This window comes from Malania oleifera, chromosome 2 (genome assembly GCF_029873635.1).
Source record: "Malania oleifera isolate guangnan ecotype guangnan chromosome 2, ASM2987363v1, whole genome shotgun sequence".
NCBI lineage: Eukaryota > Viridiplantae > Streptophyta > Magnoliopsida > Santalales > Ximeniaceae > Malania > Malania oleifera.
Window position 1 is genome coordinate 151,038,707 of NC_080418.1, and position 106,157 is coordinate 151,144,863.

Genomic DNA, 106,157 nt, shown 5'->3' on the forward strand with positions numbered 1-106,157 from the left:
ATGTCATTTATCCATTCGGGAGTGAGTTCTCTTATATTCATATTTGTAGATTTAACCAAACTATAACATAATAAAGTATATGAAAACAAAGCATATTTAACAGAGTATAACAAAGTAGAGTATTCCAGAAATTACAATTCACAGAGTATAGTTGTAAAGTATTTACTGTATACAACTTATAGTTGCAAAAATATTAACAGCTTATAGTTTATAGTATTTATATAGGTGTGAGTTATAGTTTGCACGTGAAAGTTATTTTTAGTAAAGTATTATACGTATTTTATACTATGGCATTACGTGTGATTGGGGTAAAGTAAACTCTCCACCCAAGGGCTTGCTGAGTAAGACGAGTGTCCTTATAGGTATCAGTTGTAGCCACGGCAAAGCTAAATTGGCAAGGTTACATAAGGTATCAGAGTAAAGGGGCGTTACATGTTATGAGCTTGTAATCTCCCAAATTCTCAGGAACTCTCGCTTATAAATAATAATGTATGTGTGAGTATAGTCTATAAATGTATTAACAGTTGTTGTTGTTGATTAACAAATGGTTATATTTAGTATACACTAAACTTATTGGCCACACACTGATGATAATTTATTACATCCTTACTGAGAAGTGTCTCACCCCATCATACAACTTATTTTTCAGAACCGTCTCGTGATTGAGCCTAGAGAGCTCCAGATGGGGTGAGAGTATAGCTTAGAGTGAGTGGTTGTAGAATTCAAATGTATTTTGTTTATTTTATTTCCTAATTTTGTAATATGGATGGAAGGATACATCTTTTTGGGTTGTATAAATAAGTACTTTGGTATTTTATTTGAGGATGTTTAATTATATTCCGCTACTTGGATGATATTTATGGTATCAGAGATCTGTGAAAGGAATACATGACACCTCGGGCCCCACTTGGCAGGTTCGGGGTATTACAGGACTAGTTAGATTTTGGTCCAAACCTGACCATGAACAACTTTAAGGTAGTGTTTGAAAGTATGAATTTTGGACTTTAAATTTGAATTTGAATAGATTTTGATAAATTTCAATACAACTATATGTTACATCTTATGCAAATCCAATATAGCTCCAAATTTAAGATTTGGAGTCTCCAAACATAGAGTAAGCGACATTTACTTCCTTTGACCTTTTTAAAAAGGTATAAAATTTTTATTCTTTTCTAAATTTAATTTAATATTTTAAAACAATTACAATTGTAGTGTTTGTGTGTATATATGATGTATTGAGCGAGTTGCTGGTCACCCAATTGTGTTAAGTTGGGATTGTTTAAACATCCTATTAGCTATAATAGCAATGCTTATAAACAACTGGGAAAGACTATTTTTCATATATTAATGAGTATTATTTAAATACGCTTGTCAAGTATTAGAATTTTTGTAACACCCTGACTCACCACGTGGGGCTCAGGATGCTACTTTAGTGATGTCTGTGTTCCTAATACCATATTTATTATATAAATGCAGCAGAAATAAATGATACATTCTCCAAAATATATTACCAAAGTTCTAAACTAACTTTATACACAAAGATTTCCAAATATCCATATTATAGACCATAATACAATACAAAAAAAAAAAACAACTTAGTCCATACAACCATAATACACATTTGGGGACATCAGAAATAACTTAAATACATTATTGTTCTTACAAACACTCACAAACAGAAACTAGCAATCACCCAGCGTCGGAGCTTGCTAAGCTCCATCTCGAGATGGTCTTGAAAAATGATTTGTATATTGGGGTGAGACATTTCTCAATAAGGCATATTAAGTTAATATCAGTGTGTGGCTAGTATGAGTTTAGTGTATATAGAAAACAACCCATTCTCCATTTAACCGAAAATAGCATTTTTACATTATACTCACCCTACATCATTGAAACTACCTTTTTCATTTTCACAGTATAAACCAGTTCAATAAACAAATAACACCATTTACATAAATCAACATATATCCATAAAAGATACTCATTGGGACTAAATGACATGCTTAACTCCCATGACAGGTTGTGCGGCCCGAAGGCTGGACTTTGCCCTCTGGGATTAACCCAGACAAAGTCAAAGTAATCATCTACAAATGCGTCTGCGGGCATCCACAACCCTATTGCAGGTCCGATTGCCTTACCACTTCCTGGTCTGGACCCCAGGGAAGGTACTTCACCCTTACACAGGCCAATCAGTTGAAACCACCCTACACTTCCACTACGGTGTGGGCACACATGGTCAAATAGTAATTCCCTAGCAATAGTACCGTGTTCACAATACAACTGGTATGCAGGGTTTTTAAATTATATCATACAATTTAAGTAATAACTCTAGTATAAACTCATTTCATATAAAACCCGTCATTTAATAAAACTTGGCCCCCGGTCATCAAATAAAACCTAGCCCCCGGTCGTCAAATAAAACCTGGCCCCCGGATGTCAAATACAACTTGACCCCCAGCCGTCAAATAAAAGCATGTATTTTACATCAACAATTCCAATATGTTTCACAAATAGTTCTAGTAATTTAACAAACGGCCATCAAATACAACCTGCCACCCCGACCGTCAAATAAAACCAAGTATTTTACATCAACAGTTCCAGTATGTTTCACAAACAATTCCAATAGTTTCACAAACATTTCAGTATTTTCACATCTAGTATAAATCACCATTCTACAAGATATTTTAACAACCATACCCAAATTCGGTTACACAATAATTATACCGATTATTCACCTACCACACGATTTCAGTATTTAAACATAATCCATAAATAACAAAAAAGCAACTTATAATATATTTAGTTTATAAGCAAACTTTTCACCATTCATTTTATTCAAAATACCGTATCATATATCCTATATTTGTAAAATCCATTTTAAACGGTCAGTTTTTGAAATAACTTTGAAACTATAGGTATCAATACATATAACACCTTTTAATCGGTTCAAATTTGATAAAAACTTGACTTAACTTAATCCCTTTACCTATTCTTGAAAAATAGACCGCTAACGTTCCGAAAATCCAAAACTCTAGCTTTTTGATCCGTCGTCGAAAACAAATCGGCAAGCCGAGAAAGGAGAGGAAAGTGATCGGAGAGTGATCACAAGATTCAGGTGAGCCTATGGGAGAAAGAGAGAGCCAGGAGAGAGTGAGAGTAGAGAGAGAGAGAGAGAGAGTCCAAAAACCCTAAAAGAGAGAGAGAGTGAAAATATTTGAGTTAATGAAAAATATGCCTTGCCTTTAAGTAAGTAGGCTCGCAGGAAAACCATCGACGGTTTGCTAGTTGACTGAAACCATCGACGATTTTTTCCCAGCTCAGTGAAACCGTCGATGGTTTGGGCCGGCCAAACCAATTTCTTTTTTTTTTCCTTTTTTTTCCTTTATTTCTTTCTTCCTTATTTATTTTCTTTTATTTTCCATGCTCGGGTTCCTACAATCTCCCCCCTTATAAAAATTTCGTCTTCGAAATTTGCTAACTATTATCGATTACATCCTTAACTCACAATCCATCTCTACAGAAGAGTTAGTAGCCACCCATATAGCGGCCCTATCCCCAGTTTATTAAATACCCTCACTTATGGCGAAGGAATACCATAGTTACACACAATGTCTTGGGAGATTACAATATCCATACAAAACTCTCCAAAGACCATACATGTACTAAAACCTTAAACAACTGATAAACTAAACAAACCTACCTTACTCACTCTACACACAAAACCAACACTTACCTGTGCCGCCGTACTAATTTGCCTAGCGCTAAGTATCTCTAAAAAGATGTGGATATTTTTGACGTATTTTCATCTCTAACTCCCAAGAAGCCTCCTCTAATGCGTGATTTAACCACAGTACCTTCAATAACGGTATGTCCTTAGTACGCAGTTCCTGTATTTTCCAATCCAGAATCTAAACTGGTACCTCCTCGTATGCCAAAGCATCCCCGATCTCCCAAGACTTATAACTTATCATGTGCGAAGGATCTGACACATACTTCCTCAGCACTGATACGTGGAAAACATCATGAACTCTAAACAACGATAGGGGTAACGCCACTCGATAGGCAACTGGACCAATCCTTTCCAAGATCTCAAATGGCTTAATGTACTTAGGACTCAAATTGTCTTTCTTTCCAAATCTCATCACCCCTTTCATCAAAGCAATCCTAAAAAAATATCATATCACCAATCTCAAACTCTAACTCCCATCGGCGAGTATCCGTATAGCTCTTCTGCCGATTCTGTGCTGTTTTAATCTTCTCCCTAATAAGCTTAACCTTTGCAGAGGTCTGCTGAATTAGTTTTGATCCCAAAATTTGTTGCTTGTCTACCTCATCCCAGTACAACAGAGATCAAGACCGACGACCATATAAAGCCTCATATAGTGTCATCTCCATATTGGCCTGATAACTGTTATTATACGCAAACTCAACGAGCAGTAGATAGCGAATCCAACTATCCCCAAAATCCAGCACATACGCTCGCTGCATATCCTCTAGAATATGAATGGTCTTCTCAGACTGCCCATCCATCTGCGGGTGAAACGCAGTTTTGAAAATGAGTTGAGATCCCAAGGTGTCCTACAAACTCTTTTAGAACTAAGAGGTGAACCGTGGATCTCGATATGAAACAATGGAAACTGGGACGCCATGAAGACATACAATCTCCTGCACATAAAGCTCTGCCAGCCTATTCATAGAATAACTGACTCTGATTGGAACGAAGTGTGCATTTTTCGTCAGTCGATCCACTATTACTCAAATGACATTCTGTTCATGCATCGCTAAAGACAATCCCGATACGAAGTCCATCGAGATATGCTCCCACTTCCACCTAGGGATATCAAGTGGTTGAAGTGGTCCCGCTGACCTCTGGTGCTTTGCTTTTACCTGCTAACATGTTAGGTACTGTTATACAAATCTGACAATCTCTCTCTTCATGTTACTCCACCAGAATGATTCTCACAGATCTCTATACATCTTCGTACTTCCCGGATGAACAATATAGAGAGAGCGATGAGCCTCCTTCAGAATCGTATTTTTAATCTTCGCATCGTTAGGTACACACAATCTGACGTGAAATCTGAGAACTCTATCCTCAGAAACATTGAAGTCCGGTTGCTGCTCACTCCGTACTTTCTCCACAATTTTCATCAACTCCGCATCTTTCATCTGAACGACTTTAATTTTCTCATGCAAGGTTGGCCGGATTATCAAACTGGAAATGAACGCTTGGGAATTCCCTTCTACTAACTCTACACCCAACCTCTTTAGGCCCATCTTAATCTTATGTTGTACAACAACTGCTGAAACTGACACACCCACCGACTTCTGACTTAAAGCATCAGCTACCACATTAGCCTTTCCTGGGTTGTAACTAATGATACAGTTATAGTCTTTAATTAACTCAAGTCATCTCCGCTGCGTCATGTTCAACTCTTTCTAGATGAAAAAGTATTTAATGCTCTTATGATCAGTAAATATCTTGGACTTTTTACCGTATAGGTAGTGCTGTAGAGACTCGAAGAATTATAGTAACTAAATAATAAAGAAAGGAAAGAAAAGGAAAATTCCAAGGGGGACTTAGCAGGGTCTTGTCGACGAGGGCAGAGTGTTCTTCGACGAGTAGCCTACTTGGGCTCGTTGACGTGGACACGTGTCTCGTCGATGAGAACTTATTGAGAGAGCTGATTTCAGAACTTGAAATTCATCGATGAAGGGTAAGTGTTCGTCAACAAACTCCCTTCTTGGACTCGTTGATGAGGTCACACTTTATAAATATCCCAAATTCGGGTTTTCAGCGAGAACATGCATGCAAAAATCCTCTTTCTCTCTATCTAGAATTCGTCTCTCCCACCTTCTCTCTAGGTTTCTAGCTTCGTTCTTCACCGGTTCGATGATCAGAAGCCACCACGCTACTCTTGGGAAGATTCTTTACAAGTCTGCTGAAGTAGATTGTTGGTTCGGTCAACTTGGGCACCATCCCAAAATTTGGGTAAGTTGGTTATTTTAAATTTTATAAGGTATTTGGTATTTCTAGACTGAGGAAAATGTATTAGGTGAGATAATACTGGAGTTTTGTGGGGGAAAATGTGAATTACAGGGTGTTGAACTAGGAAAACCACCGGAGCAAGTTTGGTTGATTTTGTGGGCTTCTCAATAAGTCAAGTAAGTGAATAAATTAAGTCAGTATTTTCATGAAATTATTTATTATTATACAACATTTATTTTCAAAAATTACGTATGATATAATACAGTGTTTGGGATACTGCTGTTGAATAGGGAAAATGATCTTATACATTTTAGCAGAAAACATGGTTTCAGTTCAGATTTTATATTTAGAATAATATTCACATTTGTGTGGCATAAGTATGATTTTCCATGAAAATTATGTTATATCGAAATATTATAATTTCCTAGAATAAACATGTTATAATAGTTTTCAGAAAAACCATAAAAACAGTATAGGAACTATGATTTTTAAATAATACGTTAACAGTATAGAAATATCAAGATTCAGTATGTTATGTTATATGTCGGCGCAGATGCCGTGATTTATATGATATGATGTGCCGGAGCAGATGCCGTGATTTATACGATATGATATGTTGGCACAAATACCATGATTTATACGTTATGATATGCCGGCATAGATGTCATGATTTATGTTGGTATAAATGTCATAATCATGTATGTTATGTCAAAATTCATAAAAATATGATCACGTCAGATATTTCTATGAAATATAAAACAATTATGTATTAGTATCATAAAATGTATTATATGTTATCAAAACCCGGATGACTTAGTTTAGTTTCACGAAGCACGGTACCATAGCTATATGTTCAAGATTATATTTATGTTAGTACTACCACACATCTCAAATAGAGTGTGGGAGATGATAGTCAATGTGGCTTCATGGTAGTGTAGGTGTCCCACTGGTAGTTTGGACCACGTGGGGCAAACTCATCGTACTTATAGACTTATGTTGACTTAGCGTGGTCGGCCAGCCATTGCTAGGTCCCGCCATCGGGCCGCACAACCCTCTCATGTTGGGGGGGGGGGTAAGACATGACATTAGCTAGCTATCCATCCATAATATTATTTCAGTATTGTACAGTTATATAAGATGATTTACACGTATATAAATTTAGTATGTTATATTATGTTATGTCAAATCATGTTTTATTCAAAAACTATATAGGTAATTTTACATGTTATACAACTAAGTACAATTCATGTTTAGGTCACATTAATACTCATGTTGCTACACATTGATGTTAGTTTATCTCCCTTACTGAGAGGTGTTTCACCCCAGCATTACAAATATTTCAGGAAATCCATGTAGAAAACCGGATAAAGCTCCACAGCAGTAGAGGTTGACTGAACTACCTTGTTAGAAGGGTAAGTAGTTGAGTTAGGCTCAGATTGGTTTTTGGGTTATGACCCTAGGTTGATTTTTGGTCTTTTTGAGGATGTATGTATATATATGATAGATTCAATAGAACTCTGGTATTGTGTTTGGTGTTGGATGACATGTATGTAATTTATGATTTCCGTTGCTTAGGTATCAGAGATGTATGACAGGTATATCCTCGGTACCCACGAGTCTGGGTTGATTATGATTAGTTTAGTTTTAGCAGGTTATCAGGGTTATTATAAATGTTGTTATGTGGGAAAAAATATCTAGCAAAAATAGGCAGGTCGTTACAAGTGCCTCCAGATCCTTAACGCAAAAACTACTACTGCCAGTTTCAAGTCGTGCGTAGGATAATTCTTCTTGTACTCCTTGAGTTAGCGAGAAGTGTATGCAATGACTTTTCCCTATTGCATCAAGACGCACCCGAGTCCCTTCTGAGATGCATCACTATAGAGCACGAACCCACCATCTCTCAATGGAATGGTCAACATTGGGGCAGTGACTAGTCGCTGCTTTAATTCCTGAAAGCTCTATTCGCACTTACCAGCCCACTCAAACTTCCTGTTCTTTCTCGTAAACTATGTCAAAGGACCTGATAGTCTAGAAAATATCTCGACGAACCGGCGATAGTAACCTGCCAGACCTAGGAAACTTCTAACCTCATACACATTCTTCGGTCACGCCTAATCAACTACCGCCTCTACTTTTCCTGGGTCCACTGAAATTCCATCCTTGGACACTACATGTCCCAAAAATGCAACTTGTTCCAGCCAGAACTCGCATTTCTTAAATTTAGAAAATAACCTCTTTTCTCTAAGTACCTGAAGTACTAGTCGCAAATGAGCTTCATGCTCTGCAGGGCTCCTTGAATAAACTAGGATGATGTCGATGAACACAACCACGAACTGATCTAAGTACTCGTAGAACACACTGTTCATCAGGTTCATAAATGTCATCGGAGCATTGGTCAAACCGAAAGGCATAACCAGAAATTCATAATGGTCATGCCTAGTAAGGAAAGCTGTCTTTGGTACATCCTATGATTTAACCTTCATTTGATGATACCCGGATCACAGATCGATTTTGGAGAAAACCTGTGTGCCCTGTAGCTAGTCAAATAGATCGTTAATATAGGGTAATGGGTATCTTTACTATCATTTTATTAATTTCCCTATAATCGATGCACATCATCATCGACCCATTATTCTTCTTTACAAACAACACCGATGCTCCCCAGGGTGATACGCTTGTTCTGATGAACCCCTTGTCAAGCAATTCCTGTAACTGCTCCTTTAATTCAGTCGGAGCCATTCTATATGGGACCTTAGAAATGGGTGCTGTCCCTTGATTTAATTTAATGACAAACTCCACCTTGCGATCAATAGGCAATCCCAGTAAGTTCTCTGGAAAAATATTCGAGAATTCCCTTATCACTGAGATATCCTCTAGCTTAAGTCACTCCTTCAGTGCTTCTTTTACATATGCAATGTAGAGACTCGAGGAATTATATTAATTAAATAATAGGAGGAGCAAAGAAAATGAAATTGTAAATTTGGAATTCAACAGGGTCTCGTCGACGAACACGTTTGATGGTATCGTTGACGTGGACACGCGTCTCGTCGACAAGAAGTTACCAAGGGACTATTTTCAGTTCTGAATTTCGTCGACAAGGAATAAGCGTTGGTCGAGGAACTCCCTTCGTGGGCTTGTCGACGAGGTGACGTGTCTCTTCGACGAGTGCAGGTGTATAAATAGCCTGAACTAGGTTTTCACCGCAGAATTCACACGTTCTCTCTCTCTCTCTCTCTCTCTCTCTCTCTCTCTCTCATCTTTGGTTCTCCTTCATTCTCTCTAAATTTTGGGTTCGTTCTTTGTCGGATCGACAATTTAAGCCACCACGCTACTCTTGGAGAATTTCTCTTCAAGCCTGCTGGAGTAGATCATTGGTGGGGCTAACTTGGACTCCATCCCAGGTTCAGGGTAAAACTTTTTATTTAGAATTTGACATTCTTACAATTGTAGAAAAGGTAGCAATTGAAGAAATACTGAAGTTTTGTTTGGGGTAATGTTGGGTGCATGACTAGTCATTTTAGGGGTTTTCAGTAGTCAGGTAAGGGAGTAAACTAAAACAGTAATTTTTCATGGAGATTATTATTAATTAATAGCAAATTAATTTTCTAGAAAGCATGTATTATGTATGAGTATATTTGAAAAAATATATATTTGGGAAAATATTGCTGTTACACAGGAATATATTTTTAATGTAAAATGTCAGAAAATGTAATTCTAGAACAGATTTCATGTTTTTATTCAGTTTGTGTGGCATGAATATTATTTCACGTATGTTGTATTATGTTAAGTCAGATTTACAGAAAAGGCATGTTTACAGTTATTTTCAAGAATAACATGGATAATACAGGAAATTATGGTTTAAGAATATATGATAAACAGTACATATGCTCAGTTAAGTATCTATGATATGTTCGACGCAAGGCCGTGATTGATAGCCGGCGCAAGGCAGTAGTTATGTATGTTATCCAGCGCAAGGCCGTGATTATTTGTGTTATGACAGAATTCAGAAAATGCTATCAATCTATTTATGTTAAAGTAGTATATGATCATGTACTATATGTTATTAGAACCTAAATGATAGTTCAAATCACGCATAGCTAAACAAAATTTAGCGTTCATATTAATATAAACATATACCTGAGCCTTTAGTGTTTCCCTCCTTAAGTGTACCCAACATGTAGACACGCGCCCAGGCACTGCCGTCGTGAGGCACCAATTGTTTCTCTAGTTCTAATTCAGAGCTGGTGCATTATTCGGCGATTCTCGACATTCTCGAGCTATGTGACCCTGTTTTCCGCATCTATAGCATACAACACTTCTACTCCAATATTCTCCCCAATGCCGCTGATTACACCTAGGGCAGTGGGGGTGTGACGAATCACCTTGTCGTTCCCGATCACTTCTTTTTGACCCCTGGTCCACTGCATCTCTGTCTCCCCTTCACGACCCTTGTCTGACATTCGTTTGGGAACGTGGAGACGCAGGCCTTTTCCTTCGTTCTGATGCCTCTGGTACCACAGTTGCTTTCTCCACCAATTCCGTGAAATCCTGAATCTGCAGACACGCCATATGCTCGTGAATCCTCTAATTTAGGCCCCTTTCAAACTACCTTGCCTTCTTATATTCATCTGGAACCACAGAAGGTGCAAAACGAGATAGCTCCAGAAATTTAGCAGCGTATTGCTAAACAGTGAGGCGTCCCTGAGTTAAGCTGAGAAATTCCTTCGCCTTCGCATTTCTGGTGGTGGCGAGAAAATATCTGTCCTAGAAGACTTGCTTGAGGCAACCCCATGTCATCGCTATAGGTACCGCTCGCTGTTCCTCCAACAACTTCATTGCATGCCACCACCGTTCAACTTCTCCGGCCAGTTTGAAGGTGGCGAAGAGAATTTTCTGCTCCTTGGTACAATTCAACACAGCTAGTATTTTCTCCATTTCTTGCATCCACATCTTAGCCTTAATCGGATCGGTGCCACCCTCAAAAGATGAAGGTTTCAAACAAGTAAATTGATCAATGGTGCAACCCTGGTGCACTAGTGGATAGTTTGTTCCCCCAAAATCCCGTCTCATTTCTTCCCTAACCTGACGAGCCATTCCTCGTAACAGTCGAGAGGTGTCAATCTCGTCCCCTCTTGAAGCTCCCATTTCGCTTCTTCCTCCTTCATCCATGCCTTTGCCTCAAGGATCCATCCCTGAATATAAATATACAATAAAGGCAATTTAGAATTTCCATATCTTAATATATCTCTAACATAATTACAAAACATGAACCCAATTTAATATCCAAATCTTCAATTAAACATCCGATGTCCAATTATCCGCAATCATTTTAACCTTCATATTCAAATTCCAAATTTCAATTCCTCTGCTCGAAAACATCACCGTCGATGGATTTACCGTGGTTTTCTGAAATAGTTGACTGATTTAGAAAATCACAGAAATCTGTCAAGGGATTTCTGCCTCTAGGCTAAGAAACAAACTCAAACTTCTATCAACACCCTAATCTACCCATTCCTACCCTTATTCAACTTAACCTATACTCTGGTATTAATCCTCCTAAAGTCTGCAAAACTGTTATGCTTTAATACCAACTGTAACGCCCGGGACCCGCCACGTGGGCCCCGGAGTGTTATGAGACCAACACGCATCTCTAATACCATTCACGCAGTGGAAAAAAATAAAACAACCTCGAACATAATACCAGACTTCTATATTTGTACATCAACAAACTCATATCATACAACCACGTTCTCCATGTTAAAAAACTTGGATGATATATAATAAAACATAAAAACTAAAACATAACTATAGAGGTAATTTAGAATTTCCACATCTTAATATATCTATGACATAATTACAAAACATGAACCCAATTTAATATCCAAATCTTCAATTAAACATCCGATGTCCAATTATCAGCAATCATTTTAACCTTCAAATTCAAATTCCAAATTTCAATTCCTCCGCTCGGAAACATCACCGTCGATGGATTTATCGTGGTTTTCTAAAACCGTTGACTGATTCAGAAAATCACAAAAATCCGTCAAGGGATTTCTGCCTCCAAGCTAAGAAACAAACTCAAACTTCTATCAACACCCTAATCTACCCATTCCTACCCTCATTCAACTCAACCTATACTCTAGTATTAATCATCCTAAAGTCTGCAAGACCGTTATGCTCTGATACTAACTGTAATGCCTCGGACCCACCACGTGGGGCCTGGAGTGTTATTAGACCAACACACATCTCTAATACCATTCACACAGCGGAAAATAATAAAACAACCTCGAACATAATATACTAGACTTCTATATTTGTACATCAACAAACTCATATCATACAACCACGTTCTCCATATTGAAAAACCTGGATGAAATATAATAAAACATAAAAGCTAAAACATAACCGTTCAAGTACCACTCACAAAACTACCCCGCCTAGGAGCTATCTAAGCTCGATCACCTAGATAACCTGAAAAGTTGAGAACATCGATGGGGTGAGACACCTCTCAGTAAGGAAGAAATAATTTATAATAGTGTGTGACTGAAGTGTTTAATATATATATATATATATATATATATATATATATATATAAAATATCCATCCATATGCATTCACGATCCACAAGTAACCCAAAATATCATGCTCATAGTCACAACATGGTCAACGTCTTTGTCATCCAATCACATGTCCACAATCATGAATATTTTACTGATAATTCCTGAAAATAGGAAAGTCTACCCGCCCATACAAGTAGATTCCCTCTACTTTAGTTCTAAGACCAGGGCACTCACTTTTCTCAGTAAGCCCTCAGGTTATGTATCCAGGTAAAGTTATTGAGAATAGAGAAGGTCACCCGCCCATACAAGTGACTTTCCTCTACTCTGGTATCCACAAATAATTACCAGAGTACTCGTCTTTCTCAGCAAGCCCTCGGGTGGAGTAATTTATTTTACCATAAATACTTAATTAATTAAAGTCACACGCAGCCAACCATATACTTTTCATAGAACTCCACACATATACACATATCACAATCAATCCACACAGGATATTCATATAGTCTTCAATCATACCCACACAGGGTCTACAACCACATATCATGTAATCGTCCACACAGGACTCTAACACACACATCATACATGTTCACATAGGACTGGTTCACACATAACTAACCAATCACACAGATTACATGGTCCACAAAGGACAAATCAATCACACAGCATATATGTCTACACAGGACTAGTCCACACAAGACTAATCAAACCACACAGGTTACTCAGCAAATACTCCGTTCATGGTAAATAGGTAAACAACCTCCTCATACCATTGCCAATGTTTACCTCCCAATATAAACGTCCATATAATGACCTCCTCATACCACTGCCAACGTTATATGATGGTTATACCAGGTACAATATAACGACCTCCTCATACCACTGCCAACGCTATATCGTAATTTGCATAAATCACAACACAAATCATTAACCAACCCGACCAATCAATCACATCCACACAATTACCATAGTATATTCAACCAGGCAAGAATTACAGCCAAACATGATTCGCAGTCTCAATGATTCACCATTACACAAAACTCACATGACCAAATAGTAATTCCCTAGCAACGGTACCGTGCTCACAATACAACTGGTTCGCAGGGTTCTTAAACCATATCACGCAATTTCAGTAATAAAAACTGTAGTATAAATTCATTTCGTATAAAATCTGTCATTTAATAAAATCTGGCCCTCGGCCGTCAAATAAAACTAAGCATTTTACATCAACAATTCCAGTATGTTTCACAAATAGTTCCAGTAATTTCACAAATATTTCAGTATTTTCATATCTAGTATAAATCACCATTCTACAAGATATTTTCACAACCATACCCAAATTCGGTTACACAATAACCATACCGATTATTCACCTGCCACATGATTTCGGTATTTAAACATAATCCATAAATAACCAACAAACACCTCATAATATATTTAGTTTATAAGCAAGCTTTTCACTGTTCATTTTATTCAAAATACCGTATCATATATCTTATATTTGTAAAGTCTATTTTGAACAGTCGGTTTTCGAAATAACTTTGAAACTATAGGTATACATACATATAACACCTTTTAATTGGTTCAAATTCGATAAAAAACTGACTTAACTTAATCCCCTTATCTGTTCCTAAAAAATAGACTGCTAATGTTTCGAAAATCCAAAAACCAAGCTTTTCGATTCGCTGCCGAAAACAAATCAGAAAGCCGAGAAAGGAGAGGAAAGTGATCGGAGAGTGATCACGAGATTCGGGTGAGCCTACAGGAGAGAGAGAGCCGCGAGAGAGTGAGAGTAGAAAGAGAGAGAGAGAGAGAGAGAGAGAGAGAGAGAGAGAGAGAGAGAGAGAGAGAGAGAGAAAGAGAGTCCAAAAACCCTAAGAGAGAGAGAGAGAGAGAGAAAAAATATTCGAGTAAATGAAAAATATGCATTGCTTAGCCGTTAAGTAAGCACGCTTGCAGGAAAACTGTCGACGGTTTTCCCTGCCTTAGCAAAATCGTCGATGGTTTGATAGTTGACCTCCTCAGTAGACTGAAACCGTCAACGGTTTTTTCCCAGCTCAGTGAAACCATCGACGGTTTGGACACTACCAAACCAATTTCCTTCTTTTTCCTATCTTTTCCTTTATTTATCTTTCCCTTATTTATTTTCTTTTATTTTTCGGGTTCGGGTTCCTACAATTTTAGTACAAATATAGCAACAAACTTAAACACATTAGATACAAACATGATTCAGAATGAGGTTGAGATACAAATATTTCACTATCTTTAAAAATGAAAAGTAAGGTGTAGTTCCAAGTGGGGGGTGAATTGGGTTTTAAAAATTTCTTTAAACTCTTTTTAAAAATTCTTTTCCCAGCTTATTGTGTATTTAGCAATCACACAAGGATGGTTTGAATTTCAATTAAAATATTAGTTGAGTATCAAATTTAATTTTAAATCTTTATGAAAGAGTATATCAATTTGATCTTACAACAATTTAAATTAACACCCAATCAATGAATCCAATCAATCAATAAGCCAACAAAATCCACAAGTTAATCAATTAAACAATGTATGAATTGCAGCAGTGCTTCCAAGATTCAACTTTTGAATATGTCAACCCACTTTGAATGTTAATGAGCTTTGGTATCAATCAATCAACGAATTAATGAGTCTTGTGTGTTAATCAATCAACATACTCCCTTACGGTTTCCGCAATATGTATTAATCAACAAACGTACTCCCTTTCGATTTCCGCAATTCCTAAAAGTAAATTAATTTTCAGCAATTTTATACACAATCACGCAGTTTATAGATTTGTAGAAAATTAAATTCACAACCGCGCAGTTTATATATGTGTAAAAAATAAAAGAGTAGGGAAAGAGAGTGAGACCAAATTTTTACGAGATTCGGCTATACCCTCCTACATCCTTGCCTTAGGCAACACACTTAAGGGTTCCACTATACCACTCCTTTACGAGTGGAGCAAACCTTTACACACTTCTTCAAGTAGGATGGAGCCCTCCTCTCCAAGCGATACCCCACGCTCGGTAAACCAACAATTCAACAACCCTGAATCGTCAAGAAAACAAGAAAACAAAAAAGCTTCTTGCGTACGAGAATCACTCTAAAAAAAGAGTAGATTAGTATAAGTTATAGCACAGCTAATAATACTTCAATTTAGATATCAATGAAGAATAGACTTGAAGCTCAGAGAATATATCACTGGGATCTTTCTTTGATTGATCAAACTCAGAATTTATGCTCAAAGATCGGTGAAAAATAACTCAACAAATCTCAGAAAAAGTTCAGCAAGTATGTGAGCAAGAAGACTTTTTGAAGAGTATGAGAATTATAAGCTTGATTGCAAATTTGAATTCTTGGTATATGATTTGATTTGTGAAATCATGCATTTATAGAGTTAAAAAGTCATATTTTCGTGTTGCCCAAGTTACTTGGAGTGTTTCTCAAGTTTTGACAAAGTTTGGGGCAGAAGCAACATAATTTGGAAACTTTTAAACGTTTTTTTAAAATAGCCGTCACGAAGTTCAATCGACTGAACTCATCGGGCTCAGTCACCTGGACTTTGAAATTCAGTACAATATCAAAGTTAGAATGGGGTCAGTCGCTTGGACTCACAGGGGTCAGTCCACTAGGCTTATCCTGTTTCCAAATTTTTAATTCAGCATGAATGTCAATCGCTTGACCAGACAAGGGTCAGTCGCCTGACCAGACAAGGGTCAGTCGCCTGGGCAGTAAGAACAATGCTTTTTTTAAACTTGTTACCAAAAACTTTTGCCAATTTGTTTTGATACTTTTTAAAAGTTCTTTCTGTTGTTTTCAAAATATGGTCTCTAAGTCAATAATTAACCCTAATGAGCTTCAAAGTATTCGTATTTACATTTAATTGAAGTACTTACACAAGACTTCCTTAAGATTTTACAACTTTCTAAGCACTTGAATCTTTATACTTGTCTTTCTTTGAGTCCATCTTGTCTTCAAGTTTCAATATACTTTAAGCTGCATAAGATCTTTCTATCTTTGAATCCAAGTTTTTCTTTCTTCAATTTTATTTTGTTTCATCATGGGCCAAGAATAATCTTCATGTGAGTTTCTTTACAAACACTTAAGTTTTATCCTTTAGAGACTTGATCTGTTATAAAAGCTTTTGAGTTTGATCTCTTTTTATGAAAGCTTTTGAGCTCTGAAACGTATCTTAGCAAAACATGTTAAGATCATTTGCTTTGTTATCATCAAAACAAGATTCATAAGCCTTGTTAGGCCAACAATCTCCCCTTTTTGATGATGACAAATAAGGAGCAAAAAATTGAGTAAGCCTTAATAAGGCTTCCCTTTACAATAAGCATCTTAACAATATTAGTAACATCAAGACCAATCTCATATTAATTTCAATATCATGCTCATATATCAAGATCAATTATCATGCTCATATATATATCATCATATATCACCATTTGCAATATCACGATCAATTTCAATATCATGCTCAAATTTTCAATTTATAGTGAGCCAATATACATGCTTAGGTATGCAATCGCATGCTAGCCAATATACATGCTTAGCTATGCAACCTTATGTTAGCCAATATACATGCTTAGGTATGCAATCTCATACTCAATTTTTTCCCAAAACTTCTCCCCCTTTTGACATCAATCAAAAAGAGTAAGATATCAAGAAAAATATATCTAGTGAAGATACAAAACAGAAACTTTGCATTCATCATGCGTAAAAAGATAGACAATAAGTCCCAAAATAGTATGAAAAAATACAAACGATTATATATCAGAATTTTCAATAATATCCATAAATCATGATTTCATAGCTTAACAAATCTAACTCCCTTTAAATAAAATGTATTTTATGTTCAATAAATTCATAATTTCATTCTTGAAGGACGAACTATGTATCCATGTATTGTAAGAGTGTAAATATCATGTGAAGCTATTATCTTTCTCAATCATGCTTTTAAATTCATCATGTCATGCTCATGCTCAGTTTGCTAAATTTTCTGCTTTTTATATCAACAAAAAAAAAATCGAAAGAAATATTATGCAAAGGTAATAAGGACCAAAAAATTCGCATTTAAATTACAATAAAAAAGTCCATAATCCAACATATATTTCATTTATAACATGATCATCCATCACTAAGATGGTCAAGAGAAAAACAAATAAAAGAACTAAGCACAACAAAATAAAATTTCAACCTAGTTTAGTGTTTGGTTTCACAAAATATATATGCATCTTGCATTTCCATTAGATTTGTATACTCATGCTCGTGCTCTCTTCAAAGACTTATCCTTATTTCTTATTTGAAATTCTTATGCAATAAGCTCATTTTGCTTCAGATTTTCTTTATTTTGATTTCAGATAATTCTTTTGCATTTGAATACCAAAATTCATATGGCTTTTCAAATCTCAATACTTTCTAAGTTAAGCCTTGTACAATCCAAACTTTCTTGATTTGTGACTAACAATGTCATTCTTGTATCTATTTGTTTCAATATAACAGTCGTTAATAAGCTCATAAACTCTTCTTAAGTTTATCCATTTCAACTCGTTCAATATCCTTGTATTAAAGTTGACTTTTCAATAATTTGAACAAGGATAAAATTTCTTTTCAAAATCTTTGGATTTCTTAGATTTTCTCAGTTTCTCAGGTTCTCTATTATAGTAGATATTTCTATTAGTAACTTACATCCAAAGCATTTATCTACTATCAGAGCACATTTATAGTTATTTGCTAAATCTCTTAAGATTGGCTACTTTAAACCCTATAGGCTATGAAGGCATTACCAAATTTAAGTATAAATTTATCTTTCTCAATCCCTAATAAGAATGACTATTCCTAAGATCTATGGAGTCTTCGGTTTGTGAACTAGGCTTTTTATCTAGGTACCCATACTTTCTTCAGACTTAACAGTTTAATATGAGATGTTTTCTTTACTCTCCAAACCTGCTTAGTTTTCACACCCTTTCTCCTTAATGAACATTCAAACTTTATGTGTCCTTTCTTCTTACATAGGAAGCATGTGGTGTGAGTGTAAGCATTTGAAGAGGTGTTAGCATAGTATTTGGAGGCTTTTACAAAGTACCCTATGTAGAGGTTCTTTTTCCTTGTGTTCTCTACTCCATTGAATCTTATACCTTCTTTATCCAAAGACATTCTTTGTGATCCAATCATTTTATCAAAATTATCCTTTCCTTTAGTGAAGTTGTAAATTATTTTATTTTGATCCTCAATTTTACTTTCAAGGCAAAGTATTTATGAATCTTTTATTCCTTTGCAGTTTGCTTGCATCCTAGCTAACTCTTTAGTCATCTGATTTATTTTGCTTTCAAGTTCACCAATGACTAGGTCCTTTTCTTTTTCAATAGAAGTTTGAGATCTTAAATCTTCTAGTTCTTTCATTACTTTTTCATTCTTACTTTCCAATATCTTGATTTTTAAATCCATTTCTCTTTCAATAAGATTTTTTTATTCTAATTCTTTCATTACAGCTTCATTCTTATTTTTTACTGAAGCATATCGTTTAGTTACTTTAACCATAATCTTATGAACTTTGAATAATTTTGTTTGTAATTCTTCATAAGATGGTCTACTCTCATCAGTGGATTCATCAGATGAACTAGATTCATTGTATGAATTATCACAAGATTTGGATGAAGAGTTTTGTTCCTCATGACCGTCCCATGCCATAAGACAACCATTTACAATCTCTTGGTCACTTGATTTACATTCTGATTCACTTGAGTTTGTGTCATCCCATGTGATGGCTTTCATTGCTTTCTTCTTCTTCTTTTTGTCTTTCTTCAGCTGTGGATAATCAGACTTAATTTGTCCAACCTTTTTTACAATTGTAACAAGTAGGGGGTTCATTCTTATTTTCCTTTCTGCTTGTTTCTTCTTTTTCAGATTTTAACCTCTAAAATTTCTAGCAAATTTATTATTTCTTTTAAAGAATTTTCCAAGTCTCCTAGTGAGTAGCACTATCTCATCATCATCTAATTCGTTTTCATCTTCCTCTTCTTTACTAGAGTTTTCTTTTGCAACCTTAAGGGCTATAGATTTCTTGTTTTTTATTTTTAGCATTCCTTTCATTCATTATCATCTCAAAGGTGAGAAGTGATCCAATTAATTCATCTAGGGAGGTATTTTGAGATTTCTTCCTTCCATAATTGCTATGACTTAGGCTCTCAAATTGGTGGAAGTCCTCTAAGGATTTTTCGGATCATCTCATATGTAGAGTAGTTTTTCCCTAAGACATTAAGAGAGTTTATTATATAAGTGAACCTAGTGTACATACTAGTGATAGTTTCATTCGGGTTCATCCTAAAGGTTTCATATTCAATAGTGAGCATGTCAATTCTATTGTCTCTCATGTAAACCATTCCTTCATAGGTCACTTCTATTTTATCTCATATTTCTTTGGTTGTTTTGCATGCCATGACCCTATTGAATTCATTTATATCAAGAGCACAATATAATGCATTTATAGCACTTGAGTTTACTCGCAACATCTTATGATCATTGTCGGTCATCTCCTTTTCTTCTTTAGGTATTTCTTTACCATCCACAATTTTAGTTGGGATAAGGTCACCATATGTGACAACCCTCCATTCTTTCCAATTCATAGTTTGTAGGTAGATTATCATTTTTGTTTCCAAAAAGTATAGTTAATAACACAAAAGATAGGAGGCTTAGTTGAGGAATGACCCTCAGCAAAGGGAGTTATACCTAGGTGTGTCATAAAGATCTTTGTGTAGCTTCTAGGTTAAGATTTGCTACAACCTGTCTCTGATACCAATTGAAAAGTAAGGTGTAGTCCCAAGAGGAGGGGTGAATTGGGTTTTAAAAATTTATTTAAACTCTTTTTAAAAATTCTTTCCCCGACTTATTGTATATTTAGCAATCACACAAGGATGGTTTGAATTTCAATTACAATATCAGCTGAGTATCAAATTTAATTTTAAATCTTTATGAAAGAGTATATCAATTTGAACTTACAACAATTTAAATTAACTCCCAATCAATGAATCCAATCAATAAATAAGCCAACACAGTTCACAAGTTAATCAATTAAACAATGTATGAATTGTAGCAGTGCTTCCAAGATTCAGCTTTTGAATATGTCAACCCACTTTGAATGTTAATGAGCTTTAGTATCAATCAATCAACGAATTAATGAGTCTTATGTGTTAATCAATCAACGTACTCCGTTAGGGTTTCCGTAATATGTATTGATCAACCAACGTACTTCTTTTTAGTTTCCCCAATTCCCAAAAGCAAATGAATTTTTAGCAATTTAATACACAACCACGCAGTTTATAGATTTGTAGAAGATTAAATTCACAACCACGCAGTTTATAAATGTGCAAAAAATTAAAGAGAGTAGGGAAGAGAGTGAGACCAGATTTTTACAAGATTCGACTATACCCGCCTATGTCCTTGCCTTAGGCAATACACCTAAGGATTTCACTATACCACTCTTTTATAGGCAAAGCAAACCTTTACACACTCCTTCAAGTAGGATGGAGCTATCCTCTCCAAGTGATGTCCCACGCTCGGTAAACCAACGATTCAACAACCCTAAATCGTCAAGAAAACAAAAAAATTTCTTGCGTACAAGAATCACTCTAAAAAAAAAAAAACAGATTAGTACAAGTTATAGCACAGCTAATAATACTTCAATGTAAATATCAATGAAGAATAGAATTGAAGCTCAGAGAATATATCATTAGGATCTTTCTTTTGATTGATCAAACTCAAAATTTATGCTCAAAGATCGGTGAAAAATAACTCAACAAATCTCAGAAAAACTTCAGCAAGTATGTGAGCAAGAAAACTTTTTGAAGAGTATAAGAATTATAAGCTTGATTGCAGATTTCAATTCTTGGTATATGATTTGATTTGTGAAATTATGTATTTATAGAGTTAAAAAGTCATATTTTCGTGTTACCGAAGTTACTTGGAGTGTTTCCCAAGTTTTGACAAAGTTTGGGGTATAAGCAACATAATTTGGAAACTTTTAAACGCTATTTTAAAATAATCGTTACGAAGTTCTGTAATAACCTGAATCTAGAAAATAAAATAAAAATAAATAAAATAAAAATAGAAAATAAATAAAGAGAAGGAAGAAAAATTTAAAGGGCCAGCATAGTTGGGCCTCGTCGATGAGTGCCATGTGCTCATCGACGAGGAGATACCAAGAACAAGAAAAATTTCAGATTTAATAGACTTGTCGACGAACCTAATGTTCTCGTAAACGAGTGTCCTTCTGTCACTTGTCGACGAACCTTTTATTCTCATCAATGAGTACACATGGCACTGCAGCTTATAAATATGCTATAAGTTATTTCTCTGTGAAAAACACTCTCCTTTCTCACTCTCTCTCTAAGGCTTCGGCCCTCCCACCTTCTCTCTTCGATTTCTCCCCAGTTTCAGCCTGATTTGACGATTGGAAACCACCACGAGGTTCCTTAGGTGATTCTCTCCAGGATAACCGGAGCGGATTAGTGATTTGGGGTTATTGGGCACAATCCCAAAACTAGGGTAAAGGAGTTATTTTTAAGAACTATTAGCTATTTAATTTATTTGGACTTGGAAATGTTAGAATTAGGCATTCTGGGGTTGAATTAATTAAGTTAGAATTTTTGGAATATAGGGTTCCGTTTTTCGTTAGTTTTAGGCCAAATTTTGAAGATCGGGTAAGAGGAATAAATTATACCAGTTTGTTATAAAATTTAAACCGATCAATTTCAAGCATATGATCCGTATATTTATGGTATGATTTTCTGAACGGTTTAGGCATTTGAAAAATGTTGATTTTGAATATAGTTTATAATTGGGAAAAATCGTGTGGCATGAGAATAACCCTTCATAATTAGCCGGTTGTGAATATTACTTGGTAGTGAATACTACTCGGTTGTGAATATTGTCTGCTTGAGAATACTGCCTATTGTGAGTATTGTTTGATTGTGAACATAAATGTGTATGTGAGGTTTGTTTGTGAAAGCTTACTAAGTTGTACGCAGTAGCTCTATGTGGGCAACGTATTGAGAGGTGTGCAGTAGCTTTGAGTGGGCCACGTACTGGTTAGTACGCAGTAGCCCTATGTGGGCCACGTACTGAGTTGTACGCAATAACTCTACGTGGGCCACGTACTGAGAATGATGGTGGTTGGGGAATGAAGCAAGTAGAATTTTGTGTGGATGTGAATTGAATGGAATGTACTATATCCTGTGTGGATGTGATTGAAGCGTATTGTAATCCTGTGTGGATGTGGGGTGATGTATGTGAATACGTGGATTTCTGAAATATGATTGATATTGAAATGTGTGTGAATATTAGTATGTGAATTTTATTGCATGAATATTTTTGGCAAAATAAATCTCTCCGTCTGAGGGCTTATTGAGTAAGATGAGTGCCCTGATAAGTATCAAGTGTAACCGCACCCAAATTAAATCGGGCTAGGTTACAAACGAAATCAGAACAAAGGAGCGTTACATGTATGGGCATGTAATCTCCCCAATCCTCACGAACTTTTGCTATAAATATTATATATGTATGTGTGAGTTCAGTTTGTATGTGGCTTGTCAGTTGTTCTTGATTAACAAACAGCTATATTTTGTATTTACTAAAACTCATCTGCCACACACTGTTATAATTTATTCTTCCTTTACTGAGAAGTGTCTCACCCCGGCGATTTATTATTGATTTTCAGGTCCTTCGAGTGATCGAGCTTAGAAAGCTCCGAAGACAGGGTTTAGAATTTTGGTAACTAGTGAGTGGTTGCAAGAACTGATGTATGTATAGTTTATGTTTTTAAATGTCGGTTATGTAATATGAAGTGTATAAAAAGATGGATACACTCGTTGGGGATGTATAGATATTACTCTAGTACTTTTTTTGAGGTTGTTTATTATTTTTTGCTACGTTATTGATATTATGGTATCAGAGACGGATGAATAATCTCATCACACCTCGAGCCCCACCTGACAAGTTCGGGGCGTGACAAGTTCAGTCGATTGAACTCATCGGGGTCAGTCGCTTGGACTTTGAAATTCAGCGTAATATCAAAGTCAGAATAGGGTCAGTCGCCTGGACTCACAGGGGCCAGTCCATTGGGCCTATTCTGTTTCCCAATTTTTAATTCAGCATAAATGTCAGTTGCCTAACTAGACAAGGGTTAGTCGCCTAGGCAGTAAGAACAATGCTTTTTAAAACTTGTTTCCAAAAACTCTTGCCAATTTGTTTTGAAACTTTTTAAAAGTACTTTCCGAGGTTTTCAAAATATGGTTTTTAAGTCAATAATTAACCCTAATGAGCTTCAAAGCATTCACATTTACATTTAATTGAAATACTTACACAAGACTTCCTTAAGACTTTAAAACTTTCTAAGCACTTAAGTCTTCATGCTTGTCTTTCTTCGAGTCCATCTTGTCTTCAAGTTTCAATATACTTTAAGTTTCATTAGATCTTTCTATCTTTGAATCCAAATATCAATTGGTTCATCCAAAATGATTAGATTGATCAATTTGAGAATCAATTATGTTTTTTATTCATTTAGTTAGTTTTCAAGACATTATACTAACTAATTTTCTTAATTTAATTTATTAAATTAATGCCATTTAAAATTTTTTTTTTATTATAAATTTGAGTGATTCATTTTTCTTCATGTATACTTAATGATTGATCAGTGGGGTTAGTTAATAAAAAGATTCATTTTATCAATAAAATTAAACCTTAGGAGGTTTTTTTTATAATTTTTAAAAATTTAGGGGATGTAGTGTCATATTTGGAGAATTAAGGGGTGTTGTTGAAGCTTATCCTTTAAGGCAACTAATTTCGGTGATGAAAGCATCATAATTTCTAAATAAAAAGGGAAAGTAAATGGGCATGATCCAGTATATGCTTATCTCCTACAAATTAAAGGTTCCTAACATTGAAAGCCAAGGAGAGTGTGTCAGTTAAGAAAGGAATTGTTAGGAAATGTAAGAGAATAGATGTTAAGATTGTTGTCATATTTCATCTTTACTTATTTTGTCCTTAACATTGAAAGCCAAGGAGAGTGTGTCAGTTATGAAATGAATTCTTAGGAAATGTAAGAGAATGGATGTTAAGATTGTTGTCATATTTCATCTTTCGAAGTGTACTCTTAGTCACCTAGAGGTTAGTGTTCAATTTTTGGTGTCAATATATTAACAAGTCATATAGGAAAAGTTTGTTTCCCTTGTGACAATCCCTTGTAATTAAAAAAAATAAAAAAGGAAGTTAGGGCATCTAGATTGACTCCTAGATTGAGGAACATCTTGACTCCAAAACTCGAGGAAGCTTAAAAAAAAAAATAGAAGCTAAGACCATTCACAACCATGATCATTAAGATACCAAACCCTTATAAGTGATAAATTATTGAACAATTGATTACGATCACAACACGATCAAGAAGAGGAGGGTCCATTACCTTGCTAGGATCGGGTGTGTCAATATCTCGCTTTCTCCAGGTTTCCAAACATCAAGAAAAAATACATCTTTATTCATTTAAACTTAGTTATCACACCCATAAATAATAAACACATACCCCAATTGTATCGATGAAATTCCAAAAAAAAAAACAAACCATGAGATTGATGATCAAAGTTTTTACTATCGCAATTTAAAATGGTGAATTCATTTCAAAAGTTAATTTCAATTATAAAATCAAAATATTATTTATTACACATTTTTTCCATTTCAATCGGAATTAATTTGTTGAAAAAAATTAATTACAATGACTAAGGACAATTTTAATAGATAAATTACATTTGATAATTTATTTATTCATTCACATGTTTGAATTATTTAAGTATCAATAAAAATTTACAAAGTTATTGAATTGAAATGTGCAAGACAGAGGATGGAATGTCAAAATTTTTCAATAGAAAGAGTTTGTTGGGATTTGGTGAAGGTAGGCATATTGCTTGACAATGTAAAATTGTTTTGTTCTTTTTCTCTTTATTTTTGTATTTCAATGTAATATAATTGACTTGACAAATGACTTCTATCCATAAAATGATAAGTGGGTCATGCTAGAAAAGAAGGGAATTCCCAGGTTTTGATGTAATAGTGTTCATTTTGTCGATGGAAGTTTTGCTTCCTTCCTCTTGGGTATGCCAGAGTTTCTGTACATATCCATTTGATCAATATAATTTATCATTTACTGATCAAAAAAAAAAAAAAAAAAGGCAGATGAGTCATGCTCATAACTTACATATGAGAAGGACAAATGAGTTACCTTGCTCATAAATGACAAATGAGTCCTACTCATAACCGACAAATGAGCTTTCCTTATATAGGTATCAAAGCTTTCCTTATATAAGTGTGAGATAAATCCTGCTTATAATTAAACGAAGACTATTCATAATCAAAAACCAATCAATCAATATATATATATATAATAAATATTTTCAAACTTGAAAGTGCCTTCCGAGATTTCGTAGTAGGGGACAATTGATGAAGGATAAAATAATACCTATAACTCAAAACGTAAGAGGTAACTTAGCATAAAGAGATGAAAACATTGCAAGTCCAAAGTGAGGGAGTGAAAGTGGAGGGGCATAGCTATTTAAGATTTATTATTCATTTTTTTTTATTACATAGGAACTCCAGCCACCAATGAACTCTTCGGACCCCCTGATGCGGCACCAAACTTACAGATCAGCATCCTTCGCCCCCAAATCTTACTGATCAGGATAAAGTCCAAATGTGGACACGACTTTTGTACATCAATTTGCCGTTCGGCCAACCCAACTCTCGGAACACATCTCTATTATCATTCACAGTTTCCGCTAACTCACAGAGAACTCTCAGTATTCACAATCCCCATTGGCTCACAAAGAGTATGTCTTCACATATAAAAAAAGTTTTTTAGAAAGAGTAAGAGGAGAATGGATCTCGACCTTGTTGCCATATTTCATCTTTAACGTTAGAAAAATTCTCCTAAATATACCATGAATCCTCCAAACTCTTTTTTTATTTTTATTTTTTTAGGAAATCGAGATTACCGATATTAACGAATAAAAATCGCAGTTTACAACTCACCTCTCTCTCTCTCACTCTCACTCTTTTAATTACTTATTTATTTATATTCCAATTTAAAAAAAAAAAAAATAGAGCATTTGAATCTCCATGATTGCAGCTAATGATTGATGTAGTAGATGAACAGCCACAATTACAGCTATCAATTTTGAATCTTCATAAAAGTCTGGTGGCGATTATTATATTGTTATTTTCTCATTTCTCCTTTGAACAAACACGTTTTTCTTAAGTTTTTATATAAAATTTCATAAAATAAAAAGTAAATTTATATTTTTACAATTATCTAAAATTATAAAATACAATACAAATAAAAATGATTTTTTCACCATTAACAAACAATTGGACTTTTTTTCTCCTTTGCAGTGATAATAAATAAGGTGTGGCATTGGCTGGTTGTTGGATATTTATGTTTTTATAAAAGAAATTAGTGTTCGATGCTTTGTGCGCATAACAAAAAAATTCCATATCCTTGCGTTTCAAAGTGGTGATTTTAGGTTCTAAATTTGTATTTGTGTGGGTTTTGAGTTTTATCCAAATTCAAGGTCCAAATAATGCTTCCAAATACTACCAATGTGTCTTTAATTAATAATTGTCCAGGTAAGAAAAATAGAATTGAACTTTTTGCTTTGAAAAAAAAAAAAAAGAGAAAAAAAAGTAAATTTATCAACTGAATAACCTTCAAAAAGAAATTTGTTAATAGAATTTTTACCCAATATAATTCATTAATTAAAAGACTAGAAGGAATAGGTGTGTGTGTGTATACATTTATAGACTATGCGTGTTTAGCAAGAGCCCAAATGAGCTCAATGACCAATAAGAAACATTTCGAGTCTTTTTTTTTTTTAATGCAAGTGACTGATGTTGCTTCGCAGTAGATAATATGTACAGTGAAAATAGTCTAAGAGTATAAATCTTCACCAAAGAATGAAAGACAAAACATAGACTACCTAAGTCTAGCATAAAAAAGTATTCAAGCAGGTGGAGAAGTGAGTAAATCAAGTTAAAAGATTATTGCATTTTAATGAGGGTGATTTGGTACTTGTTAAGCTCCATCCAAAATACATGATAGGAGGCTACTTTCTATATATAAAGGACCACTTCCATCTTAGAAAAGTCGAGAAGACCTCTTACAAGATTGATCTTTTGTCTTTGATGAAGTTGCATCCTATGGTTCACATTATCTACCTCAAGTCATTCATCGCTGACATTGAAGAGCATCTAGAAGCCGATCAACTAGAGTACCAATGAAGACCTTGCAACTCGACAAACGAGATGTTGAAGAGGTTCTTGCAGACAAAGAGTTCAAGGAAGAAGCAATATGATTGAGTTCTTAGTAAAGTGGATGGCCAAGGGACAGTAAATAGTGATAGTTGGTAGTAGAGTTTGATTAATTATAATATGATCTTATTGCCTTTAATTGTGGGATTGTGTGAAGCATCGATGGGAAAATGTACACATTAATACTGATTCTGTTGTACAAATTAATGCGCAGTGAAAAACTGAATCACCCAATGAAGCAACCAACAATGAAATATACAGAATATACAATCACACAGATTATATGAAAGTAATAAAATAATGACACAAAAAATTACGTGATTCGACAATGCCTACATCCACGAGAGCAAAAGGTTGTGAATTTTTCACTATCTTGTGTCAAACAAAACATTGAGTTACAACATACAACATTGTATATATAACTCTCCTAGAGGTTTTCTTCCCAAAACCCAACCTATGCTTCCCAATTCAATATTCAAAAAATAGCACTGAGTAATCGAGCCAAACCGTTGAGAGTTTCAGGCAAATCATAGCTGATTTCTTCTTGCAAGTCAGTTTCTCTGTTTTTCCACTATGTTTTCTTTGTACATGCATTCCACTTAACATACGAGCCACATATTACAACAATCTCCATATTGGCAAATATGCACCACTTAGGAGAAAAAAAAATCGAAAACATAACCTGCAACTTCACTTGGGACAATAGGTTGGGACCACCTCCCGTCTAGCAATTAGAGACATTAAGCAAGTCCAAGCAATATTTGAACTTATCCGTGGTAACATGCTTTATCAATATATCTATTGCATTCTCAGAAGTGTGAACTTTCTCAAGCAATAGTTCACTAGAAGAGACCAACGCCTAGATCTTGTGAAACCTCACATTTATATGTTTGGTTCTCGCATGATACATTTGATTCTTCGCCAAATAAATTACACTCTGACTATCATAATGCAGTTGAACTCCACCTTACTAAATACCCAGCTCCTTGACAAAACTTGTAAGCCACAATGCTTCTTTGACAGTTTTGGCGACTATCATATACTCCGACTCAGTTGTTGATAATGGAATTAGAGACTGTATCATGGACCTCCAACAAATAGGCCCTTCCACAAGAGTAAACACATACCCTGTTGTGACCTCCTATCATCTAAGTCCCGTGCATAATCTGCATCTACATATCCCACAACTAACGGATCACTCTGTTGCCTACCGAACATAATGTCATAGTGTGAAGTACCTCGCAAGTATTTGAAAATCGACTTGACTGCATCCCAATGTTGTTTATCCGAATTTGAAAAAAAAAAAAAAAAAAAACTTACTCACTACACTGACAGCTTGTAGCATATCCGGTCTTGTACATATCATAGCATACATTAAACACCTCACTGCACTACCATAGGGGACTTTTGACATATCACGAATATCATCATCCGTCTTTGGTTACTAGGTGGTAGACAATTTAAAATGATTCGTCAACGGCGTACTTACCAATTTTGCATTAACTATGCTAAACATCTCCAACACCTTCTCCACATAGCTATTCTGAGATAACCACAATCTCCCTGCAGCTCTGTCCCTACGAATCTCCATCCCAAGAATCTTTTTAACTACACCCAAATCTTTCATGTCAAACTCTTTACTCAATAGAGTTTTCAACTAATTTACCCGAGTCATATTCCTCACAGCAATCAACATGTCATCAACATAAAACAATAGAAAAATGAGTGAACTGTTCTCAAGACTCTTCACATAAACGCAACAATCATACTCACACCTCTTATAGCCAATCTGAATCATTTAGGAGTCAAAACGTTTGTACCACTGCCTCAGAGGCTACTTCAACCTGTAAAGTGATTTCTTCAGTTACATACCAATTACTCCTATCCAGGTTGACTAAACCCATTTTGATTGCACCATGTAAATCAACTCCTCCAAATCACCATGGAGAAACAGTCTTTACGTCTATTTGCTCCAAATGCATATCGAAATGTGCCACCAATCCCAACACTACCCTTATGAAAGCGTGTCTAACCATGAGGGAGAAGATCTCATTATAATCAACTTTTTTCCTCTGTGAGTAACCTTATGCTACTAACTGAGTCTTGAACTTCTCTCCTTCTTTTTCCGATACCGCTTCTTTCTTCCTATACACCCACTTGCATCCTATCATCCTCTTCCCTTCCGAAAGCTCCACCAACTCTCACATCTGGTTCTTATGCAATAACTCCATCTCCTCTACCATAACACCTATCCATCTACTTTTTAAGAGGCAGTTTTTTCTCTTGACTGTACATCACCTCTTGAAAAGTAGTAGGATCCTTGCAACTAATAATCAGTGCATAAGACACCAGATCATTAAATTCATACCTGAGCGGTGGCCTGATAGTGCATCTGGGACTATGTATAGCTAAACCGTGATCCTGCTGGTCTCCCGAGCTAGAACTCCCTACACTCTGAACACTGTCATCTCTACCCTGAGTCTCTAACTCCACCTGTACCACATACTCATTACTGCTGCAGTTTTCTAGCAATTGTTTCTCTTCTTTTTCCTTCTAAGTACGTTGTAACACGACTTTCTAATCAAAAATCACGTCTCTACCAATCACTACCTTGTTTACCTTTGGATCCTATAGCTTGAACTCTTTCACACCTTTCTGATACCCTAGAAAAATGCACCATCTAGACTATACATCGAGCTTTGATCTCTCCTTTCTAGAAATGTGCACATAGGTTGGACATCCAAATACTCTCAAACTAGAGTAGTCTACCACATTACCTGTCCACACCTTCTCTACAACTTTCACATCTAGCGACGCCCTTGGTGATCAATTAACCAAGAAACACGTCATACTCACTGCCCCAGTCCAAAAGTTCTTAGCAAGCCCTACATTCAACCTGAGACACCGAACTCTTTCAGCTAGAGTTCGGTTCATCCTTTCTGCCACACCATTCTATTGTGGTGTCTTGGGTACTGTTTGTTGACTTTTTGAGACCGATCCCTATCTTTATACTGACAAAGCACATGATTCTTATGTGTGTATTTAATACGTGAACAAGTCCATTAATTTAACACACACATAAGGAAATGGCGATGGAAGCTTGCAGGACTTAAAGCCTATACGATCAGACGCATTCCAAGAAATCAGAAGAGCAAGAAAAGAAGAGAACATTTATTATTTTATCTTGTAATGCACTTAAGTTTTATTTTTAGAATTTGGTCTGTAATAATGCATACATCTTACATAATATGATTTGAAACTCAGACAGAACCATAAACATACCTTGGTCAACCGAATCTATATGAATGGTCAACCAACCTTTGCCTTGGTCGACCGAACCCACGAAGGGTTCAGAAATACCCTGATATGGTCAACCAAACCTATAGTTCAAATTTGCCTCGATCGACTGAACTTATAAAAATGATCGACCAAACCTCTCGGATTGGCCTAATTTTTAACTGCTAATCGTCATTAATTTTTCACTTAAACATTTTCACAAGTGTGTCCCTCAACAATCAAATTTCCTGAAAATCTATAAATACCCCCTTCATAACTCATATTAGCAATTTTGATTAACTAATTTTTCTCTCAAATTATTTTCTTAATCACAATTCCCCCACTTAAATTTTTATTACAAAATCATTGTTGGGGTAAAATTTTATACTCTCCAAACTCTATTTATTATTCCTTAAAAAATCTTTTGAAAGAGAGCATATAGTTTCGTTTGGGCATTTCTTTTTAAAGCACTCACTGTCACACATACTTTATTTTCTTAAAATCATTTTTGAGAGTTGCCTTAAGATTTCTCCCGATTATCTTCATATTCTTGGGAGAAATTATTCAGTGCACAAATATTTTTGAGCTTAAGTCCTAGCTTCTCCAAATATTTATTAGTGCAAAAATTTTATTGGAGAATATATTTATCACGTATATATATATATATATATATATATATATATATATATATATCTATATTTTATTTGTGCAAAATGCAAAATTTATTTTAACACAAAACCCTAGGTTCTCTTATTATTCCTAGAAAACTATTTTTGGAAGAAATTTTATTAGGGTCATATCTTTAAGTATTTTATCATACACATCATTTCTCAAAGATTGAAGATATTGTTTTGAGAAAACACTCTTTCTCTACTGAGCATAACTCATATCATATTAGAGTGCATGTATTTGAGTTTTTAATGTGTACATTTCTACTTATACTTAGAAGCATTGTATTATGTACAAAAATGATTTTAATAGATTGGTTGGGTTCATCTCGTAAATTGAACTTGGAAGTCTCAGTTTCGTAAGTGAGATCAGTTCGGTTCATCTCGGAAATTGCACAGGAGTGTCTCCGCCCCGTAAGAGAGACCAGTTGGGCTCAGTCTAATAATTGAGTTAGGGTTTACCTCACCCCATGAGGAGAGATTGTAACGGCTTCTACTCCACCCGTTTAAGTGAGCAGAGATAGTGGAATCCTTGGAGAGTATGCCCAAGGCAAGGACATAGGCTGGTTTGGTCAAACCTCGATAACAAATATTGTATGTTTCTCTCTCTCTATCTCGTTTAAATTCGCGCACTTTAATTTCCGCACATGTATGCTTGTTCATTTATTGCTGTCATTACTTTTGCCTGCATGCCCTTTATTTAAATGAGATATGCGTCTTACGTGTATGTTTACTTTCATGGCTTAATCATTTTTCACATACACGCTTTGAAGATTAAATGGGATATGATGTGGTGATTGTATGCAAGTATTTAATTTATTGAGAATATATTATTTGGCTTAAATATTTGCATACTTGATTAATTGGGAATGCTTAGACAGACTTGGGTTGTGAAATACTGGCCGCAAATTGAGTTCAACCTAGAAGAAATTTTTAATACCCAATTCACCCCCCCCCCCTCTTGAGAATACACTAATTCTAACACTATTAAATGTCTCCTTATGTCATGCTGCTCGCACAACTCCATGGACCTTGAATTAGTGTACTCAGTTCCATTGTCTGACCAGAGATATTTAATCTTTCTCCCGATTTGGTTTTCCACCTCAGCTTTTCACCATTTAAACCTAGCAAACATCTCTAACTTGTATAGCATAAAGTACACCCAGACCTTTCGTGAGTAATCATCTACAAAAACTCACAAAGTAAATATGTCCACCTCGTGATGCTACCCTCACCAGTCCCCAAACATTCGAACGAATGTAGTCAAGAATACCCTCCGTCTTGTGTGTGCTTGTCTTGAACTGCACCCTGTTTTGTTTCCTAAGAACACAATACCTGCATAAATTCAGTATGCATGTTTTGACACCCTTCAAAAGTTTTCTCTCATGAAGTTTTATCATTCCACGCTCACCCATATGCCCTGACCGCATATGTCACAAAACAGTATTATCAAACTTGAAATCTGCAATTGCAGCTTCACCTACAATTGTGGTATCCATCAGTGCATAGATATTTCTCGCTAATTTTTATCACTTCATCACCATTAAGACACATTTACACCTTCATTACCCCACTTTCAGACTTGTAACTAAACCCGTTATAATTTAAAGAGCCCAATGAAATTAAATTCTTCTCTAGATCTGGTATGTGCCTAACATCACATAATGTTTTCACAACACCATCAAACATTTTAATTATGATATTTCTTATTCCAACAATTTTGCATGAAGCATCATTTCCCATCAAAACAAAACCAGATTTGAATGACTTGTAGGTGCTGAACCAATCCTTATTTGATATCATGTGATAAGAGCACGCCGAATTTAGGATCCAAGAATCTGTAAAGCGATCTGAACTCGATGAAACAGAAAGCATATCACTATCACCACTCTTTGAGTATTCTTCTTCCACTACATTCGCCGATTTTGAAAAACCCTCTTGATTTCTGCATTCCCCTTATTCTTTTTCGGACACTACAATTTTATGTGCCCCTTTTTCCTGCAATTAAAACATCGTATGTCCTTCTTCTTGGATTGGGACCAAGATTTATAATTACTCAATTCGCTCCGTAACTTGCTTCTCCCATGTTCCTAGTTATCCTTCACCACAAGCCCTTCACCATGTGAAATCTCATCTCTAGCTTACTTCCTTTGATGAAAACCTAGCAGAGTGCTTGTGACCTCCTCTAAATTCAGGGTTTCTTTTCCTCACATCAAAGTTGTAAACAGATTTTCATACGTATGAGACGCAGGTAAGGAATTCAGTAGCATCAACGCCTTGTCTTTCTTTTTGAACTCCACATCAACCCGCATCAAATCACTTACAATATTATTGAATACATTGATGTGTTGGTTCAAATCTGAACACTCTACCATCTTAAGCCAATACAATTTTTGCTTAAGATATAACTTGTTTGTTAAAGACTTAGACATACACCGACTCTTCGAATTCTGTCAAACTGTCACCGAAGATTCCTCATCCATGACGTGATACAACACGTCATCAGCCAGACAGAACCTGATAGTCGCCATAGCCTTCGCTTCCAACTCCTTCCATCCACGCCTTCCGGTTGACTTCCTTATAATGTCTTTACCATACTCTGTTGCACTAACAAGTCCTTAACTCTCCTCTACCATAATCCAAAATTTCCCAATCCGTTGAACTTAACAACATCAAACTTCGCAAAAGAAATCCCAGAAGTCATTGTAACCAATTGCTCTGATAGCAATTTTGTTGTACAAATTAATGCGCAGCGAAAAACCGAATCACACAATGTAGCAACCAACAATGAAATATACATAAAACACAATCATGCAGATTATATGAAAGTAATAAAACAATGACACGAAGAATTAGTGGTACGGAAATGCCTACATCCATGGGATCAACCGACTGTGAATTTTTCACTGTCTTGTATCAAAAGAAACATTGAATTACAACATACAACATTGTATATATGTATATAACCTTTCCAGAGGGTCCCCCCACCCCCCAAGCGGAAACCCAACCTATTAAACTTCCTAATTCAAAATTCAAAATTCAAAAAACAGTGCTGAGTACCTGAGTCAAACCATCGACAGTTTCAAACAAACCGTCGAAGGTTTAATGTCGACACCAAATCGTCGAAATAACTCTACAAAGCCATCAACTGTTTTCTTTTACTCAGGATACCATCGCCGATTTCTTCTTGCAAGTCAGCCTCTCTATTTTTCCATCATGTTATCTTTGTACATGTATTTCACTCAACATATAAGCCACATATTACAACAGAATTGATATGCCAAAGACACAGGTTTAGACAACCAACGATGTGGCCATATATATATATATATATATGACTCTATTTTCGGAACGTGTTGATTTACAGATCCCAAAAACATGAGCAAGATTTCATCGAGAAATTGAAAAGAGATTTTCATACTATGATAGAAGTGCTACAACACTAGATGGGTTATGCACTTATTGTCGATCTCAAAAATTCCAAATCGATTGCGGTAAAATATGGACGCACAAGGGTGCTAGAAACTATAGCATACAATGGTGTCTACTATGGTAAGAAGTGGGAGAACTTATTGACTTGGTGCAATACTTTTAAGTGCTTAGGAACAACTCAAAGAGGTGAAGTATCTATTATGACAATGTACTTAAGTAGAGATGCTAAACTATGGTGGAAGATTTGGAAAGAGAGTTCAAGGTCTCATTCTTTCCTAGACCTACCAAACCTATCCTGCTCATGATGTGATTGCACTTGCACATGTACCGCACCCACGCATGCAGGCTGTGCTTTAGCAAGCAAAGTGCATCATGCGATGTGCTTTGAACTACCCAAACTTATCCTAGTCCTTTTGATGTTTGACTAACTTGCATGGAGTTTTTTCCCGTTTTATAATTAAAAATAAATAAAATATAAAATAATACTCTGAATAGGGAATTTTTTCCCAAAATAATTCTCACGTAATCTCGCAGCATGAAGCTACGAGATTTAAACTGGTGGCCACTCTGCCATCGACGCGTGGCAAAGAAAGAAACAGGACTAACGTGACGTGTGGCGACGGGTGAAGAAATCTCGCAGGTCCAACCTGCGAGATTTGAGAAGCGATCGAACGGAGAGGCGACGCGTGGCTACGAGGTTACGAGCGATCGTGACACGTGGTGAATCTCGCAGGTCCAACCTGCGAGATTTAAGAAGCGATCGAACGGAGAGCGTGCCACACGGTAAATCTCGCAGGTCCAACCTACGAGATTTAAGAAGCGATCGTACGGAGAACCTGTGGGATGAACTTGTCCTCGTTGCATCGTAAATTATAAAAACAGAGGCTCATTTTAAGTCATTTTTCTAGGTTGGCCTTAAAGAAGAACCACAACACGCCAGTCACATTCAACAACTTACCAGCTCTCCAATACTATGAACCCAACCACAAAACGATCTGGTGTTTCAACACCAACAATGCTGAAGCCTAAAGGCTATCAAACATAATTTGCTCAAATAACGCCAATAAAACTTAACTTAAAACTTGCTTTCAAGGATTGGCTGCATCACTCGCAATTTTATATATATATAATTGCGAGTGATGCAGCCAATCCTTGAAAGCAAGTTTTAAGTTAAGTTTTATATATATAATATTTTTATGTAGATATTAGGAAATTTCAATTATCTAAAAAAATACATACTTATTTGGAAAAACAGATACTCCTACTGCTTATATTAATTAAAAACCAAAAGAGAACCTCTTCATCACTCATCAAACATGACCCTTTTGCCTTTCTAAATTCCAAATTTAGAAAAAGGGAAAACAGACGAGTAGAAGCATATTTGGTGAGTTGATATGGAGATGTTGAGCACGTTGATTTGAAAATTTCAACTCAAAATTTGTTGGATCACAAAGCTTCTCCTAAACCCTACTCTATAAATACATAGCTAGCTAGAGTCTATAGGAAGAAGAATTAAAAAATTACAAAGCAATGGCAGCTAAGGGGGAGACTTACAAGAAATGTGAGAAGGAGGATACAAGGGTAAGGCAGTAGTAGATGAAGAAGAAATGAAAGCTTACCAGGACTACTATGGATTTTGCAACCATTGCAACAAAGTCTTCCAAAAAGAGCGAGGTTTCCTCAATCACCAAAAGACCGTCCACAGCAATGAATGGTTCGTGTGCCCAAATTGTGAAGGGCGATTTCACAATAATGAATCAGTATGCTTCCAGACGTCATTGATTGATCTCAATCAATATTCTGGTGTTGTTTGCATAGACTAACTATCTTACATATGTTTAGTTCATGTATTTTTTTTTTAATTGATCCATGCATCTATCTTATGGATGTTAAGTTTATGTGGGATGTTTACAAACAGTCAATCAAGTTTACATATGTTTAGTTTCTCTCTCTCTCTCTCTGCAGTGGAAAAGATCACAGGTTCCCGTACACCGCCACTACCTCGAAATTTGCCGGAGCACCGTCCGAGTCTGCCGACAGCACACTCTCTGTCGCCAACTCCCCAATGAGCTGTGTTGAGAACTCGATGAACAGAGGAGAAAGAAAACTGAAAATCAGAAAAAGGAAATTGGGGGAATTTAAGTGTCTGTGTAATGAACAAGAATCAATTTCTTCAAGTAAAAATAAATAACAGAAAATAACAGGTAAGTCAGCTAAGTCTTCTCTGGCTTCTTCTCTTTCTTTTGCTTTTCTTCTTTAGGTTTCAATTCCATGCTGTAAATTTGAGAAGCCATACTCCCAACAAGCTGAGCTAGCAGGTTCCCCTACACCGCCGCTGCCTCGAAATCCGCCGGAGCACCATGCCTAGACAAAATCAACTTCCCCTCTTGAAAGAGTACAAACTCCTCAGTTTTGCCGATAAGCAATATATTCTGCCAGCGCAGTCAATGGTGCCGCCTTGTTTGGATCAAACCCTGAAAGCTGATCCCTAACTTCCTTCTTCAGCTTCTCTGCAAATGCCCTCGACTTCGAGTTTTTTCCCGTTTTATAATTAGAAATAAATAAAATATAAAATAATACTCTGAACAGGAAACTTTCTTTGAATAAGTATTTACATAAAAGAAATTATTGATTATGAATAAGTATTTTGTAATAAAATTTTGGATAAAATCAAAAAAAATATTTCAAAATATGATTCTAACCCCATAATTTACAAAAAAGACTACAAAATTTCGTATAATTAAATTTTATTGACGAAATGAATATTTTGTTAGTTAAAGTCGGTCTACATGTGGAATAATAAAATTTGTCTTTAATAAAATGATATTTTAAAACTCGTGGATTAGAGACCGAAAAATTTTTTCGAATTGAATGCTTTGATGTTTTGTACCGACTAATTCTTTAAGTATGACAAAAAAAAATTTAGAAGAAATAAATTTTCAATAAGTTATAAAAATGCCTAATAATTATAATGCTGCAAAATGTTTGTTGGATGTAATATTTAAAATTAACAATTAAACATTTTGCAAGACAAAGTTAAATTTATTATTTAAATTTTAATTTTAATTTGTAAAAAGGGAATTAACAATTAAAAAAGGGAATTAACAATTTAAATTTTTAAATTTATTATTTAAATTTAAACTTTGCAAGACAAAGTTAAACATTTTGAAAGATAATAGCAGCATCAATACCTCTTCGTACGTCTTAATTTTTTTGTTTTTACTCTTTTTTATTATAGTTTGACTATCCGCATGCTAAACCAAATATTTTGACCCATCCTTTTGGTGTTTGAAAGTAGGATTTAGGTCAAATTGGATTATTATTAGAATACTTTTTTGTCTTAGTCACCCATTCATATTTAATTAGAGAATGTAGAGAAAACCATACTAAAGTTTTTGTAATTATACAAATTTAAATTGAAATGCAAAATTAACGATTCTTACATGTTGTAACTACATGATGTTTGAACTTTAAATTTGAATACTTAATTAAAGTATAAGTTTAGAGAAATCATGAAATAAACTTTAATTAACGATATACATACTCTAAAAATTAATATATCACTTAATCAATTATATTTTTTTATTAAAATTAATATACGTAATTAATTAATATACTTTAAGAAAAATTGACTAGGAGTTTAATGGAGAGAACATATATTAAGTGCTCCCTAAGATTTTTGGTGCATGTAGTATATGGCGATGAGGGGAAATTAACGTGTAAATGTTTAGAGTGCTGAAACACGTTTGCATCTGACTACGCACGTAAATGCATGCAGACATACAAATTTTAGCAATACGAATTTTGTAGTAAAAGACAATTGAATTTAAGGATTTAACTTAACTAGACATGCAAATTTAGACGATACGAATTATGTGTCATTTTTTAGATTTGGCAGTATTGAATTCTTTAGAGATACGAATTATTAAATGATATATACAAAAGAAAGAAAAAAATAATCAATTATATACAAATGAAATCAAAACAATCAATGATATACATACAAATAAAATGCAATTAAAGTAATGCTAAACTACTCCGTGCCGCAGCGAGGTCGTCTCCGGGGTCGTGGTGGCTGCCGTCTGCATCTACCCTCTCCCTGCTCGTCAACATCATCAGGTGTCCTGGCCCGTCGTGCTGGATGTGAATCCTCTCCCCCAAAAGGTGCTGCATCATCATCATCAGCCATGTGTAGCGCACGCGGTGAGAAATGATAAGATGTCTCGGGACGAGAACGAGGCGGCCTAGGGGGTGCATCGACCTCGACCCCATCGAAAAGATCGTCCAATAAAAATGACATGGATGGGGTAGCAGCAGAGTCGGATGGGGCATCAGTCGGTCTGCTCGATGGTCCGGCAATATGAGCTGCATTGGAAGGCGCATAAGGCGCTGACGGGCCAAATAAGTACTCGGACATGGGAGTCCCTGGACGACTAGAGGAAGCATGTCGTCCTCCTCGTACTGGAGCTGGTCGACCTCCTCGTGCTGGTACATCAGGTCGACCTCCTCGTTCTGGGATCCGTCGACCATCCTCGTGGACGAGGTCCAGTGCAGCACGCATCAATCGGTGGATCGCAGGATCCGACGAGATCTGCTCTGCCTCAATGACTATGTCAGCCTGCAGGATATGAACATATTTTATTAACGCATTCAAATTGGAATGTATATATAATAAAATGAGTTGTGGCATTAATCTTCTTACGAGGCTCAAATATACAGCTGCGGTCCTGTCGACGAAGCGGAGTGTGATAGACCTATACCAAGTGAAGTATGGGTCATCTGGACGCATCGGACTGTGCTCCGCCACTCCTCGTACGATGTAGTCTCGTCGATGCTCCCACGCAGTGACGAATATCGCGTGCGTACTCGACCAGTCTGTGACCCCTCGACCGCGTCCATCCATGCCGTGGAGATCGTCCCCAACAATATCTACCCCCGAAGTTATAAATGGGGCGGGAATGACCTGTCGAAACCTGAACTGTCGCATGACTCGATCGGGGAGATACCACTCAATAATATGAAAGCATATGAGTGGCACTCAAGCTACCCACAGGTCCCTCCCGTCTGCATAGGCAGGCGGCATGTCGGCTAAAATCTCATCCGTGTAGGGCATTCATATAAACTGCAGTTAGACAAAACAAAAAGTTATGCGGACTATACACAACTGAAAGAAAGAAAGAAATGCTTTCATGTGCTATACTTTAACTGATTTATACCTCATGCTCCCGGTGCATGTCCAATTCAAACCTGTACCAGGGCAATGTGTGAAGCGCAACCATCGATGCCCTCAAGTCGTCCCTCCATGTGTATAAGAGGAAATCTAAGTTCCCAAATGCAAGACTACTACATATTACGAATTAGTATTCGTAATAGTTATTGAGTGAATATATAGGGATAGATAAAATAGGTACTAACCGATATGCGAGCGGGAGAGGATCAACCGGACGACCGTCCTGACCCCTCTCAATCTGCAGGAAACCTCGCCGCGTAGGTGCGAATGAAGGAAATCTCTCCCAAACCCAAACCTGGAGTAAGCGAAGGGGGCCCGCAATCTGTGTCTTCGAGTGGTGCGCGGCGCGACACATCTCCCTGTACAACCACGCCAAAGTGGCGGACCCCCAACTGTACGAGTGACACGCTTCGAAGTCCTCAAGAAGTGGAAAGAACATAAGATGCGCGTAACTGCCGGAAACATCCGAGAAGATCACCCCACAAATCAAACGCAACAAGTGGGCTCGTGCGTGGCATGCTATTGTCTGAACATCTGCATGTGCCGGGAGCTCACGAAACGCATCCCCCTCAAGGAACCGCATACGGATGCGTGCACCAACCAACTCGCTGTCAGGCGGAACAACGCCTAACAAACGCTCGCACATAGTACGCAGGGCGAGTCGACCCTGACGGTCTGTAGGTCCCTCCACTGGTCCGGCAGTGCGACCAATGACAGCTCGCCCATCAATCGGCAACCCGAACAAAACAGCTACGTCCTGTAATGTGACGGTGGCCTCACCATGAGGTAGGTGGAACGTGTGCGTCTCGGGTCTCCATTGCTCCACCAATGATGTGACAAGATGCCAATCAAGCTGGATATGAGCAATCCGATAAATGCCATAAAACCCCGCATCGCGTATCAGCTGGACAATGCGGGGGTCTGCCTCTAACCAACGCTCGGCAAACTGCGTGCCCCCTCAGCAGCACAGGGGCTCCGCATGCCCCTCAGCCCACGCTCGGCTGGCCCTGTGATGATCGCCCATCGTCAAGACGCTCAGATCAGACGGCCCTGGATCAATCCTGGAAATGCATTGTTGCATCAGAATAGATATAAATAAAAAAGAAACGGTGTGAAATAGTATAAAACTGCATACGAAATCAACGCGACGGTCCCGCTGCATCGCCCGAGTGGGTCCTTCTCGGACACCTTGTGCGATTATGCCCTTCTTGATGACATATACTGCACGTGCTCCTTTTCCTACCTTCCCTAGCGTCCATCTCATTGTGTATACGGGAGCTCCTTGGACGACCTTTATGTCGAGCATACGCTGGATTTGCTTGTATAGTCTCAAAATAATGCTCACGTAATTTCGCAGCTTCATGTTGCGAGATTTAAACTTGTGGCTACTCTGCCATCGACGCGTGGCAAAGAAAGAAACAGGGGTAACGTGACGTGTGGCGACGGGTGAAGAAATCTCGTAGGTCCAACCTGCGAGATTTGAGAAGAGATCGAGCGGATAGGCGTCGCGTGGCTGCGATCATTCCGAGGGATCGTGACACGTGGTAAATCCAGCGTACTGGCATACTGGATTATGCACGAGGCGTACTGGCCAGCATCGTCTTTGCCGACTATACAAGCAAATCCAGCGTATGCTCGACATAAAGGTCGTCCAAGGAGCTCCCGTATACACAATGAGATGGACGCTAGGGAAGGTAGGAAAAGGAGCACGTGCAGTATATGTCATCAAGAAGGGCATAATCGCACAAGGTGTCCGAGAAGGACCCACTCGGGCGATGCAGCGGGACCGTCGCGTTGATTTCGTATGCAGTTTTATACTATTTCACACCGTTTCTTTTTTATTTATATCTATTCTGATGCAACGATGCATTTCAAAGATTGATCCAGGGCCGTCCGATCCGAGCGCCTTGACGATGGGCGATCATCACAGGGCCAGCCGAGCGTGGGCTGAGGGGCATGCGGAGCCCTTATGCTGCTGAGGGGGCACGCAGTTTGCCGAGCGTTGGTTAGAGGCAGACCCCCGCATTGTCCAGCTGATACGCGATGCGGGGTTTTATGGCATTTATCGGATTGCTCATATCCAGCTTGATTGGCATCTTGTCACATCATTGGTGGAGCGATGGAGACCCGAGACGCACACGTTCCACCTACCTCATGGTGAGGCCACCGTCACATTACAGGACGTAGCTGTTTTGTTCGGGTTGCCGATTGATGGGCGAGCTGTCATTGGTCGCACTGCCGGACCAGTGGAGGGACCTACAGACCGTCAGGGTCGACTCGCCCTGCGTACTATGTGCGAGCGTTTGTTAGGCGTTGTTCCGCCTGACAGCGAGTTGGTTGGTGCACGCATCCGTATGCGGTTCCTTGAGGGGGATGCGTTTCGTGAGCTCCCGGCACATGCAGATGTTCAGACAATAGCATGCCACGCACGAGCCCACTTGTTGCGTTTGATTTGTGGGGTGATCTTCTCGGATGTTTCCGGCAGTTACGCGCATCTTATGTTCTTTCCACTTCTTGAGGACTTCGAAGCGTGTCACTCGTACAGTTGGGGGTCCGCCACTTTGGCGTGGTTGTACAGGGAGATGTGTCGCGCCGCGCACCACTCGAAGACACAGATTGCGGGCCCCCTTCGCTTACTCCAGGTTTGGGTTTGGGAGAGATTTCCTTCATTCGCGCCTACGCGGCGAGGTTTCCTGCAGATTGAGAGGGGTCAGGACGGTCGTCCGGTTGATCCTCTCCCGCTCGCATATCGGTTAGTACCTATTTTATCTATCCCTATATATTCACTCAATAACTATTACGAATACTAATTCGTAATATGTAGTAGTCTTGCATTTGGGAACTTAGATTTCCTCTTATACACATGGAGGGACGACTTGAGGGCATCGATGGTTGCGCTTCACACATTGCCCTGGTACAGGTTTGAATTGGACATGCACCGGGAGCATGAGGTATAAATCAGTTAAAGTATAGCACATGAAAGCATTTCTTTCTTTCTTTCAGTTGTGTATAGTCCGCATAACTTTTTGTTTTGTCTAACTGCAGTTTATATGAATGCCCTACACGGATGAGATTTTAGCCGACATGCCGCCTGCCTATGCAGACGGGAGGGACCTGTGGGTAGCTTGAGTGCCACTCATATGCTTTCATATTATTGAGTGGTATCTCCCCGATCGAGTCATGCGACAGTTCAGGTTTCGACAGGTCATTCCCGCCCCATTTATAACTTCGGGGGTAGATATTGTTGGGGACGATCTCCACGGCATGGATGGACGCGGTCGAGGGGTCACAGACTGGTCGAGTACGCACGCGATATTCGTCACTGCGTGGGAGCATCGACGAGACTACATCGTACGAGGAGTGGCGGAGCACAGTCCGATGCGTCCAGATGACCCATACTTCACTTGGTATAGGTCTATCACACTCCGCTTCGTCGACAGGACCGCAGCTGTATATTTGAGCCTCGTAAGAAGATTAATGCCACAACTCATTTTATTATATATACATTCCAATTTGAATGCGTTAATAAAATATGTTCATATCCTGCAGGCTGACATAGTCATTGAGGCAGAGCAGATCTCGTCGGATCCTGCGATCCACCGATTGATGCGTGCTGCACTGGACCTCGTCCACGAGGATGGTCGACGGATCCCAGAACGAGGAGGTCGACCTGATGTACCAGCACGAGGAGGTCGACCAGCTCCAGTACGAGGAGGACGACATGCTTCCTCTAGTCGTCCAGGGACTCCCATGTCCGAGTACTTATTTGGCCCGTCAGCGCCTTATGCGCCTTCCAATGCAGCTCATATTGCCGGACCATCGAGCAGACCGACTGATGCCCCATCCGACTCTGCTGCTACCCCATCCATGTCATTTTTATTGGACGATCTTTTCGATGGGGTCGAGGTCGATGCACCCCCTAGGCCGCCTCGTTCTCGTCCCGAGACATCTTATCATTTCTCACCGCGTGCGCTACACATGGCTGATGATGATGATGCAGCACCTTTTGGGGGAGAGGATTCACATCCAGCACGACGGGCCAGGACACCTGATGATGTTGACGAGCAGGGAGAGGGTAGATGCAGACGGCAGCCACCACGACCCCGGAGACGACCTCGCTGCGGCACGGAGTAGTTTAGCATTACTTTAATTGCATTTTATTTGTATGTATATCATTGATTGTTTTGATTTCATTTGTATATAATTGATTATTTTTTTCTTTCTTTTGTATATATCATTTAATAATTCGTATCTCTAAAGAATTCAATACTGCCAAATCTAAAAAATGACACATAATTCGTATCGTCTAAATTTGCATGTCTAGTTAAGTTAAATCCTTAAATTCAATTGTCTTTTACTACAAAATTCGTATTGCTAAAATTTGTATGTCTGCATGCATTTACGTGCGTAGTCAGATGCAAACGTGTTTCAGCACTCTAAACATTTACACGTTAATTTCCCCTCATCGCCATATACTACATGCACCAAAAATCTTAGGGAGCACTTAATATATGTTCTCTCCATTAAACTCCTAGTCAATTTTTCTTAAAGTATATTAATTAATTACGTATATTAATTTTAATAAAAAAATATAATTGATTAAGTGATATATTAATTTTTAGAGTATGTATATCGTTAATTAAAGTTTATTTCATGATTTCTCTAAACTTATACTTTAATTAAGTATTCAAATTTAAAGTTCAAACATCATGTAGTTACAACATGTAAGAATCGTTAATTTTGCATTTCAATTTAAATTTGTATAATTACAAAAACTTTAGTATGGTTTTCTCTACATTCTCTAATTAAATATGAATGGGTGACTAAGACAAAAAAGTATTCTAATAATAATCCAATTTGACCTAAATCCTACTTTCAAACACCAAAAGGATGGGTCAAAATATTTGGTTTAGTATGCGGATAGTCAAACTATAATAAAAAAGAGTAAAAACAAAAAAATTAAGACGTACGAAGAGGTATTGATGCTGCTATTATCTTTCAAAATGTTTAACTTTGTCTTGCAAAGTTTAAATTTAAATAATAAATTTAAAAATTTAAATTGTTAATTCCCTTTTTTAATTGTTAATTCCCTTTTTACAAATTAAAATTAAAATTTAAATAATAAATTTAACTTTGTCTTGCAAAATGTTTAATTGTTAATTTTAAATATTACATCCAACAAACATTTTGCAGCATTATAATTATTAGGCATTTTTATAACTTATTGAAAATTTATTTCTTCTAAATTTTTTTTTGTCATACTTAAAGAATTAGTCGGTACAAAACATCAAAGCATTCAATTCGAAAAAATTTTTCGGTCTCTAATCCACGAGTTTTAAAATATCATTTTATTAAAGACAAATTTTATTATTCCACATGTAGACCGACTTTAACTAACAAAATATTCATTTCGTCAATAAAATTTAATTATACGAAATTTTGTAGTCTTTTTTGTAAATTATGGGGTTAGAATCATATTTTGAAATATTTTTTTTGATTTTATCCAAAATTTTATTACAAAATACTTATTCATAATCAATAATTTCTTTTATGTAAATACTTATTCAAAGAAAGTTTCCTGTTCAGAGTATTATTTTATATTTTATTTATTTCTAATTATAAAACGGGAAAAAACTCGAAGTCGAGGGCATTTGCAGAGAAGCTGAAGAAGGAAGTTAGGGATCAGCTTTTTGGGTTTGATCCAAACAAGGCGGCACCATTGACTGCGCTGGCAGATTATATTGCTTATCGGCAAAACTGAGAAGTTTGTACTCTTTCAAGAGGGGAAGTTGATTTGTCTAGGCATGGTGCTCCGGCGGATTTCGAGGCAGCGGCGGTGTAGGGGAACCTGCTAGCTCAGCTTGTTGGGAGTATGGCTTCTCAAATTTACAGCATGGAATTGAAACCTAAAGAAGAAAAGCAAAAGAAAGAGAAGAAGCGAAGACTTAGCTGACTTACCTGTTATTTTCTGTTATTTATTTTTACTTGAAGAAATTGATTCTTGTTCATTACACAGACACTTAAATTCCCCCAATTTCCTTTTTCTGATTTTCAGTTTTCTTTCTCCTCTGTTCATCGAGTTCTCAACACAGTTCATTGGGGAGTTGGCGACAGAGAGTGTGCTGTCGGCAGACTCGGACGGTGCTCCGGCAAATTTCGAGGCAGTGGCGGTGTACGGGAACCTGTGATCTTTTCCACTGCAAAGAGAGAGAGAGAGAGAGAGAGAGAGAGAGAGAACCTGGTGATTGAGGAAACCTCGCTCTTTTCGGAAGACTTTGTTGCAATGGTTGCAAAATCCATAGTAGTCCTGGTAAGCTTTCATTTCTCCTTCATCTACTACTGCCTTACCCTTGTATCCTCCTTCTCACATTTCTTGTAAGTCTCCCCCTTAGCTGTCATTGCTTTGTAATTTTTTAGTTCTTCTTCCTATAGACTCTAGCTAGCTATGTATTTATAGAGTAGGGTTTAGGAGAAGCTTTGTGATCCAACAAATTTTGAGTTGAAATTTTCAAATCAACGTGCTCAACATCTCCATATCAACTCACCAAATATGCTTCTACTCGTCTGTTTTCCCTTTTTCTAAATTTGGAATTTAGAAAGGCAAAAGGGCCATGTTTGATGAGTGATGAAGAGGTTCTCTTTTGGTTTTTAATTAACATAAGCAGTAGGAGTATCTATTTTTCCAGATAAGCATGTATTTTTTTAGATAATTGAAATTTCCTAATATCTACATAAAAATATTATATATATAAAACTTAACTTAAAACTTGCTTTCAAGGATTGGCTGCATCACTCGCAATTTTATATATATATAATTGCTATAATTGCGAGTGATGCAGCCAATCCTTAAAAGCAAGTTTTAAGTTAAGTTTTATTGGCGTTATTTGAGCAAATTATGTTTGATAGCCTTTAGGCTTCAGCATTGTTGGTGTTGAAACACCAGATCGTTTTGTGGTTGGGTTCATTGTGTTGGAGAGCTGGTAAGTTGTTGAATGTTACTGGCGTGTTATGGTTCTTCTTTAAGGCCAACCCAAAAAAATGACTTAAAATGAGCCTCTGTTTTTATAATTTACGATGCAACGAGGACAAGTTCATCCCACAGGTTCTCCGTACTATCGCTTCTTAAATCTCGCAGGTTGGACCTGCGAGATTCACCACGTGTCACGATTGCTCGTAACCTCGCAGCCACGCGTCGCCTCTCCGTTCGATCGCTTCTCAAATCTCGCAGGTTGGACCTGCGAGATTTCTTCACCCGTCGCCACACGTCACGTTAGCCCTGTTTCTTTCTTTGCCACGCGTCGATGACAGAGTGGCCACCAGTTTAAATCTCACAACTTCATGCTGCGAGATTACGTGAGCATTATTTTGGGAAAAAATTCCCTGTTCAGAATATTATTTTATATTTTATTTATTTTTAATTATAAAACGGGAAAAAACTCTGTGTCTACTACCTTCGCATAGACGTGACCGAGTGGTAGGCACTAGGGCTCGTTTGATGTGTGCCCAACTACTCAAAGACATCCTATTGTTGACATGATTGCAATTAAATGCATCTTGTACCCATGCATGTACATGTGTGGTGAGCGAGGGGCCTCATTCGACGTGCCTTGAACTATTCAACTTAAATCGTTGTTGATGTGAAGTGAGTATACTTACATGCGTCCCAACAAGTATGGAAAGACTCGCAGACAACATGGTGTTTATGTCAATGGAGTCGCATGCTATATATATATATGGGTGTTCAATGTTATCCGCCTATCAAGCAATTTAATTCATTGAAACTTGAAGATTCCATTACCAACTGCTAAATAGTTTAAAATTAAGGTAAGCAGTATAAACTACAATTTATTAAAGTTATTATAATTACAATTTATGTTGAAAATTTAGTTTTTTTCTTCTGAACAACAACATTTAAATGTCCACTAGTGTTGCAAATATATTCAGAACCATGGGTCGCTATTAGGCATTATGAGAAGGCTTTGAATACCAGCTAGACCCAATAGAGTGATTTTCTTATGCATGGATGTCAATAATAAAAGAATAATAGACACAAACTTAATGAGCAGTCAATGCTCAGGGGATGTTTAAAAGCTACCAGCGTGCCAACACCTTGATAAATAATGGTCACCATGCCAAACAAAGATCCTCAATAAATCTGGATGACAGCCAATCATACGAGGGAGGAGAACAACCGTATGCAGATTCGGGTTATCCATTCAAATTAGTTAAGAGTGTCAAGGTGAAGCATAAGCAGCTGGAAATCAATAAGATTCCAATCATGCTCATGATGGCTTCTTAAACGCATGTCCATAGTACCATGTTTGATAAAGACGATCCATAATTTCTATTCTAATAAGAATTGAGTTTGATCTTCCATATTTTAATGTTCAACGTTTATGAATTGGATTCTGTATTTTACATTTGTTCTTCATTAATGCAAGAGGCTTCTTTCTTTTTTTTAGATCATATTGTCACTAGAATTCACATATTTAGACAAGAAATGCAACAATTTTTTCATTCGTTTAATGGAGCAAAACAAAATAGATAAAACAAAACATTGCTTTATTTATGGGGTAAAAACATATGATAGTGCAATAAAATGACATAACCAGTTCATTAACGAAGTCTTAACACTAATCCTCTTAACTGTTTTTATAGGATATTGTCCATTGGCACTAACCCTCACACAATTCTAGCATGCGTGACAACTCAAGCACGGACATTGGTTTGAGGATTCCTACTAACCTCATTATAAATGAAATTAGTTTCCCATTAGGCAAGAAAATCTAGAACAAAATTATACATTTGAGGGATATGGCACAACATTGGGTTCTCAGCAATGATAAGAACTTGGATAAGTATTGTGAGGAGCATGGATACAAACAATTGTGGTTGGTTCTATGAAGGCAATGGGATAATGGAATTGCTTTGCAAGTTTCGCTAGTACAACAATTATGATTGTTGATGACCCTAGTACTTAAATTCCATGCACACTACATACGGCAAGGGGTTTCTTTTTCATGAGCTCAAAAGCGATGTGGTGTTTGCATCGTGAGAATAATAAAATCTTATTGCGCCAAGCATGACACTCTCTCTATCGGTTGGCTACAAGGTACTCACTTAACAACAACTAGGATATAAAGGAGCATCAGCACTCAAGAGGACACTCCTTCATTTGGAATACTATCAAAATTAAACGTGTTTAACAAGTTCAATAATGAGGACAAGGAGGATTGATGTATTAAGCGCTCATTTACTCAAGTACTTGTGTACAATAGTTTTGAATCCGTGTGAACTTTGAGTCATTCTTCGTAATAATTTCTTAAGATACAAGTATCTTTTTGTGGAACCATGCAAAAAAAATTGAATTTCTTAGTTTTTTGTACTAAAAAAATTATAATTATTATTATTATTATTATTATTATTATTATTATTATTTGCTCCTACTGTTCTCTTACTTTTGAATTATTCAAAGTAATAACGTATAATATTTCAAAGTCTTGAGATTCTTAACATGATCAGGCTATTCTCTCTCATTTGTAATACTTACCTTAAACATTAATAAAGGGCTTGGCTCCTTTTTTCAATTACCTCAAATGTAAGTACGTCTCCACCATGAATATGCTTGTTTTCCAAGTCTCAAAATTCTTCATATCCATTCTCTCACCAAGAAAGAGTTTGTTTTTCCAAGTCTCAAAATTCTTACCACGACTCAGACTATGCCCTCATATTTGCATATACTTACTGTGGATATTAATAATGGGTTTGGCTCCATTTTTAGTTACCTTAAATGTCAGTGTGACTCCATCAGGAATGAGGTTTTTTTTTTTTTTTTCTCCAAGTCTCAAGATTGTTCATTTCCATTCTCCCATCAGGAATGTAAGTTTATTTTCCAAGTCTCTACATTCTTACCATGACTTAATCTATTCCCTTGTATTTGTATATACTTACCATGGACATTAACATTGCTCGGTTGCTTTCCGAATAATCTCAAAAGTGACTGTCTCCACTCTTTAGGCCATCTGTAACTCAAAACTCATGTCAGCCATCTCCAAAGTATGGTGCTCTGCTTCAACATTCTTATCATTACGCATACTATTCCCTCATATTGCTATATACTTAACACTGACATTTACAATGGACTTAGCTCCTTTTTTAATGAGCTCAAATGTGACTGTCTCTCCACTCTTCAATCCATTTGTAACTTGGAAGTCGTGCTAATCATTTGCAAAGTATGGTATTCATCTCCAGAGTATAGTGTTCCACTCCATTTTTTGGCTGAGAATAAGCTTGTTTTCGAAGTCTCAAGCTTCCTACCATGACTTATAATTTACTGTGGACATTAATATAAACTCGACTGTCAATATTCCTATATCCTAATTTCACTAGCCATGATCTTCCCTTCTTGTGCAACCACTAGATAAATCCTATTCATTCGAGCTCATTTAAATATTACCAATGCACTAGGGATTGGACAGATTGCAGCGAGTCAATCAAAGACTCTCACAAAACGAAGGGATCGATAAAACAATTTATATTATATCAAGTTTGTTACACTTAACTGATGCTTAATCACAAAGACATGTGATGCACGGGTTGATGAAATAAATATTGGTTTGTTACACAACCAATGGGAGTTTGTCCATATATACACCTTCTATCTTCCACGTGCAACTATCACATGTTAGTTTTGCATGTTAACACTTTGAATCTAAATGTATGCATGGATGTACATGACTATAATGAATTTTCCAAAAGTCAATGCATGCATGCTACATGCAAATCCATGCATGCAGGTAAATTACGCATATAAACCATGCATGCATGCATGCACATAAATGTCATGAATTTGTTACATGTACTCCAATTCATGGATTTGGAAAAATACATACACATGAAAGAAGATCATCCATTGGTTAATAAATAGAGCTTCCAAAGTCGGTGGCCCTTACTATATCAAAATGCACATGTAAATGAAAGCCATGCATGGTGAGGGAAATTAGCCGTCCAAAAGTCAGTAAGCCTTTAATAAATTTACGTATCTTCCTTGCTTAAAAGGTGGAAACTTGTTAATGAACATACTTTCCAAAAGTCGGTAAACCTTACGTGAATTCCACTCATGTAAGCTGAAATTCATTAGTAGAACATACTTGGAAAAAGTTGGTAAGCCTTTAGTAAATTCGATACATACAACGTGAAATTTGTTAGTAAGCATGCTTTTCAAAAGTTGGTTAGTATCATTCTTGCAAGTAGAATAAACCATCTTTTGAAAAGTTGGGGGGTTCTTAATAAATTGATTCATGCAAAGTCAATGAGCACTTAATAAATCGACTTATGAAAAGTCGGTGAGCTCTTAATAAACTGACTTATGAAAAGCCAGTCAGCCTTTAATAAACCAATTTTCATATATCGGTTGTCTTCATCTCACTAAACCAATTTTCAGAAGATATCAATGGCAACCAATGAGAAAGAAGCTGCATAGGCATATGCGAAAGAAGCAGATGCTTAATTTTGACGCCCATCCCCATCAGCACACAACACAGAGCTCATGACGGATGACTCCCATGGATCATCTGCGAGTTTTTTTTTTTTCCATAATGTTCTTCCATATAAGCAACATCCTCATCTTTTTGCTATTAGTACAAATCAAATCTCAGGAGTTTTCATATGTTGCTTATATTCATAATGACATCCAACCAACCCACCACATAGCTAGAACATAAACTAGCCCTGTAATGATGTGCCACAACACAAAAGTCTAAAATCTACGGGCTACGACTACGAACCTATCAGAGGAGACTTATTCTTCATTTTCTCGTCCCATGCATCCACCCGCCCAAAGGAAAAAACTCCTACGTTTACAGTTTACTGTATGTTATAAATTTGAAATGCTACCTTATCAAATAGCAACAATATTGACAGTATATCACACCCCTTGCAGAATGAAGGGATGTTGCATCCGTGTGTTTGCATCTCTCTCCCTCTCTCTCTCTCTCTCTCCCTCTCTCTGACAGCTTTTTTACCCTTGGAAAAAATTGAATTTTAAAAAATCACAAACTGTACAGAGCCCACTCCCATAGATAACCTGGCCGGATTAATTATGGAAATAAACCTCAAAATAATAAGCATGGAGAAATGGACAAAAAGCCAAAAATTAAAAAAGAAAAAGGGCAGATGACATACATCAAAATCAAAAATGCCTCCAAACCCAAAACCAACTCTTCTTTCTTTGCCCATTTCATGAGAATATTCCAATTCATACGTCCTGATGCTTGTTGAATGCGTTCTCATCCTGCAAGACTGAATCCAGTTAGACACAGAAATGCCAACCGTTGTAACTGGACAAAAATATAGCAAAATGTAAAATCAAAACTATACTAACTAGTTTCATATATCTTGTTAAAGTTATTTACACTGTTCAAGGATGCTGCCAGCCACAAAAATGATAGGGAGAAGGAAGAATCCATTATGTTGCACCAGTGGTACTCAAGAGGAGGGTTTACCATTTAAAATGCTCCGGTTTTGATTCACATTTTCATACAAATCAATGTTTCCATTTGATTACAGTTTGAAGGGGTATGGTTCAGTTAACCAAACCATGCCAAGTCAGCCAGCCCAAATGATTAACTACGATATGTGCAGTAATCCTGGAACTATCAATATGAACCAGAGGGCATATTTTTCTCCACTGTTGGGAGGCTAAGAATCTTTGGAGATAATCTTTTTCTTCATTTTTAACAAAGCAATGGCTTTGCCACGAACTGTCAATTTTTTTTTCATGGTAAGGTTTGGGATTTTGGGGGTAAAAAAGGTTCGTGCAAGTGCTACATTTTGCTCTTTTTTGGACTTCGTGGCTCAAAAGGAATACTAGGATCTTCAGTGACAAATCAACCCCTATCCATTTATTATATAGGATAGAGTTTTTTTATTTACTTCCTTTTGGGCTCACTAGTTGGGGATTTTTCAGGGAGTATTGTTTTTTCATGGGTTTTTTTTCTAAAGCCCAGGTACTGGGGTCAACGTGTCCTAAGATGTCTCAGAGTTCAGATTCAACTACTATAAAAGCAACCACGTGGACATTAATTGGTCAAATTTCAATCAACAAAACTAGCTCACATATCAATTTCTTTAAACAACAAATGCTAACTTCTGTTATCACAAAAATAACCCATTATGACGTGATATATCAACTTACTCAAATGACCATACATTCCACAGAAGCTCAATACAATAGTGACCAGGATGAAGCTAGAGTGGGGTAACAAGGACCTCCCCCCACTCCCCCCACCACCCCCCCCCCCCCCCACAGCCCTTCCAAAAATAAAAATAAAAAAGAAAAAGAAAAAAGAGAAGAATATCGATAAGGAGGTAAACAATGAACTTAATATAATAAAATTACACATTGAAATGCCCACATGCATAGATTATCTAAAATTAGCATATATAAATTTTGCCATTATTATTATATTATTAAAAAAAAAAATTGACTTAAAATATAATAATATAACTAATTCCTAACCATATGCTTGCCAGAATTAAATTTTAATTATTAAAATCAAAATAAATTAAATTTATAAAATCATTAATCATCCATACACCCAATTTGTCGTGTGCAGGCAAACTTCCAGTGTAAACAAACAAAAAACAAAAGCACCCTCTAAAACTGCACTTGTATGTAAAGTGTTTGTTAATTTGTAAATAATCCTATGACACGTCCCTCAAAATTTTTTACTGTATAATATACACATTTTTTTACAGGAAAAAGGAGAGAATTTATCAAAGAAGCATGAATGTACAAAGATATGGAATCCTCCTAAGAAGACGAGAAAAAACAAGAAAGTAAATATTGCAACTCGTAAAATCAAAGCCAACCAATCATGCTTGCTGTAAATCCACAAAGCATATCCCCTTCAAACAGCTTGCAGTAACAACCCATAAAGAAGTCATATACTGAATTTTCCATACCAAATGCCATTGGATCTTCTTCCCTTTAAAAATGCAAGCATTCCTTTCCAACTAGTTTCCCACAAAACAGCAAATAATCCACTCCCCACAAGCCTCACCCATCTTTACTCCAACCAAACCCTGTAAAATAGATAGCCAGTAGATCCTCTAAGTCCCAACAAACACAGCTTTCCCCAATACCAAATAACTTGTTCCATATCCTCAATGCAAAGAACAATGCAAGAAAAAATGAGAGGCAGATTCAGGAAGGTCAAATCAAAGAACGAACACAACCAGAGATAAAGCCTTAAAAGGCTTCCTACTCAGCAACCCAAGTCCTTTATTCCAAGAAATTGTTGAAATTCTGCTGAAATTCACTTCCCACCACCCTCTAAATCAAAATGGTAGTTAATTTCTGTTAACAAATTTCCATCAAAAATTCCATGAGTCACCCAAAATTCATCGAATTCTTGAAATTTCATTCCAAACTTTAATTACAACAATAAACAAACAAACAAACAAACCAAGCCTTAGTCCCACTAGGTGGGGTCAGCCACATGAATCCTTTTCCACCAATTTATACAATCTTGGACAATTTTCTCCAACAATTTGAGGGCTAAAACCCTTATTATCTCATTCCAAGCTACTTTAGGTCTACTCCTACCCCTTCCACTAATAACAACTAGCTCACTCCTAATTGATGTGCTATTGGGCCTCCATTGTATGTGGCCAAACCATCTCAACTAACCCTCCCTTATCTTATCTTCTACAGATGCTATGTGTAACTTACCATGAATATGTTCATTTGATAATTTATCTTGTAACGTTATACCAATTATCCACCTTAACATTCTCATTTTGGCAAGGTTGTTAGAATCAGGATCGTACATAGGATTGTTGGGAGGGCCAGCAAGACCGGATCATAGGATCAGATTGTGGATCATAAGATTCTATTACAATGTAAAATAAATTATAACTTTATGTATTTGGCATTTTATGATCTCAATAAAATAAGCTTAAAAACTAGGTAGAGAGTTTAAGAAATGAAAACGAATTTCAACAATGTAATTAGCTTGCTAGCTTGGACTTAGCAGGTTTTCCCTTCTGTTAGAATGCCACTTTACCTAAAAGCTAAAGCTATTAGGTTGTCGACCAACAATATATATCAAGCATTAACACTCCACCGCACGTGCATCCCAACAGCATGTGGAGAGATAAACAAACAATAGACAGCACGCATTATACGGAATACAATATTTTTTACACACCACATAACAAACACAGGCAACAAGACTAAAACCCAGGACCTCCTAGAAACCAACTCTGATACCATGTTAGATTACCACTTACCTAAAAGCTCAAGTTATTAGGTTGTGGGCCGACAATGTATATCAAGCATTAACACCTTCAACAATCTTGGCCCAAAAAAAAATCTGAATATTCTGAATTGCAATGTGCTCTGCAAAGGACAGACTGCTGCTGCCATGTTTATCCAATAATTGAAATTAAAAAGAAATGCAAAAAGAATGAAGAGAAAAGGAACAAGAAATTGCTAATCTTAATTCAATGAACTGATGTAAATTTTTCGGCTTCTATGGTTTTGCCATTAGACCATAAGAGGAAGAAGGAAGAAGCGAAGGAAAGAGAAGAGGGAGATTGAGGGTAAAAAAAAAAAGGGAAAAAATTTGTTAAGGAAGAACTTTTTCGTCAGTCAAAAAGAAAAAAAGAACAAAAAAATAAAATAAAAGCTATATGCTCCTTGCTTTGGGGAAAAAAAAGGTAGGTCATTGGCTTGTCGGTAATAAGAGAAAAGAAGATGGAATTAAAAAACTACAAAGATAATGCATAACTAGTAGTACAAGCCTACAACTTTTAGCTCTTAGCCTTATCGTACAACTATCTCAAAGCTCTCAGCTAGCCTCTACTGTTGCTGAAAGAAGGAACAGTCACAGCTAGCTGATGGACAACTTCGGATCTGCCTAGAAGAACTCTAGGGTCTTGGAGAGCTTTCACTTTCTAAGGAAGAGAGTTTTCAAGAGATGTTGAGCTGCTCTCTTAACTTGGAATGAACAAATCCCACAGACATGAACATTATTTTACTCTAATTTTGATGTGTTTGGGACAACTGGACCAAATTTTGTGTCTATTGCAGAAGTAAAGTATGTGGGCCAATAAAAAAATATAGATCGGGCCCCTTTTTTTTTAAATCTTAATAGGAAAAATCCATATTCCATTGCATAAGTAGGATCAGTAGGATCCCATGTAGGATTGGGATGCTAAGACCCTAATGATCCAGATGGATCCAATTGGGATCCTACTTGATTAAGATTCTTGCTAAGATCCGGATCAATTAGGTAAGTCTGGATCGTAGGATCATAGGATATCAAGATCCAAATTGGGATTTTGATAACCATGCATTTTGGCCACTTTCACTTTTTAGATGTGTTGTTTATTAGTTGCCCAACATTCTAACCTACATAACATAGTTGGTGTCATAGTCATCCTACATAACTTTCCTTTGAAGGTAACTTTACACTCACACAACACACTTGAAATTTTAATTATAAAATGAAATTCCCTTGAAATTCAAATTTGAGTGAAACCCAAATTGAAATTTTCTTTTAATTTATCTTCTTGGTTTATTGAAACTAAAGATTATTATAAGAATGATATAAATAACTTCTATACTTTTGAATAGTTGTACATAAAATACTAGCTATATTTGTATTATTTATGAATTTCATTTATATTAATTGAATATGTTTAATATGCTTATTATATTGCAGTTATTGCACCTTACACACCACATACATGTCCTCAATGTATCTTATTTGTAATTTTTTAGTTCCAAATCTTACATTATTCTTTCTGTTTGTAGTTCTACAGCTCCTTTAAAGAATTCCGCGCTTTACTGCATATTTCCATAGTTTTTTGAAAAAAAAATTTGATAGAAAAAGAAATTTATAAGATAGAAAAAGGATGTCCAATCAGGAGAAGAGACACCTGCTTAATAATGTCTAGGAAACCCCAGGGAAAACAAAAAAATAAAATCAAAAGATATAAAAAACAGCGCAAAAAAATCAGCACATCCTAAGTCAACAAAGCAAGTCACTCTCGCTTAATATCTGAGAAACATATTCCCTTGAAATAACCATTACCCATGCACCACAGAGAAACCAGACAATGAAATTTCTCCCACACCAATAAAAATGCAAATTTCTTCCCTCAAAATATATGCGAGTTACGTTCCTTCCATAAACCCAAAAATACTGCAAATGAAGCACTAATCCATGGCGCTTTTCCTTCCTTTAAATCAAAATCAAAATTGACATTGACATCAAAATTTCCATCGAACTTTCCGAAGTTTAGAAGCCTTAAAATTTTAGTCGAAATCAAAATGTAAGACCCTGTCTATAATAGATTGTTGTTGTTAACTTTATTGAGAACAAGCAATCAAATAAAAGCCAAATTTCAGAGGGAACTTTGGCCTTCCAAGTGCTATGATGAAGCCAAAGAGTCATATACTAACAGATAAAAAACTCAAAAGAAATATTTACAAGAGCGCCCCCCTCCCCCCCCCCCCCCAACCTATTCCCCTAAGAATCTCGCACTCGCTTCTGCACAACCTCCCAAGTGGAAGGACAATAGCCCTCCAACAAACACAACAAAGATGAGAGTTCCTCCACGTCCCTATCATTAAGAGACATGAAAATGGAATCACAAGAGAAATTATCCCCATTAAATATCAAGAAAGAAGAAATAACCTCATTGTGCAGCACCAGAGACAATAAAAGCAAGGGAAAGAGATGAGAAAACCTGAGTCATTCCTCCCATGACTTTTCTAGGAAATGAATGTGGACCCATTACCCACAACAAACATTGTACAAGGGATAAAAAGGGAGTACAGCTGAGATATATTCCTCCAAGGACTCGAAAGAACATCTTATTCCCACATTAGCATCCCACCCATTTACCTTATACCAAATTCACTTTTAATAACTTTATGTCGAAGGGAATCCTCAATAATATTTAACCTATTAAAGCAATGTTTTTAGACACTGACATACCAAGACCCAAAACTCCCTTTTTTTTCACCTATACACCACCTTCCAACTAACCAAATGATCTCCCCAATTTCAAACAAAAGAAAGTTTCTCATGGCTCTCTTAATATTCCTAACCCTGCAAAAACTTCGAAGATGGACAAAAAGATAGAGGGATACTAGAAAGACAAGCCTGGATGAGTGTATATGTATAACCACCTAAAGAAAGATGAGCATCCTTCCATCCATCTAAACGCTTAGCCACCTTCTACACTGCACAAGGCCAAAAACTAGCTGACCTAAGATTACCACCCAAAGGAACTATTAAAGCATGAAATACATTGTTGGCTGACAACCTAACAGCTTAAGCTTTTAGGCAAAGTGGTAATCTAATATGGTACCAAAGCTGGTTACCAAGAGGGCCTAGGTTGTAGTCTTCTTGCCTCTATTTATTGTGTGGTGTTTTAAAAAATTATTATATTTCTTATAATGGGTGTTTTTATCGTTTGTTTATCTCTCCTCGTGCTATCAGGCTGCACGTGCCAGGGAGAGTTAAGATTTTAGGTAAAACAGTTATCTAACAAGAAAAATAAACAAATAAGCCAATCTAGGGTACAAGTACTACACTCAACTAAAGAAGATGTTAGAGGTTATTTATGTCTTTTAGTATTATTATTATTAAGTTTGTTGGTATGTTAATTAGTGAGAGTTAGTAAGAGTATTATTGTCATTAGAATGTATTTGATTTGTATTATAAGTAAAGGAAGACATCTATCTTCAAGTTATGTCATTCATTTAATCAAAATCTCAACATGGTATCAGGGCACAATCCAACCTAAACCCTATCATAGTCATCTATAGTCAGAAAACACCTTCTCATCACTATCCTTCTCAGTACACCTCCACCCTTCATTATTTCACAAAACCAACCATAAAACCAAAAATAGAACACTCTGAAGTCTGCCCCCACAAAACCGCATCGCCAAAAAGTACCCCATGGAACACCATGCATCAGCCAACTTCCGACAGTTCCAACCCAACGCGCCGGCGCATGAGAGAGTTTTCGGCCACTTTTTCTGATTTTTTCCTTTGCCATGTTCTAATTCCTTCTATAGACCATATTATCAAGTTGTTGGGCATGTTTTTTTCCAAAGATCCAACCTTTTTTATCATGCACTCGTGGTAATCCGTTAGTTGTTGCTCAATGTTCATAAAGGCTTCTTTGTGAATGCCTTAGAGCAGTGGCAGGGTTCGTAAGTTGAGTTGTTAGGCTGTGGCAGTGCTATATTAGTAGGTAAGTCGTTCACCATGTCCATGGTTGTGTTGGTGCTTCACATCATTCGCGATTTTCCCAATTAGTTTTGATCGTTCTTCATGTTTGACATTGGTGTGGCTACTAGTTTGTGAGTGTTGGGATGGAGTCTATGAATCCCAAAAACATGTTTCCTTCGTCGCTACCACAAATAACAACTCAAAAGTTGGATGGAAAGAATTATGTTCAATGATCTAAGGTTATTCAAGTTTATTTAGCAAGATTAGGAAAATCTGACCACTTACTCCAATATGATTCTTTTGATGAGAAGAGAAAAGAAGTGTGTATTCAAGAAGATGCCTTGATTGTTTCCCTCTTGTGAAATTCGATGGAGCCATAGATTGCACGGATGTTCATGCATCTAGATATGTGCAAGGAGATTTGGGATTATGTCAAGCTTCTATACTCTAGTAACATTACACATATATATGATTTATCCCAAAAGTACTTTAGTTACAACAAGGAGAAAAGAGCATTGCAGATTATTTTGGAGAGATGAAACGCATTCATGAGGGGCTCAATTTCGTGCAACCTAAAATCGCCAACGTTTCTTGAGATGCAGAAGCAAAGGGAGCAGGGCATGAGACAAGTTTGAGGCAGTCCAGTCCCAAATACTTTCATTTGCCAATGTTTATTCTTGTGTCCTTCGTGCTTCCTTTAGCACACATTCTCCTGTTCTTGCATCCAACTTTGAGAGGGTAGTTTTTTCCACAAGGTGATTCTAGTTCTCTACCAAACAACCGCAGAAGTTATCGAGGTGATTAGCAGCCGTGGTGGTAGAGATGGACGAGGCATAGGCACTCCTTGCAAGTGCACTCATAGTGGATGAGGCAATCATACTATTGAACAGTGTTGGTACCTACACAATAGACCTTCATGTGTTGCCAATGCAGCCACCACCGAATTCACACCTTTGGGGGCAGCCAATGCAAGTATGCAACCACCACCAATTTCACACCTATGGGGCCGAGCCGCGAGCGGGGGCCAACCTACTGTATCCACGTCAAAGGAAGATTATTCCATGTTCCAGTAATATCAAGCGTCACAACAAGCTTCTCTTCCCATTTCATCTCATGCCCAAATAGGTAATCAATCTCACAATATTTCTGTCATCCAGTACTTCTACCTTGTGTTACTCTTGCTGATGGATCCACCACTGCTATCAAGGGAATTCGACTGTAAATCCCACTTCTTCTATTTCTCTTCCTTCAATTTTGTATATTCCCAAGTTTCCTTTCAATCTTATATCCATTAGCAAGATTACTAAATCCATGTATTGTTCAGTAACAATCTTCCCTGATTCTGTGGTTATTCAAGAGTTGAAAATGAGGAAAACGATGGCGGAGGCGTGAAGCTAGTGGACTTTATCACTTTGAGCCGCCCTCTCCTTCTACTGCCTGCACTACTGCTGCCACACCTCTCCAAATTCATTGTCATCTTAGTCATCCTTCACTGGAAAAGTCAAAACGTCTTGTTCCTAATTTGAGTTTGTGCTTATTCTTGATTGTGGGTCTCATCAATTGAGAAAGCAGCATCTGTCCTTTTTGCTTCCTAGACAATAAACAGGCTGTAAGCCCTTTCATGTTAGTCCATTCTAATGTTTGGGGTCCTAGTAGAGCAGTGTACAAGTTAGGTTACTTTGTAACCTTTGTGGATGATTACTCAAAAAAGACTTGGCTATATATTTAATAAAAATCATCCTGAGTTATTTCATATATTTTGTGCCTTTTGTTATGAAATAAAGACTCCATTTGGTTTGCCAGTTCGAATACTTCAAAGTGATAATGCTAGAGTATTTCAATTCACAATTCACTGCTAATATGACTCAATTTGGTATTGTTCATCAATCACCCTATGCCCACATTCCTTAACAAAATGGGGTTGCAGAGAGGGAAAATAGGCATATCCTTGAAATCACTCACACCATACTTTATCAAATGCATGTACCTAAAGTGTTTTGGAGCGATGTTGTACTTACTGCTTGCTATCTAATCAACAAGTTGCATAGTATTAAATAACAGCTGTTACGTAATTTAATAGTTGTTACGTAACAAAAAATGAGGGCTCCAATACCGTAACAAACTGCTAATGCGGTAAGAAAAATTTCTTGGCCATTAACTAACCATAACAGCACGTAATGGGCATTACACTTGCGTTACAGTCCATAATGTTCATTACACACCATTACAGCTGTTGTTGCCTTATCTCCTCGAGTTTGCTTCATTTTTTGTGGTTCTCTTCACATGTTGCTTCTTCCCCTCTCAGTCTCCTTCGTCCAACTTAGATCTCCTGATCTGAAGCTTTGAAACCCCAAAAATCAGCTTCAATTTGTTGTTTGAAGCTATGCTCCACATGTCAGCTAAGTTGGCTCTTTGATCTGTGGAGATTTTCACAATTTCTCGGTCAAATTGCTGTTGTTTGGGAACGTTTAGGTTGATTCTGCAAGGAAATCGAGAAATCAAGAAGAAATTAGAGGATTTGGAGGCTTGCAGCTGAAATTCATTGCATTAGGTAGGTTCGGCCACTGTCGAAACTTGGGTATGTGTTTTTTCCAAACTCCAGTCTTCCTTCCTTTTTTTTTTTAATTATTTCTTTTAATTTGAAGCGGCAAAGGCTACTCCATCACTACCACAGGGCTACACTGATAGTAGCCTAATAAATTACTAATTTAGTTTCTTTTATACTTTTAAGTTTATACTTATTACTTAATTACTTTTATTTTATTTTATGCATGTAAAATTGTAAATAATAAATTATATAAGTAAAATTTATTAATTAGCATAAAAAATTACTATAAAGTATAGAATCTATAGATCTACATATTTATTATTTAATATTAGATTTAGATTGTAAGGCTGCACTTAGTTTGTAATCACTAAATTACTAATTACATCTTCTAATTTTCATATTTTATTTTATTTGTCACAACTAACAATGTAGGTAATTAATGATATAAGTTAAAAATTATTAATTAATATGAAAATTTCTTCAAATTATAATATCTACATATTTATTTTTTAAAATATCTTGACAATTAATGATTTAATATTAAATCTACAATTTATAATATATTCTAATTTTTAAACAATTAGTCAAGTGACTCAAGAACACTACCTTTTAAATAATTAAATTGTAAGATCTACAATTCTATATTTATTTTGTTAAATTGTGAATTACTAAATTGTATTATATATGGATAAATCAACTAAAATTTATATACTTTGAGAAAATATCAAAATAGAATCAATAGATATAATTTATTAGCATTAAGTAATAACCTTATCAATTCCTATTTCCTATTTTGGTAGTTATTAAGTTATTAGTTAATAACTTAATACTTAATAGTTAGCAATTTAAATTCTTAAATTTAATCCATATTTTATGTTATATTATTATGTTATAGCTAATTATGTACCATTTTATTCTTAATTTTTTGTATAAGGATTAAGGACCATAACTTCTTATTTTTACTTATGTGAAGAAATCATCTAATCAAGCATCAAGATGCGGCGTGACAAAAAAGTAATAAAGAGCTACCTAGTGAAGATATTAGTTGGCATTTTGCTACTCCAATGGAAAGTAGTAGACATGTTGTGTCATGTAAATTATGTGGAAAGATAATTAAAAAACGAATTACATGATAAAAACAACACTTGGCACATAAAAAAGGTTAGGTGCCTTCATGTCCAAATGTAACCATCCAGGTTAGAGAGAAATGATGAAACATCTAAAACAATATGTGGAGAAGAAGAAAGATAAACAAAAAAGGCAAGAGGAACTGCAAGGTCAAAATAGAGGAGATCTTGAAAATTTGAGCGATGAAAAATATTCAGACGAGGAAAGAATGAGATTGGCTCAACAAGAAAGCATACAAGCACACCAAGAATGGGAAGAGAGGCAAAGATTTAGGGCCAGACCTGGTGGAAGTGGTATTATCATGAACAGGGTGGTGGCTTTGGTAGTGGCAGTGCTGGTGGTTTTGGTAGAACTCAGTCACAAAGTGTTCAAGAAGCTGCAGGTAGTGGGTGGCAATGGATTAACCTTGATACCCTTGAAGATAGATTAAGGGCGATGGATTCTACTCTAGAAAGAAGTAAGAGTGTCAAGCAACAAAAAATAAATACCAAAATTCTGAAAAATTTGAGTAAATTAGGAAAATCTGCGGGAAAATTCCTAATTTATAATCGAGTTCCAACGAATGTAGCTGATTCTTCATTTATACAGCCGACACTTGAAGTTACTGCAGAGGTTGGACATGGGGTGAAGGGCCCATCACCCCATGAAGTCTCTGAAATATATTTGGGGCAAGAGTATCAGGAAACAAAAAATTATATATCTTCTTTTACTAACATTTAGAATGAAAGAGATGTAACCATTATGTATGATGGTTGGTCAAAGCCCACAAGAAAACACATAATAAACTTTTTTAGTTGACTACAATAGAGGCATCGTCTTCCACAAGTCAGTTGACGTCGCTAATGTCCCAAACCGAATAGCTGAAATATTATTTCAGGTAATTTTCTAATTTTGATTGTCTATGTAAATAGCTTTATAAATTTATAGACATGAATCACTTGATGACTTGTATATTTTTAGTTTAGTAATTAATAAATCTATAATTTCATTTTAGATTAATGGATGAAGTGATTGAAGAAATTGGAGAGAAAAATGTTGTCCAAGTAGTGACTAATAATGAAGCTGCAAAGCCTGCAATAAAGACATAAGGGAAATTATTATTGCAAAAGAGACCCAATTTCAACTAGAGAACATGTGTAGTTCATTGCATAGGCCTTATTCTTAAAGACATTGGCAACAAAAGTAATGTCAAGAAGGTCTTAGAAAATGCAAAAAAAAGTAACCTCTTTTATTTACAACCACACATGGACAGTGAATTTCATACAAATAATAAAGAATTGTTTTGTCCTATCATCACTCGATTTGCCAACTTTATTGCCTTGGAGACCATTGTTAGGCGTAAACAAACATTGGGGGAAATGTTCACATCTGATGCTTGAAAAAACTCAAGGTTTGGGATGGCAAAATCAGACCCAACATATGATGCGAAGAAGATTATCTTAGGAAAAGAGTTTTGGCAAAAGGTCTCTGATATAATTTAAGTACAGGAACCCTTAGTGAAAGTTCTTAAATAGGTTGATGGTGATGAAAAACCAACCATGGGTTTCATATACAAGGCAATTGATAGGACAAAGTTGGCCACTTAGAAATATTGCCGGTTCTACAAAGAGTATTGGAAAATTATTGATAACCGGTGGAGTTTTCAATTGCACCAAGACTAGCACGCAGTTGGTAAGTGTAAATAAAATACAATTTGTTATTAATGCAACTTTTAAATTACGCATGGTTGCACTAACACTATCATTAATTAATATGTCTATAAATTTAATTTTAGGATTTTTTTGAACCCCTAATTTCTTTGTGGTATCCCACCCCGTCCTGAAGTTGCTAGAGAAATCATGGATGGGATTAAAAAAGTGATAATCAAGTCGTACCCGATATAGATACTCAAATTCGAGCTATTAATCAAATAAGTATTGGTTCTATTGAATAATGAATTATTTTAGTATTCTATAATACTTTCTACAATATATATCTAATTAATTAATTATACTTCACAATCATCATTTTTTAGTTGTTGCAATATCGGGATAGGCAAAAGACATTTGAAACATCGTTGGCTCAAAGAGCAGTGAAACAAAAAAATTCTCTTAAATAATAGATGAATGGATCTATTTTGTCATTTTTATCTTCAAATTTGACTTTTCAAAAATACACTATATTGACATATGTTTTTCTTCGATTATTCATACAGTTGAATGATGGATTCATTATGGCAAGTGTGCTCCTGAGCTCCAAAGAATTGCAATCAGAGTTCTTAGCCAAACCACATCAGCTTCGAATTGTAAGCGTAATTGGAGCATCTTTAGCCTTATCCATATGAAAAAAAGAAATAGACTAAAGTATACGAGACTACAAAAACTTGTTTTTGTACCTTACAACATGAGGTTAAAGTTAAGACATACAATGAGAAGAAGCCAACAAAAAATCAAAGATAATTTCAACCCTATCAATTTGGACTATATTTTCGAAGGTAATCCTTTTGAGTCCATGGTTAGAGGAGAGAGAGAGACACCATTACTTAACGGTCAAGACAACTCAAACTGGTTAGATGAAGAGGTTGGTGGTACTGTAAAAGAAGGTGATCTGCCACCAATAAACATGCATGATTCAAGTTCAAGTCCTAAACGTTCACAAAGTGATGATAATCTTAATTTGAACCCACCAAGTAATGAATGATGATGATGGTAGTCGTGGTCCTGAGGCTAGGGCTGGGGGTGATGGTGGTGGAGGTGGTAGTGGTGCAAAATATGATTATGGGTATGACACAGGGACATCATTTGTAGGTGACACATATTCTCCTAGTCATTATGGACTACATGATATACCCAAAAATTATGACTTTGGTTATTCCTCTAGAGTATCAATCTTCACAACTTGGGAGGAGGAGTGCTACTAGTGGTAGCCCTAGTGGGAGTCATGGTGCACAAACTAGAAGAAGTCACCAACACCGAGATCATGATTTTGCTGAAGATTCATATGATGTGGTTCGTAGTTATCAGCTAGCATATCCACCACCTCAACACTGATCCACAACATGCGAATCAACCTTATCCTAGCAGGTCAGGGTCTAGTGAATCTTCTTCTACACACTACTTAGAGCTAGCCCCAACCCCAACTTATTGATATTATTCAAGATATGATCAAGGAGGAGATTATGCACCTTCTATATCAATTGGATTTTCACCACCGGTAGATTTTCGAAAGCAACAATGAAATAACGTGAACGTGGGAATATTCAGCTATGTATTTCCACAAGGGTGGAGAGATAATTCTCAATCCCAATCTCAAAACAGAGATGCAGATTATTAAGACCCTCCATGTCATTTTTTTTTTGGTGGTGACATGTGCCATATTATAAATTTGTAATATTATATTCATGTATTTAACTATTGATACCAATCAATTTTCAAATTCATGTATACGTATGACTCATTTTTAGTGATTTTATGTCTCCAATAAATTGATTCTTTATTTTAATTACATTTCTACACTTTTTGCCCATTAAAGTAGTACAAACAATAAAAAAAAAAAAAAAATGACATTTTTTTTTTTTTGTAAACAACGCACTAAAATTAATATAAAAATCATAACGCCTATTGTTGACTTGTTGAGTCCAATCCCTGTTTTGATCATGACAAACCACAGTATCTCATATGTGTGCTTTAAGTATTTGAACAGGTGTATGTTTCAGTAAGCACGGATGATGATGCAATTTGGAAACCGTAAGAGCGCCAAAACAAACATACCCCGGCGTATTCCATGGAATTACAAAGGAACAGAAGACTAAAGATTTTATATGTTTTTCAGTTGTAACAATTATTTAGGTTTAATTGTGCACGCATTCCTCATTATTTAATTTGAAACTCAATTAATGACCTTAGATTGACCTTAGGGGCTTGAACTTTTCACGAAAACATTTTTCCAAAACAAATCTTTTCGAAAAACCCCTCCACGTTTCTTCCGTCTCTTTGATAAGCACTTTTCTCGATCAATCACTCCTTATCATCAAAAGTGTCCAACATGAAAGTTGTGGGATTTTCTCTTAGCTTTCTATTGAAACCAAGAACGTTCAATTTGGAGTCGTATCGAAAAATTAATGTCTAAAAAATTGAAGGGTGTCCGCGTAAAAACAGGGAAATGGTCGATCAGTGTAGGGAATGGTCGACCAGGGAAACCAGTAGCTAAATTTTTTTTCAGCCCAGGTGAATGGTCGACCATTAGGGTCACTGGTCGACCATTGCAAGCCTATGGTCAACCATACAGGGCAATGGTCGACCAGTCATGTCACAGATCTGACAAAATAGCACCCAACGGTCATAATTTTTTGAAATAAATCATTTATTACTCCTCCAACAGTTAGAAAACGACTATATGCCTAAAATGCCTATATATACCACCCCTAAAACTTATTTTACACCTTTTGCCAACATTCATTCACTCTCAAACATTTTTGGGCTATCTTTTCTCTCATTTTCAACATTCAAGAGCATTCACTCACATTTCTTGCAAAGCTTTGTTGGACTTGAGGTTTGGTAAAGAAATTTATTTTTGAGCATTCAATCTTCATCTTCAAAGTATTTCTTCTCTCCTACTCTTTTATTTAAAATTTCATTGAGAGCAAGAACCCTAGTTTTCCATATATCCATTGGTTGAAAAATCTTTTGGGAAAAGTTTATACTAGGGCTTGAATCTTTGAAGCATTCACTTTCACATTTTTTATTCAAAGATTTCATATTATCTTTTTTTTTTTTGCAAAAGCTATTTGAGAGCAAACCCTAGATTCTCCAACTCACATTATTTGAAAAATCATTTATTGGAGAAATATTGCTTTGAGTTAAGATCATTGTAGCATTCCATGATACATATTTTTTTTTATATACAAAGAGCATATACTTTTTATTATAAATATTTTATTGGGTAAAACACATACTCTCTCTTGAGCTTCAAGTTATATCTTGTAAGAGTGTTTAGGATTTCATTGTACACATAAGCTTGTTGAGAAGCATCTAAGTGTATTCAAGATTCTATTCATCTATTGTATTTACAGTTCAGATTGTAAACCGGGAAAGAGGTAGCTACGCCTCATATAAGCAGCAGATTAGGAGGAAGCTACGCCACTTGTAAGCAGCGGATTAAGATGCCATCCTCTGTTCTTAGTGGTAAAATTCCCTACTCAATTCTCCTTCATATTCACCTTTATTCTCTCTCCCTCCTTGTATATTTGGGTGTGTCCTTCGTTCATCAACTAACTCCTGGGGTGGATAAGTTGAATCCTCATGTTATAAAATGTATCTTTTTGGGCTACTCATATATTCAAAATGGATATCGTTGTTATAATCCTATGCTGCATGAATTCTTTGTTTCTACAAATGTTACCTTTTTTGAGTCCACGCCCTACTACCACTAGTCCCTCAGTGCTTCTGAGCTCAATGAGCCTTTTCCTCTACCTAATCTTCCAAACTCTAGTTTGTTGTCCTTGCCCAATCAACCATTTGAGTCTCCATGTTGTTCGAGTCCTCCTCATCGTCTCGATCATCTTAATTTGCAGGTGTATTTAGGACGGCGTCTCCAAGGACAAGAGTTCCTTCTAACTTCTACTACCACGTGTTTGGTTTCCTCGTCTAATGATCATATTTCCTTGTTGTTCGGAAAAGTAAACGCATATGTACCTAACATCCCATTTCAAACTATCTTTGCCATGACTTCTTATCAGTTATCACCCTCCTATTATTGTTTTTTTATTGTTCTATCATCTACTGTCCTTCCCAAATCTGCTTCGGAAGCTTTAGCCCACTCTAGGTGGAACGCTATGGTTGAAAAGATGAATGCTTTAGAGGACAACAGCATTTGGTACTTGGTATCTCTTCCTCTTGACAAGTCTGTGGTCGGTTGTCGTTGGGTATACACTGTGAAAGTGAAACCTAATGGTTCTGTGGCTCATCTGAAGGCATGTCTTGTTACTAAGCGGTATACTCAGGTGTATGGTTTGGATTATTGCAACGTTTTTTCCCCGGTTGCCAAACTTACACTAGTACATGTATTCATCTCCTTGGCTACTACTTGTCACTAGCCTCTTCTTACAAGGAGGAGGTCTATATGCAGCAACCACCTAGGTTTGTTGCTCAGGGGGGGGGTCAGGCTTAGTGTGTCAGCTCAAGAAGGCACTATATGGTTTAAAACAGTCTCCCAAAGCACGATTTGGTCATTTCAGCGTTGTCATACTTGAGTTTGGTCTTTGACTATACATAGTGGATCATTCTTTGTTTTATCATCATACTTCACAAGTAGGATCCTTCTTGTTGTGTATTTGGATAATATTGTTATTACAGGTGATAATTATAAAGGTATTCGGAGTCTCAAACTTTTTCCACAGACTAAGTTTCAAACCAAAGATTTGGGACTGTTAAAATACTTATTGGGTATAGAAGTATCTAAATCTCATATGGGAACTATTTTGTCACTGAGGAAGTATGTTCTTGATCTGTTGGATGAAACTGGATTGTTGAGATCCAAACCGGTTGATACACCTTTGGATCTTAACATCAAGTTAGTGTCAGATATGGATGATTTGTTGCTTAATCCTGGATGATACTGGAGACTTGTTGGAAAGTTGAATTATCTCACAGTTACTCAACTAGACGTATCTTTTGCAACAAGTGTTGTGAGTCAATTTATGAATTCTCCAAGGACAAGTTATTGGAACACAGTAATTCACATCTTGAGATATCTCAAAGGTACACCAAGGAAAGGTCTTTTATATCATGATTAGGGTCACACTTGGATTCATGGATATACAAATGCGGATTGGGCTAGGTTGCATTCCGACCAAAGATTCACAGTCGAGTACTATATCTTGATTGGTGGTAATTTGGTTTCTTGGAAGAATAAGAAACATATTGTGGTGGCCCAGTCGAGTGTTGAATTAGAATATAGAGCTCTGACTCATACTACTTGTGAACTTGTCTGGTTGAAGAACATGTTAGAAGAATTGTGTTCTTCACATTCTCAACTTATGAAGCTAATGTGTGATAATCAAGCTGCTCTTCATATTGCCTCTAACCCAGTCTTTCATGAGTGGATGAAACACATTGAAGTTGATTGTCATTTTGTTCGAGATAAACTTGAACAGAAGCTCATTAATATTGTTTATGTGAAGTTTGATATGCAGCTTGTTGATTTGTTTACCAAAGCTTTGGGGGGTGCTCATGCTAAATTTATTTGTAACAGCTAGGAGCATATGATATTTATGCTCCAGCTTCAGGGGGAGTGTTAGAAGTTATTTATGTTTTTTAGTATTATTTTCAAGTTTGTTAATATGTTTTTTAGTGAGAGTTATTGTCATTAGAATGTATTTTATTTCTATTATAAGTAGAGGGAAAGACCTATCTTCAAGTTAGGTCATTCATTTAATCAAAATCTCAACGGAAGCCAACTCCAAAGATCTGGTATCACTCTTCCCCAAATATAGTTTTGACCTTAGGACGTGCTCAAAAAACTTTAAAATGGGGAGAAATTTTAAAAAGACTCCCTGTCATCCTCTAAGGAGTAAAATAGTGTCATTAGCAAGCAAATTGATAGTGAAACATTATAATCATACTGAAAATTGGAAGGGTAGTTGCAGCTTGGGGAGTTCAACCAATAGTCACAATCACGGGCAGCAATTTTGCTTGGGCAGCCGTGCTGCCATCATTTCTAACAAGCAACCCAACCTGGTTCCCTTCCTCATTATTTTTCCCCAAACAAGATCACCCCTTTCATCACAACCAAAATCAGCAACTCTACATTGCCTTGCAAACACAACCACCATTACTCCCTTCTTCACTCTCATATTCATTAACTTCCAAAAGCCAATTGATTGACCCATGGCCCATCTCAACACCAAGTAATCAAAACCATGGTCTTAAATTTCCACGAATGACTTCCAAAATTAATGGTTAAAAAAAACATAAATAAAAGAAGAAGTCAAGTTCAATGAACAATTTCTATTTAGAATCTCAAATTTTCAACAAATTAGATTACCACGTCAGGTAAAAGCTTAAGTCGACCAAACAATGTACATCAAGCCATAACACAACCTTCTTAATCTTTTGTATTTTCTCTTAATTTTAATGTATTTTTGTTGTTTATTTTGTTACAAAAACCAAATCAACAAAGTCAAGTCAATCTCCTAGCTCAAAAAATCCAACTTTTCTTATGGCACAAGAAATAAGTAGGGGGTTCATTAGAAAGGGTAGGATTCTAGAGGAAATGGCATTAATTCTGACACGCACCCCTCAAAATTTGTGCCCTAGGTTGCTTGTCTTTTCTTCCCCACCTCATCTGATTCAAACTGGGCATGGCAACATGGTTTGATTTTGGGAGGATGCTTGAGTGGGTGAGGATCGTTGGAGTTGATGGTGCATTGCTTGTTTAAAATTTGCACCTATTGGCATTTCTTTTCTTCTTAAGGGAGTTCCCTTTCTTCAGATTTCATTTTTTAAAAAAAATCTCAAAGAAAGAGAGGTCAATGAACTTACTACTTTACTTAGCCCTCTGGGTCATTTTGCTCCATTCAATAGGGAGGATAAGAGGGTTTTGGGAGGGTGATTCTTCAAGCCTCTTTTTCACTAAATCTTTCTTTCTAACCTCCTTCAATCTCCTTACCCCAGTATCTTCCCTTGGAGCTACACTGTTTAGACGACAAAGGTTGCTTTCAAGATTGAGTCTTTCATTGAGATTGTGACTCTATACAGGATTAATATGCACAACTTGTTATAGGTCAGAAGGCTAATCAAGGCCCTCAACCCTGATATGTGCATGATGTCCCATGAGTTCCAAAAAATGAATGCCCACCTCTTCCTTCATTGCAGGGTGGCAACCCATCTCTGCAGTGCCCTCATTTCTAGTTCTGGTGAAGCTTGGGTGCCACCTAAAGCAGCAGGAAATTTTTTTGCTTGCAAGATGCTGAAGCTTCAGCAAGAGTAGGAAGGGAAGAGTTTTATGGTGCGGTGCTGTTTTTGCTATTTTTCGGACCTTACAGATTAAGAGGAATGCAAGAACTTTGAAGAATTGCACAAACTCTCCTAATTTGTGGGACACTGACAGTGTGCTTGGCCTATTTCTGGGCCCATTCTTCGGCTTTTTTTGGGGGGTTTGCACTGCCCGATCTTGTTACAGACTAGAAGGTAACGTTTTTGTAATTTTCTGATGTTTTCTTTGGCTCTTTGGAAAGTATCCCTTTCTCCTCCTACCGTACTTATTTGGTTTGCTACTGATACAATTTTTCTTATCCAAAAATCCAATTTTCCTTCATACCTCTGCCTCATCACTCCCTAGTCCCTCCTCCATCACCATTACCATCCCTACCAAGCTACAGTCACCACCCTCCCTTAAACCCTCCCAGAATAATTGTGTGTGGCAACAGAGAATTGCATTCAAACCCAGAAGCAATCTCCAAAGCCCGATTATTCACGTCATCACCATTTAAATCTTAAACAATACAAAGCTTCCTAGTCCCCAAAACATCACCACAAAGATCACTACCATTGTCCCCCAAAATTCCAAATCCCAAGGAATTCTATTAGGTAGTGTTTGGGAACATGGATTTCGGATCTTGGATTTGGATTTGGATGGATTTGGACAAATTTCAATTCAATTTTATACATCATTTTATCCAAATCCAATACAACTCCAAATCCAAGGAGTCTCCAAACATGGGGTAATTGTCTTGCAACCCTTGATCTCAGAATATTGTTATTGTTGTTGATTATACCGATCCTTAGTTTTGGCAATTGATGATTGCCACTACGTTGAGCACATGGCAATGTTCTAGGTTGAACGCATTTTGATTCTGTGTTCATAGAGAGAGAAGAAAATGAAGGTCATGTGCTTCTAAAAGGGTGCCAAAAGGAACATACATTGATATTTTATCACTTAATCTTTAACATAAGGACAAAAAAAGAAATCTTAAAACTTTACGTTTTAACATTTCACCAAATTTTCCCCTTATTAAACAGTCAGTTAATGGAGGGGTAATGAGTGTCACTAACACTAAAGGGAAGTTTACAGTATTTTTAAAATGTGAATGGAGGTATTTTGTCTTTCTAACAAAACTCAAGGAAGATTAGCATTCACCCTACTTTGTAGCATTATATACAAGTTAAAATATAGCAAAGTCTTCACCAAAACAGAATATAAAGTAACTCATTAGCAGGGGAAAACATTGTTTTAGTCTGTTTTAATATTTTTACATTCTTTAATTATATTTCTTTTTCTATTTTTTTCCCTTTCTTCTCAAATATACTAAACTTGTTTTATTTTATCAGCAGATTAGAAAGAAAAAAATGTGTGTAGGTGTTCAATTTCAGTTTAGTATTTCTTTTACATCTACACAGAGCATGATCAACTTTAGTTTTATGTTCTTATTATATCTTTTGTTACTGGTTACTTTGGTCATTTGCATTATTTTTATGTTATTGCTGTAATAATAAGCGTGAGTTTTAGTGTCACTTAATAAGGGTTTGTGGTCATTTATGTACTTGGGCATATATTATAAATAGTGGGATAGGCCTGTCACTGTGATTATGTCTCCCAATTTACACAATAATCTTGACATGATACCAGAGTACCTAAACCCTAGGTTCCATAGCCACCATCAAACTGAAACTAAAACCCTAAATCCCTCTGCATGTCTACCATCATAGGAGAATTGCTAGCACCATCACAGGCCTGAAAATTATCCAGCAGTTGCCAAAAATTACCTAGACAAGACTGCCAGCTCAAGAACACCAATACCCCTTCAGATATTGAAAAACCAACACCAAAGTGACACAGACACTGATCTGCCAACCCCTAATCCCATCCTGGAGCTGCCGTCACGCGCTGGTCAAAAGCAGGCAATGTCAACCCCACGCGCCGAGTTGCATGAAGCTTCATATGACCATGTTTTTTACCTGAATTGATCCTACATTGTTCAAAGCCCTCTATAAGCTATATTATTGAGTTTTAGGTAATGGATGTTTGTCCTAGGATCCCACCTTTTAGCTGTTCACGTCCATTTATAAATTATAACACAATCCAAAGGATTGATATTACAAGATCATAGAAATATGAAAGAGACAATTGAAAGCTACTTACATCAAAAGCCTGAAAAGATCTTCCTAGGGATAACTTCAATTGACAAGCCTCAACAGCAGATGTGGACCCACCATCCCCAATACCATGATTGTGATCCTAAAAACAAAAAATAAAATAATGGGAACAAATATATGTTGCCATGCTAGAATTGGTACTGTAAATAAATAACAAACAATTATTTAAATTAGAAAATGAATGTAAAGAACAGTTCTGTCTCCCAAGAAATTGAAATCAACATCAATATTTTTCATCAAAGCAGGAGGATAGCTTTGAATACCGATACAACTCATAAAATATGAAACCACACAAACAAAAGACTGAAACTAGCATAATGCGAGGAAAATTTCCATAATGGATTCAAGGATAAGTACGGAACATAACCTCACTGCCAAGTTGGCAGCAATAACTGAGACATTTCACATACTCAAAAGCAGAAAATTAATGAACCACATCTCATTTAATTTTCCTGACAATAGGCCACATAGGCTTTTCTATTTGTTGGGAGAGTGTTAGATTTGTCCTCAATCTTTGGAGGATTTGTTTTTAATCGATCTTGTTGGTTTTGGGAGGCAAAAGAAGGAAAAGAATTTGTGACAGTGTGCAGTCTTTGCATTTAGATGGGTAATCTGGCTGGAGAGGAATGCTTGGATTTTTCATGATCGTGTCTATAGAACTGATTTGGGTAGGCTTGTTTTTTTGGCCTCTAACTTACTCCCAGGTGTTTTGGGGTATGGCCTTCTAATATTCAGTTTAAGTGATTGACCATATAGCTTCATTTTTTTTCTTTTTTGGTTTTTGTAATAGCTAGCTTTTGTTTTCATTTTTTTAGTTTCATGAGGATTTCTCATCCTCTTTGTAATTTGTACTTTCTTATTTCTTAATGAATTTCTTCTTTTTGTACCAATAGGCTACACGGTAGTGAAATGGCCCAAAGAGGCCCAACCAACCTTGAAAGAATTTGGAGTGCTTGGGGTATGTATTGACCTGACATCAGAACATTTGTATATAGAGCAGAAACCAAAGCCCCTTGCATATTAAATGGCCCTGGGTTTTGAAATCAAAACTTTCTTATACAGTGGGTTTATTCAACTATGTATTTCCACAAGGGTGGGGGAATAATTCCCAATCCCAATCTCAAAATAGAGAGATTGAGATTATGAAGAGCCCCCACATCAATCTTGGTGACATGTGGTTTTGTTGTAACATTGTATCATGTATTGACTAGTGAACTATTGATACTAATTATTTTTCAAATTCAAGTATATGTATATTGACTCATTTAGTCGTTTTATGTCTCAAATTAATTGGGCTCTCCATTTCGATTACATTTCTACATTTTTTACCCATTAAAGTAGTGCAAACTATAAATAAAAAAAAATGACTTCTTCTGTAAACAGAAAAACTAAAAAGAATAGAAAATACATATTGCCTATTAAAAAGTATCTGTAGGTTGAATAAAAGCAGTCAAAATTCATTAAAAAAACAAGTATTAAGGATTTCATGCTTATTCTTTAATTTTGGCATGGTTTTGCGTGCATGAAAAAAATTCACGGCCATTACACCCACTTCCCATAACGTAACACCCACATCTCCAGTGTCCCACGACACCCGCAACCGTGAACCATGCTCATAGATCTAGTGAGGGGTCTGCTGATGGCTTTTTATCTGTCGGAGATAGTGTTTTGTTTGGGCAAGAGGATGTGGGGGATGAAGTACCTACAAGTTCCTCTGAGAAAGCACAGGTTGGTGTCCGCCACTTAAAAAAAAAAACCGATCAGAAAATGTAACTGTGAAGAGTTCTCTGGCCTTTAGTTCTCATTTGGAATGTTGTCCAATTGCTGTCTACAGTGTGTCCGATTCTAAAATGAATGTGGGTAAGGCTATGACTGAATCAAACAAGAATTAGAAAGGGTACTTAAATTCTCAAAAAGGTATCTTATCCATTCCTAGCTTGCTTGAAATTAGTGCAAATATTGTGCAAAAGAGGGGAATCTAATAAGGGGAAATCTTAGCCTTTAACTCTAGGGAGTGAGACGGACAACGAGACCCGCAAGAACTCCTTGAAGGGATAGGATTAAAGCTAGTTAGTCCTTTTGAAGAAGGATTTGAAAGCGGTTATCAGTCCTAGGCACTATAAGAGGAAGAAAAAAAAAGGTGCAACAAGAATTGAATAAGTTAGCTAGCTCTATTAAGGAAGTTTTGTGCAGAAATGCTCCTGATATTGTTTTAATTCATGAAACTAAACTTGAGAAGGTGGAATTAGGGGGAGGGGATTAGGGGTATTTGATAAGGGAGATCTAAGGAGTGAAAGTTTCTTCCTACCCAAGGAATGGTGGGGGATTTTAATTATTGAGAAACTCACTCAATCAGTAACATTGATAGTTTTGTGGGTTTTTTTTCTCTATCCGTGTTATAGATATTAAATATAGAGATCAGTGGTGGGTTACATCTATGCATGATCATTCTAGGAAAAAGTTCAGTCATCTTCTTAGGATGAGCTATATATTGTTTTTGGGTTTTGTTTGCCTAGATGATTATAGAAGGGAGATTTTCTCGTGGTGAGTTTTGTAGGGAGAAAAAAGGAGATAGGTTTTCTTCTAGCATGGCTTCGTCTATACCTGTGTTCGATCATTTTCCTAGTTTAGAAAGTTAAGAGAGGTCCTATGCCTTTTAGCTTTGAAAATATGCAGTTGGATTATAAATCTTTTCTCCATTTGGCAATAGATACTTGGATTGAGGAGGGCAATAAGGGGGGTTAGAAGGGTTTAATTCTAATCCTATTGTCATAGTTAGGAAGCTTTTGCAAATATTTTTCTAAAGAGGTTGATGCTAGGCCGATGATAGAGGGGTTGAACTATTGGAGTGGAATCGCATTTCTAGGGATCAGAAGTCTTGGTTGGAGAAACCTTTCGATGAAAATAAGGTTTGGAAGGTTGCGTTTGGGATGGATAGGGATAAGGCTCTAAATCTTTTCTCCATTTGGTAAGAGATACCTGGATTGAGGAGGGCAATAAGGGGGGTTAGAAGGGTTTAATTCTAATCATATTGTCATAGTTAGGGAGCTTTTGCAAATATTTTTGTAAAGATGATTATGCTAGGCCGATGATAGAGGGGTTGGACTATTGGAGTGGAATCCCATTTCTAGGGATCAGAAGTCTTGGTTGGAAAAATCTTTCGATGAAAATAAGGTTTGGAAGGTTGCGTTTGGGATGGATAGGGATAAGGCTCTAGCTCCTGATGGTTTTAATGAAGAATTTTAGGGAGTTTTTCTTCAATGAAGTTCTTGGTAAGAGTATTAAATCCAGTTCACTACTTTTGTGCCTAAAAAATGTAGATCTATTAATGCTGCCGATTTTCAGCCTGTTAGTTTGTTTGCTAGTGTATAAAAGATTATTGCTAAGGTGCTAGCGAATAGGCTGTGTGTAGTAATAGGAGATACAATTTCTCAAGCTCATAGTGCTCTGGTTTGGGGGGAAGGGGGGTGCAAGGGGAAAGGTATTTGTGTTCAAGTTGGATTTTGAAAAGCATTATGATTGAGTTAGTTGCAGGACTTCGATGAGGAGCTGTTTGTCTAATGCTTAATTATGTTATTATCAATGGGGAGCCTAAATCGTGGTTTAAGGCTTCAAAGGGTGTTAGCAAGGAGATCCATCTTCCCAATTCTCGTTTGTTTTGGTAGTTGATTGTCTAATTACTTGGGTTTTTTGTGGGATATGCTTGCAGAGCTTTACGGTTTGTGTTCTCCAAATTGGTGTCAACTGTCAAAGGCGGGACCTTAGTATTATTAGATACGCTAATGAAAAATTGAGAGTACCTAGGACTAACCCTAGCATGAGGAGTTTCGACTCTTTCATTAGGGGTTGTAATCTAAGAGATATTAGTTTTTCTAACACTCAGTTTGCTGCTGTAATAAGGTCAGTAGCGAGTAGGATTGACAGAATTCTTTTCTCAACAGTTTGGGAGGATGCCTAGGGTACTTTCCTCAAGAAGTGCTTCCTCAAGTGATTGCTGACCACTGCCCCTCATTTGTGGGATATGCTTGCAGTGCTTTACGGTTTGGATTCTCCAAATTGGTGTCAACTATCAAGGGTGGGACCTTAATAATATTAGATATGATAATGAAAAATTGGGAGTACCTAGGACTAATCCTAGCATGAGGAGTTTCAACTCTTTCATTAGGGGTTGTAATCTAAGAGATATTCTTTTTTCTAGCACTCAGTTCACTCAGTTTGCTGCTGGTAATAAGGTCGGTAGCTACTAGGATTGACAGAATTTTTTCTCAACAGTTTGGGAGGATGCCTTGGGTAGTTTCCTCAAGAAGTGCTTCCTCAAGTGATTTCTGACCACTGCCCCTTATTGCTCAAGTCTGATCCTATAAAGTGGGGCCCAACCACCCAACTCTATTTCACTTCAAGAATATGTGGTTGACACATAACAATTTTAGGAGGCTAGCTAGAGAGTGGTGGGATGAATGTACCATGGAAGGTGGGGAGGGTTTTTGCTTTATGAGACGGCTGAAGTTCTTTAGAGATATACTTAAATTTTGGAATGTGAAGGTTTTTGGTGATGTGCATTCCAGGAAAAAAGATATGTTACAGGATTTAGGTGCTTTAGATCAGTTAGCTGAGGAGGGGACATTTTCAAAAGATGTAGTAAATAGAAAGGCTCAGTTCACCAATGAGTTTGATCAGGTTCTTTTGAGGGAAGAGATTCATTGGCAGCAGAAGTCTAGAATGAACTGGACCAAGGAGGGAGATTGTAATACGAGACTCTTTTTATCGAGTAGCTGGTGGGAGGAGGAGGATGAATTTTATAAAAGAATTGCAAGATGATAAAGGTGGGATTACTAGGAACCCTGATTGCATTGCTGGTATAATTACTGATTTTTTTAGGGACCATGTTTCTGATATAGGTGGCATTCCCATTATTTTTTTTTTTTTTTTTTTTTTAAATGTGTCTAGAGAGGCCTTTTAAGTAGAAGGAGATTAAAGGTGCAGTGTTTGAAATGGATAGAGATAGGGCTCTTGGGCCAGATGGGTTTACAATAGCTTTTTTCCAGGATGGTTGGGATTTTTAGAAGAAAGACATTCTCAAAATTTTTCAGTTTAGTTTTTTAATAATGGAATAGTGGGTAGGAGCTTATAATTCGACTTTTATTACCCTGGTGCATAAAATGGATTTTTTTTGGCTCAGAAAAATTTATAAAAGAACACACAATGAACAATAATTGTTCCTAGTGTAAAAAGGGGCAGGTAGACCTAAAGAAATGAGATAGTGAGGAAGAACTTAATAGCTCTTAAGCTAGTTGAGGAAAATGCCTCCAATTGGGTGAATTAGCAGAAATGGATTCACATAGCCAACCCCACCTTGCGGGACCTAAGGCTTCCTGCAGTTGTTGTTTTTGTTGCTGTATGCAATGAACAACAATAATAGGAGGATGAGATATCCTCTGAAAAACAAAGAGCAGCAACTAAAAAATAACAACAGAGCTGCCTTCCAATTTTTATGAAGGTTGGACACCGACAAACCCTAAAAGAACTTGAACAAACGAGTAAGATTGTGCCACTAGAGTTAAGACTTCAGGCCAATTTGTCTGACCTTACATTAGTGTAGATTGGCTGGTGTCTTGGTGGATGCTATTTCCCATAGAGTTCTACCGTTGGTGATAGACAGACTTTAGACGCAGCTTTGATAACTAATGAGGTTGTTTAAGGTGCTGTCAGACATGAGGGCATTTGTTTTGAAACTGGAATTTGAAAAAGTTTATTGTGTATTAGGGTCTCTTGGATAGCAATGGACGGGAAACGATTCGGAGTGAGGTGGAGGAAATGGATTAAGGGGGGCCTCATGTCTGTAGCTTTTTCTGTTCTGGTAAACAGGGAGGCTAAACCTTGGTTTAGAGCTTCTAAGGAGTCTAAGACAAGGAGATCCTCTATCCCCTTTCATTTTCACCATTGTGGCAGAATTTTTTAGTACATTGATTGATAGAGGGGTGGATAGAGGTGTAGGCATAAAGGTGGGCCACGAGAACTCATCCATATCAGATTTGCAATTTATACATGAGACAACTCTTTTTCTTTCAAAAGATATGGGCGGGTTCTCCAATATGTTACACTTGAAAAAAATGTCTAGTCTTAGGAATAACTTCTCGTCCTTTCTCTGTAGTTAGCTGTATGGTCTTAAATTTCCACGAAATTATTGAAATTTCTGTTGAAATTTCCGGTTTCTGTCACCCTCGAAATCGAAATGGCAGTCGATTTCTGTCTTATATAATATCTGTCGAAATTTCAACAAATCATCCGAAATTTATCGAAATCTCAAAATTTCAGCGAAACTTGTCGAAATTTGAACTATGCAATGAAATTTCCCTGAAATGCAAATGAGAAATTTTGGAGTTAAGTGAAATTTCTCTCTTAATTAATTTTATTTATTTTTATCGAAACAAAATATTATTACAAGTGCTTTTGAAATTTATGAAAAAGTAAATTTACAACAACATTTTATTTAACCATTCATGTCTAAATTATCATTATTTGTATAATAAATAATATTTAAATGGTTTATGAATTTTATTTGTATTAACTAATCACTAAATATGTTTAATGGACATTATCTTACAAATATGTTTGATGCACATATTATATTACAACTTCTCCACCTCATAGACAGCATAGATGTATTTACTTGTAATGTATTAGTCCTAAAACTTAAATTGTTATGTCTATTAATCACTTCTAAAGCTTTATAAAATAATTTCATGCTTACTACTTATTTCCATTATTTTTTCAAATCGAAATCAAAAATGACATCGAAATCGAAATTTTCGTCAAAATTTCCGTACTTTTGGAGCTTCGAAATTTGAGTCGAAATCGAAATTTAAGAACTTTGTTAGCTGTGCCGTTCTAAGTTGGCCTATTAGCTACTTAGGTCTCCACTCAAGTGGTTACCCTACTAACGATTCTTCTCGGGACTGGTTTTTTAGAGTCACCAGAAGACTAGATGGGTGGAAATGAACTTTTCACGCTAGGAAATCATATTACCTTATTCATACTTGTCGTCTTCTATTCCCCTGTATTACCTATCCCTTCTCAAAGTCCCTGAGAGAGTGGTCCATAAGGGGATTTCTTGTGATCAAGAGTAGATGAGCATGATAGAGATCAACTGGTTAGCTAGGCAACTAAGGTAGTCCAAATGGGAGACAGGTCTGGGTCTTGGTAATTTGGTCTCCATAAGCATTTCCTTGGTTAGGAAGTGGATGTGGTGCTCCCCTATAGAAACAGTTTCTTTGGAACAAGCAATCTGCAATTATTTGGAATTCCTCAATATGGTTAGGTTGTTATGGCTGGGTCTAATTTAACTTATTTAAGTCCTTGGAAATTTATCTCGCAGATATATCAATCCATTTTCCCTCACGTTCATCTTAGTGTTGGTAATGGGGACAGAATCCATTTCTGGGAGGACATTGGATTGGGGAGGTTCCTTTTGCTATCATGTATCCTCGCCTATTTCACTTATCTCTTCATGATACCCTTCTAATTTCTTCCTCTCACAAGAGAGTGGGTATTCTTGATATTTTCATTTTGCGAGAAATAAAAAGACCAACAAGCTTGCCCCTTTGATTAATGTGCTTCATTCTTTTCCTTCCCATTTAGGGTGTGACAAAAGAGTTTGGGGTTTGGACTCCTCCGGGGAGTTCTCTTGTAAATCTTTCTTTTCCACTTGACTCATATTCCTAATGCAACTCCTTTTGCCCCCTTCTCCTTGATCTGAAAAGCTAAAGTCCCTTCAAAGAATAAGGACCTTTAGTGGACAGTGATCTTGAAAAAAAAATTAATTCCAATGACTTGCTACAGAAACAAAACCTAATAAGTTTTTTTGTCACCTGGTGTCTGTGTCCTATTTTTTAAGAGTGGGGAGACTTGTGTGCTCTTGTTTTAACATTGTAACTTCTCTTGGACCTCTGGAATAAGTTGTTTGGGATTTTTGGAGAGTTGAGTGTGCCCTTTCTCCTTGGAGATGTCTTGTTCTATGCTGTTTAAGGGGCTTGGGAAAGGAAAGGAGAGAGGCTTTGTGGTAAAATTCATTTAAGGCGATCTTTTGGTGTATATGTATGGAAAGAAATGCCAGAATTTTGAAGAACATGGATACTCTATTGCCTTACTTTGGAACAAAATGGTGTTCCTTGCGCCATTAAGGCCTGTGGGTTTTCTTTCCAGCATCTACCAAAGGCAGATTTACTGTGGGATTGGGTTGCATTACACCAGTAGACATTTTTTGCAATTATTTTTTTTTTTTTTTTTTTTTTGAGCTTTTGTTGTGTTTTTTCTTCATTTCTCTTCGAGGATATTATACTCCCCCTTTCTTTCGTTTTTAGTATCATAGTGCTCAATATCTATCTTGCACTGCTTAAGCATGCACCGAAACTCAGAATCGAAAAAAAAAAAATTAATTTTTTACACTGCTCCGTGTTGTTGTCTAAGGTCATGCAAGTCAAGTTATTGCTTTAACAGCTCACATAAAATTGAAAATTCAAAAGCTTAGATTGCAGCAATAAAACCCTAGAGCACCAAAGAAGGTGAACAAGAAGCAGATAGAACAAGTTATATGAGCCAAGTCACAAGTCACACAAGTTCCATGTGAAACCTTCCTTTTCGCCAAAATGAGAGATTCATCAACCAAACTAACAAATTGGGTAGAGCAACTCACACAAGTTACACGTGAAACCTTCCTATTGCCAAAACACAGATTCACCAACTTATCTAACATATTGGTGAAACCCTTTAAAAAAATAAGCAGAAGAAGACAATGAAGAAGAAATCTACGAACCAAAAGCTCAAAATAAAGGCATTCAACAATAAGCGGGTAAGATACAAATTAAATTGAAAATATCGATACAAAGCAACGAAGCTGAAACAAAATAATGGTACAGGGTATAAATTATAACTTGAAAAAGACTATCAAAAAATAAGCTATTGAAAATAAATACTCAGTACACTCAATTTAAGCATTTTATCACATGTGGTTGAATATCATACCCTATTCCAACATCCATTGTCTTGACCACCTTCAAAAAGAGATGAGTAGTAAGCTGGATCATATATGGAGCCTCCTATAATGTCATCAGAGTCTGAGGGCTGCCTGACTACAGCAGGAGTTGCCGGATTCAAAAAACGATTCCTTAAATCAAAATCTGCTTCACAAGAAACAGCACCGTCTACATTTGAAATGCCCAATCTGTACATTTGAATCCATAATAACGAGGATGACAGCCTCACAGAAAATCCAACAATTTGCATTGAAAGAGTGAGTTTCACAGAAAAAATAACAAGAACTCCATAATTATTGGAAGAAATGTTCCTGCATTCACAGATGATGCTTTCTGTGAGAGAGAGATTGCAACAGCCATCACATGGTAAGCACAACACTAGTAAAAGAAATCATAGTGTATGCAGAACTCAAAATTTTACAATTAAATAAATGACTAATACCCATTTGAAATATATACATGTATATATATATGTGTGTGTGTGTGTGTGTGTGTGTGTTTGTATACACACACACATAAAAAAATTAAATTAAAAAGTTGATACATGGTTAAATAAACCATTTGAAAGATATAACAAGAAACCTGTAATCATTGATTCAATTTTATCAGGGACAGTGAAGTTTTCCAATCCTAGATGCTCACTCATAGGTGCCTGAATTCTGAACAACCATGGAAATTTTATTAATATGATCATCATCAACAATTTGACACCAACCAATAAAGCATTCAATGTTTTCAAATCTCAACATGACAGAAGTTGAAAATCCCAAAATATAATTACAAATTGCTTACCAAACTTTCAAATATCCAAAGCCATCAAACAGAAAAAATCTAAATTCAATGCTCGACTAATTACCAAATTCAACAATGCAGAAAACTGCCTTCAGTCTGTTTTCTATGTGCACACAAGCAACATCTATGTACTATATATACAAGTACAAATAGAGTAAGACAAAAATATCTTTATCCTTGGAAGTAAGCCAAAATATTCCATAAAAATTAAAGTCAACTAAAATTAGATAACTTTCTAACATCACTCACACAAACAATAAACATAACTTCTTTTCATTTGGATTTCTAAAATTTATATATATTTATATATATATATACATATAAAAGATAAAAATATATGTTAAGAGCATGGTTCGAAATCGCGGTCGCGGGTAACGTCGCGAAACGGTCGCGGGTGTCACAGGTCGCGGGAGACGCGGGTGTTATGTAACGGGAAGCGGGCATAACGGGCGTGAATTTTTTTCACGCATGCACAACCATGCCAAAATCGAAAAATAAGCATGAAATCCATTAATACATGATTTTTAACAAATTTTGAAGACTTTCATTCAACCTACAAATGTTTTTTAATAGGCATTATGATTTTTATATTAATTTTAGTGCACTGTTTACAAAAAAAAGCATATTTTTTTATAGTTTACATTACTTTAATGAGTAAAAAGATGTAGAAATGTAAGAATCAATTAATTAAAGTCATAAGTTACTAAAAATGAATCAATAGACTCATTACTCAATATACACATTACAAATACATGAATTCAAAAAGTGATTAATATCAAATATCAATAAATAGTTGAAAATACAATTATACAATATTACAAATTTATAACATAATACATGTCATCACCAAAAAGAATGACGTGGAGGGTCTTCACAATTTGCATCTGTATCTTGAGATTGGGATTGGAAATTATCTCCCCATCCTTGTGGAAATACATAGTTGAATAAACCCAAGTTTATGTCATTTCGTTGTTGCTCTTAAAAATGTACTAGTGATGAAAATCCTCCTGAATAATGTTCATAAGTTGGGGCGGGGACTGGCTCTAGGTAGTGTGTAGAAGAAGACTCACTAGATCCTGAGATTCCTGATCCACTAGGATAAAAATGTGAGTCACGAGATGCATAATGTGGATATGCTAGATGAGATCCATATGATTGTGATGATGAACCATCTAAACCAAAGTCGCCAAAACTATGAACCACACCATATGAATCTTCAATAGAATCACTAGGGTCACCACGAGCACTCCTTCTCCTGGGTTGTGAAGATTGGTTCCCTGGAAGAATACCCAAGTCATAATTTTCAAGTATGTCATGTAGTCCATAAGGATGAGAAAGATGTATATCCCTTGCAAATGATGTCCCTGTGTCATATCCATAATTATATTCTACACCGCCGCCTCCACCACCACCACCACTGCCACCTCCCCCAACCCCAGCTCCAGCACCACTATTACCATCATCATCACTTGGTGGGCTCAAACTGTACGTTCAGGGCTTGAACTTGAATCATCATGCGCATTTATTGGTGGTTGATCACCTCCTTCTGTGGTACCACCAACTTCTTCATTTAACCAATTTGAATTGTCCTGACCGTCAAGTAGTGGTGTCTCTTTCTCCTCTAACCATTGACTTAAAGGATCATCTTCTTCGAAAATGTAGTCCAAATTGATAGGATTGAAACCCTCTTCAATTTCTCGTTGGCTTCTTCTCATTGTACGTCTTAACTTTAACCTCATGTTGTAATGTACAAAAACAAGTTTTTGCAGTCTCATGTACTTTAATCTATTTCTTGTTTTCGTATGGATGAGGCTAAAGGTGCTCCAATTACGCTCACAGTTCGAAACTGATGTGGTCTGACTAAGAACTCTGATTGCTATTCTTTGGAGCTCAGGAGCACACAAGCCATAATGAATCCACCATTCAGCTGCATGAATAATTAAAAAGAGTTTTATGTTAGTAGAGCGTATATTTCAAAAGTCAAATTTGAACATAAAGAGAGAAAATAGAGTCATTCTCCATTATTTAGCTATATAGTCATATTTACCAGGATTTGTTTGTTTCACTGCCCTTTGAGCCAATGGGGTTCCAAAAGTCTCCTGCCTATCTCGATATAGCAACAACTAAAAAAAGATGATTGTGAAATATAATTAATTAATTAAATGTATTAATAATTATTCTTGAAAGTATTACAGAATACTAGAACAATTTATTATTCAATTTAATGAAACCAATACTTACTTGATTAATAGCCCGAATTTGAGTATCTATATCAGTACCAACTTGGTTATCACTTTTTTAACTCCATCCATGACTTCTCTAGCAACTTCAGGAGAGGGTGGGGCACCATAAAGAAATTATGGGTTCAAAAAATACCCTACAATTAAATTTAGAAACATATTAATCAATAGTTTTGTAATGCAACTATGCATAATTTAAAAGTTAAAACAATAAGAAATTGTATTTGATTTACACTTACCAGCAGCGTGCAAATCTTGGTGCAACTGAAAACTCCACCGGTTGTCAATAATTTTCCAATAGTCTTTGTAAAACCGGCAATCTTTTTGAATGGCCAACTTTGCCCTATCAATTGCCTCGTATATGAAGCCCATGGTTGGTTTTTCATCACCATCAACCAATTTAAGAACTTTCACTAAGGGTTCTTGCACTTTAATTATATCAGAGGCCTTTTGCCAAAACTCTTTGCCTAGGATAATTTTCTTTGAATCATATGCTGGGCCTAATTTTGTCATCCCAAACCTTGAGTTTTTCCAAGCATCAGATGTAAACATTTCCCTTAGTGCTTGTCTATGCCTGACAATAGTCTTCAAAGCAATGAAATTTGTGCAATGAGCTGCACATGCTGTCCAATAGAGATTGGGCCTCTTCTACATTAATAATTTTCCTCCTGCCTTCATTGCAGCTTCATTATCAGTCACTACTTGGACAACATTCTCCTCTCCAATTTCTTCAACCGCCTCGTCCATTAATCTGAAAAGAAATTATAGATTCAATAATTACTACTATTTAATTAAAAACATGCATGTTCATAATACTATTTGCATATACAATTAAAATTAGAAAATTACCTGAAATAATATTCAGCTGTTCTGCTTGGTACATCAGAGGCATCAACTGATTTATGAAACACGGTGCCTCTATCGCAATAAACTAAAAAGTTTATAATGTGTTTTCTAGTTGGTCCTGACCAACCATCACACATAAGGGTTACACCTCTCTCCTTCCAAATTGCAGAAAAAGAAGCTATATAATTTTTCATTTCTTGATACTCTTGCTCCAAATAAATTTCAGATATCTCATAAGGTGATGGACCCTTCACCCCCTTTCCAACCTCTGCAGCAATATCAAGCATAGGCTGCATAAATGGAGAGTCAGCTACATTCGCTGGAATCCGATTATAAATTAGGAATTTTCCAACTGCTTTTCCTAATTTACTTCTTAAACCTTTCAGTAACTTTGTGTTGATTTTTGGTTGTTTCGCACTCTTACTTCTTTCTAAAATAGGATCCATTGCCTTTAGTCTAGCTTCAGGGGCATCAAGATTGATCCATTGTCGTCCATTACCTCCAGCTTCTCGACCACTATAAGATCAAACTCCTGCACTATTGAAACCACCAGTAGCACCACTGCCAGAGCCACCTCCCTCTTCATAAATATTACCCCCTCTTGATGTTCTTGCTCAAAATCTTTGTCTCTCTTCCCATTGTTGCTGTGATCGTATGCTTTCTTGTCGAGCAAATCTCATACTTTCTTCTTCCAAGTCTTCTTCATCGCTCAAATTCTCAAAATCTCCTCTAATTTGGGCTTCTGCTTCTTCTTGCCTTTTTTGTTTATCTCTTTTCTTCTCAGCATACTGTTGTAGATGTTTCATCATTTGTTCTCTAACTTGTGTGGTCACATTTGAGCATCCAGCTACTTGACCTTTTTTATGTGCCAAGTATTGTTTCAAGCGTGTAATGCCCCCTTATTATCTTCCCACATAACTTACACATAATAACATGTCTATTACCGTCCACCGCAGTACCAAAATGCCATCCAATATCCTCACTAGGTAAGTTCTCATTTCCTCTATCACGTGACATATTGATAGACTTAATTTGATGATCTCTACACAAAACATAGAGAAAATACAAAGTTACAACCTTTCTAAAAATGACAGGAATAATATTATAATTAGTAATTTAGTAAATATTAAATAATAAGTACTAAATAGTCCTTCTAATTTTAAATACTTATTACGTAAAAATAAAATATAATATTTGATTAAAAATAATAAGTAATGTTTAATTTATTTTGATATTTAAATAAGCAAAATTATAAAATATTAGATATTTTATTACAAAAAAATATATTCCTTTATCTTTAAAAAGATATTTTCATTATTTTTTATAACTTGATTTTATTTTTATTTATAACTATAAGAAATTAACATTGAAATTTTAAAGGTGGAAAAAACTTGCTCTACTTTTATATACATCACAACATCACTAATAGAGATCCATACAGTACAAATTGACTATTTAATTTTTTAAGCATTTTCTCAGTTTATGGATTAAAATAAAATTTTTCTACAAATTCCAGTAGTAAACTAGTAATTAGCAAAAATCTGAATTATTAATATATTAACTATTAGGTTAAAATGTTTTTTATTAAGTTATCAATTTTTACTTTATTTGATAACTAAAAACAAAAAATAGATCATGTAACGATTTATTTTACCTAATTTTAAATTTAAGGTCAAAATGATGTTTTAAAACTTAAAAAAATATTTATAAATAGGAAATATGTGCTGAAACTAAATTTTCCTAATTACCTTTCAAAAAATATAAGACAATTAAAATATTTATAAATTAAGAAAATTTTATTTTACATAATTATTACTGTTTTCTAATTTTTTACTCTATTAAATTACTCCTTTTTTAATTCAATTTAACAAACATAATTTACAACAAATTATAATTAAAAAAAAACATAATAAAAAGTTTAAGATGTGGGAGATTTCTGATCTTTGAAAAGAAAAAAAAAACAAGAGCTGCATCTATGGGCAAGGCATAAGACTAGAAAAGAGTATTTTTTGTACTAATGTTGTATCTTGGAAGTTTGTAACCATAATACTATTAGTCTATTACTAACGGTGTCAGCTTTCAAAAAATGTTAATGCAATACCATATAAATGAAATTGATATTGTATATGAATATAATAATTTACAAGAAAAAAAATGCTGTTAGGGGAAATAATTATGCAAAATGTTGTTTTACTCACAAATATAAATTAGCATAGAAATAGAACATGAGAAATTGTCCACTCCATATTTTTGGAATGCCATGTCATAGTTATTTATTTTAAAATAATATATATTTTATATGCAATGAAACCAAAAGGAAGGAAAGAATACGTAAAGAATGAATAAAAGTATGTTAATCAAAACAGAATATGACATGCTTAAATTGTTTAGGAACCAATTTGCATCTTAAATGAATCTGAAATTTTAAAGCTTTTTACTCTATTAAATTACTCTTTTTTTTTTTAATTCAATTTAACAAACATAACTTACAATAAATTATAATTAAAAAAAAAAACATAATAAAATGTTTAAGATGTGGTTGTGGGTGTTGAGTGTTGCTGAAATAAAGCTTTTCTCATTCGCGAGATGAGTAGAGGCCAGAGAGTCTGAGACTTTAAGTGAGACCGAGAGAGGGGAGGCGACTCGGAGGATGGAGGAGCCTCGAAGCTTCGTGCGACGACTGGCGGAGGGCTGGTTGGTGGCGGCGAGTGCGACGACTGGCAGATGAAGCTGCCTTCAGCCACTCTCAAGCTTCGAAGAACTTTGTTAGGTTCAGGATTCAGGAAACGAAGGCTGCAAAGATGAGTAGATCAACTCAGGCTTCGAAGGAGTGAAGGCGTGAAGCCTTCTTATAGCTTCGGTGGCCAACAAAACTGCAAGTAAGTTTTTTGCTTTTTTAATGTTAGATTTAGGTAGATTGAATGGTAGATGGGTGCTTGGGACTCGGGAAAGGGGGAAAGGAACGCTGCGCAGCAGAAAGGAGATTCTGCAAGTTGTCGGCATGTAACGGTCCGTAACGGACTGTTACGGAGTGTAACGTAGGGGTAACGGCCGTTACGGCTGTGAATTTTTTCCAAACCGCATTATCGGCCCGTATTGGTTTCAGAGCCCTTGATTTACGTTACATATCGGCCGTTACGCTACGTAACGGCCGTTATTTAAAACCATGGTTAAGAGAGAGAAATTACAACCTAGGCAAGGGCGCGTGATGTAGGACAAGAAGCAAGACCTTGGGAATATCCTTGCTAGAGAATAATTAAGAAGAGTTAGGTCAAGGAATTGTCGAGTTAAGTGAGTGTTTTATTATGTGTTTAGCTTCATTCGTAGAGTATTATGTGTATTTGGGGGCTTGTTTGTAGTATTTGTGTATTCTAGTGGTATATGTTTGTAATGCAATGTGGTTTTAGGGGTATGAGTGTAATTTCATGCAAAGAAGCTTTCTTATAAATAGTGTGTGAAAGTCATGTTTTAGGCAGTTGTTGATGAAATTGAATTGGAACTGAACATAAGTTTCCCCCTAGTATCTCCTCTCTCCTCCCTTCCCCTTCTATCTCTTCTAATCTCTCCCATAGCTGCAGAACCTTGATGCTGCCCTGCATCATTTGGTATCGATCACTATTCTTCCATGTCAACCCCCCATCTTCCCCTTTTTCCTTCTCTTCTCTTCTACCATGTCCTTCTTCTCCCTTGCTTCTTCTTCTTTCCTTTTCTCTGTTTTGTAACTTCTCACTCCCTCTCTGCTGCTTCTTCTGTCTTCTCTTCTTGTTTTCTTGCTTTCTGTTCTGTTCTCTCTCTCTTTAATGCATTAGTCCTCCCTTTGTCTCTGTTCTATCTTTCTCCCTTCTTCTTCTTCTTCATCTTACATCCTTTCCATTAATCTCTCCCTCTCTGTGAGTCTCTTATCTCATCATCTCTATTCTGAAACTCCAGTATTAAATTCTCGTCGCCGTCCGACCACCAGAGGACACCCCATGCGCCGGCCAAACTTATCCAATCGTCAGCCCTTTGAAAGTACCAACCTCCTGTACTTTTTTCATATCACCACCACAACTGTAATTCCCATCACCAGATCTACACTTGACTGAAGTTTCATCGCCAGAGTCTTGCCTCCGGGGACACACATGCCCCATGCGCCGGTGACCCACAAGTGGGACTCTGCCGAAGTCTTCTCCTGCTTCCAGTTTCACAAGAAATTGCTTGAGTCACAATATTTTGGGCTTTATCCAAGATATCTTGATCTGCAAGGAGGCATTTTGATTGTGGACACAATTTATTGCAAGCAAGCGCGATAGTTTGGCACAAAACTCCAGAAATTGTCATTCCAGCATTAAAAATCAGGTTTTGTTGCTGTAATTTGTGAGTTTTTTTTGTGTTTTTGTTTCATTTCAGCAGGAAAATCAATATCAAAGGTGAATTGAAGATTGTTTTTCAAAAATTAGGAGTAAGGCTTGTGGGAAATTGTGTTAAAGGGCTGTTGGTGATATAAAGCTGCAGCACATAATTTAGCAACATGGTGACAAATTATCGGATAAAGCAATGCCATTTGCCAAACTATGGGCACAATTTCAAACTGTTCAACACCTTTCTCAAATGTGGAGAAAAGGTTTGCAAAATCATCATTGATGGAAGGCGTCCAATGAATGTGGTTTCCATAAATGGAGTCATTCGAATGCAGCTTCATCCAGAACCTCACCCAGAACCTTATGAGATGTCTTGGGTTGATAACTCTACTGTACATGTTTATGAAAGATGTTTGGTTCCTATCCAAATGGGTGAATATATGACTAACTTTTGGCGTAATATCCTACCTATGAAGATTGGCCATGTACTCCTCCTTGGTTGGATGATTTGCGGTTGACTCAAGGGCATGAGAACACATGTCTTCAACAATAATGAAACGAAAATCATTTTGAAGCCTGCTTTACCAACCAACCAGGACAAAGAATAAGAGATTATTGATCACGTCAAAGTTACTCAACTTGAAGACACTACAAGGCAATAAATGCATTTAAAGACATCCAAAGTCTTTCAAACATTCCTATTGTAGGGTTTGTCATCCCTGATGAGTTCATTGATGGTAATTCTCAAGTCAAGTCTATGGCGCTGCCAATGGAACATAGTTTCTTCTCATTCAAGTACTAGCTTTCAAAGAGACCAAATTTACTCTCCCTTTTGATCCTCCAACATTTCAAAATTCGAGGCTAAATTTTTTCTAACTAGGGGAGAGTCAATGTAGGACAAGAAGCAAGACCTTGGGAAGATCTTTGCTGGAGAATAATAAAGAAGAGTTGAACCAAGGAATTGCCAAGTTGGTAGTTTATTATGTGTTTAGTTTAGTTACTAGAGTATTATGTTTATTTGGGGGGCTTTTTTGTAGTATTTGTGCATTCTAGGGGTATGTTTGTAATGCAATGTAGTTTTAGGAGTACGAGTGTAATTTCATGTAAAGAGGATTTCTTATAAATAATGTGTGAAAGTCATGTTGTAGGCATTTGTTGATGAATTTGAATTGGAATTGAATGTGAGTTTCCCTCTTGTATCTACTCTCTCCTCCCTTCCCCTTCCTTCCTCTCTTTTAATTTCCCCATGGTTGCAGAACCTTGATGCTGCCCCAGCATCAAAGCAAAATCCTCAAAAAAACAAAGTAAATTTAAAAATTAAAAATTAAAAGTAAGAAAATTTAACCAAGAAAGCCCCTTTTTAAGCCATTCCCATCATAATTCATGGAGCACTTCAAATTTTCTTGTTCCTTCTGACCCTTGTTTACCTTAGTTTTACCACCATCAAGCAGGATTTTGATTCCTTCGCAATCAGATAACCGTAAACCCGATTTATCCATCAAAAGCTGAGCTCAAATATCCTTCCCAGAAAACTCCTTTATGGATGTGAGCATTTTTGGATTGAAAAAGAAGAATATCTTAACAGAAAAAGAATTTACAAGACTGAAGAATAAGAAATCTCGCTAAAAGCAAGAAAAGAATAAAATGGAAAAACAAAAAAATATATAAAACAGCCCACCAATCATGCTGAACATCCTGAAAAGATAAACCCTTGAAAGTTGAAACAACCAGCAGCGACAATCCATAATGAAGCTGAATACTGAATCTTGTTCCAAATCAAATACTGGGAAACAGATTGCGGAAAAAGATGAGATATACATTTCCAAAGGCTCTTGAAGGAAGATCTAACTATCTAGTCCCACACTAGCTTCTCACGACATTACCTTTTAAGCAGATTTATTTTTAATTACTTTATGCCAAAGAGAGTTATCCTCTAAAGGAAACCTCCATAACTATTTACTCAACAAGGCAATGTTTACAGACCTCGAATACCCTAGACCCAGCCCTCACTCCTTTTTAGACCTACACACCAACTCCCACCTAACCAAATGATCATTCTTCTTCCCCACCCACACCAAAGAAACACCACAGCAACTTTAAAAATTGGACAAAAAATAAAGGGGATGCTACAGAAACAAGATTGAATAAGTTGTGACATGATCAATTGATGAAAAAAAAAAAAAGCATCTTTCCACCCATCCAAACGCTTCACCACCTTCTCTACCAGAGGAGCCCAAAAACCCACCAGCCTAGATTACCACCCAAAGGAACCCCTAAATATGCCAAGGGCCATTCTAAAGTAGCACACTCTACAAAAGAAGCCAACTCCAAATAACTATCCACCCTCAAAATACCAGCTATCCCGCTCTTCCCTTAATTTACTTTTAACCTAGAAACACTCAAAAATCTGTAAAATGGTTAGCACATTTAAAAAAGACTTCCTATGAGGCTACGATCCTCTAAGAAAAACTAGCATCATAAGCAAACTAAAGAAGTGACGCTGTGATTTTTGGTGTAATCCCAATAGGGGGGCGAATTGGAGATTTTAAAATTACTAGGTCAAGTATGTCCTATTTTAAAATCACATACAGTATTACACAACCTAGGGTCATTCTAATCAATCACAAATCTAGCAGATAAATGGAACTCCAAGTAATTTAAACAAGTATGACAATTTCAGTAGTTTCTCAATCAATCATAAACCGATATTCAAACAAAAATGCAGTAATCTCAACAAGTAAATATAAACATGCAAATACAGAAATGTAAAGAGTATAGGGAAAGAATAACACTGGGTTTTTACGAGGTTCGGCAAATCCTGCCTACGTCCTCACCTCAAGCCGACCCACTTGAGGATTCACTAACTAGCTCACTTAATCAGGCAGAGCAAAGCCTTTTACAAATTTTCCTTACAGGGTGGAGTCCCCCTCCTTAGGCGATACCCCATGCCTGGAACACGGTTCACTACCCGAACCGCAAGGATTACAAGATATGAAAGATAAATTTGTGAACAACAAGGTGCTTCTCAAATAAGCTAATGTGTACAATGAAATTCTATATGCACTCTTATATGATAGGATTTATGCTCAATAGAGTTTGTATGATTCAATCTCTCAAAACGTATTTTGAGTTAAATGAGAGGATGTAAAAGATATGTGATCTTCGAATCAAAAATAAAATATGTAGGAGAAATTAAAGATAATGCTCTCAAGAGATTTTTCAAATGAATAAGTAGGAGAGAATAAATATCTTTGATGATAAAAAATTGATGCCCAAATAAATACCTATTCAACAACCCTAAAGAGCAATAAATTTGCAAATGAAGGAAGTGAATGATAATCAATGCTCTCTTTCAAAATAGATTTTTCAAAGGAATAAGAGTAAGAGAGTGAATGCTTGCTTGTATGTGTAAGGATAAGAGAAACAAAGCACAAAATATTTTAGAGGATATTCAAGATAATCAAAAGTGTTAAATGAGCTTTTGGGCAAGCTATTTATAGAGTGCTTCAAAAAATGACCGTTAAGGGACCATTTGGGAATTATTAATTTGTTTAATTTGAATTTAATGACCGTTTTCGGCTTGAAAAATTGCCCAACCTACGAGGTCCGGTCAACTGGCAATGGCTCTGGTCGACTGGGCCAAGGCGATATTCAAATCACCGAGGTTCAGTCGACTGGGGCTCAAGATCCGATCTACCAAATCATTAGGCCGATCGACTAGGCTTCAACAGGTAAAAATGCGACCGGTCAGTTGGGGCTTTAGAAATATGGCCGTGTGGTAAGGCCAGTCGACTGGACCTTGAACAAGTTTAAACGGGCCAATCGACTGGGGCTTTATATAATTAAGAATTTTGGCCTTATGCATTAGCCGGTCAATTGGGCACCTTAAAAAGTTGAATTTAAGCCCTATTTTGACTTCAAAAAAAGTTTCAACCCTATGTGTACGAGTTTGAAATTTTGAGTAGAAGGTATTCCATGAAAATTGTGGTTCCCTACGGTCAATCTATGGTCTAGTATAGAGCATTCAATCCCATCATGCAAGACATGCATATTAAATACAAATTAAATGCATTACAATAAAATAAAATCTTCATTCCTTGCTCTTCACTTTGCCATTCAGCAAGCCAGAAGATGTGAGCTTCCAACTCCTCATGGCTTCCATTGTACCTCGACTCTTCGTGCCTTCTAAAGAAATTTCTGTTCAAACACTAGATGCACAAGTGAGATACTTTGGATTTGTCATAATCAAAACGGGATAGGACTCATAAAGTCAACAGACGCCATGTGCACCACCCAACTAGGACACCCCAATACGTCTCAAAAGCCCTCTATCAATCGCTCTATCTATCATTCCACTCAAACATTCACTACTACGAGAAACAAGAACAGAGAAATTGGATCTCCTTGTCTAACACCCCTCAAAGCCTTAAACCATTATTAGACTCCCAACAACAAAACAAACAACAAATTAAGCCTTAAGTCCCACTAGGTGGGGTCGGCCACATGAATCCTTTTCCACCAATTTACACGAACATGGGCAATTCCCTCCGGCGACTTATGGGCTATCTCATTCCAAGTTAGTTTAAGTATATCCATGCCCCTTCTAATTAGTTCATTCTGCCTCACTAGTGTATTATTTGGCTTACATTGTAGATGCCCAATCCTACAAGCGCTATGCCCAACTTATCACAAATATTTTCATTCCTTAATTTATCTATTAACATTATGCCACTAATCCACCTTAGCATTCTCATTTCGACAACTTTTGTTTTTTGAATATGCTTGTTTCTTAGTTACCCAATGCTCAATATTCTTGTTTCTTAGTTGCCCAACATTCTGATACACATAGCATAGCTGGTCTTTTAGTTGTTCTATAAAACTTCCTTTTAATTTTAAGGATATTCTACCAACACACAATACGCCTGAACCACTTCTTCATTTTACTCACCCTACTTTAACTCAAGTATAAAATATTCTTCAATTTCTCCCTCAACTCGCATAATAGATCCAAGATACTCAAATATAGTTGTGCTATTAATTTCTAAACCATCAAATTTAATATTTTCTCGAGTATGCCTCTTACCATAACTAAAATTACATTTCAAATATGGATCTTATTTCTACTTATCCAAAATCTCTAAATTCTAAAGCTCTCCATAAATCTAACTTAGATTCTACTCCACCCCTAGTCTTGGATACTCCTTGTAAGTTCACAAAGCAAAAAGATAAGGGCTCATTTTGGAACCTCATTTTTTTACTCCTAGCAAGTCCATCCATCACTAGTGCAAAAAGAAAAGGTCTCAAATGAAGATCCTTGATGTAAACCTATTATAATTGGAAATTCCCTAAACTCTCCACCCATAGTCCTAGCACTAGTCATTATTCTATTGTACATATCCTTAATGACATCAATGTACCTACTTCATACTCCTTTTTTTATAAACCCACCATAAACTTCTCCATAAATCTAACTTAGATTCTACTCCACCCCTAGTCTTGAATACTCCTTGTAAGTTCACAAAGCAAAAAGATAAGGGCTCAAAGCAAATAAGGGCTCATTTAGGAACCTCATTTTTTTACTCCTAGTAAGTCCATCCATCACTAGTGCAAAAAGAAAAGGTCTCAAATGAAGATCCTTGATGTAAACCTATTATAATTGGAAATTCCCTAAACTCTCCACCCATAGTCCTAGCACTAGTCATTATTCTATTGTACATATCCTTAATGACATCAGTGTACCTACTTCATACTCCTTTTTTTTATAAACCCACCATAAACTTCTCTAGGTACCATATCATAGGCTTTCTCTAAGTCAATAAAAACCATGTGCAAGTCCCTCTTTTTTCCCTTAAACTTTTGCATTACCCTCCCAAAAAATATATAGATTCTATAGACGATCTCCCAAGTATGAAACCAAATTAATTTTCTAAAACCCTAGTTTCTAACCTTAGTTTTTGTTCAATTACTGTTGGCCTAACATGGCTTTCGAATCTCGTTTTGATGACAACAAATAAAGGTTGATTTAACTTGTTGTGTTTAAGTGATGATATTTCAGGAAAGCTTGAATGACAAAGTTCAAAAAATCAAAAGAAATGCAAGTTCAAGATCACTAAGTACTATAAAGCACACTCACCTTCAAAGTGATCCAAAGAATGCTCAGGAGGACCAAAAATGTTCAAAGCATATGGAAACCTAAAGACGACTCAAACTCAAGTCTAAGAGGATTCAAAGCAAAGACTCATGTGAAGACTTCAAGCTTAGAGTGTTTAAGGCTTTAGGACAACCTATGTAAGTACTTCATACTAAATATCATGTTGAAATGCTTTGAAGCTTATTAGGGGTTGTCTTGGACTTAGAGACCTTATTTTAAAAACCCCGGAAAATGTTTTTTTAAGTAACAAAACAATATGGCTGAGAGTTTTTGAAAAATAACCTAAAAAACAGAAATTATAACTGCTCAGGCGACTGAAGATTAAGCTCAGGCGCCTAAAGATTTTCCTGAGCAATTTCTAAAGAGGCAGTGTAGGCTCAGGCGTCTGACCCTGTTTTTCAGTAGAAAATTTCACAGTTTTAAGGAACCTCAGGTGATTGACCCCGAGACTTAAGGCGCCTAAACACTATTAACGGCTATATTTTTAAAAAATTTTAAAATTCAAATTTATGTTTCTTGTGCCACAAATTTTGTATAAACTTGGGAAACACTCCAAATAACTTGTGCAACACGAATTAAACCTTTTTGAGCCTATAAATACATGTTTTCTCTAATCAAATTCACACCAAGCTTTGAAAATCTGCCCTCAAGCCAAAAGCTCTCTTGCTCACTTTTTCATACTGAGAATTGCTGATAATTTCGGAGTCTCAAATCAATCTTCTCTGAGCTAAAATTTCTGAATTGCTGATTCTTATCAAGAGAAGTATTCCGGTGAAGTAGTTTTTGAGCTTCAATTCAATTTCTTTTGATATTTGTTTGAAGTATATTAGTGCTTTTAATTGTACTAACCAGTTCTATCTGAGAGCATTCTTTGTACAAAAGAAATTGTTTCTTGTTTCTTGTTTCTTTGACGGTTCTGGTCATTAGATCGTTGTAACCAAGCGTGTGGTATCGCTTGGAGAGGGGGCTCCACCCTAAAGGACGGTTTATAAACGGTTTGTTCCGCCCACAAAGGAACGTGTTAGTGGAATCCTTAGGTGGTCTTGCCTAAGGCGAGGACGTAGGCTGGGGATAAGACGAACCTTGTAAAAAATCTCGGTCTCACTCTTACCCTTCACTTTTTAAATTTCAGCATATACAAATTGTGTTTCAAAGTGCAAGTTGCTGAAAACTGAGATTGAGAAGACCTTTTAATTTAAGAAGGTACGTTGGTTAATCTTTTGCGGAAACCTTTAAGGGAGTACGTTGATTAATCGCTTGCAGAAATCTTGATTAAAAGAAACGCATAAAAATTCATTCATACAATGCTATAAATTGAAATTGTGCAAACACTAAAATAAGGAATTGCTGCAGCTCTCACAAATTGGTTTAAGTATTGTGTGATTGGTTGATTGATTGTTGTTTGGTTTGTGATTGATATTGTGTTTGGATTGTGGTTGATTTAAAATTAAAAACATCCTTGTGTGTTTGCTAAGTATATAAAAGAATTGTGAATTTGTAAAAAAAAAAAAAAAAAACTTAAAATATTTTTATTAACCCAATTCACCCCCCCTCTTGGGACTACACCTTAACTTTCAATTACCTTTTCTCACAATTTTGTTGTATGACTCACAAGTTTAGTTCCACTTCCGTGATAGCTATTACAATTTTGAATATCTATTTCATTTTTGTATATGGGTATGAAAGTGCTTTTCATCAACTTGGCATCTTCTTAATTTTTTATAATTGTATTAAATAAATTAGTTAACCATATAACTTCGTTATCACCAAGGCGTTTGCGTTTGTGAGGCACGCCATTTTGAGCATAAAACACCCTAAGGCGTAACTTGAAAGGCGTAAATCCTCAAATGTGCACACCTCAGGCAAAAAGTTGAGCCTTTTACACCTCATATGGGAAGGCGTACACCTTTTGGGAGCACCTGATTTAAAATATTAAAAAAAGGCAAGTAACAACGGCTTTGATGAGCATCAAAACGCCCCTCTCTCGACGAAGCTTATTTCTTCCAAGCTTCCGTATCTCTCCGACGACTCCTCCAACTTCTTGTCTCTCTCCAATGAGTCGACGACTCCTTCCGACATATTGTCTCTCTTTGACGACCCCTTCGAAGCTCTCGTCTCTTTCCAAGCTTGCATCTGGCTTTGAAGACTCCTCCAGCTTCTCGTCTCTCTCCGACGAATCAATGACCCCTTCCAACCTCTGATCTACCTCTGACGACCCTTCCGACGTCTCACCTCTCTCCGACAACCCATTCGGACCTGTTGTCTCTCTCCAGTGACCATCTACAGCCTCTCGTCTCTCTCCGCAACCCCCTACAACCTCTCTGCTTTGAGATCTCATCTCAGTCTGACGTCTTTGCTTGAACTAATTCAAGTATTTAACCCTTGCTATCTCCAGTGTTGTTCATAGTAGACTCCCACAAGACTCTCTGCCACTGTCTCTAAAACTCAAGGTAGCTGCAGCAGCATTTGATTTGTTCCAGTTTTCACTATTCATTTATCAATTTTCAGTTTTAATTTCCTGCTGCAGCAGCTTTTCCTCTTCTTTTTGTAATGTTATGGCTCATGCTTATTTTTTAAAATGTATTGTTTGAGTTTGTTTGCTAAAATTGGCCTATTTGATATTTGAAAATTATGTTTTTATTTTTTTCTCCATTATTCTAAAAAATTTGACATTTTTTACTATATATAAATTGATTTTATTTTTTAATTGTTTTAAAAAATACAGTCCCAAAATTCTTACGCAGGCGCCTTACGCCTTCACCTTTTAAAACATTGAGCAGAACTACAAAGAAAAAACAACAGCACCTTGATAATGCATTCCAGCCTCTTACCACATCTCAGAAACAGAAACCCTTAAAACCAGCCAGCACTATAGGCCCAAAGAAAAGCCAAGAATCGGATTGTGTCCCAAATAACCCCCACTAATAATCTCTTCCCAGCAAAAACTCTAGCATTTAGGATTCAGATTGGTGGATATCCCACCTTGATCTGCCCTATAGAGGTGGATTTGGTAGTTCTTAAACAGATTTAGGACAATAGTCAATGGCCACGAAGATGAACCGGTGTCCGTTGCAGGCTTTTGGGGTTATTGGTCCAATCACATCCATGCCCCAGGCTGAAAAAGGCCAAGACATGGATAATACATGGAGTTGGAAAGGTAGAACCTGTATACAATCTTCGTAGATCTGGCATTTATGGCATTTTCTTGCATAGTCTATGCAATCCTTTTCCATAGTCACCCAATAGTACCCGCACCTTAGAATTTTCTGAGCTAACGAATGACCACCAACGTGGGTACCACAAACCCCTTCATGGACCTCCTACATAATTTGTTGCGCCTCTTGTGACCCCACACACCGTTGGAGTGTCGTGTCGTGGTTCCTTTTATAAAGTATTTCTTCGTCCAGAAAGAATCTCATAGATAATCTCCTAATAGTTTTTCGATCATTATTGGAGGCTCCTACGGAATATTCCTGTAATTGAATATATGTCTTCATGTCAAAGAACCACGGTTTCCCATCAATTTCTTTTGTCACGGCATAATATGTTGGCTCCCCTTGTGTCCTTATCCCAATAGGCTCAATCTCCACTCCGGGTCCTACCTTGAATAGGGCTGCTAATGTTGCCAAAGTGTCAAGGACCAAATTATTTTCTCGAGGCCAATGGAGAAACTTGATACTGACAAACTATTTTATCATTTTTTGAATAAATTGATGGTACAGTATCAATTTAGCATCCCTAGTTTCCCATTCCCCTATTAACTGATATATTACCAAAGCTGAATCTCTTTTAACTGTTAGTTCTTTGATCCCTCGATCATGAGCGGCTTGCAGACTTAACACACAAGCTTCGTACTTGACCACATTGTTGGTACACGGAAACGTGAGTTTGGCTGTAACAAAATAATATTTATCATCTGGTGATATTAACACTGCCCATATTCCATATCCCTATACGTTGAACGCTCCATCAAACAGCATTACCCATCCTATTTGATCTTCCTCTTCTTGGCTTACTGAATCAATGTCTTTATCTGTAAAATCAAACCCCATGGGCTGGTAATCCTCGATGGCTCTATCTGCCAAGTATTCAGCTATTGCGCTCCCTTTAATGGCCTTCCTGGTTACATACGTAATGTTGTATTCGGTTAACAACATTTGTCATCGGGCGACCCAGTTGATCACATCTGGTTTCTCAAAGACGTACTTGATTGGGACCATTTTGGAAATTAGCCAAGTGGTATAATACAGGGTGTATTGTCTTAGCCTACTAACCACCCAAACCAAGGCACAACATGTTTTTTTCAGGTCTAAGTATTTAGCCTCGTATTCAGTTAACTTTTTGCTCAGATAGTATATGGTTTGTTCTTTCCTTCCTGTCTCATCATGTTGCCCCAATACACATCCCATTGAATTCTCTGATACTGCCAAGTATAGGAGGAGTGGCCTTCTGGGGCACTAGGGGAAGCAATACCAAGGGGTTTAGGAGGTACTCTTTTATTTTCTCAAAGGCTGATCTACTCCAAATGGATTGTATCCTAAAAGTAGGATTGTTGATTTTAACATCTCTAGGTAAAACCCCCAACCCCGTCATAGCCAATATGGAGTATTCCAATTTTCAATAATAACCCCTAGCTTGTCAAATGTTACGAGTAGGTGTGCCTCTAATTCAACATAAACATGATAGAATTTTGATGTCCTTGTATTCCTCAGTTCTAAAGTTTGTCATGTTATAAAAATCTTTAAAAATGTCGGTGTACATCAATTTAATAAGTCTTTTTGGCATAACTTCTATAGGTTTTGAGAAATATGAGAAAATGATGCTTAACTACAGGTGTGTGTGCGTGTGACAAGTACAAAAGTGTAAAAAGGTAAAAAGGAGAATGTAAGGAACTCAGAACACCAACGCGACAACTCTGTCACGGTGTTTGACTTTGCACAGATTTCCTTTCTTTTGTTGATAGCAAAAGAAATTTCATTAATAGGGAAAGAATTTATAAGGAGGGAGAGTAAGAACCTTGCACAGATTTATCATTTACAACAATTAAAGACACTGCATTGAATACTTATGGTATGTTTATTGGAAAGCAAAAGTTCAAATAGGCTTGCTGAACAAAGAGGAAAAAAGGTGTAGGACACAAGTTTACATACCATATATCGTTCCAAAAAAGAATGAACCACGATATGTCCAGTAAAATTGCACAGAAGAGAAGAACAGCATAGGTTCGACCAAGGCTTTGGCTGCTACTCTCAATTGCCACAAGAGCGAATAAAGCTATTGCCAAATTAATCAGCAACACACCGTTGTACAGTGCCCCGAGAGATCCAACCAACGCACAACCAATCTAACATCAATATAACAGCAAGACAAGAACCACTAAACATCAACCCATTAATCGACAATTTTATGGGGTGAGGGGAATTTAAATTGAATTTTTTTTAAAAAAATGGTACCAAGTGTATTAAAATAATGATCCTAATATCATATTCATGCCTCGCCAAATTACATTGCTTATTTGGAAAAAATGGTGCGAATATTCGTTTGAAATTTTCGCGTTTCTCGGTGAGGGTGTGCGTGTATGAAGAGAAAACGTGCGTCGGAAACAACATCTGGTTTCGGATTAAAAAGTAGAGCTCGTTTAAAGGCGCGCGAGACTTAATAAATAAATAAATTCTATACATCTATGTAGATAGGAGGTCTTAGCATCGAGATGACATGATACACCAGGAAGAATTCAAAATATATATATATATTCATATGGAAATGCGGTTGAGAAAAACGAAAAATGAAGTTGAAGAGAGCGGGAGTTTGGAACATAACATACTTGAACATAAATGAGAATCACAGCAAAATATTGAAGCTTGTCATAATCGCGTAACAACGGCTGTATCCGACTTTCCAGTGAACAACAACGCATCATAAACCCTAAAATCCAATCCAATACCCTTTTTGAGTTTTGAGAAATCCAGCAATCAGCGCAAAACACGCAGAGAATGCGTGTAAATGAGAACGAAGAAATTAACAGAGACGACGGAAGAGAAATACATTGAATCAACCACGATCTAAGCTCGTACAAGTTCTCTTCTCCCCTTTCATGCACCGTTCGTCATGTCGCGAAATGAATTCTCTCGGCCGCTGTTTGTGATGGGATTTGGGAAAACTGAAGGAACTGGAAAGAAAACAGACACGGACTTGCTCTACTTCTATCGATGATGAACATTAATTAGCTTTTTCAGTTTTTCCCCTTCTTTTTTTGAATCTCATTTTTTTTTTCCCTTTTTTTCATTTTAAATTTAAAAATAATTTAATAATTAAATACGCTGAGGGTCGGGCAGAGATGGGCCCGCCAACAACTGATTTGTCTGCGAACAGTTCTCGATATATTCAAGCTTCATTTGATGATGTCCTTGTTTTCACATTATAAAAATGTCTAAATCATTTTTTTAACATCTCCAAAAACAACTTATTTATTTTGTATTAAAAATTACTTTAAAAATATTTATCAAACATAAATTCAACATTTCTCTAAAAAAATAAAATAATTTGTAAAAATTATAAAGAGTAACCAAATTACTTTATCAATTGTCTCCTATAGTTGTCTACAATATTTTTTTCCCGATTAAAGGGGAAAATGGCAAGACAATATGTTCAAGTTGTCAAACTGATTTACTTGATCATTTAATTAAATATTGGAATGGCACACACCAAGTCGAGCGCTAAAGTGATATGTCAAACAACTAGGTATACCAAACTGTCATAACATACATGTCACTCATCTCAACATGCCAAAGTACTAAACTATATATAAAATTATGTCAGATTAATCATCTCGACTAATCAACAAGAAAAATGTCAATTGAAAAGTGTCTTGCAACATGACGCTCATTTATTCCACCTCCAAATAGCAAGCTGTTGTTTGGAGACTCAATTTACTTTCCATACCCAATACAAACTTCATGTGCTTAATTTGCTCTAATTGCACAACATTAATTGGCATATTTTTTGTGTCCAGTGGATGATTTAAAGATCATTTATTGTGAAGTTTTATTTATGGCTAAAAAAAGATCAATAATCATTTTCTAGTGAAATTCCAATAGCACTAACTCTTGATGAATATGATTGTGCATCTATGATTCCCTCCACACAAGAAAGAAGGTTCTAGGAAATGTTCAAAACATGCTAACATTCTTGTGCTTTTTGCACCCTTCATGCCACAAAAGAACTGATTCGCATTGTTGTAGGCAATAATTAACCAATTTCTTGAAGTTGTTACATTGAGCACAATGCCCATGGAGAAATAGAATGAGAGCCTAAGCGTCTAAAATTGGCTCATCACTCTTGTTTGGAAGAAAGAAGCTAGTCATGGACATTGTACCAGTAGGCATTTGTTTATATAATGGTGTTTTGAGAATGAATGATGCTTTATAGTTCAATGGCTATCAAGTTGCCAATCAAGGGACAATATTATTTGTTGTATGTGGAGAGTTGAGCTAATGGCAAACAGAAGAATAAAGGCACCCCAAAAGGGATCATAAGCAGTCCAAACAATATCCACAAGCACCAAAAGTGCCTCAAAAGTGAATATCATATCGAGGTCCTAGTTCCACTCCTAAACATTTTAACCGAAGTGGATTCGTCGTTTGGACGTCGTAGGCACCACTCCAAGGCTAAGTAAAGGGGAATAGATTATGTTAGTTATTTTCAAAAAATTTAACCGATTAAAGTGTAGTATTTGATTACAAGAACAATATATATATATATATATATATATATATGATTTTATGAGTATTCAGACATATGGGAACGGTAATTTTGAATTATTATATGTACGTTTTGGGGAAAAGTGTTGAATTTGAGTTAGAGTAAACCCTAGAGATGGTTATATCATTATTTACAATGGAATAATATAGTTTTTTCCAGACAGATTATTATATTATGAAATATTCACTCAAATTGTGTGACATGAGAAATGAATTTATTACTGTATAAATAAACTTGGTAGTATATTTTATGAGGATTTACAACATAGTATAGATCTATACTGAATTCACGATATGACAAATTTATAGAAAATCATGATATGATTAATTTATACAGAATCATGATATGACATATTTATACAGATCATGATATGACAGATTTAACACAGATCATGATACGACAGTATTATTCAGAATTATGAAT

General features: G+C 36.3%; 3 protein-coding genes and 1 long non-coding RNA gene across 6 annotated transcripts; 1 reads left to right on the top strand and 3 right to left on the bottom strand.

Annotated features, from left to right (window-relative positions):
- Positions 1–39,223: 39,223 nt before the first annotated feature.
- LOC131149623 (uncharacterized) lies at positions 39,224–40,233 on the bottom strand. The gene is made up of 2 exons (XM_058100240.1): positions 39,979–40,233; positions 39,224–39,894 (listed from the first exon to the last, which is right to left on the bottom strand). Exons 1-2 carry the CDS (start codon positions 40,177–40,179, stop codon positions 39,310–39,312), a joined length of 786 nt encoding a protein of 261 aa, XP_057956223.1. The 5' UTR covers positions 40,180–40,233; the 3' UTR covers positions 39,224–39,309.
- A 3,477-nt stretch (positions 40,234–43,710) lies between these two features.
- Positions 43,711–44,817, top strand: LOC131149624 (uncharacterized). The gene is made up of 2 exons (XM_058100241.1): positions 43,711–43,971; positions 44,056–44,817. The coding sequence occupies exons 1-2, from the start codon at positions 43,771–43,773 to the stop codon at positions 44,638–44,640; spliced, it is 786 nt and encodes a 261-aa protein (XP_057956224.1). The 5' UTR covers positions 43,711–43,770; the 3' UTR covers positions 44,641–44,817.
- Positions 44,818–52,363: 7,546 nt separating this feature from the next.
- LOC131149625 (uncharacterized) lies at positions 52,364–104,255 on the bottom strand. Of its 3 annotated transcripts, XM_058100242.1 has the most exons (6): positions 104,019–104,255; positions 103,798–103,898; positions 103,124–103,317; positions 83,594–83,915; positions 74,559–74,654; positions 52,364–52,798 (listed from the first exon to the last, which is right to left on the bottom strand). In XM_058100242.1, exons 2-6 carry the CDS (start codon positions 103,891–103,893, stop codon positions 52,763–52,765), a joined length of 744 nt encoding a protein of 247 aa, XP_057956225.1. In that variant the 5' UTR covers positions 103,894–103,898; positions 104,019–104,255; the 3' UTR covers positions 52,364–52,762. The 3 variants fall into 3 exon arrangements, with proteins under 3 accessions (XP_057956225.1, XP_057956227.1, XP_057956226.1); XM_058100244.1 differs by lacking the exon at positions 74,559–74,654 and having other exon boundaries at positions 104,019–104,237; XM_058100243.1 differs by lacking the exon at positions 52,364–52,798 and adding an exon at positions 73,942–74,385 and having other exon boundaries at positions 103,798–104,237.
- LOC131149626 (uncharacterized) lies at positions 85,146–93,189 on the bottom strand. Its single transcript, XR_009135264.1, has 5 exons — positions 87,486–93,189; positions 86,876–87,387; positions 86,638–86,773; positions 86,444–86,519; positions 85,146–86,323 (listed from the first exon to the last, which is right to left on the bottom strand). It is a non-coding gene; the product is annotated as an uncharacterized LOC131149626 (long non-coding RNA).
- Positions 104,256–106,157: the final 1,902 nt, after the last annotated feature.

Coding starts and splice junctions, on each gene's coding strand:
- LOC131149623 (XM_058100240.1), bottom strand. CDS start 40,179: ATGGATGGACGCGGTCGAGGGGTCACAGACTGGTCGAGTACGCACGCG. Junction 39,895..39,978: donor CAGCTGTATATTTGAGCCTC/GTAAGAAGATTA, acceptor CATATCCTGCAG/GCTGACATAGTCATTGAGGC.
- LOC131149625 (XM_058100242.1), bottom strand. CDS start 103,893: ATGATGCGTTGTTGTTCACTGGAAAGTCGGATACAGCCGTTGTTACGC. Junction 74,655..83,593: donor ACAATGGATGTTGGAATAGG/GTATGATATTCA, acceptor TTTTGTTTTTAG/GATCACAATCATGGTATTGG. Junction 52,799..74,558: donor GATCTTTTCAGGCTTTTGAT/GTAAGTAGCTTT, acceptor TCAGTCTTGCAG/GATGAGAACGCATTCAACAA.
- LOC131149624 (XM_058100241.1), top strand. CDS start 43,771: ATGGATGGACGCGGTCGAGGGGTCACAGACTGGTCGAGTACGCACGCG. Junction 43,972..44,055: donor CAGCTGTATATTTGAGCCTC/GTAAGAAGATTA, acceptor CATATCCTGCAG/GCTGACATAGTCATTGAGGC.